This window comes from Simochromis diagramma, unplaced genomic scaffold, assembly GCF_900408965.1.
Source record: "Simochromis diagramma unplaced genomic scaffold, fSimDia1.1 OVJJ01000682.1, whole genome shotgun sequence".
NCBI classification, from domain to species: domain Eukaryota; kingdom Metazoa; phylum Chordata; class Actinopteri; order Cichliformes; family Cichlidae; genus Simochromis; species Simochromis diagramma.
The window spans coordinates 2,546,515-2,650,073 of record NW_024387359.1 but is presented as its reverse complement, the minus strand read 5'-3'; the positions used below and the strand labels follow the sequence as shown (position 1 = coordinate 2,650,073).

Here is a 103,559-nt window from a genome sequence, read left to right as displayed (position 1 = left end):
AGAGTACTGCATGATTCACTCCCAGATTTGAGCTGCTTGCATACTACAGAGTGTCAAGAGATGTTTTGCCTAAGGTCTTAGGTAGGCCAGCGTAGTATCTCCAGTACATTCATCATAAGTGACATGAGGTCCAATTGATAGTCATTGAGCTCTTATGGTGCTAACTTTTTCTTGTACAAAAGTCGATACATCAGACATTTCTTTATGTATTTTGCATATACTTGTATACTTTTTGACTGATGTTGAATATAGATATTTCGTTTTTAACTGATACCACTTGTATATAACTTGACCTCTGGTATCTATTTTATTACTATTACTATTATTCAACATTATTTAGTTAGGCTATATATTTTAGTTATATTTTACTTAAACTTTACACATACTTTTGACTGGTTTGATAAAAATGTCAGCTCAATTCAATTTTATTTACATAGCATTTAAAAAGTAATAAAAAGAAAACCCAGACAGTCAAATTAATCCCTAAGAACAAACACTTGGAAACAGTGGAAAGGAAAAACTCCTTTTTAACAGGAAGAACGTGCCAGAGGGTACGGGGCAGCCATCCACTACAACTGGTTTGGAGTGTGTTGAAAGAGAAGAGAGCAGAGAGAGAGACAAGGCAAAAGGCATGCTGTGGAAGTCCACCAGAGATTAGCTGTAACTAATGATTATATGTAAAGTGGTGTATACAGGGAGTGCAGAATTATTAGGCAAATGAGTATTTTGTCCACATCATCCTCTTCATGCATGTTGTCTTACTCCAAGCTGTATAGGCTCGAAAGCCTACTACCAATTAAGCATATTAGGTGATGTGCATCTCTGTAATGAGAAGGGGTGTGGTCTAATGACATCAACACCCTATATCAGGTGTGCATAATTATTAGGCAACGTCCTTTCCTTTGGCAAAATGGGTCAAAAGAAGGACTTGACAGGCTCAGAAAAGTCAAAAATAGTGAGATATCTTGCAGAGGGATGCAGCAGTCTCAAAATTGCAAAGCTTCTGAAGCGGGATCATCGAACAATCAAGCGTTTCATTCAAAATAGTCAACAGGGTCGCAAGAAGCGTGTGGAAAAACCAAGGCGCAAAATAACTGCCCATGAACTGAGAAAAGTCAAGCGTGCAGCTGCCAAGATGCCACTTGCCACCAGTTTGGCCATATTTCAGAGCTGCAACATCACTGGAGTGCCCAAAAGCACAAGGTGTGCAATACTCAGAGACATGGCCAAGGTAAGAAAGGCTGAAAGACGACCACCACTGAACAAGACACACAAGCTGAAACTGTCAAGACTAGGCCAAGAAATATCTCAAGACTGGTTTTTCTAAGGTTTTATGGACTGATGAAATGAGAGTGAGTCTTGATGGGCCAGATGGATGGGCCCGTGGCTGGATTGGTAAAGGGCAGAGAGCTCCAGTCCGACTCAGACGCCAGCAAGGTGGAGGTGGAGTACTGGTTTGGGCTGGTATCATCAAAGATGAGCTTGTGGGGCCTTTTCGGGTTGAGGATGGAGTCAAGCTCAACTCCCAGTCCTACTGCCAGTTTCTGGAAGACACCTTCTTCAAGCAGTGGTACAGGAAGAAGTCTGCATCCTTCAAGAAAAACATGATTTTCATGCAGGACAATGCTCCATCACACACGTCCAAGTACTCCACAGCGTGGCTGGCAAGAAAGGGTATAAAAGAAGAAAAACTAATGACATGGCCTCCTTGTTCACCTGATCTGAACCCCAGGCTGTGGTTGCTACTGCACGCAATGTTGATGGTGAACAGATCAAAACACTGACAGAATCCATGGATGGCAAGCTTTTGAGTGTCCTTGCAAAGAAAGGTGGCTATATTGGTCGCTGATTTGTTTTTGTTTTGTTTTTGAATGTCAGAAATGTATATTTGTGAATGTGGAGATGTTATATTGGTTTCACTGGTAAAAATAAATAATTGAAATGGGTATATATTTGTTTTTTGTTAAGTTGCCTAATAATTATGCACAGTAATAGTCACCTGCACACACAGATATCCCCCTAAAATAGCTCAAACTAAAAACTGCTTCCAAAAACATTCAGCTTTGATATTAATGTGTTTTTTGGGTTCATTGAGAACATGGTTGTTGTTCAATAATAAAATTATTCCTCAAAAATACAACTTGCCTAATAATTCTGCACTCCCTGTAAATACACAGAAAGTAAGAAGAAGTAAGTGATGAAGAAATGCTATTCATAAAAGTAGAGAGGGTGTCTGTCTCCTGAATGCAATCTGGTAGCTGGTTTCTCAGAAGAGGGGCCTGAAAGCTGAAGGCTCTGCTTTCCATTTTACTTATAAATGCTCTAGGAAACACAAGTAAGACAGCAACTCCTGCACGAAATTCTTTGTTAGGGTGACATGGTATTATGAGGTCTTTAAGATAAGATAGGGCCTGATTATTCAAGACCTTGTATGTGAGGTGTAGAATTTAAATGGGATTCTGGATTTAACAGGGAGCCAGTGAAGGAGAAAAAGCCTTTCTAGTCCCCGTCACTACTGTTACTGTAGCATTCTGGATCAACTGAAGGCTTTTCAGGGAGCTTTTAGAACAACCTGATAATAATGCTTAACAACAGCCCAGCCTAGATGCATTAAATACAGAATCTAGTTGTTCAGCATGTCTGTGAGACAGGATATTTTATTGCACAAAAACAAGAAAGCCCTTCATATTTCAGATGACACTAGTGTTAACAATAGATTGACCCTTTTTTAGGTTAATTACAAAATTAGCAGAAAAAATGCAACCAAATATAGCTATGATACGTCTGGTGTCCTGGTGCAGCCACAACAACCTGGTGCTGAATGCCCAGAAGACAGTGGAGATTATTGTGGACTTCAGGAAGCACACAGCTCCACTCCCCCCCATCATCCTGACTGACACCCCCATCACCTCTGTGGACTCGTTCCGCTTCCTGGGTACCACCATCACCCAGGACCTGAAGTGGGAGCCCACCATCACTTCCGTCATTAAAAAAGCCCAGCAGAGGATGTACTTCCTGAGGCAGCTGAAGAAATTCAACCTGCCAACACGGACGATGATGCAGTTCTACACCGCAATCATCGAGTCCATCCTCACCTCCTCCATCACTGTGTGGTACGCTGGAGCCACTATCAGGGACAAACAGAGACTGCAGCGTGTTGTGCGCTCTGCTGAGAAGGTGATTGGCTGCAGACTCCCATCTCTGCAGGACCTGTACACCTCCAGGACACTGCGGCGTGCAGCTCGGATCTCAGCTGACCCTTCTCACCCTGGACACAGTCTGTTTGACCTGCTCCCCTCAGGCAGGAGGCTCCGGTCCATTCGCACCAGAACCTCTCGCCATAAGAACAGTTTCTTCCCCTCTGCTGTCGGACACATGAACAATAACCATATGACTGTTCCCACCACTAACACATGACCCCACGCTGTGTTCACTGCATCATTCCATGTTTGGCACTGATCACCACCTGCACTCATGTATATATCATGTATATATCTATCCACTTAGCACTTTTAATTCTTATTCTTATTTTTATATTTTTATGACAGTATGTTGCACTGAAGCACCGCAGCAATTTCCTAATGTTGTAAACCTCCTCAACATCTGGCAATAAACCCTTTCTGATTCTGATTCTGATTCTGATTCTGATTGTTTTCAGGAAAGGGATGGATAGTTTATAATACTCACCAAGTTTTGTTTAAAAACATATATTAATACATAAAATTAAAACAATAAACAAGCAATACAATAGTTCAACATTTAAGCCTGGCCTAAAATAATTATAATCATTCTTTTCCCTCTTCCGCTCCCATCGCTGGCTGCGTCACTTCCTGGCCGAGCTCTGCGCTCTGACTGCAGACGGAAGGCTCTCCCCTGTCTCGGCAGAGGAAACCGGTGTTGACACTTCGACGCAGGCTACAATGGCGACCGAAGTGAGGCAGGAGCTTACACAACTGATGAACTCAAGTGGATCTCATAAAGATCTTGCTGCCAAGTATGTAACATTAGTTACGGAGAACATCACTCGTTAAAAACTGCAACAGAAACTGCTAGCTAGCAGCTGGTCTGCACAAAGCTAAGCTAATGTTAGCTGCATTAGCCATACATTCAGATAGAAATGCAATCAGTCTGTCAATGTTTGCTTTTAGGTTTTATCCAAAGTGCAAGGAACATAAAAGGAGTGACTACCCACATTAATTGTTGGTAAAATTATTATGAGAACTGTATATTTTATCACCAAAGCTAACTAGCTAACTTGCTGCTCTTTAGCTACATATTTGGTGCAGAGCACAACATAGCATTAATACAGTTTGAACAAAGTGATACTTGACTAGAAAACTGCCAGGACACCCTTTGCGTACGTTCTTACCATCCTATAAACAACCATTTTATTAGGAACACCTGTGCATTTTATTAAGTACAACTGTACTGTAAAGTCTACTTTTGCAATTTCCATTTTTCGTCAGCATTGTCCAAAAGGTGATAAATCTATTTAAAAATCTTTTAGGTCCTGTTATATACGTGTTTGTATAAGAAGAAATTGTTTACTGTATCCACAGTATATGCTGATGGTTAATTAAAGTGAAAATATTTAAATAGCTGTTTAATAAAGGGAGGTTTAATTCACTCAAGCTTAAATACACTTGTTTTTCACAGAAGTCACAATCAAATGCATCAACTTCTCTTAAGTAAGGGACCACAGACTGATTGCTGTAATTATATGTGAACTGGTGTGTGCATAGTTCTGTTATGTTCACAGCACTTTAGTGACATGTTGATTACAGATTTATTTATGAAATGATATTTACTGAATGGATTGGGTACTTTTCCCTCAATTTTGGTACTTTTTTTGGTACTCATTTCAAAATAATAAATTCAAAATTTCCTCTCACAGAATAAGTCCATACTTCTCAGCTTGTACATTTTGTTATTTATTTACACTTTAGTTGTGTCACAGTGTCATCATAGTGTCTGTGATGTTCTGTCATAATGTTCTACAATATTAAATATTAATTGTAGACTATTATAGGCTGTGACACAACATCCGTTAGATGGTGCAGTTGACAAATGACTGTTCAGTCTTTTACAACCAAGCATTCAGGGTTTTTTTTTATTATTATTTTTTAAATTCATAATTATATATGATGTTTGTTATATCATAAGGGAATACAGTATACATGGGATTATGCAATTTCTCCCACAGATTTACAATCTGTTTCTGGTGAGGGAGGGTTTTAGATGTGCTTTAACAATAAATAATTGATGAATATAAATATTATTGGCTGCTTCATCAGTGAGTCTCTTATACTGCAAATGACATTTAGTTACGTCATCCTGGAGATTATTTGGGTGTCAGCAGGCCTTGTTCTGATCTGTAGCCTTAGTGAGCTCATTGTAGCATCATATGGGCAGCCATTAATATACCTTGCCCAAGTAAAGTTAATCTGTGGGAAAACACTGGGTTTCATCCAATAAGCTAAAATGTATTTGTGTTTCATATTTAAGTTTTAATCCTTCGGTTTTCTATGTAAACATTTTAAACTTACCAGCAAAGTTGGAAGGTTTCTGACCGGTGAAATCTTTTGCAGATATCGACAAATTCTGGAAAAGGCCATTCAGTTTACAGATGCTGATCAACTGGAATCCTTGAAGGCCTTTGTAGAAGCAAGTATGGTGTGCCTGTATTCTTCTGTAATATCTGCTTATTCTACGTCCTTGGTTCATTTTTCAGGAGCATGTCTTACTATTATATTTTACATTCTTGCAGTGGTCAATGAAAATGTCAGTCTCGTCATTTCAAGACAGCTGCTCACTGATTTCTGCACACATCTGCCCAACCTGCCTGACGCCACAGCAAAAGCAGTGTATCACTTCACCTTGGAAAAGATCCAGCCGAGGGTCATTTCCTTCGAGGAACAGGTAAATTTGCTCCAGCTCTCTGACGCAGTGCAAATGGAGGTAACCATTCAGGCAGTTAAGCTTGAGTATTGTCACTGCAGTGCTTAACTGAGTAATGTTCCTCCATCGCCTTAGGTAGCCTCAATCAGACAGCACTTAGCGACCATTTATGAAAAGGAGGGAGACTGGAGAAATGCTGCCCAAGTTTTAGTTGGCATTCCCCTCGAAACAGGACAGAAGTAAGTAAACCATTGTCACACGCAAGTCTTGATGGTAATTGTGTCTTTAAATCCCTGTTTCTTTTGTTTGTTTTTTAAAATATCCCCTTCAGGCAATATAATGTTGACTATAAGTTGGATACATATCTGAAAATTGCCCGACTTTACTTAGAAGATGATGATCCAGTTCAGGCAGAGGCCTACATCAACAGAGCCTCATTGCTTCAGAATGAGTCCTCTAATGAACAGCTACAGATACACTATAAGGTACATGATCTCTTAGTGATTTCATAGTTACATAGTCTTATCTGTTGTTTCAGTGAAGCTGTGTGGATAAGTGCTTCTGCTGCTCTCATTAGGTGTGCTATGCCAGAGTACTAGACTTCAGAAGGAAGTTTATTGAAGCTGCACAAAGATACAACGAGCTGTCTTATAAGTCAATTGTTCATGAAAGTGAACGCCTGGAGGCACTGAAGCATGCTCTGAACTGCACCATATTGGCCTCTGCAGGTATAAGCAGGTGTTACATTTTCAGAAATAATGTAATGAGAACTAATGGAAAACATATAAAGGCATACTACTGATTTGCGGTTTTCACACTCTTAACCAAAAATGGTGCAATTTTTTTTTAGGACAGCAACGTTCCCGTATGTTGGCTACTCTCTTTAAGGATGAGCGCTGTCAGCAGCTGGCTGCTTATGGTATCCTGGAGAAGATGTACCTGGACCGCATCATTAGAGGTAACCAACTGCAGGAGTTTGCTGCCATGCTGATGCCTCACCAGAAAGCCACTACAGCAGATGGTAAGCTGAGATACTGGGTTTTACACAGTGAGAGAAATCCTTATTTTCTCCACCCTCATTGAATCAGCTGGTGAACCAGCTGATATTCTTTCTGGTTTTGTGCTCCCTTCGTACTGTGAAACATATTTCTAGACACACTCTTAACTGCAGCTATAATGTCAATGCTACAGTTGACTTGGTCATTGCTCATGATAACTGAGGTCAGCACAGGGCTGTAACCATTTATGCTGGTGCTTGAGGGGCACTCTACACTTAGGTGTTGCAACACAACACCTATCCTTTCTTAACTTTGATCTGTTTCAGGCTCCAGCATCCTTGACAGAGCTGTGATTGAACACAACCTCCTATCTGCCAGTAAACTCTACAACAACATCACTTTTGAAGAGCTAGGAGCATTGCTGGAAATCCCCCCTGCAAAGGTTAGATATGAATTGGATTAATGCTAAACTTGTATAAGAGCCACAGTTTTAGTTTTATGCTTCATTGGGAAGTTATAGAACTACTGTTGATAATAAGTTCCTGTTTTCCATAGTGGTACACAAACTCTAGTTTCTGCTTTGTATCTGTAGGCTGAAAAGATTGCTTCTCAGATGATCACTGAGGGACGTATGAATGGTTTCATTGACCAGATTGATGGCATTGTACATTTTGAAAGTAAGTGATGAAATTGTTTATTTGTATGTTTTACAAATCTTATATAGGTTTATATAGGTATAAGGATTTGACCATGAGATTTTTAGGAACCAAAACACTTGATAAAAGTAATTTAAAGTTGAAATGTATAATTATTTATATATTAACTCATTGTTTATTCATTGTAAATAAAAAATTACAGATTAGCAGATTTTATAAACAGAAGATATGGATAAAATTGCTGTAAAATTATTCCAGAACAATTTGTGTCAGTCTGTGTGTTTTTTTACAATTGAAAGCTAATCCTTAGCCACAGTAGAGCAGGCTTTCATGTAATACCAATATCTACCTCAGGATGGTATGGTGAGTCAATGTACTGCCCAACATCAGAGGAAGAAGTGGAAGCAATCAGTTTGTTGTTTTTTGTTTTGTTTTTTTTGCTATGTGCCAACTGTCTAACATTGCTTATTGTGGAGAGCTGTGGCCGGAAAAGGTGTTGCTGTGGCAGGAGGATGGTGCACTTAATTAATGTAGCACTAGCTACATTAATCCCTGTGACATTATTTTGCAGCATTTACAGAATAAGGACACTGGTTTAGGTCGCTACCTCACAGCTCTGTGCAGACACAATGGGTTAGAGAGAAAGAGATTCTAACTCTAGCCAAAATGAACTGAATCACTGTTATCTGTATTCACAAACAATAAATGACTTGGATATAATAAATTGCGTACATAAGTGGACAGAAATTAGTGTACGTTTTAAGTAAAGGTAAGTAAAACACTTTTAAGTATGTTTCTGGTGAATTAATTACTACTTATTTAAACAGGAGGAAAAAAACACAGACTAGTTGGCTAGTCTAAATCTAAGGGCACACAGTGGGAGTGGTTAAAATTGAGCTCACTAACATTAAATACACAGACACATTTTAAGAACAAGGATAATGTGCAGAGGTGTAGCAACCATAGAGACATAAAGTTAAAGAGCCATATCATGAAGCTATGGGAAAGAGTTTTTGAAGCAAGGGGAAGGAGTGGGGTGACGATCAGTGAGCAGCAGTATTGCTTCATGTTCAGAAATGGCATTATAGAAGCTTTGACAGTGTTGATTGAGAAGTATAGAGAACGAGTTGCACTGTATTTGTGTGGTTCTAGAAAAGTCTGTGAGGGGATTCAAGGGAGGAACAGTGGTATAAGGAACACAGGAGTGGCAGAGCAGTACATGAGGGTGATGCTAGACATGTGTGGGGACAGCGAGACAGTGGTGAGGTAGTAGGAGTGGGAGTTACAGATGGGTTCAGATAGTGAAGATGGATGAGTTTAAATACCTTGGGTCAATTATTCAGAGCAATGGACAGTGCCGAAGAGAGTGTAGGCTGATGGTTGTGAGGAATGAATCTTTACAAGATTGTAGTGAGACACTGCCATGATATGTTGTATGTTGGAATAGCAATTTAACGGCAGCTGAGAGGATGAGGTTGGTGGGAGACAGAAGGACTCTGGTCAAAATAACATCTCTGATGGAGTCTCCCACCCCATGCATGTAAGTGTTGCTGAACTGCAGAGCTCCTTCAGTGGCAGACTGCTGGATCCTAGATGGATGAAGGAGCGTTTCCGCAGGTCCTTCCTCCCTGCAGCTGTCAGACTGTACAATCAAAACTGCTCCCAACAAACATAGAGGTTTACATCAGCGCTGTTATTTGCACTAATCGACCAAACAACTGTTATAACTTGCACATTGCTTTTCTCAGTTTATATATAAAAAACCTATACTTTAATCTTAATAACTGTACAGTACTCTGTTTTTGTAACTATTGTCCATGATGTAAATATTTTTTTCTGTAAAAATTGTGTGTGTTTCTGTTCTGCGTCCTGTTCGGTTTGAATATGTGCTTTTATTCTGCTGCTTTTACAACCAAATTTCCCCTTTTTGGACAATTAAAGGATTATTCTATTCTATGCTATTCTATTCTATTCTCTGTAGGGGTTTGTGACAGTGGCACTAACAAAAAGATAGTTGGCCTGTGGCCAAAGGGGAACACGTATTGTGGTTTTCACCATGGTTCACATGCAAATAGTCTTTGTTTTGAAAGGAAAATGCACCTTCTAATTTTTTTCTTCTGTCTCTGGCAGCCCGTGAACCCCTTCCTACCTGGGATAAACAGATCCAGTCTTTATGTTTCCAAGTCAACAACCTGCTAGAGAAGATCCGTCAGGCTGCTCCAGAGTGGGCCGCTCAGGCTATGGAAACCCAGATGACCCAGTAGTATTCCTAATAGGATCCGTCAGCCCACCCTGAAAGTTTTGTCTTGCTTCTCCCCAAAAAGACATTAAAAAACACCTGCAGTTTAAGTAGTAAAAGCACTGTGGAGATCCTTCTGGTACCAGCATGACTTGTTTGAGATGTGGCATCCATGTATTTATAGGGCTGTACTGTACATTCAGGTGTAATTTCATGTTGTTTACATGTTAAAAATTTGGATATTATATTCAGATTGTTGACATGTTATAGGGTCAAAAATAAGATGCGCACAACAAACGCATTCTGTTTTTATCTTGATAATACAGCTATATCTGTCAAGTACTTCTTGATTTATCACTTGGCCCACACTGAATGAATTTCAGCAGAGTATTAAACTTGGAGCTGAAAGAAACTGCTCAGGATCATCGTTTGATTCAAGGTCGCTGTCTGCCTCAGTGGATTTTCCTTTTTGTCATTGACAGTTTAAATATGAAGACCAAATTGATGAAATGCTATTTGAGTTCACTTTTCAGCATCTGTACCAATTTTCTACTCAGGATACATGTTCTGGAAGCATTTTAACAAAAGTTTAGGAGTAGATATCACTGTACTGAATGATACAGACAGTTTTTGAGACAAAAATGTTTTATGGTGATTCAGTGGTATAGTGGTTACCACATTTGAAAGATCGCTGGTTCAACAGGAGGAGATATAAATCCAGCTTGTGGGAGAAATGCGCTAGTGTACTCATGCTGGCCCCAAGCAGCATGGGGCCACCGCCTCTGTTCAAAGATGGTCGTTCACAGTGGACATAGATGGCTTCTTTCACTCCTCTTTGACGCCATCTGTCCTCTCTTTCTAAAATGTGAACATTCACATTCTGGAAAGAATGACAAAGGTGGTGAACAGAGGCGGTGGCTTACGACACCGACTGTCTGCCATCTATAATCCAGTTTTGAGATCCATTAACGCCCACTTGCATCTTGGGCCATTTGACCTCAGTAAATTACACGATAGGGTGGGGCTAGATTTCACAATAGGTTAACCCGAAACCCTGGGTGATCGTGACCTACACCCGTTTTCAAACCTTGGCTCGTGTGATTAGGTAGGGATCAATAGGGGGTCCCTGACCCTCTTAGGGTTTAAAATCTGGGACTCCTAACCTATTGCTCTTAGAACCGAAGAAGCTTCTCAGATGAGAAGTGAAACATCTTCAAGAAACCTAAAGAAGTCCAGACACTTTTCTTTCCAAGCTCCTTAGACTACGTTGACCTGGACGACTGAGAACCTTCAGACATATTTTCAAGATGCTACTGACGATAAATCGACTTTGGGAAGTCGTGTTTTTAAAGCACAAGTCTTGGTTTTTAAATCTAGCCATTACAAAGAGTCAGATGATACTGTACACCCACATGGTAGGCCTGTCCTAAAGCTTACTCTGCTTTATTGTTTTTTTTCCCCCCGACACAGTGCTGTTAAAAAAATATCACCTTGCAGATTACTGACATCATAGACAAAATAAGTCATTTTCTATAGGGATTTTACCCCCTAGAAAATTGCTAGTTTCACCTTTTATAAACTTCATAAAGCAGATCACATATAGTAGACATTGTTGTGTTAGTATAATATTTAAATTTTTTGTGGAAACTGTCCTATGTCTGAGCCACATGAAACAAAATTTACAACAGGTTTGAAAATACTGTAAAGAAAGGTCTTATTTCATTATTCATTATGATTGGGGATATTAATTATGATTTCCTTTGGTATGGGATGACGTCAAAGAGTCTGATCTCAAACAGTCCTGATAAAACAGAATCCATCGAGTTATTTTCTTCTGGTTATCCGTGGCTGGGCCACAGGCCCAGCAGCCTAAGCAGAAAAGCTCAGACCACCCTCTCTCTAGCCATCTCCTCTAGCTTATCTGGGGGAGCACCAAGTCGTTCCCAGGCCAGCCAAGATATAATCTTTCCAGCGTGTCCTGGTGTGGCCTCAGATGAACTACAAAATGGCTTATTATACCGTGTCATTGTTAATTTAACAAAAATTAAGCTAAAATGCAGAAGCAGTGTGTGGTGAAAGCCTTAGTGCACTCTCACTGTTTACATAGGGTAAGTAGCAGCCAGGTTCTGCTTAACAAATGTATCTGATAAACTGATCATCACTCAGTTTGACCACCTGTATAAAAGCAGAAGCTTGCTGGTTTGGTACATTAAGGTGTGTATTCTTTATGTGTATTCTATATCTCGGTCTCCATAGGCACATTGAATGCTAAAGTTCATGACAGTACTATTAAACAAAAAGACTGAATACATATGACATGTTTGGGAGTGTTGTCAGGAGAAAGACTCTTCCATCTAAAAAGAACATGACTGCAAAATTACTTGCTGACTTCTTGAACAATGTTTTTTGGACAGAGGAGAAAAAAGTAGAAATGTTTGACCATAACGCATAGCACCATGTTTGGTAAAAACCAAACACAGCATAACAGCACAAACACTTCAAACCAACTGTCAAGCACAGTGGTGGAGAGATGATGATGATGATTTGGGCTTGTTTTACAGCCAAAGGACCCGGGAACCTTGCAATCAGTAATCTGATCATGAACTCTTAAATGCAAACATATTCTAGAATCAAATGTGAGGCCATCTGTCCAACAGCTAAAGCTTGGATGAAGTTAGGTCATGTAACACGTAACACTACAATGATTCCAAGCACAGCAGTGAATCTACAACACAGTGCCTAAAACAAAAAATGCAATGTGTTGCAATGTGCCAATGAAAGTTCACATCTCAACCTAATTAAAATAGCAGCTGTGGTAGAACCTTAAGAGAGCAACGCTCAATGAAGTGAAGCAACACTGAACACACTGAACACAGAATTCAAGTTACTGCTGTTAAAAGTGTTTCTATTAGCTACTGAATTATGGGGTGTACTTGAATACATGTACTTCTGCTTTACTATGAATGTATGTGAATATTTGAGTGAATATATGACTGAAATTACTTGAAACAGCAACATTTTGTTTGACATCTTTCTAAATGATCAAGATCTGCTTAACCAGATACAGCTAGTATAACAAGTCTTAACTGTTTGATTCGTGATTCATTGTCTTTCTGCTTTGTTGAACTTGTTGTCTGGAACAGGCTCCACTAACAGCAGACTTAATCGAATAGAAATGAAACTGGATATGAAGTGTACAAATACATTCATAAAAATAGATGGAAAAAAGAAAACAAAACAGCACCGTTCAAAATGTAAACAATTTTATTAAAACAGTACAAATTCTGAAGGAACAGTAGTGATAAAAGAAATGCTGTGCTGCAGCTGACTAATGATTAACTGACTAGAAGAGGTTCATGTGATTTTCCCTGTGACTAGGGCAGCTGATACACAGGAGGGTAATCATTTTACAACAAACAGCACTGAGGTGTGCACCATACTTTTCAAAGTATTTAACATTTTTATTGGAAAGGGATGGGTTAATGCTTCACCAGCACTTTATCTGGAGTATATAGAGATAACAGTAGCTTTTCCATCAGAACATCAATGCCATTAATATTTTGTAAAATACATTTTAGAGAGTTTACAAGACTGTTACTCTTTCAGAAAATGCCCTGCTCCTTGCGCCGGTTGATATCTCTCTTCAGCTGGCAGGTGGTGCAGACGGGGCAGCACATGGCCATCATAAAATCGTTACACATGGAGCCCTGGAAACACACGCAGTAACTCTTAGAAGGTGCAGCCTCAACATCAGTGAAGGGAAGGGAGTTAGGCTAATGACACGACCAGAATTTATTTATATGAAAAACCAGGGTTGGATTACAGACTTGATCAAAATGTAAGTGTACACATGCTATCATGCTGTGTTTGCATCAAGCAGAAAGTTGAATAAGTATACAAGCAATGGAAAATTGATCAATGCACTAAATTATATGACATTCCTGCTTCAGAGCCTATATCAGAAGCATCAAACTCAAGACTCAGGGGCCAAAATTGAAACAGCAAGACTCCAATCTGGCAAAATTTTTGGACTTTTAACTGTGTTTTCATAACTTTTCCTGCTAATAAAGATCTCCCACATGGCAATTTATACAACACCAAAGGGTTAGAGTTAACCCTAAACATCCTATTTTCACTGCTATGCACTACTAGAAATTTCTGTGCTTATTCCAGTGTTTTTTTTTTAATTAGGACATTTTCTATTACAGTCTTAAGATAAATGTGAGCTGTCTGTGGCCCACAATGTACAGTGAGTTTGACATCCATGACCTAAATGAATCTACGTTGCAATACTATGGCTTAAACAGGGAAGGAAAAAAAACATAATTGGACAGAACCACATTATTGTTTTTAACCTTTGTTTCTCTTAATCTTCGAATATATTTTGATTAATCTTGGGTAACATGTTAAAAGTACTTGTACTTTTTACATGATCATTTTCAGACATTTAGTAATTTGACTCTGACAGCATTTTCAGTTTTTCTCTTTTTATAATATAGGAGGAACATATTTGACTTACAACATGATGGTAACAACTTAATTATTAGTTACATACAGCAGGAAATAGGCTGTTTTCACTCACAGTGAAACAGGTAACTAAAAGACCACTTCTTTGGTTCTAAAAAGGCCTCAAATAGACTTAAATTGGCGAATCCTGCAGAAAGCTTGGCTACTGTTCCTGTTGTCCACTGAAAACTTACCTTGATGTTGTATTTGGTCCTGTAGACGCTACGGATGGGCATGCCCAGACCACACAGGCAACACTCGCCCATGTCACTGGCAATGGTACAGCCGAGGCAGCAGTAGCACCAATAGCCAAAGCAGCCTAAGGCAGGGAGAAAGTGTGTTAAAGGAAGCACTTACAACTTAAATCCATTATTATTGTTATTGTTATTGTTATTATTATAAGTATAGCCGCTCTTCATACATTCCATTAAAATATCCATTCCCAGTTAATTTTTAATATAACTGATAAGGGAAAAAGATCCACAGTCCTTATTTTACATGAGAAAATGCATTCAAGTTTCACCAAGTTTCAGTGGTTTGGTATCCATTTCTTGTCAGTTCCTTAACAGCCCCGAAACCTACATTCATACATTCAGATAGACATTTGAACATAATATATTTACTTAAAATAAGGACTGAGGGTTTGTTTCCACCACACGAACATGTAGATGGAGCATTACAAAGGCCAGTATGAACAGAAAGAAAACCTGCTTTAACTGTTCTTTTCTTAGGTTTGAAAAAAAGTGTATCCAATTATATCTTGCTGCAAATGCTGTCTCAACTTTGTGCATATTTTGAGCTACAGAACCAGTAAAGAAGGTTACTCACAAATTCCAATGTCATCACAGCAATCTAACACGCCTGTCTGGAATTCAGAAGTTTCATATTTGCCTGGTTGGTTGACCACAGCCATGATCACGTTAAAATCTTCTTTCTGTGGGATGAAAAGGGGTTATAGTTATTGTTTGAATATTGTATGTGAGGAAGAAATATGCACCTACTGGTTCATATTTCTCTTTATTATTCTCGGTGCTTCCATATATGTTTTGGCTTTACTACTTCCACATATTCACATACACATACTTCAAACAACATTCAAACTATAAAATGCTCTCAAATTATTGGGATATTACTATAATTTAGCTTTTTCATCTTGACCATTTTGATAAAATCCCTGTTTAACTTTTATCGCATTATGATGATTCTTTTAGAAAATACATGTGCTGCTATGCAATTAAGCTACAGTGTACCACTCTAGCCTTTTGAATCTGTTCCTCATGCAAATGGCCTGTATCTGTATAGCGCTTTACTTAGTCCCTAAGGACCCCAAAGCGCTACATTCAGTCATCCACCCATTCACACACTGGTGATGGCAAGCTACATTGTAGCTACATTGTAAATGGTAAATGGCCTGTAGTTGTACAGCGCTTTTACTAGTCCCTCCTAGGGACCCCAAAGTGCTTTACACACCCAGTCATCCACCCATTCATTCACACACTGGTGGAGCGAAGATACAGTTGTAGCCACAGCTGCCCAATGTAGCTACTACAATTGTAGCTACATTGTAGCTACAAGACACTGGCGCCACTGGGCCCTCTGACCACCACGGGTGAAGTGTCTTGCCCAAGGACACAACGACCGAGACTGTCCAAGCCGGGGCTCGAACTAGCAGCCTTCCGATTACAAGACGAACTGCCAACTCTTGAGCCACGATTGCCCACCTGGTCTGAACAGATTCTTCTTACTGGCTCGATTTTCAGTCTTCCCACACATATTATATATCAAAACAATGGATTTTGTATTTGGATTCAGAAAATGTGACAGAAGCCTACAGACAGAAGCATGTAATCGATAGCCTACATGGCTTCTGAGTTACAAAATGTTTGAGAGCAAGTCAAGGCAGTTTTCCTTTCTCAGCTATTTAGTTGCCGTACTTCACAGGTCATATATCTTTAATAATTCATTTTTTAATTATACACTGTCAACACTCAGAGTCCCTTCTCTGTTCTGATCAAAATTAAATAGCCTGAGAAAGCATACACAGGCTGCCTCTGATGGTAGATTAAAACTGAACAGATTTAGCTCAATGACTGTACAGAAGGCACAGACTATGACTGCTGCAGAAACACAGAGGCTGTTCACTCCATGCTGTGTGAGTGTGTGTCCAAATTTGTAAAAATTGTTAGGTATGCACTTTTTACCTTAGTTTTGTGCTGCTTTAGTTTGTCTACAGGCTGTTCTTTCTTGCTTTTCTAAATTTTCTGCCAATTTTTCACACTTGGACAACAAGTAGTTTTGAGATAACTTCAGCTTGTTCAGCTGTTTTCAGCTGACAGTTTTGCTTTTCCAATATTTTTGCTAAATTAGTTTCTGCTAAATTATTACAATTCAGCAAATTTTCTAATATTGACTTTAGCTTCTCCAGCTGAATATTTTAGCTACACAGCATTCACGCTGGATTTTTGCAGGAAATGCAAATTTTTCTAGTTACTTTTTTCATTCCTCATGGATTTGTTTTAAGGAGATTAATCTTACCAGCTGGTTGGACAGTTGAAGGATTCTGACCAAGAAGGATTGTCCAGACCATGAAGCAGCCTGAGCCTTTATAACATATAAGAGCAGGTGACTCAATCACCTTTGCTGCTGTGACGAGATAACAACAGCCACAAATCAGCCCTATATCTTTATGTCCGGTTATGGTAATAAAACTTAACTGCACTGCGTGGTTAAGTCAAAGTCATAGACAAGTGGGATGTCCCAGACTTATCTCACCTGACCTTGTTTCTGTGTTAACAATACATCATATCAGTGTTGTTAAGCTCAATTATATCGTTACCACCAATTAAAGAGTAAACAACATATAGTAGTGCCTATTTCCTGTACTTTGCTTTGGTACAATTCTGTAGAATTATATTTGTACTCTTCCAGAGTATTAAAACCATATGCTACTTTATACTTTCATTTTTCTTTTGTTTAGCAGCCGTATTTTTTACTTTTCAGATTTCAAAAGCCAATAATGAAAACATCTGTAATTTTCTTGCATGTACAAAATATGTTGGCTCCCACCAAAGAGGTTTTCGGCTTTCAGTCAAGAGACTGTGATATATATATATATATTTAAAGGGAGGTTTGTTGTATTCATAACTTACACTTTTGTTTCTCAAATAGACAGAAGGAAAAAGGAAAATCTCCAGAGCTACTCTTAAATTAGGCTACACAGTTGCCACATATTTGTTTTCAATTTAGAAAGTATAAGTCTGTGTAAAGGATTTAAAGGAATATTGTTGTATTTTCTTTTACAGTACTTATATTGTATATGCAGTCAGTAATATTACTGTTTAGTCTGTTTATTATCATTGTTACGGCTGTTAATGGTGGAAAAAATCTAATGAAACAAAACAGAACTCTTCTATGCATTATTTTTAATACTCGTACTAGCTGAACAAATAGGGAGATCTATGCAATGTATGCTGCCATCTCCCAACCTCACAAAGCACTGCATACATATAAGCAAAGAAAACCCTGTGTGTGCTTCCAACACACATCATTGCAGATACATGCATGTCAGTGTCAGAAAAGTTCACCAAGAATTAAGTAGATTCATAAGCGTCTATGAGCCTAAATGTTTTCAGTTGTCTTTTAAAATCATGTTATTATATTTACTAGGCAAATTTTATGCCCACTGCAAAACAGAAATGGTGTCAGCAGAAACCTCTAAGAAGTTCACTTCTCCCTAGTGAGTAATTTTTTAGGAGGCAGAGGAATATCTTATACTTGTCCATTTAACTGTTTAATTTGGCTAACTTGGTTGAGGTTAACTTACTGTTTGACCAACTCAAAAAAGGAGCCAAACTCACACCAAAAGTTTAAAACTTAAAAGAGAGACAGATTTTTATTTTATTTTATTTATTTATTTTTAAAAAAGCTTTTTAAAAATAAAAGTAATTAAATACTAGTAAAGAAGACCTTTTACACCCCCCGCCCATGCAAATGCTAATTTCCTCTTTAAATTCGCCAAGATCTCTTGGGGTACTTATAAATTTTTCGTTGTTTCATATAACGCTACAATTATATTTTATTGATATTTAACAAAAATTTGTTATACACAAACAATATTAAGGAAATCATATTGCTAAGTGTTCGAGTATTAGCTAACCATTACTAGCTAACCACTGTTAGCTAACAGCCTACTAGCACCGATAGCTAATACTGTAACTAATGTATAACAAAATACAACGTTTTTACAAGCAAATCAACTTATATAGAAGTAAAAATGATTTATACAGGCCTTTTGTTGAGCTAAAGTAAGATCTTTTCTGGAAAAATGATCTTCTGCCCCTTGCTGCTTCCAGCAAATGTTTGAAAAAAAAAAAAAAAACAAACAGTAAAAAGTTCAAAGAAGCTCTTTTCCTATTTGTCAGTTTTTTTGTGGTTGGGATCAGAGGCCTGCATGTAATGGTTTCCTCAAGGTCTCTGGTTGGGATGAATGCTCTAAATGACCATAAAGTCCCTTGCTTTTTACTTTAACCTAATGCAAACAGATCTTTCGATAAAATGCTGTACAGACTTAAATCAGTCAAACACTACCATATCATTTTTGCTCCCTCCTTCTTTCCCCATATTCTTGTTATTATTATTATTTAAGTTTTGCTGATTGTAGCTGTTTTTATTAGCTGATTTTTCTATCTTTATGGAAGTTGCTTTTCTGTCTCTTGGTGAACAAACCTTAGTAATGGTGTACTCACATTTGGACTGTGTCAACAGGCTTTGGATACAACTTGTTTGTGGATACAGTTTAAATTTTGTCCAAGAAATAAATGTTTAAAATGTTCTTGTTCAATGATACTACATTCAAAAATAAGTGATTATTTGGAAAAAACATATAGGGTGGAGAAAATTATTTTAGATGTGGTCTCTCAGGTGTTTAGCCATATTTTAATTTCCATCCATTTCCGGTAATGCTTTTCAAGTTCGAGGTAATGAGGGATTGGTGGTGTGACTAAAGCCTATCTCATTTGTCATGGGGGGGGGGAAAGGTAGGGTGCAACCTGGGCAGGGTAGTAGTTTATGGTGGGCAGGAACTGATTATTAATGCAGAAAAAGAATGTTTTTCATTACTTAACAACACTGAGCAAAGGTCAGTAGTGGTCATGACATTTTTATTGGACAGTAGGTAACATTCATGAAACACCCAAATAACTAGAAAAAGGGCTGAAATCAATTAACATTTGAAGCTTATTAATCTCCTAGGACAAGAACAGCTGTAAGTAAAGATACACAATACATTTTCTTTTTTATTACTATGAAGATAAAAATGTTTTGCCAGACTCCAAGTGAACAAAAAGCCAGCACTTGAGCATGTCTGATAAGATCCAGAGACATGAAGACATGTACATGGGTTAAAAAGTCGCCTTTTAAAATAAAATAAAAATAAAAATAAAAATAGAAAGTGTTTACCTCACCTTTCAGAAAGAAAGAGCTGCCTAACCTTAACAGACTGCTGGAAATGATGAGGTTTATAATAAGTGTAATAAATCTTTGGACAGAGTGACAAATAGTATTCAGTAGCTTGAGTGCCACAGCCAGTGTATGTATATACAAAACAAAGTAGATCTTGAACTATTGGACTATCAAGCTGGTGGCAAGGGTTTTTGTTTTTGTTTTTTTCTATAATGCATTATATATATTAAAAATTAACTCACTTGATTTAGTTGTATGAGCTTTAGTGTGCCACAAAAACACTGGTCTCAAATAAGAGTAGAGGCCTTGCAACAGATTTAGCTACTAGCTCATTTTCACTTGCAGTCCCTGGGCAGGTATGCACACAATATTAAATAAACTGGAAACTGGAAATAAACTACAAGATACAGATGAAGTAGCAGAATCAAATATATATGCAAAGCCAAAGAAAAGCCCTTCAGCCCTACCCACAAAAGACATTGCAAACCCTTTCTGAGTATATGCTTTTGCCATTCAATAACCAGTCATTTCAAATGTGTAACCATACAAATATGACTAATAAAGCATAAAAAAATATGCTGGATTAGGTCAAGTTGATGTTATTGTTCCCTGTTTTTTCCTCCCAATGATGAGAAAAGAAATTCAAAGCAAGTGTCAGAATCAGACAGAAAAGTGATTTAAAGGTGACTTTGTATGTGGCATGTAATTCGAGACAGACTGGCTGGTCTAGCTCAGAAACTGCTGATCTAGTAAGGTTTTCTTCATAGCCATAGCTAGGGTTTACGGAGCATGTTACGGAAATGTGCAAATATCCAGTGAGCTGCAGTTCTGTGAGTGAAAATGTCGTTCTGATGTCAGCAATCAGAGGAGTGGCCAGACTGCTTCAAGCTGATAGGAAGGCAACAGTAATTCAAATAAACATTTGTTACAACCAAGGTATGCAGAAGGGCATCTCTGAACACACAACATGTTGAACATGTTGGGCTACTGCAGCAGATGACCACACCAGGTCCTGTCAGCTAAGATTAAGGCTGAGGCTGCAATTTGCATGGTCTGAGACAAGATTAGAAAAAGGTTACCTGGTATGATAAGTCTTTATTTGTACATTAGGACGGTTGGGCCAGAATTTGGTGTAAACAATGTAAAAACATGGATCCATCCAAGCTTTTACTAGATCATACTTGTGGTGAAGTGAAGTTGTGAGGGAAATTTTCTTAGTAGACTTGTTGATACCAAGGATGGTTTTAACCCCACAGCCACCTGAGTAGTGTTGCTGACCATGCCCATCCTTTTATGACCACAGTGTACCCATCTTTCAACAGCTGCTTCCAACACTGTAATATGCCATGTCACAAAGCTCAGATCATCTCAAAATGGTTTCTTGACCGTGACAATGACTGTGGTTGAATGTCCTCCACAGTCATCAGACCTCAGTCCAATGAAGCACCTTTTGGATGTGGTGAAACCAAAGATTTGAATCATGGATGGACAAATCTACAGCAACTGTGTGATGATATTATGTCAGTGTGGAGCAACATGTCTGAGGAATGTTTCCATTGCTCACAAGCTTGTTGAATCTGTGCCTTGAAGAATTAAGGCAATTCTGAATATTAAAAAAAGAGTTCAATTGAAGTGTACCTAACTGAGTATCCAGTGCATCTAAGTGGCAGCTGGCAATACAATAAAGTGTAGTAGAAAAGGGAAACTTACTGTCAAGGTGAACTGATTTTATAATTTCCATCTTTTCTCTTGAAAAATATAGGCGCAAGCTTTAAAACTTCAGGGAGAAAAATCCCTGTGAAGACTGCCAAGTCAAAGAAAATTATAACATTTTAAGTGGACTCATATAGTTTTTAACCAGATTCCTAAAATAAAAAGAAAAACATAAAAACAGCCAACTCTATAACAAGTGTAGTGTAAGTGTGGAAATAAAACAACAATGGCTGGGCCATGTCTCACTGCATTCTCTGCAAATGTGTAATACTTTAATAAATACATATATTTAAAACGGTGATGGTACACTCCACAAATAATTTTGGTCAACTGGCAACAAATCTGTAGCATAATCAGGGGGTTCAGACTGTCAAACAGTGTGTGCATAAATAGTTAAATAGTTTAACAAAAAATAAATTATTTGCAATTAAATTCCACGAAGTAATCTACCTGACAGGTCCACGCCGGCATGAATGCCTTTCAATTTACACTTTCCAACCTGCCTTGGTATTTTCAACACACGATGGCGCTACTCCCCAAAAAACAGAATAACACCGACTCCATCTGCGAATGACGGCATGTAATGACGACCTGACTGTAATGATACATGCTCGTACATAATGAGCAGCTGTAACTGAAACTCTGGAAGAGGCATGATTTCCAATTTCCGACAGGCTAAAGATAGACGCGGTCGTAATTACAACAAAGCTCACAGGATACTATTAACCTGCACAGAAGACCCTAAAAAAATACCAAACAGACCACATCCTCTGATTCAGACATTAAATTCTATGATGTCTTACAAACTGCTGAGTGTAATCTGAGGAGCAATACACAGCAAACTGCAGGGTTAACACAGGCAAAGCCAGAGAATCGTGTTTATTTGATTAATTCTTTGTTCAAAGTTAATGCGAAATGTGAAAGTGTGCATATTCATTGTTTTTGAATTATGGGCTATCAATGAATCGACTTTTAATAGTTTCCTTGTTTTTTACGTAAAGAAAGTAATTGAATACTTTGGCTTCTTGCCCCAAAGAGCCCCACTGGTCCTCTAAAAATATGCTGTCTGTAATGTATCATATTATCTTGAGTGTTTGATGTAATATCATAATCTGACAGGGGTGTCAAACTAAATCTACTGGAGTAAAAAGTATTTCAAAGAGGTTTTGGTGTACAATAACATGGAAATATATATGCATGTGCTTGGTTTTTCTACAATTGCAGGGACGACATTTCCTGTTTGAAAGTTTGATTCATAATTCTGTATCCTCTTACCTGAAGTTCATAATGAAAACATTAAGTATTCAGTTAATAATGAACAGAATACTTTAAAATGGGTTGTCCTCCACACGTTTGATCTTTAATGATAATTTTGAGTGCTTTGTGTGACAGCTAGTTATAGCTGTGAAGTAATGCAGTGGAACAGAGTTGGTTAATAAAACAGGTGACTTTAACGTGTGGAAATTGAAGACGGCTCTGTAAATTCGCTGTTTCAGTGATGGACATGCGCACACTGATGGGATGGAAGAGAGGCACCTCTGCACTGACGTCACACCCCCCCCCCCCCCCTTTCAAAAAAAAAAAAAAAAAAAAAAAAAAAAAAAAAGCTAATTTCAAGCTGTCCGGAGCTGGGACATACCCGGTTTCTCTGCAGTGTAGTAGTGAGGAGGAGCAGCTCCAGAATTGTAAGCCAACTTTTTCTGGTGTTTGCATGGATGCACAGCTTCTCTAAACTTTTTTTAAAAACATATTTAAGGTTTTAAGAGCGACCACAATGAACACAAACTTTATTTTATAAAGATAGACTGAACATATAAAACCTTCTGCGGAAGGAAATCCAAAACTTGGAAAAGCTGCTTTTTTGTGTGTGTGAGACAGAGTCTTGGGCTGGGATAGCACCGCTGCTGCTCGGGTGTCTGGGCTGAAGGGGAGAATCTCAGTGAGGCTTCACAGGATGGCAGAGTTCAAAAGGAGATGAAAAGAGGAGAGCAAAGAAGGTCTGTGTGCGGAACTTGAGAGCTGCAGAAGTGATTTGGTCCTGGGCTCTGTCTGCACACTCGGACTGGAGCTGACAATGAAGATGAACATGGTAAATGGGCTCAAATCTACTCTGTCAAGAGAATAAGACTATATGTTTTTTCTACTTTTTCTCTTTAAAATAATCGGAGATGATTCGTGTGAACATTTCAAATGTTAAAATAGCTATTTTACCACTAAGAGCTGAGAGAGAGTTTAAGGGGGGGGGGGGGGGTCGTTGCGTGGAAAAGGCGTACTTTAGGCAGCATTTACGCACGGTAAGTTCGCAGCGTTACAGGTCCACATCTGCAAAAGTTTGCCTATCCGGCTGCTGAAAACAAACAAACCAAACTTCCCCTGAGCAACAAAAGCTGCGGTCTATTTTGACTTGCAGACGCTCCTTGAGGGTTGCGTTTGCGGTACCGGTGTAATGCATGCGGGCTGGCTGCCAACTGTCTGGGTCAGAGTGGCCAAGTAGGTAGCGTTGTCTGTCTGTCTGGACCGCAGGAGCGCTACAGCTAAAGAAACATTTGCGAAAAGCCCTCCTTTCCAAAAAGGCTACCACCCGTGTTTGGAGTCCGGTCTCTTCCTCGGATCGTCACCGCTGTGTCACCTGGATCCGCTTGTGTGCTGCAGTTTGTAGTTTGCACATGCTGCTTTCAAGCGCGTCAGTGAGTAAAACTAATCTGCAGAAATATCAGCTTGCACAGCTGACATGTATGCGTCCGTTCCAGCGCGGGTTTTACACGTCATTTGTATTGTATTGCCACGTTTTTGTCACGGCGTATCAGCCATTAAACGGCCATCCGTGTATTTAAAGAGGTACTGGCACAAATGGAACCGACACCAGTGCTCCTCGTGGAAATCTGTAATATGGGGTGTTCAGCGTTGCCTTACGTTTTCATTCATTGATTATAAACCACAGATGGAGTCAAAGCTTGCCATCAAGCCTGCTATAGTTAGTTGCTCAGTATAAGCATATAAATGCAGATATTAAATAAGTACAAAGTTTTAGAATAGTCAGTAGCCAATTGATCTAGCACTTGACGACCAATAAATCAGCTAACAGAGTGGGCTATCGTTGGGTAATCGCTGCTTAATTTTCTCCACAGCAGTGCAGATGGATTGGTCAAGACAAAGATACAGAGCTTCCTGTTTGCGTCTGATGGATTACAGTGTTTTGTATGAGCTGCTGACATGAATTCAGAGGCTGGTGAGATGTGGGAGTGCTCATCTTCAGGAGAAATCTGAGACCTGAATGAGCCTTCAAGCACGGTGAGAGCATTTTAATTGAAGGAGGCGCACCATGGACTTGTTGTGGTCTGCCATCAGACCCATTATGTCCTTTTAACCCATTTGTAGCACCCTCTACCCCTACCCCATGTCACATCTTTCCCTGAATTATGGAAATTTTGTGGAAGACGCTGACTTGGACACTGAGCCTGGTGGTGATGACTGCTTCTGAATTTCAAAGTATCAGCAAACTCTCACACAACTCCCAAGGTATGGTGGTGACACATGGACAAAAAAAATTCTGCTGTACTCAACAGCTTATTTTCATAACATCTTCTCATTTCTGTTCCATTCTCTTCTTTTCCTGGTAAAAGAGGAGTTCCTGTCCTACCTGCAGCACTACCAGTTGACTGTCCCGGTGCGGGTGGATGAGAATGGAGAATTCCTGAGCTACACTGTGAAGCACCACCGGCCAGGCCGACGGAGACGGGGGGCGGTGGATCCGATGATGGGAGCCCAGCCCGCGTTAGACCCACTGGAGCCCCGACTGTTCTACAGACTGTCAGCCTATGGAAAGCACTTTCACTTAAACCTGACTCTCAACCCCCACTTGGTGTCAAAACATTTTACAGTGGAGTACTGGGGTAAAGAAGGGCTGGAGTGGCGGCATAATATGGTAGATAACTGTCACTATATTGGATTCTTGCAAAATCAGCACAGTACAACTAGAGTGGCACTCAGCAACTGCAAAGGCCTGGTGAGTACAAAGTGCTACAAGGTTCACAGCTCTTACGAACAACCCCCCCCCCCCCCCATGTTCTGTCGCTGCAGCCAGTCTTTTGGTAGATTCGACAGAATATTATCACAAGATTATTGCAGTTTGCTTAAGAGAATCTTGGCTTTTTTTCCGCATGGCGCACTGAGCCTGCAGGCAGCTTGGAGTGACTTGATGTTTATGTAGAAAAAAATCACATCATCTCAGTGATCTGATTGTGATAACCATCAGTGCTTTTCTTCTCACTTGTGCGCTGGATGTCACACTTGAGTAGTTGAGATCACATTTCTTAAGCAGATCCTTGTGTGATCTTTAAATGATATGCCTATAAATGTGCAGGTTTCAGTTCAAAAACAAAACTGAGCAGCTCTAATAAGGCATCTAATTATCCTGTCTAAGCACAGACTGTGTGACTGTTCAGTACCTCTTAACTAATCACGGAATTGTGCCAAATTTTAAAAGCTGTTATCCCTCCATGCTCGAGAGTAACTCTAAAGAAGTTAAAAAAAAAGAAAAAGGCCCTGCTTCTTATTGGCAAATGTAATCATGTGGGGGAAACGCTTAGCCAAATGTGTTGGCAAGACATAGCGCTGAGTATCATAAATTGAATTAGTGTTTGCCCTTTTTTTCTTACATCACCAAAAATGGACAAAACTGTGTCTGTACTTTAATGTAATCAGCTGTCTGGACATTTTGAGATCTTGACATCACACACTATTAAAACCCTACATCAAAAATGTTTCTGTAGGCTAGTGTGATATGTGGTTAATTGCTTTTATTGTGGGTTTTACAGAGCCAAGCCAGTGTTTCCTATAAACCCACTCTGAAGGACTTCTGCTAGTTTATGCTCCAGAGGGGGCATTGACAGGGGGAGAAGAATGTTTTAATGCTGGTCTGGATGTAACTGATTGTTTGGGGTTCTTAAATTTTACTGCAGATTAGTGACTAATGCATTGTATATGTGAAAACATGTCCCTAATGAGAAGCAAGAGGTCACATAAGGGGATGTATTAGTTGTTTAAAGGGACACTCCAAAATGGCTATCTTGTTTTGTTTTTGTTTTTTTTAATTAGCTGCCCAAATTCTGGATTGTACTTTTTTGCAACTTGCTACAAAGCAAAAATATTTTTTCACATGTTCCCCACCTGACATGTGCCCAGTATTTTCAGACTTTAAAAATTAGGGTTTGGAACACCTGCTATCCAGATTCAAACTAACGTGACTTTGTTATGATGTCAGCATGACAATCCGTCAGTCAGAAGTGGAAAACAATAGGGCTGTTGGAGGTGTGTAGGCTTTAGTTGTGATATGGCTTCCAATAATCATTGTGTTCAAACTGTCCACTGTAAATAAAAGATGGAATCAGGCACTATGACATCAGTGTCAAGCTTGAGTGTTGGCGTTTTAGCTGCTGTGTTCGTTCTTTGTAGTCAGAAACGACCAAATTTGGATGACTGGGTCTCCACCCAGTCCAAGTTATGAGCTAATGCTAGCTAGCTTGATTATCTATCTCCATTCATAACTGAAGCCCAAACATCTTGGACAGTGTGCACCTCACAGCAAGCTTTATTGTTGATCAGATAATTACAATATAATTTCATCATTAAAATTTCCCAAAAGCCACCAACACAGAACCTCCAAAGGTCCAATTCAGTGACTTCTCTTAAAAGAAGTAAGGCCTACAAAAGAGTGACGGGATATAGCAAAGTAGACACTTGTCAAATAAGGTGGCCATGGCCATAATTCCATTACCAAGAGTGATTAATTTATATTACAAAATGTCCCACCATAGACTTGTTATGGTGGGAAACTATTCACAAAACCAAACCATTTTATGCATGTCACTTTTTGAGCCAGCCTCAAGTGGTCATTAGATGAAAAGCAGTTTTTGGCATTTAGTTGAGTTTTCCCTTGAGACATGGCTGCTTGGTTCAAACTATCTCCCTTGGATTTCAGAACTCACCAATAACTCTAATATAGCTTGAATGTTTGTTCTTTTTTTTCATATATATTCATAAAAGCAGATTTTGAAAATGTTCACCTGTTGAAACAAAGGATGCCTGAGTTTCCTTCATGTCCGCCTGTCTGAGCACAGACAAGAGTAACAAGTGTCTAAACTAGGATTGCTCCTTTAATAAAATGATTATGAAATACAGTGCTTTTTCTTAAGACTGTACTTTTAGTACCAATGTTTCCTGTTTTTAACCTGCTTTTTTTCATTGATTTTCTTCCCCAACAAGCACGGTGTTATTACAACAGAGGAAGAACAGTATTTAATAGAGCCTTTAAAGAACATATCCTCAACCACCTCTGGTGAATGGAACCTGGAAGAAGCACAGCAGCATGTTATTTATAAAATGTCTGCCATTCCCTCACCACAAGAGCATAGCCAGGAGTTCAGCTGTGGCATTTCAGGTTGGTGAACCTCCATCTGGGTTGGACTCTGTGTGGGTGGAACTGACGTAAAGGAATAACTATACATAGCAAGTTAGAGGAAGTGCTGGTTTGGTTCTAGGCCCAGGTTCTGTTAGACATGACCGGGCCTCTTGTGTGCTATAGTTGCTCCTGGCCTGGACACCTTTCAACCTGTGACAGAAAGTCTTGCTCCAGCTTTCATATAACGCCCTTCAGTGCATAAAGAAGACTTTACAGAAGAACAAATTCTATTTATAGGACCAATAATCATCTTGAGAATTAAAAATTCTCAGTTTCACCAATGCTCTGTTTGCTGAGATACGTTGAGTTAGAACCAAAAATAACCAGGTGGATATTTAGGTATTCGGCCAGGGTCTTATGAGAAAGAGCAAAGACTGTCATCACCAGGAAGCCAGCATGCCCTAACATGCAGCATCTTATAGCTTTTTCCCAGAGCATCTGCTGGGCCATAAAACAAAGACTTTAGCTGCTAGGTTCAAAGTGGCAGATTCCATATCTGCACCTATCACACACAAACCAGCTCTCTCTCAAACAGATAATGTGTCACGCTTCTGATTGTTACCTCACTCTTACCTGTCTTTGTCTCCCTGTCATTCACAGACCTCATTAAAACCAGTGCACCTTGCCAGCTTAGCACGCCTTCGCCCCAAAACTACAGCAAGCTGTCAAACAGCACCCACAGACAGAAGCGATCCATCAGCACTGAGCGCTTTGTGGAGACGCTTGTGGTCGCTGATAAAATGATGGTCGGTTACCACGGACGCAAAGACATTGAGCACTACATCCTGTCCGTAATGAATATTGTAAGTTTGAGCCTACTTTTTCGGTCAAGTCTACACTCATGATTTCGCCATTGTTGCTCATGTTATTCGTGGACAGGCAGAGTAGTGTGGCACAGTTGTCTGACTTTGTGTCTTTTCTTCTTTTCTGGAGGTCAGGTTGCCAAACTTTACCGTGATGCCAGCCTAGGAAATGTTGTGAACATTATTGTGACCCGGCTGATTGTTCTGACTGAAGATCAGGTAAGAGAAAGTCTCTTTTTTTCTGTTTTAAGCCACTTCTTCTAGTATCTATATCCTCACCTGTATTGAGTGTATAACTGTATAACGCAACTTCTGTGTAGAAAGGGTAGAGAGTAGAAAGACTCTTCACCATATGGACACCACTTCACATGAAAGCTGTGCTCAGGTATCTTCCCTCAGGGAGCTTCTATTGAGCATTTGTACATGTACTATACATGTGCATGTATGTGTGATGAGAGAAACAGAGGGTCTTCCTACCATCTGTTTTTCTGAAAGGGTCTAGCAACTCTTTTTGTAGCATCAGTTCCAAAAATGATGTCAAGTGGAATCAAACTTTAAATTATATGAAGCAGCACTAGTATATCAGTCATTATGAAAATTCACATTGCATGCAGAATGTTTTCTAATTATTTGGTGGGTAAGCTGACATCAGCACAGTTTAATTACCCTTTGCATGGAAGTGGAAGCATTTACCAAACTCCACTATAACGTCCCCAGCTGTCCTTCTACATTAGCTACTTTTCCTCCCTGTTTTCCAATAGTGCAAGTCCTCTGCTCCTCCTATGACTCATCTTTTTCTTCCTGCTGTAAATGGTTTTACCTTTACTACAACTGCATCGTCTCCTAAATCAAAGACAAAACCCATGTCTTCTGCAAAATCTGGTCCTCTAACATCCCTCTGATCCCCTAACAGTACTCCTCCAATAATTCATTCAGATAATCGTTCTACTTTGGCTCAGTGTTTAGAGCTGTCAATGCATGACAATAAATTCAGTGCCCTTTTTTTTGTTTTGAGCTTTTTTTTTTTTTTTTACATTTTTGTTTTGCGTGAATGCTATTTTTTGGACAGCAGGCAATAGGCCTCCAGGTTTCTGGGTATAAAGTCATGTGAAAAGAAAGTTTTTCACTGTCAAATCTCTATTGTGTTTGACACCCAGTGATGGATTGTGCATTATGGTCAAATGTCTCAGATTTGGGCTCATCTGTCCAAAGGACTGAGACCTGTAGAGTCTGAAATGTAGCTCTTGGGTTTTTTACAATTTCTCTGAGGATTGCACAATCTGATCTTAGGGTGAATTAGCTGGGATATCCACTGGGCTGATTGTGGTGTAATGTTAACATACAACAAAATACTCCAGGCCAGCAAACTGCCAATTGCCGCTATAGAGGTGCTCACACTTGCCAATGATCAATCAACCTGCATTTAAACAGCAGGACGTAGGTGCTAATCAATCGTAAATCAAATGGAGAAGTGCCTTAAACCTCCGTTCTTTTAAGCAAATAAAGGGGGCAATAACTGTGGTTTAAAAAAAACTTGCATTCCTATAAAATTCTAAGTTAAACCTGCTCTTGGACCTGACCTTGTTAAAAACCTTGTTGATGTATATATGGGCTCAGTCACTCATTTTGAGTCATGCTGAGTAAAACATTGAGTTGTAAATGTAGCTTATTCTGTGTTTCACAAAGGAGGATTACCCAAAGTACAGGGAGTGCAGAATTATTAGGCAAGTTGTATTTTTGAGGAATAATTTTATTATTGAACAACAACCATGTTCTCAATGAACCCAAAAAACTCATTAATATCAAAGCTGAATGTTTGTGGAAGTAGTTTTTAGTTTGTTTTTAGTTTTAGCTATTTTAGGGGGATATCTGTGTGTGCAGGTGACTATTACTGTGCATAATTATTAGGCAACTTAACAAAAAACAAATATATACCCATTTCAATTATTTATTTTTACCAGTGACACCAATATAACATCTCCACATTCACAAATATACATTTCTGACATTCAGAAACAAAACAAAAACAAATCAGCGACCAATATAGCCACCTTTCTTTGCAAGGACACTCAAAAGCCTGCCATCCATGGATTCTGTCAGGGTTTTGATCTGTTCACCATCAACATTGCGTGCAGCAGCAACCACAGCCTCCCAGACACTGTTCAGAGAGGTGTACTGTTTTCCCTCCTTGTAAATCTCACATTTGATGATGGACCACAGGTTCTCAATGGGGATCAGATCAGGTGAACAAGGAGGCCATGTCATTAGTTTTTCTTCTTTTATACCCTTTCTTGCCAGCCACGCTGTGGAGTACTTGGACGCGTGTGATGGAGCATTGTCCTGCATGAAAATCATGTTTTTCTTGAAGGATGCAGACTTCTTCCTGTACCACTGCTTGAAGAAGGTGTCTTCCAGAAACTGGCAGTAGGACTGGGAGTTGAGCTTGACTCCATCCTCAACCCAAAAAGGCCCCACAAGCTCATCTTTGATGATACCAGCCCAAACCAGTACTCCACCTCCACCTTGCTGGCGTCTGAGTCGGACTGGAGCTCTCTGCCCTTTACCAATCCAGCCACGGGCCCATCCATCTGGCCCATCAAGACTCACTCTCATTTCATCAGTCCATAAAACCTTAGAAAACCAGTCTTGAGATATTTCTTGGCCCAGTCTTGACGTTGCAGCTTGTGTGTCTTGTTCAGTGGTGGTCGTCTTTCAGCCTTTCTTACCTTGGCCGTGTCTCTGAGTATTGCACACCTTGTGCTTTTGGGCACTCCAGTGATGTTGCAGCTCTGAAATATGGCCAAACTGGTGGCAAGTGGCATCTTGGCAGCTGCACGCTTGACTTTTCTCAGTTCATGGGCAGTTATTTTGCGCCTTGGTTTTTCCACACGCTTCTTGCGACCCTGTTGACTATTTTGAATGAAACGCTTGATTGTTCGATGATCACGCTTCAGAAGCTTTGCAATTTTGAGACTGCTGCATCCCTCTGCAAGATATCTCACTATTTTTGACTTTTCTGAGCCTGTCAAGTCCTTCTTTTGACCCATTTTGCCAAAGGAAAGGACGTTGCCTAATAATTATGCACACCTGATATAGGGTGTTGATGTCATTAGACCACACCCCTTCTCATTACAGAGATGCACATCACCTAATATGCTTAATTGGTAGTAGGCTTTCGAGCCTATACAGCTTGGAGTAAGACAACATGCATGAAGAGGATGATGTGGACAAAATACTCATTTGCCTAATAATTCTGCACTCCCTGTATGCTCGACTTGTGATTAAAAAGTCATTGGCCAACGAGGATGCAATTTTACTGCTGATCACGTTACTCATTTTAAAACAGGAAGTCGATGAAGGCAAAATTGCTCATCTTGACATAATAAACCAATGGATGAGTTCATGGTAGCTGCATCCATCCTTTATAATGTCTATGGCCACAACATAACATGGGAAAAACATCATGATACATTAAAGGTATCTCTTGTAAAGTCCTTTATTTAAAAGTAGTATAAAACCTTCCAAAGTGGAATATGAAGAAAGATGGTAAGACTTGACATCTGTGTTTGTGATGAAGAGATGTCAACTTAAGTTAAAAGTAGGAGCTGGCTGTACTTTTGTAAGGTTACCAGTTTGTACCATGAGATGGTGAAGTGAGTGAACCTCAGCTTTAAGTCGTTAATAACACATTCTTACCTGCAAAAAAAGCAAAGCCTGTTGAGAAAATGAATGTAGGGCTTAAATGAAATATCAAAATTTGAAAGAACCTTTTGAACATGCCTGCTGGTAAAATACTGCCAACTATGGTAAATATTTTAGTTCAAATTTGCAGAGGATAATTACGAACTGCACGTATCTAGCATCACCCAATATTTTTTCGTGCTGATGGAAATTGCGTTTTCTTCTATCACTTTGTTTTTCATGTCTGTTTTTTGCAGCCAAATCTGGAAATTAATCATCATGCTGACAAGTCTCTGGACAGTTTCTGTAAGTGGCAGAAGTCCATCCTGTCTCATCACAGCGATGGAAACAGTATTCCAGAGAATGGGATGGCTCATCATGACAATGCTGTCCTAATCACCCGGTAAGAGTTGGCTAACAGCTACAGAACAGGACAACATGTTGCTCACACACCATTATAATAGTCCAGTGTTGAAATACAATTTTTCAGTTCTTACTTTATTTGTAATTTTCTCATCTTGAGCAAATACAGGTTATTTTCTGTGGTGTGCCTTCAGCAAATGCCGACAGCTACAGCACTGGAAAATCCAAAAGTCCAGGTCTTGTGTGCACACTTTACCTGTAATAGCTCACGGGAATAAATGCCATCGTTTTGAAAGTAAAATGTGCTGTTACGGACGTAATGTACCTGTCATCCCGCAATTTATGTCATAAAATAATAAAACTCTGTCATTACCTGGAATAGACTTTATTGTTGCCAGAACTGTTTTGGCTACTTAACCTGGCAACTGATGTGTATACTCCTCCAGCTGCTTCTATCTAGAAGCAGGATGGGGTTCTGTGATTGACATTGCCAAAGGCAAAGTTTTTGATTCTCTAGTTTGCATAAAACAGCCTTTTTATCATTAGTGCTACCGTGTTGTCTGCCAGTTGATATCCTCCAGCTTCTTTGGCTGTTGGCTTTATTATTAGTTTTAGCGTCACTTTGTACAAACAGCAAAGGCTGCTTAATAGAGCCTGCCTGCAGTGGTCATGGAGTTTGCCTTTTTGGCCTTCCCTTTTTAGCAGGAAGCTGAGAAATGTTATTGTTTTCATAAACCAAAAAAATCATGGAAAGGGCTTTTAACTCACAAACTATTTTTTTAAAAAACATTTCAGTTTGAGGGCATGAATTAACTTAGATACTTGGTTACAGATGAGCTCTAAGGAAGCTGACAGACCCAATGCTCTGACATATAAAAGGCCCATTAGGTTGTTATACCTGATGGTCATTGCAAACAAACATTGGTCTACAAATCTATCATCTGTCACAGTTTGTTCACAGCAAAATCCAAGTAATAAATACGATATTCACATTGTTTTTCTTGGGGATTAGAATATTATATCCATCCATCCATCGATTCATCCATTCTCTATATTATAATATAGAGAATGGATGAATCGATGGATGGATGGGCTTGTTTAAATGAATTTGGTTTATAAAAATACACCACTTCAATAGCTGTGATGAAATTAGCCACAAACACTTTTCCTGCAGATCTTTGGTAACATGGATCAGTGTGAATGAATGATTGAAAGTTCTTGTTAGCATAAAACAAGGATGTCATTGTCCAGCCTTTGTTTTGAAATGGGTGGTGTCAAAACCTTTGAAAAATTGGGGGAATAAATCAAAAATGGATTAGAAAAGTCACAAGTAGGGTCACTTAAAAGAGAACAGAGAGAGAGAGAGAGAGAGAGAGGAGTGATTCAAAGACAAAGGAGTGAGGGTGGTAGGTGATGGTGGAGGTGGTGGTGGGAGGGTAAAATTTAAGTTGCTGTGCTCTTGGTTTTAATAGATTAAAAGCTTTTGGTATGATTGTCTCATTAATTTGAATGCAATCCTGTAAAAATTTCCTTGGGCACTGTGGGTCTGAGTGTTCTGACCTCCTTTTTTTTTTTTTTGCTCTATTGTATTAACTGTGAAAGAGCCCACGGCATGTAACTAAAATATAACCTTTACCAATAGACTGTCAGGAACGAGTGGCGTTCATCAGGACAGATTGACCCAAATTTCTTGAAACATATTAGCAATATGTCTGCGCCTAAATATTAGACAACAGTTATTTGCAAACATTTAGCAATCTGTCTGCGAGTGATTGCAATCAGTCTGAGTCAGGCCACTGTTGTTTAGATACAGGTTACCTCCTACCAGGTAACCTGTCCTATAGTTTTTACAATTAAAAGTGGTCAGCCAGAGGTTAATAATAATGGATTGCATTTATATATATTTATTTATATTTATTTACAATTCCACTATTCATTCACTCTCACATTCACACACTGGTGAAGGCAAGCTACAGTTGTAGCCACAGCTGCCCTGGGGCAGACTGACAGAGGCGAGGCTGCCATATCGCGCCATCGGCCCCTCTGGCCATCATCAGTAGGCGGTAGGTGAAGTGTCTTGCCCAAGGACACAACGACCGAGACTCTCCGAGCCGGGGCTTGAACCGGCAACCTTACAATTACAAGACGAACACCCAACTTTTGAGCCACGATCGCCCATTGAGCGTGTTGCGCGCTTAACCTATTGACGACCAGGTTCTCGTGACCACTTGAAATCACTTGCTGAATGGGAAAAAAATTAAGTGCAATCAGTGGATATCCATTGACTTGACAACCCAAGCTAGTATATGATATTGTTAGGAGTAACACTTGAAGCTCTTTTCTGGACTGAGCAGTTTCAGTCATATTTAGGGCTGCTTATAAAACAAAATCACTGGGTGTATAACAGAAGTTAGTGAGGGTCTCTGCTTATGCAGCTATGTTTGGAAAAACCCAGAAGCTATTCTAATAGTCAACAAACATATACTGAGGGTCAAAACTAGCCATTAGGGTACAGGGGAGGTTGTCTTTACAAGGGAAAGATTTAAAGGTGACATTATACCTGACCAGACTGTGATTAAACATAAACAGTTTGAGTATTCTGACCTTCTTCTTCTTCTTTTTGCCTGTTCTTAGGTATGACATCTGCACCTACAAGAACAAACCTTGTGGTACCTTAGGTGAGTGAAAAAGGCTGATATAAATTTCATATATGTTAAATTAGGTTTCCTTTGTAATCTTATGTGATGCTGACTACATTAAATGTCTAGTTTTGGAGTTTATCCTTTCCTGCTCTTTGGAGAGGTTTTTATTTTCCATTCAACGTGTCCTCAAGAAAACCTTATTTAGCAGCCTTCGCAATCTTGTGTAGAAGAACACAAATTTGACAAATCTGGTGAGACGTAATAAGAAGGATATTTTCCATTGTGTTATTATAGCTCCTCAGTGGCTTCTCCTCTGTTTGTTGAGGCCAGGAGCCCTGAACCTGGACAGCTGTGGTCACCTCTAGTTTATAAATCTCCTCTGTCTCTGTCCTCTGCCTCCAACCTCAGTTTGTCTAAAGTGTTTACACTTCCACTGGGGGTTGAAAGGGAGAAAGGAAGTGCAGGAAAGTTAAGGAGGGCAAAGACTTAAAAGGGGGGAGGAGAAATGTGGGATGAAGAAGAGACGAGATTAGTGGCAGATGGGGGAGATGGAGAAGAAGAAGAGGAGGGGTTGAAAGGAAAATGAAAAAGGACAATTATAGGGGGTGTTAGAGTATGCAGGAGGGAGATGGAGTGGGTGATATGCACGCTCTGGTGTTACTGGGGGTGGAAAAAGGACAGCAAGTGGTGGCAGATCACTCCCCCCCCCCCCCCCCCAAAAAAAAAAAAAAAATTCTGTCTCAAGTTGTTCAGTTCCACCTCAAACCTTCCTACCCACCCAGCTCTTTCTTTCCCCATCTTATCTTTTTTGGAGCCTGCAGGCACCACAGTATATCTTGGAGGTAATATCGTGACTTCAGGGGTGGTTTGACAGATTGACCGCATTCGTCACATTCCCTGGTCTTTTTAATTGCCCTGGCATCTGCTTGGCTTCCTCGTTGTCTCACCCCCACCTCCCTCTCTGCTCCTCCTCCTTTTCCTCCCAGGGATCATGCTCTCGGGTCAGACTGCTGGCATTTAGGGTCGCAGAGTAATCATGGGCGTGGAGATAATGCACAGTCCACCCTGGAGTTAAGAAAACAGCTTACACTCCATGTTTGCCCCCCACCCGAACGAACACACACACACACACACACACACACACACACACACACACACACACACACACACACACACACACACACACACACACCCTTCTTCTTTTCCCTCCCTCTCCTCCTTTTCTCTTCACCTTCAGGCTCCCTCTTTTCCTGCAGTAATGGTTTCAGTGGCCTCCTGATTTGCGAGTCTATTCTTGTTTAGCCTCTTAGTAAAGAGGACACAAAGGCCATGCCACTTTTAGCAGGCAAGCGAGGAGTCCATGCATGCGCTACAGGAAGATGTGAAGCTGCATTGGTTGCCAAATGACATGTTATGTAGCTAATGAACAGTGTAAAAAGAGGTGTGCAAAGTTTATCATTAGAACATTTTGCAAAAGTTTCTACTGCAAGTTGGAAAACCGCTCTGGTGCATGCGAGCTGAATAAAAATAAACATATTTTCTTGCTCACGTTCGTTGCATGAAGCCATTCAGACATTTAGTTTTGGTTTGATTTGTCTAAATTCAGAGGTAACTGCTTATTCGCAAGAGAAAGAAAATTGAAAGCTGTTGACAGTAACTGCTCCTATCTACATGATTTATGCACATGTTAAGCACTTGAAAAATTCTTGAATGAAAGTCCAAACAAATCCCCACAACTGTATTGCAAGATGTTTTTGTATCAACTGCTAAAAAAATATACAGGGAATGTACAGTACAGTAAACAGTAATGTACCGTCTTTTGTAAATACAGTTTGGTACTTTAAATGCTAATACCTTTCAGGAAAAAATATTCATTCATATCAATATATAAATATTAATACCCTATTTTCTAATTTTTAGTTAAGTCAGACTTGAGTCTCACTGTGATGCTTTAGTACAGCGGTCCCCAACCCCCGGGCCTCGGACCGGTACCGGTCCGTGAGTGTTGGGGCTCAGGTGTGAAATGTATAGTTTTCAGGGTTTTTATCGGTTTTCAGCGTTATTTTGTTATCGTTTTTATCGTTTACTCGGCTTTCCTTGGTCTTTTCACGTGTTTTATGAATAAATCTTCTTTTTTTCGGTACCGGTACTAGTTTTATTTTGTTGTATTTATCCGCGGCCGGTCCGTGAAAATATTGTCGGGCATAAACCGGTCTGTGGCGCAAAAAAGGTTGGGGACCGCTGCTTTAGTACGTCCACAACTTAACTCTTAAATGCACATAGTCAAAATAAAGAAATTAAAAAGAAAGAGTAGCAACGTGAGTTGAAATTGTAGCAACCCAAGGTGGTGGTAGCTTGGGTTATTTACACAGTGGCAAGTTCAAAGACTCATGGGAATGTACATGCTTAGGCTCAAATCATTAATTATGTAGTGCTGTGATGTTTATTTTAGCTATTTTGCATTTAGACTTTAATTATTGTGGGTGTGTGATGTGGTTTCCAGCTTGTGTGTGGCTAAGTGTAATGTTAAGGTTTAACTAGCAGTGGACCACCATGATGACCAAGATTGCTGACTAAATCAAAGATGGACTTAGCCACCGTGATGTCACCCATTGATTTGGGGTTTTTTGAAGCCTCACTGTGAGTGTTTTGGCCATCACATTGTTATTGAGAGGAAAGGGTGGCCTGCTAAATTATCAGCTAATGCTTACAAGCTACATTTATAAACTGTAAGGCACAGACAAACACAGTATCGGTTAATTAGTGTTGCATAACAGACTAATAAAGTAGAATGTCACTCCTCAAAGCTAAGGCACAACTTCCTTGGACATATAACTTGATCCAAAATGCACCAACAGCACGAACATGGCAGAAAGATCCAGTGAAGGGACAATATTTAGCAGAGGTAAGACTCAGAAGACACCAGTGGGTACAGCTCCACCTGCCATCTATGTGGATGACTGGATGGCACACCCCTTCACCACCCTTCATAGCAACCCCAAGTTGCTATTAAGATATGAACTATCAATAAGGCCAAAACTGCTATGTATTCCGCTATAAAAAAATGTGCTTTGTGTTGTAAAGTTGGGTATTTTCATTTTTGGGACTCTGTGGAGCCTGACTTGCTTTTGGAGCCAGGCCCAAGTTGCCAATACACAACTGCAGTTTTTGGCACTAACACACCAGCCTCACTTTTCAGCCTTTGACGTTCTTCCTTGGTAGTGATGAGTCATGTCCATTCAGCGTGTATCTTCAGGGTGTTAAATACAGGAGCTTTTGGATAACCGTGTGGTGAATAAAGAGAATGGAAATTTAAAGAAACTGATTTCAGGGTACATTGGTGAGGGTACAGAGACATTTTCCATTTTTATGGTGATTACAGAAGGTACATTAAACATTATAATGGCAACCAAACAAGTGACTTTGTTTGTAAAATCTATATTATGCAGCACAGTAGTGTCATATCTTTTACTATATGAAAGTGTTGTTTTACATTTCAGTAGGTACGCTGTAAAATAATGTAAAATATCAACAACTTGCACACTGTGGAGCGTCAGTATAGTGTATTTATTACTCTATGCAAACTGTAATGCTGCTCTCCATCAGAATGGGGTGATGTGTATTTGCTTTTCTGTATTTTATTGTCATTTATCATCCTAAAGCGGAATCCAACTAGCTTTACTGTCATTTAAAAAGTGTCCTTTTTAAATGACAGTAATGATAAGTGGAAAAGATGTGATGGTAAAAAAAAAAAGTAATTTCTCTAAATTGCAATGGAAATACCTGAGCTGTTTCAAACTAATGAGGAAGCTTAAAGCATATCATATTTCTATAACTGGTGCACTTTTAATTTTTCATCTTGTTGCACCCTCTCCTGCCATTGTTGAACAGCATTTAATTGCATTTTTTTTTTTTACAAATTTACTTAAAATGTCAAGTAAAACTTAACAGAAATGACTGAGATTATCCAGAGTGACAGGATTCCCCTTAATTTATTCTCAAATATATGAAAACCTGGGAAAAACTCTTCAACCCAACATGAAATAAATAGAAAGTACTTCTCTCTCTCTCTCTCTCTCTCTCTCTCTCTCTCTCTCTCTCTCTCTCTCTCTCTCTCTCTCTCTCTCTCTCTCTCTCTCACGCACACAGGCGCGCACACACAGGCGCACACACACCTGCTTTGCAGTGTCATATGATCCACTCTCCAGTCACCTGTAGATGTAATCTGTGAAGGATCGCCAGCAGTCTCCCTATCTGACCTGTCAGGCTTTAGGGGAAAAAGAACCTGCGACACCTGGATTGTGGAGCGTTTTTAACTTGAAACGCCCTCTCCTCTCCCTTTTCCCTCTTTTCTCTCTGCCTCTTTCTCCAAGTCTTGCTTTTGGAATGAGAAAAAACAACTCTATTTTCTGTCAGTTTTTTGTCAGAATACTAGTTACATGAAATCCAGTGTATAAACCTTTTCCAGCAATATCCCCGTTTAAGTAAAAAACAAAAAACAACATACATTTAGGAGCAAATGCTAAGCTTGACTTGTCCTGGTGAATCTATAGCCATGACTAGCTGACTCTCAGCACTGCTGCAAACAGTAGCTTATGTATGGAATCCCAGTTTTATGACAGCGAGTCCTAAGAATGCTTTGCCTCAACCTTGTGTTTGTATGTTTGTCTGGCATGTGTGTTTATGTGTGTATGTCTAGGTCTGGCCTCAGTGGCTGGAATGTGTGAGCCAGAGAGGAGCTGCAGCATCAATGAAGACATCGGCCTCGGTTCTGCTTTCACCATTGCGCACGAGATTGGCCACAAGTGAGTTTTAAGAGTTTTTAGGATCCTAATATAAAATATAAAACTTGACATTACTCCCTGATGCGTATTGCAGAGGTGGTGGGACCAAGTCAGAGGGCCTTAAATGGCTTGGTTTTGAAGGCACACATTTAAATTACTTAACAGAACTTGTCTGATTAATTTAAAGTGGTGCAGCTCTGTCTACTTTGACTTGAGAATTATTATCCCTTAGTTAATCCTTATCATGGCTTGTAAAAGTTTTCCTTTTTTGTCTTTATACTTTTTCATGATTATAGCATAATTTGCCGTGGCACCTTACGCACATCCACAATGAACTTACACCCCGACAATATTTATTCATGGATCCTTTTGATGACGTCATGACTGAAAAGACCTTTTTTAATTCAGAACTTAAACTTCTCTGGTGGCATAAAATCCCTCAATATGAGTATTGGCACTGCTGATATCAGCAGATTTCTAAGCAGGACTTGAAGTTCTTCCTTTTACATTTTTGGGAATGAAACTTTCCACAAATGTAGCACCTTTTATAGCAGTTTTAGGTGTTGGCAAATGCCCTCTTTTTACTTAAGGTCGTCTTCAAACCTTTTATCACTTTCACGACCTGTTCTTAAACAAACATTACTTACTGCCTGGTTTTGCCGGACTTGCATATAGTCTTTTTTCCCCCCCCCTTGCAGACTGTAACTGCACATATTTCCTCATGCAAATGTCAGTGTCCGCATACCTCGGCCTCTTTCTTCCTGAATATAAAGCAAAATAATGATGATGTATTAGTCTGTGTATTCCTCTCTCGAGAGTTAGGCAAGATGGCGATTTCCTTTATTATGTCTCATGTCTGCTTCTGTTGTGGGGCAGTTGTAAAAATAGTCTCTGCTTCTAGAGGATGTATAAAAAAAACACACTACAGCGGGGTTTCGACTGGCCTGATTTATTTCCCGAGTAGGGTAAAATGTCATAAACGCCAGCCTTAGAAAAACAGGTTCAGTCTGTGCAATGTGGTTGGATTTGTTATATACATTAGACCTGATTCGCGCCACTAGACTGTGAGGGAAAGTTAAGCTTTGATATCCTGCTGTAATGAGAAACTTTTCTCTCAAATGACAGATGAAGTTTTTCTGAAAATGAATTGTTGCAACCATTGATAACCAACATGAATTCAGTGTGAAAGAAACTATTTCGTAGCTTTCAGAACAGTGTTCAAAGTTTGGAGCTGCTCATTGTAATGATCTAAAGGGTCTTGACTCCTCGCTCCAGTCTGTGCTGACTTTCCTTCCCTGGCTTGCTCAGACCTGCAGGCAGTGATTGACAGACAGGCATCCGAGTGGTGATTAGAACTTCTTCTTTCCTGCAGAGCCCCAGACAGGGTTTGACCCTTGACCCCTCCACACAGCTGTTTTAGAGCCAATGAGCTCAATCTTTACAGCCACAGAGGTTGACATCCACAATCCAGCAACCTTAACTGTCCAGCGAGATCCCATCTAAACTGTGCAATTAACTACCACTTTCAGACCAGATGGTCATTTCTCCCAGCTGCATTAATTCCTCTTCTTATTTATTTTTTTCTGTTTTAGTTTTGGGATGAACCATGATGGGATTGGGAATTCTTGCGGTACCAAAGGTCACGAGACAGCCAAACTGATGGCTGCTCATATAACAGCCAACACCAACCCTTTCTCCTGGTCTGCCTGCAGCAAAGACTACATCACCAGCTTTCTCGAGTAAGTGGGTGATATGGGTGGTGGTTGTTCCCTGTGGGCGTGTGTGTGTGTGTGTGTGTGTGTGTGTGTGTGTGTGTGTGTGTGTGTGTGTGTGTGTGTGTGTGTGTGTGTGTGTGTGTGTGCAATAGAGAAAAAGGTGCATTCCTGTTTTCCTTTTTTACTCACAGCTGTCTCTCTTTACAACCCGCTGCCACTGGCTGGTCCATGTGGCTGGACCCGCTAGGCTGCTTTGTACACGAGGCCTTCCCCTACTTATTCACATCCACTTCATCACTGAGACTTTTGCCAGACCTCCTTGTGGCTGCGTATGATAACTGAGTGCTTTCCACCCCTGCATCCTTGCACCACAAGGCGGGTGATGTTAGAGCTCATGTGGGTTCTCGGTGGTGATGTGTAGGCCAGCTGCCTTAAACCACTGCTCTGCTGTTTTATATATTGGCCAAAGGAGGCAAAAAAAGGAGAAAGAATTGGAGCACATAAATAAACGAGGCAGTGATATTTGAGTCTTGCCAGCCTGGCATAGTAGAGGACACACCAATGTTTCTTTTCCAGAGGCTAGACAAAACATCTGGAGTAACAGAACAAACAGATAATCGTTACAATGACAGACTTCTACACCTATTTCTGCACAGCATGATTTAGAGGAGGCGTGTCAATTTGAAGCCTTCCTTGAAATTTTACTGCTCTTCACGCTTGCGAATCCCTGATTTTTTTTTTTTTTTTTCTGGCACTTTTGTCTTTTTATTAGATGGCAGAGACTCTGAATGTCTAACATCAGTGCAATATAACTACAGTCATGATCTTTTTTGCTCCACAAATTCTTTTTCCATATTTAAGCCTATAGCAGCACAGAGCAACTCAGCCGGCAGCAGACTTCTGTCAGAAATCCAGCTGTGTTATACTAGTAACGGCTATTGTAGCATGGAGCTGCTAATGCCTTTTTAATGATCATAGAATGAGGTCAAGGACCCCCTTAACTTTGTAGCATTTGTGGGATTGATAAGATTCTCATGTAGCTTTATTGCTGCACAAAAAAATTGCGAAACTCAAAGTGCTTGTTTGCAAAAATGGAATAGTGCTGACCGTGCAGAGCTAGTAGCACAAGACCACCACGGAAACAGGAAAGAAACTGACAACAATGGAGGAAAGTATAAAATGGGCCAAAGGTTATGAATGATTTCTAATCTAATCTGATGTGTTGCTTTGCTGTTTATGTTGTTTTATCTTATACTCCCATAAACAATTAGTCGACAGGGTTTATTCTGATGGATATTTAGATTCATACAGCAGCATTTTATTCATTTATAATCCTTCTCCTCAGGTACAAGATGTAGAAAATCAGGATCCATCATAAACACCTTATTGTATTGTGTTATCTCAATAGACCACTTTCCTCTCAGAGTGCTGGCTTAATTGTAGTTATAAGCATTTCCAAAAGTAGAATGGGTGGTGACTATCAGGCCACTGTCTTGTGGAACCAGCTACCAGTTTGCATTCAGCAGACGTACACCACCTCTACATTTAAGATTATTTATTTATTTTTTAAAAGCTACTACCTTTAGAACAGGTGACCCTAAATCATCCCTTAGTTATACCTCTGTTGGCTAAAACTGCAGTGGAACTCACAACACCCTGAGCATTTCTTCTTCAATGACTTCTTTTCACTTCCAATGCCACTAACCTTTGTTTGCTGTCCCCCGTAGTCTGTTTTGTCCTGTCTGTTTGTGGTGTCTCGTTTCTCCTCTTTCCTCTTTTGTCTTTTCCCCTCTGTGCCCCTCCCTGAACCTAAGTAAGTCTATACCTTATAAACTACCTTGTCCATAGCTGGTAACATTATCTCTGCAATGTCACCTGCCTTAGACAGCGAGCAAGAGGTCAGGGTATTTTTACCTTTTAGTTCTAACACTAAGAAACGTTGTATCTGGTGCTTCTGCTGTCTGGTTTATTGTTTGGTTTATGTGCAAATTCATTTTTATGCTGATTTTTTTTTTAAATGCTTCATCTGACTTGAGATAACAACACAGAAAAACATTAAAACATTAGTATGTTTGTTTGTTTTTAGTTTACCCTAGATAATAGAGATCATTTTTGAAAAATGGGCCTGTTATGCTAATTTTCAACTCCCTATTTTTATTCTTTAGATACTATTCAGGATTAAGTAATCCTTATTTATCTCATATTAGCCCGGGGTGTTGCCCTTTAGTTTATGTACTCTCTGAAAAAAGCTTTTGTAGTTACATTCCCTTTAAGCTATACTTCTTTTGATTGGTTGCCGTTTGTAAACAGGTTTGTATATTTCAACTCAATTCAATTCAGTTTTATTTACACAACACCAAATCACAACAACAGTCATCTCAAGGCGCTTTACATTGTAAGGTAGACCCTACAATAATACATACAGAGTAAAACCAACAATCATATGACCCCCTATGAGCAAGCACTTTGGCGACAGTGGGAAGGGAAAAACTCCCTTTTAACAGGAAGAAACCTCCGGCAGAACCAGGCTCAGGGAGGGGCGGCCATCTGCTGCGACCGGTTGTGGAGAGGGGAGGAAGACAGGATAAAAGACATGCTGTGGAAGAGAGACAGATAAGAGCCAGACAAGTATGATTCAATGCAGAGAGGTCTATTAACACATAGTGAGTGAGAAAGGTGACTGAAGAAGAAATTCTCAATGCATCATGGGAATCTCCCAGCAGCCTATGTCTATTGCAGCATAACTAAGGGAGGATTCAAGGTCACCTGATCCAGCCCTAACTGTATGCTTTAGCAAAAAGGAACGTTTTAAGCCTAATTCCACAGAAGAGGGGCCTGAAAACTGAAGGCTCTGATTCCCATTCTACTACTTAAATACTCTAGGAACAACAAGTAAGCCTGCAGTGTGAGAGCGAAGTGCTCTAATGGGGTGATATGGTACTACAAGATCATTAAGATAAGATGGGGCCTGATTATTCAAGGCCTTGTATGTGAGGAGCAGGATTTTGAATTCAATTCTGGATTTAATAGGGAGCCACTGAAGGGAAGCAAATATAGGAGAAATATAGCCTAGAAGAAGCCTAGAAGTAATAAATGCATGAATTAGTTTTTCAGCGTCACTCTGTGACAGGATATTTCTTATTTTGAGATATTGCACAAATGTAAGAAAGCAGTCCTACATATTTGTTTAATATGTACATTGAAGGACATGTCCTGATCAAAAATGACTCCAAGGTTCCTCACAGTGTTACTGGATGGCAAGGTATTGCCGTCCAAAGTAAGAATCTGGTTAGATACCATATTTCCAATATTTTCAAAGCAGAGTACAATAACCTCAGAGTTTAGAAACAGAAAATTATGTCTTTTATGTTTATGTCTTTATTGCTGTATGTTTGAGATAATCATATTGGATATATCCTGTCTTTATGATGCTGCTTAATTGCACAAACATGCTGACCTTGTTGATTGAAATTTCAGCAATGTTTCCGATGCAAATCTGTTATTGTTGCAGTATTCAGTACTGTGCAAGAGTCTTGAGTCACTTGTCATTTCTTTGTCTTTTGCTTCCATTTGTGAGTTGTCTTGAGCAATCATTCTCCAGCTGGCTGCTTTTTCACTTATTTTCAGTCTAGTCCATGTAACTGACTGACACGTAAAAGACTTGACACAGGACCTAAGAGATGCATCTGACCCCTCTAGTGTTTGCTGAAATGGTTTCAATGGAAGGGTGGCTGTCCAGAAGATGTTCATAAGAAAACACACTCTCTCAGGCAAACTCCTAAGAGAGACTTATAAACTTTTAGATTTTTCCTAAATACTATATTTAATTTTTGTTTGCAATTGTTTTCAATAAATTGCTTCACCTTTTCCCCATTTTACTAGCAAAATATGAAGAAAGGAGATGTGACTCAAGACTTTTGCATAGTACTGTACATTTGACAGAAAATAAGAAAAAGCCTCCAATTTAAGGTCCATGTGAAGATTAAAAGTCCATTTTAAGTCTGTTCCTGTAATGAAACCAAAAGGGCCGTAAATGTTTCAGTACTAACAGCTTTTCTTTGCAGTCATAGACACCACACTTTTTTTTTCTCTGCAGTTCAGCTTCATTTCTCAGTATTAAGACCATGAGAGCAAATTCATAACTGCAACCTTGTGGTGAAGTATTGGTTACAAGTCTGCGGTGTGTCTGTGTGTTCCTCTGTTTGTGTATTCATGTTTAGTTAGCGAGGCCCTCCAAGAAAGCGGATAATAGCTGCTGTGGTTGTCAGATGATGTTTCCGGCTGAAAGCTGTTAGAGGAGGGTAGTGAACAGCACTTGTGACAGAGATGACAGTATTAAATGCCAGCTTCCAAATGGGACACAAAGAGCTGCTTCTACTCTGCGCTGCCGGGTTCCTGACGATTTCTGGCTCGTGTATCTGAGAATCACTATTTAAAAAAAAAAAAAAAAAAAAGAAGTACCCCAAAGAGACAAAGCTTTTATTACTTCACCTTTGAGCAGAATAGACTATTGCCTAACTTATATTATATGCATATTTGTATCAATCTGCGTTTTAGGTTTTAGTTTTATTGCCTTTTGCTTTTACAAAAGTGTTTTGTCTGTAAACTCAAATTATCCTCCCTTTCTCCCCCTCAATCAGAATTTTGGATATTGCACATGCATCTCCCTGCCAAGTAAACAACTTTGGCTGTGGTATTGGCCTAGATTCACCATCTTGCTCGAGCAATATGTGGTGCTTTGTTTGGGTTTTTTACGAATGGTTTATGAATGCGCTCACAGTTCAGTCATAGTTTATTCTCCAGAGTTTGCGTGCCAGTTTGTTCTAAATGTTAAAAGGAAAGCAGTTTGGCTTCATTAAACTCTCCGAGACCACATACTGCAATGAATTTCATATTAAACTTGTACCTTTTGTTAATAATTGTTAGGTTATACTGATTTAAACATACTGCTGCCTCACAACTTATTGGATCCACTCAGCAGGCTTAATATCTTCGTGAATGACTAGTCCCAGAGTACAGGGATAGTTGAAGTTCCTGCTTGTTAGAAGACGTTTCCGCTCAGCATAATGAATTTGGCTAAATCCACTGGACAGGAAGCCTTTGCAACGATGTCAAATAATAGTCTCTATGTTTAAACTTTGACTATTTTGTCTCTCTCCAAACTAATAAATACTGAGGCTTGCCCTTAGTACACAGGGTGTCTGGGGGCCTCATAGTCTGGCTTTTCTGCCTCTGCCTGTGATGAGAGGGTCCTCCGAGGGACAAGAGTAAAGAAAAAACATTATTCTTTTCAGTAACAGAGAATAGAGCATTAAAAATGCAAGAAAGGGAAGAGAAAGATAGAAAATATTAGAAAAAAGAAAAGAAGGATGACTTGCTCTTCTTGGTCTTCAGCGCTGAAAAAGGTGAAAAGTTCTATTTGGTATGTAAACAAAGATTATATATATATATATAATATATTTTGTTTATGCATTCTTGTTCAAGCACCAGGAGTCTGTTTGTGAGCTTAGACAGGTAGTTACAATGTGAAAGTCAATTAAATGAGTTTTTATGATGATTTTTACATAAAGTCAAAATGCTGTCTACAAAAATAACTGGAGAAATTTATTCTTGAAAACCAAATTACCATCTGAAATGATAAATTTTGTGTTGTGCTAATCATATCCGGGTATTTAATTTATCTTAATATTATTGTTGACTCTTCCCCTCTTCCCCTCATTTTCATTCTGGGCCCAAGTTGTAGTTTGATCAGTCATAATGTGTAGCACTTACATCGTTGTTGTCACCAAGCCCACTTTGCCTTTAAAGGGATGAGAAGCATTCCATTGCATGCTACAGCTGCCACATCTGGAAGGAACACATAGTTCTTATAGTAAACAGTCATGGTAATACTTTGCCTCGAGATAATCCTCTGACTCAGGGAAGACCAGTGGATGTAGTCTCTTATAAAAAAAAAAACAGTTATAACCTCATGGCAGCAAGTGTCTGTGCTGGTAAAAGTATTTTCATTGTTTTAACTCCTAGAATACGAAATTGGTGTGTGTGTGTGTGTGTGTGTGTGTGTGTCTGGTTTTGGTGGTGTACATGTTGTACATATTTTTATTTGACAAAACAGACTAAACAATCCTAGGTCTGGACATAAGATCCAAATCTAACTCCAGATTTCTTTCTTTATTTTCCTCAACTGTCATTTAATTGGCAGTCGGTGGGCTCAGTCTAAGGAGTCATACACACAATAGTGGAGCACGTAGCCATATAATCAGGGAGGGCTGGCCATTCTAGGCTGACAGCCTGCACCCTATTGCCTTGGGTAAAATGTCTGCTTGTGCTTCAACACTTCATTTGATGAAGAGGCATTGATGTCTAATATCAGCATTAATTACATGACTTTTCAGATCTTTGTCAAAGCGTCCTATAACAGTAGTTTGGTACTAAAATTAAAGGAGTCACAGAAAACTAGCAAAGGTCTCAGAGGGGATTGACTCTAATTGTTCTGGTCTTGGCATCTCTAACTCTGCTATTATGCAAGTGTAGAAAGGTTTCTTTGTGTAAGAAACAATCCTATTGTAGGTTTGTTTTTTTGACAGCTCAGGTCGGGGGACGTGTCTGGACAATGAACCTCTGAAACGAGACTTCCTGTACCCAACAGTGGCCCCGGGGCAGGTGTATGATGCAGATGAGCAGTGTCGCTTCCAGTATGGAACCTCTTCACGCCAGTGCAAGTATGGGGTAAGAAACCAGCATCTTTCAGACTACTCTCCTCCTGATTCTTCCTCTTTACACTGAGAAAATGGGATCTCTCTCCTATATTATGTCTAGGGCAGTTAAAATAAAATTTTCTAGTTCCCAAGCGCAAGTTTTGGAACGCAGAGTTCACAGTGAAATATATATATATTACAGTAGGTACAATACCCAAACATTGCTAGACTTTACTTTCAAAGTGGAATAAGGATATAAACAACCCCTTGAATATTTGCAGTAATTAGAAACAGGCACAGTAATTTATTAAATGTGCAAACGTACATAGAAATGTAATATAAGGTAAAAAACACAGTTTGTAGAATTCTAATGAGCTAGAAAGTCGATATTTGCTCTAACCACCTTTTTCTGTATTTAGAATTCTAACAATGTTGACAAGAAATAAACATAATTCCCTGAAATGTACACCCAGACCATGACAGAGCCTCCATCGGGTTTTAACACAGCAGCAGACTGCTGTATCTCTCTCCTAAGTTTTCTGTTATGTGTAGACACAGCAACTGTTCATCCCTTGAATCAGGAGGCTGTTTATGCTTGAATGATTCAAAAATGAGTGAAAAAGCAACCAATGTCTAAATGAAGAAAAAAAGGACACTGGAAGACAACTGAAGAATTATTGCTCAAGACCTTTTTAAAAAATATTACAAGCCAGTCGGCTCCCTGGAAGGAAAATAGAAGAAATAAAGAAGGGAAACAAAGAAAGAGGAAAAAAGAAACAGAAGAAATAAAGATGGGTGACTCAAGACGTTTTGCTTAGTATTGTACATAGAAATATTATGCATATATTGGTGTGATCTTCAGTGTCCATTAAGAATGAATATAATCATTGGATTCACACTATGATGCAAAGCATATGGGGTCTTAAAGCTTGCAGTCTCATTGTTGTCTCGTCAGCTCTGATCCTCTGATTTGATCTGGAATTGTGTAGATTTATAGACACATTTTCATGTCATTTGCCTTCTTTTCTCTTGTTCTCACAGCTGTTAGACAACACCAAGAAAAACACTCAAAGAAAAACCAGCAAAGAGCAACTGATAAATCATTTTTGCCTCTATTTAACAAATCCACCCTCAGCCTGCTGAATTAATTTATTCTGACCAACTTGCTTTTGCCCTCTTTCCTAGGATGTGCCTTAGCAAAAGCAACTGTTGTGTAACTAACAGTACATGACTGCTCTGTCATAGTAAACCTGAGCATCTTCAGATTTTAGACTCTCAAGGGATCACTTAAAGTTAAAGATTTTGTAGAACAAGAAAGTTAAAAAATTTGTAGAACAAGTAATTAAAGATAACTAAGAAAAAAGTCCTTCAGAATTTAATGTTGTGTAATTATCATTGTTAAAACCTTTTATGTGGCTACAGTGCGAACAGGAAGTGCTAGTATCCTACTGTAACATGTCTTTCCATGTTGGCGATTTGTCAAAATGGACCTGTGATGTCAATAACTTTCCATCAGGTCTGTAGAATTGTACTGCACATTTGTTATCTGACCTTATAGCCCCCATATTATATCCCCATCTGGAAAGGGCTGAGCTGTCTGAAAAGTAAATGCAGAAATGCCAATCTCTTTAGCACTTATTGGTTTTCTTGACATCTTGATTTCTTTTAACTGCAATATAAAAAAACATGCAATATATCCCTACACACTCTTATTTTTAATAACTATCTAATTTATCTGGACACTGAAACTACTAAGTAACCAAATTACACTTTCACAAGGAAATAAAAAAGTTGTTTGAGATGGTTGGTCATTTTCATTGGACCAAATGAGTCCACTGACATACTCCGGACTCCAGTGCATTAGGTGGTTGTAATGCAGAAGATTTTGCAGCAAAGATTGCGCTATGTAAAGCAAATGACAGACAACTGCAACAACAGTTAGCACGGGTGGGTTTTCAGTCCTGCTGCCTCTGATTGTGGTTTACAGCTTTCCAACCTGGGCACTGAAACTGGAAAATAGATAAATAGAATGGAACACAGAACTTCATTTAAACCCTGCTCCCTGTGGTAAAAACAGACTGATTTAGTCTAAGGTCCTGAGGAAACTCCTGCAGAGGGTTAAATGAGTGTGTGAAAATGTACAAATGTACTTCATCATCCCAGTTTACTAACCATATTGTGTCTTACCATGCCTTTGAGTGTGGTTAACACTTAAGTGTTAAGTTAAAAAAAAAAAAAGTAAGAGAAAAACTCATTTTTTCATTATTTCCTCATTTAGATTAAAAGGGGGTGAAGAGGAAGACAATACTTTTATTAATATCAAGGCGACACAGGCAGTGAAAGACAAGAACCAACCACACATTTAAATAAGCAGCTGAAAGATTCCTCTGATATCTAATGGACAGTAATGTAATATTGCTCTGCATCACATAGAAAATTGGGCACATGATGGAAGAGAGGACAGAGATTAGTTGAGATCAGAGTTATTTCTTTTCATTGAAAGAAATATCTGACAGAAGATTACAACAAGGCCCAAATCAACGCTCAGTTATTTTGGCTCCTAAGCTCATAATTGTGGTTTTAGATTGCCAAGAAAGACACCCATTTATGAAAGCGTGGAATTCCGGCGCTGATTTATCAGAGCTCGATTGGAGTTTTTCGTCTGACGATCAGATTTATTTCATACTTTGAAATCGATGCCCTCAGTGAGAGGATGGATGTAACCACAAAAAAAAGATCAAAGCTTTAATAAATGGAAGAATCTGGTTTCTTAAGCCAATTCTTACCCAGAATGTACCAAACGTTTCCACGACATACTATTTGGGATTTTACCCAAGCGATATGTTTGGCTTCCTTCTTGTGACCTGGTGCCTGCTTCAACAAACTTGCTTAGGTTTAAAAGGCATAACATTTTCTATGACCAGCAATATCAAAAACCAACAGTCCCAAACTATTTTAAATCATTTTAGCTACATGGCTGTAAGGATGGCACTGATAGTTGTCTGGGGAAACCACTATGGTCCAGTTTGAAATATCTTAAAAAAAAACCTCAGATATTCATTGATATTTGTACCAAGAGACAAATTTCAAGGTCTTTTGTTATCTCAAGATTTTTTTGCTACGCAAAGCTAAGCTATTGTATGTACATTGTTGTTGTTGTTGTTAGCATGTGACCATGCTCAAAATGTTGCTGTCTCCAGGTAGTCTAGCATGCCTGTAAAATGCTAGCTTTTACTATTTTCCTCAAGTTTTTGGTTTGCTTCTTTTGTCCCATGTTTGGAAAAAGCTTTGAAAATGCTATTACTTCGTATCTATCCTCAGGCAATTCTTGTGTCATGATTCACAGAGGCTCAACAATATCAAAAGAAACTGATATTTCCATTTTCAGGAATTGCCTCAGTTTTGGGATCTTTCCACCTTTGCATGTGCATATATGAGTCAGAGCTGGGAAGAGCGGCAGCAAAACACAAGAACAGCACAGGGCAGCTATCACTGACAAAAGTTGTGACACTGACTTAGTAAGAAGCAGCCAGAAAAATGCACTGCTTCCATACACCACATGCGGATCATGTATACAGTATATATGAACAAACAGCTTATTAGGTATTCCTAATTTTAAGAAAATTCTTTATGATGCTTAAACTTGTCTGGTTTTGCTCACACAGTTTTGGAGAGGTAAGATTAAAACTTGTGATTATTTTGGAGGTTGATGTTTGTTTTGAATTGTTTGAATGGTATATCATTATATTACTGTATACAACCACTTTAATTCTATCCTATTTACAAATCTGGAAACATGGACAAGATGAAGTCACTTCAGACAATCTAAGAAGGGAGTTGTATATACAAAATCACTGTACTTCAACAGTTCACAATATATATATATATGTCTATATGCCTCCCAGGGTTAAGGACCACAATGCCTTCAGGGGGTTAGGCTTAATTTATAGATTATAAAAATCCTTGAACCAAGGGTTGTCATAAAATTTATGAAACATATGAAAAACAAACAATCTTTTGATATTAGTGGGGCTCTTACTGAGTGTCTCTGACCGCTTTTTATCACCAGCTTGTTCTCGTCTGACATAAATCTATCAGCCCCGCATCCATGTTTGTTGAGGCCCGGTCAGTGACCTTTTACCATGGCTGAGATAGTGACTGGAGCAGTAGGGGTGGCATATTAAAACCAGCTGGCATAGGGGAGTCGGTGCAACCAGAGACTGGCAGTTAGCTGCATTATTGAATCTGGATAGGCTCAAGGAGCTGAAGAGCTGTGGGATATTTACTGACCTTTGGGCTCAGAATCTACGTGTTGGCTCGTTATTCTTTTTCATGAGCTTGCTCTTCTGCTCTACTCAGTTGTGTTATAAAAACCTTTGAAGTTAAGACTTTAGGCAACCCAGTTTACTTAAACAGGAAATCCAGTCTTGGTTGTGCAGCACATCATGTGCTCACTTTATCCAGTTATTTATTTGGGGGCAACTTAACAGTGTATTTCTTCTCTTTCAATAATCTAAATGGTTTCTCCGTTCTGTACTGAAGAGTGATGATGTTTACGCAGACAAATCAGTAATACTAAGGATATTTGTTAGGCTACAAGCCATCTTTATCTAAGACTTGGGAGGCCTATTGCTCACTCTTTATTTCCCCTAAGAAGCCAAAGTTGGATTTCTTGAACTGATGTCACGGTCCCATGTGGTCCTGAGATGAACATGAGCAAACGTTAGTCATGGTGTTGATCTAGCTGACTCTTCATTTCTCATAAGAGAGCATTAAAAACACGCAGTGACCCTTAGCATGTTGCTCAAAATACACTATGATCCAAAGCATATGGGCTCTTGAAGATAGCAGTCTTGATGTGGTCTCATCATCTCTGATCCTCTGATTTGATCTGGAATTGTATGGATTTATAGACACATTTCCATGCCATTCTTTTTTTGTTGTTCTCACAGCTGTCAGACTGCACAAAAAATACTAAAAGGAAAACCAGTAAAAGGCCACTGATAAATCATTTTTAGCCTTATTTAACAAATCCACCCCCAGCTTGCTGAATTGATTTATTCTGACCAACTTGCTTTTGCCTTCTTTCCTAGGAAGTGTGTAGAGAGCTCTGGTGCCTTAGCAAAAGCAACCGTTGTGTAACTAACAGTATTCCTGCTGCAGAGGGGACCCTGTGCCAGACAGGCAACATTGAAAAAGGGGTAAGTCATCTAGTGTTTCTCAGACATTTAAAGGTTAAAGTTTTTTTCCAGATACACAATTTTTAATATTAGAAGAAGATGACTCAAATAAATACCAACATTCTATTTTTAAATGATGATCTCATTTATTAACAGGAAAGAAAAAGAGATTAAAAAAAAAAAACAACCTCCAACCCTGTGTGAAAAAGTAATTGCCCAAACTTGTTCAATCATTAATTAACTGCGATTCACCACATTTTGTGGAAATCTGAGCTCAATTTCACTAGACACACCTAGTTGTGATTACTGCCAGACCCAATGAATCAAGAAATCACCTAAATTGAACCTGTCTGAATAAAGAGAGAAAATCATTAACATCTATCACTCTGGGATGGATTGCAAAGCCATTTCTAAGGCTTTGGGAGTCCAGTGAACCATGATGAGAAGCATTATCCACAAATGGACAAAGCATAATACTCCAAAAATCCTCATCTAGTAGGTCAAAGATGAATCTAGAACAAGAGAACTACAGGTTTTACAATGGCCTAACCAATGTCTGGTCTCAAATTAAATTGAGATGCTTTGGTTTAACCTTTAGCAGGTCATTTATGCTTGAAAACCCTTCAGTGTAGCTGAATTAAAACAGTTCTGCAAAGAAGACTAGTCTAAAATTCCTCCATTTCAGAAAGAGTGAAGGAAGCCATAAATGTGTTACAGTCTCTTGCAAATCTTTTGCCATCTACATGCACAGAAATTTGAAACTAAAGAGAAATTCACATTAACTACTTGCATTTTCAGTATAGCCAGAAGCTCATCGATATGGAAGTTCAGAAATTCAGAAATCCCTCCTGATATAGTGATAGTTACTGTGGGATAGTTATTTAAATGCAAATGGCCTAGGCACTAGGCAACTTGACTCTTATCTTCTTTTGGTTTTCACATACTCCTTTTTTGGGATCACCACCATGGACAATCTGCTTCTATCTCTGGAATCCTCCTCTAGCACACTAAACTTCTGCATGTCCTCCTTCACTTCACTACATCCATGAGTCTCCTCTGAGGTCTTCCTCTTTTCCTCGTGCCTGGCAGCTCCATATTCCACATTTTTGTCCAGTATATCCACTATCCATCCTCTGCACATGTCCAAATGATCTCAACTTTGTCTCCATATTGCTCAATCTGAGCTGTCCCTTTTATATTGGAATATAACCAGAATACAACCAGCTGGTAACCAGTCAAGTCAAGGACTCTATTAGAAAGAGCCACATCGCAGATGAATTGCGCTCATCAGCACAGACTGATTCAGATTGGTTACAACATTGACTGCGTTTATAAAATAGATTGCAGTTACTTGCAAACCTTTGCCACTATGTCTGAGAGTGATTGTGGGAAATCCAATTTTGACTGTAATTCTTTGGAGACAAGTTGCCTGTCACCAGAGATTGACAGTTAAAATACTTATGAGTTGCTTGCCTGCTTAGTGAGTTGTGGCAACTGTTTGCTGTAGGTGGGTGAAATTGGTCACAATGAAGTACATGATGTCTGACTGAAAACCTGTTTGCGATTGCTTTGGTCGCCAGGAGGTTACTGTTGTCAGCCGTAGTTTGCATGGAATTTGCCAACTTGTCTGCACACACTCACCTAAGCCTCTAAGTGTTTGTGAAAATGTCAGGAGTGTGATACAAATTGGAAACTGACACTGTTTACCTTCACAGTTGTGCCTTTTGAAATGTGCTGGTTTCAGAGGTAACGCAACTTTTATTTTATGCACTTTGCATTGCACCTTTTCAAGTTTCACTAACGCTCTGCACTTAGCAGGTGTTTGTATATGAGTCAGTTAACGATGGGTGACCGCGGCAATCTGCTCGTGACCAAAGCAGTCACAAGGAGGTTTTTGGTTCAGTGGCCTGCAGTGAACGATTTCACCCAACGACAGCCAGCAACCGTCAGGGAATACACATTTCTTCCAAGTGAAAATAGGCTGCCAGATGGACCAAGCTACATCTAGAAGTTTATATGTTTTAAATTAGAATTTGGGTGAACCTGCCCTTTCAGCACTGCAGCTATACTGTATTTAATACCTGGTGACCTGTGATGTGAAACAAGCACTTTTATTCTCTTCTCTGTGTGTAGCTAGTGGTACCTCACTAGTGTGCACTCATGCATTTGGTGCAACCACACACCCACACACACATACACAAACTCACAGACGTAAGCAGGCCAGGCTTTAGGTCATCAGCCGAGTGCTGATGCCAGCCAGGTTAGGGGAGACTGTTTTAACACGGATTACGGCAACCATTGTCACCGGATGGTCCGAGGGGTAAAAGGGAAGAATAGGAGAGTGTCACGAGCTGTCACCCATAATTACCATTAGCTCAGTGGAGCCTTTGAGGACCAGGGCCCACGGACAGAGTCCTGTACAACACAGGGGGCCCCAGGTAGAGCCTGGGGGGCTTTAGAACAGCTTTTGGAGCAGCTTTAGGAGAGCCAGTGGCATACTCTGTCTGCCCCTGCTGGGGACGGCTTCAAAGGAATATGAATGTCAGCCATTTCTCACCCAGCGTGTAATGGAGAGAGGCCCTTCCAACAGGACCAGACAGAGATAGAGGTAGAGACTGGGGGAAGGGAAACGGGAGGGGAGACAGTCAGGAATTAACCAATAGAAGGGAGCTTTGCGTTTCTTCTGTGTGTTCAAATTGACCAATAAACTTACAGTTAACGCTGAGGTTCTGTGCCCGTATCAGTTGGTCCTCCACATTTCTCTTTCTCCACACTGCTAATCTTGTTTAGACAGCATCTCAGAAATTAAATGAGAGGTAGAGATAAAGAACGCAGCAGCTCAGCCTAGCCCTCACCTTGACTGTACCGTTCTCTAGAGGGTTATTAACCTACTGACACAGTTGGAGGGACAAAGGAAAGTCTCTGATCCCCTCTTCCCCCACAACTCTGAACAGATTAACATGATTACTCCTGAAACGTAGTTCAGCTCTTTCTCTGCCTCACCTGTCTTGGAAATAACTTCCCATAATGGAAACATTAAATAAATATAGAAGAGTCACGAGATACACGAGAATTAATTATTGGACGAAATCTTCAAAAGTTGGACACTGCACGGCCAGTATTTTCCTATATGCAGATATATGTTGAATTATGTGTCCTCATAAATTCATATAAATATTCTAATAAGCTGTATGTTATAGCGAGAATGGACCTCTTTAACTTGAAGCTGGTCAGTGTGTCTGAAGAAATTATTAAGATATGTAATAACAAAAGTTTTCCACTCTGTGCATACTTCTGCTTCTCCCCACCCAGTGGTGCTACCAGGGGGAATGTGTTGCGTTTGGTACCTGGCCTCAGAGTGTGGATGGAGGCTGGGGGCCATGGTCCATTTGGGGGGAGTGCAGCAGGACCTGTGGGGGCGGTGTATCCTCCTCCATGAGGCACTGTGACAGCCCAGCGTAAGTAGGCAAAGTAAGCCACAGCAAGCTGAACACACACATCCAGGTCCTTGCCTACAAGTGTGTGTTTGTGTGTAGATGTGCATGTGTATGCGTGGCTGTGCGGATGTGTGTCGTAGTGCGAGTCAAGCTACAGTAATTATACAGCAGTCATGTCGGAAATATTCACAAGGCTAAATGCTTCTTTAGTGGGAAAAGTAAACTGTTAGACCTAAAGTAAAAATACGTTGACTGCTACAGGTAATGACGCTTTTAATTTATGACAAGTGTAAATATTCTGACATGTGGTACAGTGATTTTAATGTTCATTTTAAAATCCTCCACCTGCTTAGAACAAATAATGATTTAGCAGCTCGACAGCCAAATGTAAGGGGTGAATATCTGAGTCACATTTGTCATTATTAAACATATTTAAGAAGATTGCTGCATATTTGCTGGACGTGTAAACATCTCTACTGCCCAGAAAACCATTAGTTGTTTTTTTTCTTGCCGTCGAGTCGAGGCTCTAAAATGAAAGTTGAACCGATGTCTCGGGCATTACTGTGACATTGGTTCAAGTAATGTGTTCAACATTGCCTGGATGCCTGGTTAGAATTTCTAGTAAGATAAATTTTACAGCAGGTATGGATAAACAAAGCAACCTTCTGCTTTGAAGTCCCCCAATTACCCTACTGAGCTAAGCAGCTTCAAACCTAATGTGGTAATTGTAATTTTATAATACATTAAATTCACCATTCCTATAAATAATAGAATTTATATGTACAAAACCATAAATAACTTCAAAGTATTGTTGACCGACACAGCCTTTGTTCTGTGTGGAAATAATATCCGTTCATCTATCCTACGTTATTTTCTTTATACATGCTGCCTTTGGGACTCATTTTCAAAAAGCATAATATCTCGTTTCACTGCTATGCTGACGACATCCAAATCTACTTCCCCCTGAATCAGGATGTCCAGTCCTCATTAGTGCCTTTGTTCAATTGTCTGCGGGAAGTAAAAGATTGGCTATTACAAAACTCTCTAACTCTAAATGAAATTAAAACAGAAATTATTGTTTTTGACAGTCCCATTCCCCTGGACCAGCTAACTAATACACTGGGGTCCTATGCCAGCCATCTCTCTTATACCATTAGAAATCTTGGAGTGGTCCTGGACAGCTCACTCAAGTTAGACCAACAAGTTGCCTCAGTTGTGAAAATGAGTTTTTACATCAAATCTCCAAGGCAAAGCCCTATATTCCACATAAAGACCTTGAAAAGCTTATCCATGCCTTCATTACTTCGAGACTAGACTATTGCAATTCTCTGTACATGGGCCTCCAATTCTCTCTCTCATTTTTAAAATCCTTTTGTGTACTTTTAAAATTTTAAATAACCTGGCGCCCAGTTTCCTAACAGACCTTCTCGACGCGTATAGCCCCAAGAGAGCGCTCAGATCCTCTAACCAACTGCTCTTAGTGCAACAAAGGCCGCGACGAAAGACCAGAGGGGACCGAGCTTTTGCAATGGCCGCACCCAAACTCTGGAATATCTTCCTATCGATGTCCGCATGTCAGATTCCATTCAATTGTTTAAATCCCGCTTAAAAACTCACCTGTTCCATCTAGCGTTTGAAGCAAATTAGTTCGGACTTCCACCTGGTCTGCAGTTGTGCTGTGTAACTGTAACTATAACTGGTTTTAATTGTTTTTAACTGTTTTTGTTGCTTTTGTTGTAATCTGCTTTGCTACCTTGTGTGAAGCACATTGATGGACACTGTCCTTTTTAAATGTGCTATATAAATAAAATATTGATTGATTGATCTACTGTTCCATTTTTGCTGTACTGTGATCAGTTTTGACCATGGAGATGACGTTGGGGTTTCAACCATGTTTTTGGCTTTGGAATTCCCATTTTTAGCCTCATTATGAATGTTTTTACTGTCACCATTTGGATGTGACCAATAACTTGTGTAACCCCACACCCATTTACTGGCAGTAAGTCGTTAGCTTGGATGATCTCGCTTTCTGATAACGACCAAAATTTTAAAAATGGTCTCAAACTCAGTAGGAGAGTTCTAAGTAGGTCAAGACTTCTATTGAATCAATGAATGAAGTACTTTTGAAGAAATAATTTTACTTAGTAAGGTATAAAAGGTAGGTATGAAAATACAGATTTGGCTTCTGGCTCTAAAAAGTGAAGCCATCACAAAAGTGCCATAAGCCTTCTTTTTTAAGGCCACCACAGGGCTTCCAAAAAGACTCCTGGGCCTGTGGAAGTTTATGGGAAAATGGCCCTCTGCCAGGACCTTTGTAAATATTTGGCTGCTGAGTTTATGAGTTTTAGTCACTTATTTCAGTTCATACTGTAAAAAACAAAACAAAAAAACCCCCAGAGTCCTTTTGGCATACTGTCCATGACTAGGGTGGACACCATTGGTTGAAAATTGTTTGGTGGTCCTTCCATTCTGCTGCATACTGAAGATGACGATCGTTGATGGCAGGACGTGAACATTGTTCCACACACTTCTTGATTGTTATGAGTTCACCATCTGGGTACTCGTAGTGCACTGTGCATAAGTGTATTTCACTGTCACTGTGAAACACACTTATGCACTCAAAACAGCGAGTCTAAGTAGAGAAGTGTGCAATATGAGCCATAGTAACTGGCTTTCCAAGGCTCAGCTGAAAGTCTGGATTTCTTCTTTACCATTTTCTAAATTTGAACAACAGGGACAAATGTTATTTGAAATGGGGAAAGAAAGGAATACACCAACGCAACTGTCAGTAACCTGAAATTACCACAAAGACCAATATTAGCTGTTTCAGATAATACTTTGCAGCCATTACAACTGACTGTAAAGGTTCTTAGTCCTTGTTCTTGTGCAGTTTCACGCAGTCTCGGTTAATGTGACATGTGCGTTAAGTTAAGACATAGCTTACTCTTCTTCAAAGATTATGGTGATGCGTAGGTTTACTTTAAAACCTCCCATGTGTCCTCACTAGACTAATCATTGACCAGTGCATCTTTGGCGGGCAAATAGACATCTGGGATCTTTATCCTTCTACCATTGTCGCATTCCTTTGTTTTGGAAACTAGGTATTACGTCAAACACGTCATGGGAAGGCAAGAAAAAGAGCCAGGGTGAACCAGAGGGAAGGAAGAAAAGGGGGAGGAGGTGAAGGCACAGGCATAATGTGGAACACCTGTGTAAGGTGATCACTGCTGCTCAGCCATCAGTGCAAAGAGGAGGGAGGCAGAAAAAACACAGCCTCTAACACATTCATTACATGGCCTGTCTCACAGTTTTTTTGCAATAAAGTGAAGGGAAGGGAGGCTTCTGAAGGTGAGAAAAAGCAGAGAGATGATAGGGAAAGGAAAAGAAAACCTTCAGAGATGTGGTAGATGTGTAGTGAAGAGTAGAAGAAGGAAAAGCGTGAGTTAAGAGTCATTAGACTTGAAATGTCATGTCACATTTAAGGGCTCTTAGAACAGCTTGGATTTCCTGAATGAATCATTGGCACAGATGCTCAACAAAGCAGCAAATGCTGACACACAAACACTCTTTGTTTTCTGGCAGAGACTTTTTTGCGCCTGTTTCATCAGAAAAAAAAAATCTCTTATGTACTGTTTGCCCTAAAGATAATCTCTGAGAGGAATTTGTGAATATAATTTACGGCGCTTTATAAGGTTTGATGTAAAAAGTCTCTTTTCCCCATCCCTCATTTATTTCTGTTGTGTCTCTCAGCCCATCTGGAGGAGGCAAGTACTGTCTTGGAGAGAGGAAACGATACAGATCCTGTAACACTAACGTGAGTTTCTTCATTTCTTTGCCTCCCTCTTTCATTTTCTGCCAAGTAGCATGCGAGCGACTTAAAAAAATGTTGGATCACCTCTTTGCTCTTCCACAGCTCTCCTCCAGAACATGTTATCTTAGAAAAGGGCTTTACAGGCTGCACACTAGCACACAGCATCACGTTGCCTTTAAGCTTTCTGACATATTTTCTCCTGGAACGTAGGACAGACAATGATAAAAATGAACAGACAGAGATTCAATATTCCCCTGGTGACTTTGGGTTTATTCGCGCCCTCTGTCATTTTATAGTTCATTTATTGTTTGTGACATTTCACTTGAGTCAAACGATGATGACAGTTCAGGGTATATTTTATAAGAAGCAAGCTTTTTTTTTTTTTTGAGGTCTGGAGCAATGTTTTATCCAAATATTTGACATGGCTGCAAGTTAAGATCTCTGTTCAACTATTTCTAGGTGGCCTTTTTCACTAGGTGAAAATTGAAATAGTTAGGGCCTTAGTAGACATTTAACCACAAGTCTTAAAAATAACAGTTCTGAGCAAGCACTGAGTGTTTTCTTTGGAAAACAAGCAATGTCCCTAACCACTATTTCATCACACTAACCACACCTTGTCCAAAGAAGCATGTGTGTGTGAGAGAGCGTGCCAAATGCAGATACAATGACAAATACTCACAAATTATCCTCAAAAGTATATAAATGGGTGGGCCAAGTTTCATGGCAGACAGCCTATTTATTCAAAACAGTTAAACTGGTAGTAGCAGTCCTTGGAAAAAGGTCTGATGATTGCCAGAGTCATTAGGATCTTTTCTCTTTAGCATAGTTAAAAAACATATGTCTTAATCATAATCTGTGCTTATGCCATACATGTTGAGATATTTCATTACCTAAATTAAAACTGGTGGTGCTGGTGATGTCAGATGGTCCCCCAAATCACTAGAATTCATCCTGTGATTACCATGCATACCTTCAGTATCAAGGTTTTATCACAGTAATTATTGCAATATTCCACCAAACTGGTGGACTACCAAGAGCATGCCAATCATAGAGCCATCCCACTAGCATCTAACTTAACGTGTTATCTCTAAGGACAGTTAAATGAGTATTTCCTTGACTGGTTGCTGCTGCTGTAAAATAGATTGCTAATCCCAATCATCCACGCCTAAAGACTTGTCAGTGACCCCGATGATAACCAGAAGTTACCAATTTACCGGTTGGCAAGTGATTGTAGGAGGTTGCTTAGCACTTGGCAACAGTGGGAAGAAAAAAGACTCTTTTAACAGGAAGAAACCTCTGAGATGAATAATAATAACTTTGTTTTAACATTCTATAGGAATCCATTTATTTTGCATAATATTTCACAATTTTATTTTTGTGCTAATTCTGTTACCTTTTATTATTTATATTTTGTCTTCTTATCTGACTTCTTTTGTTGTCTTTTTCACTTTAAGTTTTAATGTGCATTAGCCTCTGAATTCAATCTTTATTTCTCATTTTTGGTCAAGCACTGGTAGAGCACTGACATTTAATTTGATTTGTTTATAAAGCCCACTACAAATACCACATTTTGTTTTATATTAAGCTCCTCAAGAGGCACAGACGATACCTTTTCAAGAACTTTAATTTTTAAAGTCAAGCTAATGAAGGGAAAGTGTCAAGCATTTAAGCAACTGGACTCCAGTTGCTTAAATGATAGGACTTTTCTCCCTTTTTGTGCCTTCTGTTCTATTATTATTTTAATCAGTTGATAATCAACAAGTTAAACATTGATGAAAACCCAACATTATTAAAGTGAGCTTTTCTTTTGTTCCAACAGACGTTAGCACATGTAAATCTCATTTGGTACTGTGTTTTCATTTCAACACACACTTGCAATAATATTATTCTGTCTCCTCTGACTGGATCTGCATGTTTGATGTGCAAGTTTAAAGCGGCTAAATTGGCAAAACACTTGAATGGTAATGAAAGTGGCCTATCCTCCCTATGGCCCACTCCAGCATGGAACACTTTGAGCATGTGAAATACAGCTTTGACCCGAGAGCCTTTATTTGTACCGAGGGAGAGTGTTTTGCGGTTCCTAAGGACCTTTTCACACCAGCAAAGTGTTTCTTTCCACTTTTTACCTCCTCTTATTGGCGCATTATCCACACAGTGGAGTGCCATCCCAGAATCAGAGCCAGAACTCAGTCTGCCTCAGCTTGCATTCTATACTGGGCTGTTTCACCTCCTCTGGCTCGGTTTATGTTTCTAATTAGCTAGCCAAAGAAATGTTTCATTATTCATCATAAATCCACACATAAACAATTCATCTGAACACAGAACACAATGTTCTCAGACAGAAATGCCAAGAAACACATCTTCTTTAGTCTGTAAAAAAATAAAATGTGACATTGTTAATAAAGTAGGGATCTTAGAAAATAAAATGAGCAGATAATTAATTTACTCAAAAGGCAACAGCACGCAAACCTACACATAGACTCTGTAAAAGATGAATGTACCCCTCTTGATGTGATTGGTTTATCAAGTCCTGTTTTAAAGCTTGATTTTAGCAATTTGGCTTTTCAGAAGTCAAAGGAGGTTGGAGGGCTAAAGTGTTAGCTGTTATCAGAGGTTCAGTTTAGGAATTCGAATTTGTTGAGGTGGAGAGTACCAGACCTGTGGGCTTGTTGGTACTAACCTGTGTAGTCACTCCCAGACGAATTTCAATGCAGTGCAAATGGTGCTGGTTAAATGATAAAATGACATGAACCGATTACATGGCAGATCACACAGTTATTATATTGACAAACTGCTGGAGATCACTCTTACTGACCTTAATTCCAAAGGACATTGGCACCAGTCTAATGTGAACTGGGATAAGACATTCGATAATCTTGGTCCTTTGTATTCACATTCAGTTTCACTGTTGTTTGCAGGCCTGCCCTGCAGGATCTCGTGATTTCCGAGAGAAGCAGTGCGCTGATTTTGACAACTCCCCTTTCCGCGGGAAGTACTACAACTGGAAGCCTTACACTGGGGGTGAGTTCAGGACTAGTTGTGATCAGTTGTTTGTATAATACATCCATGGTTTCAAAGTATTACTGTATAACATGAACGATTAATTACTATATAGGCAATAGTGTCTGGATGAAGTTTGATCAGAGTTAAATTCACTCCCATTGAATTCTTATTAAATAATTAATAATTACTTACTCTCAGTTTGAACTTGCTAAGAGTTGAAGCTGTTGTTCTGTCAAAACTCTCTAAGAGCTGAGCTGTAAAGCCTCCCTATCATCCCTTTTGTGTCTCAAATGACAGTTTGCAGGCTAGTCTGTTTTCTGGACCCATCTCGGGCTTTTTTCCCCTCCCTGGATCAACAGTTTTTTATTGAGCCAATACCAGTGGAAGGACTGTTGTATTGTCATAGGTACTGGCAGGAGTGTCTCTCCTTGAAGTCTGCAGATCAAGGAAAATATTCACTTAACTAAGACCACAAATATCTCAGAGAAAAGTGATAAAGTTTGAAGCATGTAAACACAGCTTTTGTTTTCTCTCAGAGATGTGAGAGCTTAAGTCTGTTTTGTCAAATCCATCACCTCCTCTCTTATAGCGCTCCGTGGGCTGAGGCGTCATGTAAAAACAGGAGATAACCTACACGTGGATGTCAGTGTAATTGTTTTTGGCAAGCAGCGCTGTCTCTGTTGTTGTCAATGTTACAGTGACGTCAAGTTTTGGGTTTTTTTTTAGATCTGAGCACCGCTGAATTCCCCCCCCTCATGATTATTACTGTCAACAAGTTAAGAGAAGATCCCAGAGCTGGCTGCAAGTCCTGGAATAGCATCGGTATTTGCTGGTCTCTGTGTTGTTAGGGTTCTGTCAGGGGCCAGGTCACGCTGTCTGTTCCCTGTGTGAAACTGAACTTTAGGTAATGATGTAATGACGTGCTCGGTTTTCGTCCATGCTGTGTAACCCAGGTGGTGTGAAGCCCTGTGCGCTGAACTGCTTGGCAGAAGGCTATAACTTCTACACTGAGCGGTCTCCTGCTGTCATAGATGGCACCCAATGTCAGGCTGACTCGCTGGACATTTGCATCAATGGAGAGTGTAAGGTAAGGGAGCCAAAACCACATCTTCAAACACTTCTTGTGTTTTACAAATGTATTTTTGATTCTCATTATTGAAGGATATGCAGTTGTTACAACAAACTGTTGTTGCTCCTGGCACTGGATGTATTAAATATTAAATATCTTTATATTTACCTAACCGCATCAGTGAGGGTCATGCATGAAAAATCAACCAGTGCCTCCAACTTGACTGCCTTACAATCAGCTGTTTGTTTGTTTGTTTTTTCTTTGCACATGACAAAAACTAAGATTGTGGCTTTGGCTTATGAGTTTATTTAAACATAAAAAAATAGAGCTTAAAAGTTGTTTTCAGTCCAGGAAATTTCATGTGGCTAGTTTGAGGAAATATTGACGTAACTATGAGGAAGCTATGAGGAATCAACAATGCAGGGTAAAAAAGCCTTCTTGCTGTGAGGTGACAGCTCTAACCACCGCTCCAGCATGCCTTGTAATTATTGGACTTATTGTGTCTATTGTGTTTTTCAGTTAACTACATAATCAAACAACTGTTCTCTTAATAGTTTTTTGAGTAAGTAATTTTTGAGGAAAAACGTTAAGCACTAAGTTTATTATCTAGTTAATTAGAAGTTATTACTTTTTTTGTCTTATGTGATTATGAAAATATATATATTTTTTTATTTGTTGATATTCTGTAGACCACTGACTTAACGATTAATTAGTAAAACCAAGTTGTTAGCAGCAAGCATGCTGTAGTTGCACACCGTTTTGTAATTCAGTGACATTCTGAAGCCTCTGTTTTCTTAAAGTAGGAATTTTCTCGTAACAAATGGTTAACAGGTTTGCATTTACATGCAGTAAAGCCTTAGGCTAATCAGTTTCCCAGCTTGGTAAAAGTGATCAGCCTTACAGCATTCACTTTACTATTTCTTCTGTAATTAGCTAGCTTGTCAGCATGCAGTTACTGTAGAAGTCCGTGTCTGTTTAGTTTTGCATTTACTCAGAATGCATGTTTCTGTGCAGACCACAGTACAACTGGGCGGGCTGAAATTTATTGAGAACGTAAAGTGATACACAAGCCTGATTAAAATATGCAAAAGCCCATATTTGGCCGGCATTAAGTTTCAAATATGTGCCTTAAAGGGAGGGGAATAAAAAAAAGAATTATTTAGCCCTCTACTGCATGACTTTTTAATTTTTGGGGAAAAAAATATTTCTCCCTATTTTGGGGGAGCTTTGGGGTCCCTAATAATATATCAATCATAAAATTTGAAACCCTGCACCCCCCAAACAGATATTGGTTTGTTGCTTCAAGGCAACACTGTGCGACAAGGGTAGTCAAACACAAAGTTATTCTATAATAAGTTTTATTAGTACAACAAGGATGAAAAAATAAATAAACAACAAAATAAACAATGTAAACATTTCACAGAACAATAAAACACCAAAATACATCCAACAGTTGACCCTAACCCCGTACACACACACACACGCGCGCGCGTGTGCGTGCGTTGTGTTTCCATCACTGTTGGGGACATTACATTAACTAACATTCATTTCCTGGAGACTTATCCTGACCCTACCCATCACAAGTCCCTGCCTGAACCTAACCGTAACCCTGACCTTATCCTAAACCTAACCTTACCCTAACCCTGACTCAAGCCTTCACCCTAAAATTTAATGATTTAGCTTGCAATTTGTCCCCATAAAGTTGGCGAGACCTCTCAATGTGAGTGTGTAAACAAATTTGTGTCCCCACAACAATAAGTAATACACACACACACACACACACACACACAATTACTTTACCAACTGACCCCTGAGCTCCTAAGTGTCCCTCAAACCTTATTCAGCGATCCACTCCTCTACTTCACAGTCGCTCCATAATAGCTCACTGTCCTCACTTTCTGATTATTAACTCGAAATTTGGAGAAACATAACTTGAAATTTTGAGTTACTTGAAATTTCGAGTTAGCTCTGCCATAGGGATAGGGCTGTGCGATATGACCAAAATCTCATATCCCGATATAAGACATCTATCGTCCGATAACGATATAAATCACAAAAATTTTGCATTTTCTGTAAATTCTGTGAATCTCGGGCAGCTCGACTTGCGTGAAGTGTTTCCAGCTGAGCGTCGTGTACCTGGAGTCGAGTGTTTTAACCGATGCATGAAACTATACATTTTTAGACATGAGTTGTGAGTATTTATTACACGGCGTGCTGCGGGGAAAAGCCTGTTCTAACGTTTGAGTCTAAGGTTTATTTTTTAGCACCTGACGGCTCTTTTTTGCTTCTCATCTGTAAATACTCTGAATCATGTGAAAGAGTATGCAGAGTATTTTGTAAAGTCTCAACAGGATCTTGAGCTTTATTGTGAAAGGTTTATGTAGAAAATAAACAAGCGGACATGCGATGGTTTTACTGTCATTGTTGCTAACGACAACGCATAAAAACAGGCGCTTGTCCGTCTGTAGTGTGGTTATATAAAATATAAGAGAAAGAGAGAACTTTAAGAAATTAATATAGCCACTACAGTGACCATCAAAACGACGAAAAAATATTGCCGTAAACAGTTTATTTTGCGTCACCACGAAACAAACGATAGCGTAAAATGAAACGTTAGACGTTTTTATATCGTCATCCGATATATATCGTTATATCGAACAGCCCTACTCTGCCAATCAGTAATCTACGTGAATGAGGTCACTTTCTTGTTACCCGGAAGCATATGGCGCAGAGTAGTGCACACTCAAAACCGGATCGCATCAAATGGGCGCTTTCGCGAGTACGTTTGCTGATAGTAACGCCATGTGATTCGGCTAATAACACAAGGATTTCATCATTTTTGAAGCCACGCTGAAAATACTCAGCAATCTGTGCATTCATGACTGGATGTAATACCGGTAGCTTAGCTGTAGCATTTGTACCTGAGGGTACAACTCTGAGTAGCTCCTGATGCATTCATGTTAATGAGACATGTTATGTAAAGTGTGTGTTATGTAAAGTGAGTGCTCAAATAGAGTAGAAAAGTGCTATAGAAAACCAGTCCATTTGCCATTAAGGATGAAATGATGAGACTGCGCCTACGCCTATTAGATAAATAAGGATTATTATGTACTGTGAATCATGAGGAGTTACTCTAGTAGCATCAAAGAATCAAAATAAGGAGATGGAAATGTTTTTAATATATCCCCTTTAAAGGTTGCAGTTTGGCAAGCTTTGAGGTCCATGGTAAAGCAGCAGATATGAACTAATAAGTTGTCAGGGAGGATTTCAAGTGAGTGTAAATGTAGAAGGAGGACTTGAGGGGGGTTTTGGCTGCACAAGTAGTTGACCTCGAAGGGGGCACAAACTCAGAATGTTTTCACTGTGCCTCATAGCTAATCTGGCTAAACTGTACATTTCTTTAATTGTTGCGGAAAGCTTCTGGCTTGTGTTTCAAGACTTTTTGGATGTACGTTTAATGGAATTATGGCAAGAGCTATAAAAATAAAACTCAAGTTTTATTGAACTGTAGAAAGAGTTTGAGACCCAGTGATGTTTAAATCTAGAAAGACTGACTCTAAACATTACCATTACTTCATGTTCTAGTCAAGAATGAGCTTTTACCTTTCAATTTGATTTTACATTCAGAGCTTTTCATTGCAATTCTAATATTTGTAGTCATACATAAATATGAGACGACTTCTGCTCGATGAAGGCAAATCAGGTAAATTACCAGAAAAAGAAATGTTTGTTTCACGCTAATGCTGATGCTGATTTGCAATAATAACATAAAATAAAACACTGTGCTATAGCACCGTCCTTTGTGGGTGTTTAACCCTGACATTTTATCAAGTTCCTGTTAAAATGACATTTTATCTCTTAGCTTAGTAAGAGTTTGCTCAGCATGTGAGCCAGTTTTTATCTATAACAACTCCGCTAGTGAGATACTGACTGCGTAAACAAAAGAGCCGAAACCGCACCATTCTCCAGTGAAGAACAATCCGGTCTTTGACTGTGGCTGATTGTGATCGAATGACTGCTGAATAGCTCTTTTTGCTTCTTATCAGTACTCTGCAGCCTCCACCAGAATTGTTTTGTGGTAAATAAAACAAAAAAAATCATTGTTTTTTTGATTGAATAATGATTATATATATATATATATATATATATATATATATATATATATATATTTGAAAAGGCTGATTTAATAACAAGGAAAAATAACATTTTATCTTTCAATAAAATGTTGAAAGATAAAATAACATTTTATCTTTCAATAAAATGTTATTTGGGTTGGCAGTTGATGCTGTCTTTGTTTTCCTGACTGTAAATCATTTTGTGTAGTGAGTGTGTATTTTCTGAGATGCAGCTGAAATAACTTTTTGGTTGCTCACTTTAAAGTATTTGTTTTGACTTCCACCTGACCGATACAACTGGATCCCTGTTTGGCATAAAAGCGCAGCGTCTTTGCCCACAACATTACTGCGAGTCTAATATTAAAAACACAACATGATGTGTGCTTTAATAGCAAGAAAACTCAGAAGAGGTGGAATATTCCTCGCTGAAGGAGTATTGTGGGTTTTCTGAATCCGGCTTGTCGTTTTATTTCAGGGGCTGGCTCTCTGTGGGTTTACTGTCACACTGTGATAAATCTCTGGAACACTGTCTGCCTGGAAAGATCTCAGAAACACTCAAAACTGCTATGCTGTGCACATGTGGTGGGAGAGAGAGAGAAAGGGAGGAGGAACGATTACGAATAACACTGGAGATTGTGACAGAGTAAAAAAAGAACCTAGGAAACCCACAGGACAACTGTAAGGATCAATGACAACGAAATCCGTCTGTAGTCATCAGGTTTTGTGTCACTGCTGCTCTCAAACCCTGGTCAGCTGATATTTTACCCTCTTTTTAATCAACATAAATGTCCAATAACTCATCTGTGGATGTTATTTCAGTAATTGCAGTGAGTTTCTCATCTCAAGCTGGCAGATCAGGTGTTCCTCCACCCGCTTTCCTCTTTTCCTCCTTCCTTTTTTCCAAATCAACTTGAATGTCAAAAATTTTCCCTCTTTAGTTGTCTGTGTCTCATGGGACACAACATTGACTGTCTTAGTTATTGTAGCCTGAGCTCTTTTTTTTTTTTTTTTTTTTTTTTTTTTTTTTTTTTTGTAACTGTCGACTCTCCTGAGGAAACACTTTGGAAAGCTACGCCTTCTCTGGCTTCCTCCTCAGAAGCTTAATTATTTTAGTTTCTTTAGTTTCAGTCATAAACTCTCCTTTTTTTTTTTTTTTTTTTTTTTTTTTTTTGGAGTAGGATTCGCTCTTAGAACAGCTTATCTCAAGATCAATGTATTTTCATATATAGAGTAATCAAGGCGTGACATACTATACAGGGAGTGCAGAATTATTAGGCAAGTTGTATTTTTGAGGAATAATTTTATTATTGAACAACAACCATGTTCTCAATGAACCCAAAAAACTCATTAATATCAAAGCTGAATGTTTTTGGAAGTAGTTTTTAGTTTGTTTTTAGTTTTAGCTATTTTAGGGGGATATCTGTGTGTGCAGGTGACTATTACTGTGCATAATTATTAGGCAACTTAGCAAAAAACAAATATATACCCATTTCAATTATTTATTTTTACCAGTGACACCAATATAACATCTCCACATTCACAAATATACATTTCTGACATTCAGAAACAAAACAAAAACAAATCAGCGACCAATATAGCCACCTTTCTTTGCAAGGACACTCAAAAGCCTGCCATCTATGGATTCTGTCAGTGTTTTGATCTGTTCACCATCAACATTGCGTGCAGCAGCAACCACAGCCTCCCAGACACTGTTCAGAGAGGTGTACTGTTTTCCCTCCTTGTAAATCTCACATTTCATGATGGACCACAGGTTGTCAATGGGGTTCAGATCAGGTGAACAAGGAGGCCATGTCATTAGTTTTTCTTCTTTTATAGCCTTTCTTGCCAGCCACGCTGTGGAGTACTTGGACGCGTGTGATGGAGCATTGTCCTGCATGAAAATCATGTTTTTCTTGAAGGATGCAGACTTCTTCCTGTACCACTGCTTGAAGAAGGTGTCTTCCAGAAACTGGCAGTAGGACTGGGAGTTGAGCTTGACTCCATCCTCAACCCGAAAAGGCCCCACAAGCTCATCTTTGATGATACCAGCCCAAACCAGTACTCCACCTCCACCTTGCTGGCGTCTGAGTCGGACTGGAGCTCTCTGCCCTTTACCAATCCAGCCACGGGCCCATCCATCTGGCCCATCAAGACTCACTCTCATTTCATCAGTCCATAAAACCTTGGAAAAATCAGTCTTGAGATATTTCTTGGCCCAGTCTTGACGTTTCAGCTTGTGTGTCTTGTTCAGTGGTGGTCGTCTTTCAGCCTTTCTTACCTTGGCCATGTCTCTGAGTATTGCACACCTTGTGCTTTTGGGCACTCCAGTGATGTTGCAGCTCTGAAATATGGCCAAACTGGTGGCAAGTGGCATCTTGGCAGCTGCACGCTTGACTTTTCTCAGTTCATGGGCAGTTATTTTGCGCCTTGGTTTTTCCACACGCTTCTTGCGACCCTGTTGACTATTTTGAATGAAACGCTTGATTGTTCGATGATCACGCTTCAGAAGCTTTGCAATTTTGAGACTGCTGCATCCCTCTGCAAGATATCTCACTATTTTTGACTTTTCTGAGCCTGTCAAGTCCTTCTTTTGACCCATTTTGCCAAAGGAAAGGACGTTGCCTAATAATTATGCACACCTGATATAGGGTGTTGATGTCATTAGACCACACCCCTTCTCATTACAGAGATGCACATCACCTAATATGCTTAATTGGTAGTAGGCTTTCGAGCCTATACACCTTGGAGTAAGACAACATGCATGAAGAGGATGATGTGGACAAAATACTCATTTGCCTAATAATTCTGCACTCCCTGTAGATGGCAGATGATGGGCAGCTCTGCCTCAGGAATTGATAGGCATTGATTAAAGCTGTGTGTGAATAGATGAATGACGCGTGTTAGGAAAAGGTGATTTGAGAAAAAAAAAGTGCTTTGAGTGCTCAGAAAGTGCTATGTCTGCAAGCCTGCCGAATTTAGAGTGATTCTAATTCCCTAACATCACACAAACAAGTAGTAATCTTGCTTGTGCATGTGTGCAAGTTAAGAGCATTTCTACACATATACAATATTCACCACTGCATGATAGTTGCAGCGATTTACTGAAATGTGCAAATAAATGGAAATACAGTATGTAAGGCACAAACAGAGTTTGTACAGTTCAAGGAGTATTTGGGGAATACCACCTTTATTCTTCAACACAGCCTGAACTTTGCTGTAGACATTTATACGTCTCTCCTGGCTTCCTCTGTAAATATCGATTTGAATCGAAGAAATGTAAATTTGGATTCAATACTCCATAGGGCCCACTTTCACAGATTTTCAGACCAGTTCTTGTGTAATTTAGCATACCTTAGCATTTTCACAATGTTTCACTTCCTCAACAATAGCTTATTGAGAGCCACTATTTCCAGTGACGCTTTGACAAACAGTAGATGGATCAGCTGAACGGCCAGATGTATCTCTCAGGTGCTGTTGGAGGAAAAATAAACAAAGATGTGATGTCTTTGTTAGATTTTTTTTTCCCTGTTTCTTAAGGGCATGACTTTCAGATAATGCTCATCTACTGTAGACATTCTTTTTTTAATCCGCAATATGAGTGAACTGATGCACTGACACATAATTACAGTTACTAATGTAAACTTTAGGCTATCACACTAACACAAAATCACTAAGCTAACACCCTTCAGAGTTCTTCGCTAATAGCTTTGTCTTTTTGTCTTTGCAAATGTTCTGCCAGCACCAGTGGATTCTTTCTGATGTGGACAGTTTGCACTTTATGGCTTTATCCTTGTGTGTAAAAAAAATGAAAGTAATTTTCATAAAGCTGTCAGTGCTCTCAGTTCTCTAAGTTTAAGTGCTGCATTCACATTTTTATGGAAGTAAATGTAAGTGTAAAATGTAAAATTGATGTTCTCATGTAAAGTATTAGCAGTAAGCCTGCAGTTCTTTGCATAATACTGAAATGCTTTAGAACTAACCATCAACAGACAGTACTACTGGCACTGTAGCCCTTAAAGGCCTTTAAATAATAGTAAAAAAAAAAAGACATAATGAAAACCTTAAGTCAAAACCTACTGAACACCAGCAGTCCTTCTGTGAAGCTCCAAGGCATTTCCAATCAAGCAATGAAGCAATCACTGCAAATTGAGCACAGATAAAAAAAAAATTAATGGGGTCCATAAGGACTCCATATAAAAAGTTATTTGGAGCCAACACATTTTATATCTGTTAGACTGGCTAGTTTCAGACTCTGAATCTGGTAGCTTAATAAGCTTCTCTCTGATAGAAAAAAAGTTACAGCTATTAATGCTAACTTGACTAGGATTGGGACACTGAGTAAAATGAATATAAACAGTCCATTTTAAATTATCTTTGGCCCAGAGAAGACAATAGCCCTTCTGGCTCATGTTCACATATGGATGATAGAGCTTTAACCTGCGTTTGTAGACGGCAGTGCAAACTATGTTAACAGACATTGATTTCTGGATTTAAATTCCATATCAGAATCAGGTTTGTAATGTAGTGCTGCCTGAAGGCCAAAGATCGCAGCAGTCCAGTACTGACTTGTCCCTTGCACACAGAGATTTCTGCAGATTCTCTGCGACTTTTGATGATTTAGCTAGTCTTAGCAATTTTATGTTGAAGAGCATTATTCTTAAATTGTTCCACAATTTGTCAACATAACTTTTTGTAGATTGGGGAATCTCTGCCTATCTTTACTTTTGAGTAAGACTAAGATGCTCTTTTTATAAGTATTCATGTTACTGACCAGTTACCAATTAACCTCATTAGTCACAAAGTGCTTCTCCAGCTGTTTCCTTTTAGTTCCACTTTTTTCCCTTCCCTTCATTGCTCCCTTCCCAACTTTGAGATGTATTATTGCCATCAAATTTAAAATGAACTAATATTTTTTTATGAACTAGTAGAATGTCTCAGTTTAAATATTTGATGATTTTTTATGTTCTCATGTGAAAAAAAATATAGGTTTGTAAGATTTGTAAGTCATTGCATTAAATATCGATTTACATTTTTTAGAATTGGATTTGTCAAAAGTATTTTGACGAATTTTGACAGATTTTCAATGTAAAGAATGAAGATTTATACTCAGTATACAAGCACTGTGTGTCCACTGAAGCTCCCTAAAAATAAGGACTACTCTTTGCATGGGCCTATGTGAATACTGTATAAATAAAGTACAGCATTGTATTCTGAGGACTTCCTTCAGGAACAAATAAATTCTTTCCAAAAAACTCCCCCACAGTGAACATGTCAGTCATGTCTTACTATTTCTTTTAAAGGGAAGGTTTTATTGGCTTTTAAGCAATCATTTGACATTTGGGGACATTTCTTTGTTTGCCTTTTTTCTTAAGTGTTAAATGCTGACGTTTGATGCTACCCTTATGATGTTACTGTACAATGATACTGTACAGCTGGTGGCTAATTAGCTGAGCCAAGCATGAAGCCTGGAAACAAAAAGAAACAACGCTGGATGTGTAATAACTAATGAAAATATTCCTACTACAGTCACACAGTAGTGCTTTGTAGTTTGGTAAATAACGCATTAAATCTGGTTGGTTTAACCTTTACATAATGCTTGCGAAACAATATTTTTACACCACTTTTTGGGGCTTAAATAAACAGTATAGCTTTATCAAATTAACTTTAAGGACAGTGTTTAGTGTATTTTGTTACCTTTGAACAGAGCTGGATAAACAGACTCCGGACTAGTGTAGTGTAGATGCACCTAACTATGATTTAATTATTACCTGACACAATAAACTATTATTTCCCTTCATGATATAGTTTAGCACATAGTTCAACCTTTTGTGAAATATAGCTATTTTTTTAAAGACATAAAGCCTGTTTTCTGGAATGTAACCAGTTGATCTTTGAAAAAACTTTTTTAAATGTAAAATAGTACAAAATAAAGCAAACATTTAACCATTTTTCTAGTTTTCATTTAAAACGATGCTGATTCTCAATCTCTAACTTTGTTCAACTTCAAAAGCATGTTGGCTGTGACAACATACTGGGCTCAGATGCCAAAGAAGACAGATGCCGTGTGTGTGGAGGGGATGGCAGCACCTGCGAGGCCACAGAAGGACTCTTTAACAAGTCTCTACCCAGAGGAGGTAAAACATATCTGATTCCAGAAAGTGTTCTTTAGTCTGTTTAAGCTGTTAAAATTAATGACACTGAGAAAAGTAAAAAAATATAAAATAAAATAAATTAAAAAAAAATTGGTGGTTGATGTGACTGTTCAGCCAGATGTTACTGCATGCAAACACACAATATGGGAGTCACTGTATGTTTCTATACAGCAAAATGCAGTCGTATCTTGGTACGATTAAAGGACCATGCCAACTGTGCATTGTCTGCTAGACTCATTAGCCAGACGTTATCAACCCCCATTAAGTGTAATAGGTGTGATGAAAAAGTGGTATGCAAGATTAAGTTCAATCGAATATACACCCATAAAGTAAATGATTAATTTATAATTTAACTTTCATTATGGTTGCATATTTATATGCATTAATTATTTCAATAACATGTTCTTGACAAAAATGCATACAATGACTGAAAAGATGCGTTTGTAGGCTGGACTAAGTCACATGGCTTAAAATTAATTAGCCTCAGATACATTTACACAGTTATTTTTGTTGAACCTCTAGGTCTCTAAGAGCAATAAACTTCAAACCTTAATGAGTCAAATGGTGTGTTATAATATTGATACTGTAAACATCACAATTTGTTGATATCAAAAATGGGTAAGTGGTATTTTAGATGTTGTGAAATTAAAATGATAGCATTCTTTTACAAGGTGTTATACACAAGAAAAAACTGGGATCATTATGTCATCATAAATGTACGTGTGTGCCAGTTTTGGTGGCTCAATTACTATTTGTCAAGGAGCAATTTTGGACAAACAGCGAGGTTCCACAAAACTAGGTTCCACAGAATTCAGCTTTTACTCTTAAAGTTGTTTAATTTTTATTTATTTAATTAAATCTGGTCATATTTAATCAAAATTAGCTATTGTTAGCTATTGTTTCAACATATCAGCCAACAAAACAAGAATATGGAATATTCATTGGATGGTTGTGTAGCTACAAACTTTTACCTTAACCAGCAGATCACTTCTGGCTCTATTGATTTTACAGTAAGTTACTGAAAGGGGGCAAAATGCAGTTTATACATGTAGAATATGCAGAAATGTCTAACCACCTGTGACAAATTTAAAGTCAGTGGAGATTGTCCAAATGCCAAAACATCCTTCACGTAACAAAAATAATCTTTCATCAACATGTGATTTTTTTTAAAATTGTTTTTTAACATGGCAAATGTTTTGAGCCACTTAAAATTATGATGACACATCTAAATGCAATACTTTTCTCATTAATCAGTGAAGGAATGAGGGAATGGAGTGAAGGAGTCACTAGCAGAGAAAGGGACTTGGTGCTGGTTGTGGTCTGAAGTAGTCTATAGTGAGCAAAAGAGACAGAGAAAACATATTTCTCCTTCTATGGTATGGCTAGTAAACCATCTAAAAATACTGTGTGTGTGTGTGTGTGTGTCTGTGCATGCATGTGTGTGTAAGTGTTAAAAAAAGGAGAGTGTTTCATACTACTGGAAGATTGCTTTGTCCATTTTGGATGATTTGGAATTTATTCTATAGATGTACTCCTACGTTGTATGATATGTAACTCTGTGTGTTCTCTGTGTTGTAAAACATGTCAGATAGGAATGAGAACTTCGGTTGTTTCAGTGGGAGGAACACTATCTTAACGATATTAGTTCTTGTCTTCCAGGCTACATGGAGGTGGTTCAAATCCCAAAAGGTTCTGTTCACATAGAAATCAAAGAAGTGACTATGTCAAAGAACTACATCGGTAAGTAACACCCTTGAAATGATAAAGACACATGTATAGAATTATTTTATTAGATTTTTATTACCTGCAGTGATAGAAGTGTAAGGTGTTGAGACTTTGGTCCTAATAAATGCTGGATAGCCCACTGATTTCATGACCAATTGGCTTCTCTTGCAGGCACCATAAGCCTGACATTTCTGATTCTAAGTTAAGTATATTTAACTGAAACTATATTTTTAAATATATTTAAAAATCCTCATGCCTTCAAAAGATTGGCATTTGAGGAAAATGCATATAGAGTGATTAAATTGACTGCTGTGAAATTTCTTAAAATTGCCCATGCTGTCCACTTTAGTTTGTCCTTGTATCTGCAATGACAAGCAGCTGGATTTTGCCTTATGTACTAATTTCTCCATGATAGCTAGAACTGTGACTGTTCATCTGTTTTATCAACGAGATAAAAGGAAACACTATTACCTGCATTTGCAAAGGTATAATTTAAGTGTGGATCTGGATTGCTTTTGTTGAAATTAAGAGAAAGGTGGTTTACGGGATGTAGATTCCAACAATCTTCTGAAATAGTCTAGCTAATGATCATAAGTAGACTGGTAACCAGGGCTGGACTGGGACAAAAAAAATCGGCCCGGGCATTTTGACTAGAGACTGGCCCACCAGGTATTATAGGAAAAACCATAAAGCCTTTCAATGAAAACAAACGCTGTTGTGACAGTGATGTACACTGTCTTGTTGGTATACAGTGGCTTGCAAAAGTATTCGGCCCCCTTGAACTTTCCCACATTTTGTCACATTACAGCCACAAACATGAATCAATTCTATTGGAATTCCACGTGAAAGACCAACACAAAGTGGTGTACACGTGAGAAGTGGAACGAAAATCATACATGATTCCAAACATTTTTTTTTTTTTTACAAATAAATAACTGAAAAGTGGGGTGTGCGTAATTATTCAGCCCCCTGAGTCAATACTTTGTAGAACCACCTTTTGCTGCAATTACAGCTGCCAGTCTTTTAGGGTCTGTCTCTACCAGCTTTGCACATGTAGAGACTGAAATCTTTGCCCATTCTTCTTTGCAAAACAGCTCCAGCTCAGCCAGATTAGATGGACAGCGTTTGTGAACAGCAGTTTTCAGATCTTGCCACAGATTCTTGATTGGATTTAGATCTGGACTTTGACTGGGCCATTCTAACACATGGATACGTTTTGTTTTAAATCATTCCATTGTTGCCCTGGCTTTATGTTTAGGGTCGTTGTCCTGCTGGAAGGTGAACCTCTGCCCTAGTCTCAAGTCTTTTGCAGACTCCAAGAGGTTTTCTTCCAAGATTGCCCTGTATTTGGCTCCATCCATCTTCCCATCAACTCTGACCAGCTTCCCTGTCCCTGCTGGAGAGAAGCCCCCCCAGAGCACGATGCTGCCACCACCATATTTGACAGTGGGGATGGTGTGTTCAGAGTGATGTGCAGTGTTAGTTTTCCACCACACATAGCGTTTTGCATTTTGGACAAAAAGTTCCATTTTGGTCTCATCTGACCAGAGCACCTTCTTCCACATGTTTGCTGTGTCCCCCACATGGCTTGTGGCAAACTGTAAACAGGAACTTCTTGTGGTTTTCTGTTAACAATGGCTTTCTTCTTGCCACTCTTCCATAAAGGCCAACTTTGTGCAGTGCACGACTAATAGTTGTCCTATGGACAGATTCCCCCACCTGAGCTGTAGATCTCTGCAGCTCGTCCAGACTCACCATGGGCCTCTTGGCTGCATTTCTGATCAGCGCCCTCCTTGTTCGGCCTGTGAGTTTAGGTGGACGGCCTTGTCTTGGTAGGTTTACAGTTGTGCCATACTCCTTCCATTTCTGAATGATCGCTTGAACAGTGCTCCGTGGGATGTTCAAGGCTTGGGAAATCTTTTTGTAGCCTAAGCCTGCTTTAAATTTCTCAATAACTTTATCCCTGACCTGTCTGTTGTGTTCTTTGGACTTCATGGTGTTGTTGCTCCCAATATTCTCTTAGACAACCTCTGAGGCCGTCACAGAGCAGCTGTATTTGTACTGACATTAGATTACACACAGGTGCACTCTATTTAGTCATTAGCACTCATCAGGTAATGTCTATGGGCAACTGACTGCACTCAGACCAAAGGGGGCTGAATAATTACGCACACCCCACTTTGCAGTTATTTATTTGTAAAAAATGTTTGGAATCATGTCTGATTTTCGTTCCACTTCTCACGTGTACACCACTTTGTGTTGGTCTTTCACGTGGAATTCCAATAAAATTGATTCATGTTTGTGGCTGTAATGTGAGAAAATGTGGGAAAGTTCAAGGGGGCCGAATACTTTTGCAAGCCACTGTATATGTATTAATCTAATAAACTTAAACCTACACCATCCTCCCTATTCTGGTATTCTAATCAGTACTTAGCCGAAACCCAAAGACTGCTTTGTCGAGTTAACCTCCTAAACTATCTACAACGCATGGTGGAAACCTGAAATTAAGACAGAGAAGACTAGAGGTGAGACATGATCATTACTGAATATTAAAAAATAATAAATGACAGATTTAGTGATATTTTCATAAACTATTTATTTACCACATCAATGGCAGGGCAAATATTTTTTCTAACATGGCAACCTTTAAAAAGTGAAAGGAGACAGAAAGACAGGTGAGAAAGAATAAAACTTAATTGACTTTTTGATGTCATTTTACACACAGTACTGGTAAAGTATCTAGAAAATGTGGGAAAATACTGGCATCATATACAGTACTTAGCTACTTCTGAAGAAATTATGATGGGACCCTGAAAAAAAATTACTATGTACAATAATGGATTTCTATACAGTTTACATCAAATGAAAACTTTGGTTGTAAGATTCAGATAATTATTTATTAAAAGCGAGACATTTTAAATGAGAATAAGAAAGAAAAGTATTTTTTGTGCCCCCCTTTCCCTGTTAATGCCCTACCTGCCCCCCCTGGCAAGACTTTACTAGACCCGCCCCTGCACAGTTACCAGCTGTCAGCTACTTAGAAAAGGATCCTGGTGTTATTTGTCTCTCAGAAACAGTTCATAACTTCCCTTCAACTCATTCATGTCACCTAAAGGTAAAGCTGTTTCTCCATCACCTGTTCAGCTCTGATGATTCAGTAAGGACATCTCCTGGTTTCATCTTCATGTTTCCCTCTCACCACATATCCAAACCGATATCATGACCAGCAGCTTTTACAGCTGTGGCTCCAGCAAACATCAGCTGATACTTGAAAGTAATATTAAATAAATTCTGACAACAGCTGATCAAGCTTAAGTGCTGCTGTTGTTTAGCGCGACCTCCGCTAGTTTCCTCTTTCTGGCACAAAGTGGGCGACAAAAAAGCAAGAGAGACGGGACTTCCGTCAGAAAAGCCGATCAGCTGATCACTGATCAGTTTCATGATTGAAGAAGCAACAGGAGAGGGAGGTGGAGAGAATGAGAGAAGAAGAGGCAGCTGTGTAGCGTAAAGACCCAGAATAGCTCCAGCATTGTCTTTTTTTTATTCTAGCTGAAGTATCGGACAAATCGCGTTCCTTTTCACCTCAATACGAAACGCGTAATATTTTCTCTGAATACGAGACGATTCCGTTCTCTAATAACTAACTTTATGAATAAAATAAAACACCCGCCCAGCAACTCCGTCATTCTAGCTAGTACACAGTGCGAGTTATTGTAACTGACTGTAAAAAGTCAGCACAACAAAAATAAACTATATCTAAACTTGGTTTATATCTGATCCAGATAGACTGCAATTCATAACTTCTCACCTGGAGTTCAGCTCCCCTTATACTCGGCCGGTGGCCGCCTCGGGACTCTCCTCCTCCTGCCTCCCCTTTCCCTCATCCACCTGCTGGCCTCCACCACTTGCTCATGTTACTGAATCTGTGGAAGCTCTGCCATAGCCACCACCAAGCAATTGAGTTATTTTTACACATCTGCCAGCATCTGGCCAATCCACCACCTTCATTGTTTATACCGTTATGTAAACAAACCCAAAAAAACCATCGGCCCATAAAAACAAAAAATCACCATCGGCCCGGGCAAATGCCCAGTATGCACGATGGCCAGTCCAGCTATGCTGGTAACCTATAGTTACCTGCTAAATCACTAACTGCTAGCACTATCACAGCATGAATGTTAGCGTCAGCATTTTAATGTTAGCACTGATTCAAAATCACCACACTTACCGCTGGTATACAGCCATAATGTTTCTGAAATATATTCAGTGCAACAGTTCTAACTGTGGAGACTGAAATGATGTTAGCTCGTTGGTTGGCTCTTTTTTCCATAACATGCTACTAGGTTAGTGGTGGTATTGCGATGATCTGGGGTCACTTTGCTGCTTCAAAACCTGGAAAACTTTCTGATAGAACTGATGGAACAATGAATTCTACTCTCCACAGAAAATCCTGGAAGAGAATGTCGGCTATCAGTTTATGCCCTGAAGCTAAAACACACTTGGGTTATGCAACAGGACTATGATCTGAAACACACCAGCAAGTCTACCTCTGAAGGGCTAAAAACAGAAAGGCTATATCACAGCAATGTGAAAGACTCAGTGCTACTAATGGCAAATGGTTGATTTCATTTCTTGTGTGTGGCATACCAGTTATTCAGTTATTGAGTTTAGGGGGCAATTAGTCTTTCATACAGTGGGTTTGGGCAGCTTTTTCCCCTTTAATAAATAAAATCATAATTTGATAACTGCATTTTGTATGTGCTTGGGTTATCTTTGTGTTATATTAAAATTTGTTTGATGATCTGAATCATTCAACGGTGACAGATATGCAACAAACTAATAAATCAGGAAGGGGGCAAACATTTTTCTAGGTGTACCCTTTGCCATTCTTCTGTTGGTAGCCTACATTGTTAAATAATCAAAGATGTTTGGTTTTGGACACATCAATTGATATATACTCAAATGCTGAAACGAGAAAACCTATAAGTCATAATATTCTGGATAGCTGATGAAACTGACATCCCACCTTAACACATCTTGACTTGGCCTGGCAGGATATACTAAGAAATTGTAAGAAAAATTAGATTTTATCTCTCTAACAGACAACTTCTGAAAAGTTGCTGACCAGTGCAAACATTTGGGTCACAGTAAAAAACGCCTGGCTTCTCTAAAAGCTGATTAACGGGCATGTTTTAACAAGCCTATGAGGTAATTTAAAAATACCTAGCAGCTCTTCTAATGAGTCCTTAAAGACTCCTCTAGCCTGATAGAAGATTTTTAATCTGTTTCAAATCATTGTTCATTTTCATGGAGAAAATCACCTCTTCATGGAGCCAACATCATTTCATGGCATACCTTCAGAGCATCAGTAAGGTTTTTCAAATGATCTAATTTAATTTCTTCAAATTAATGCAAGATCATTAAATTTTAGAAAACCTGTGGGTAGCTCCGTGACCTGTCTGTATGTGTAAACAGACTACAGGTTTCTGGCACAGCTCCACCTGTTTCTAAGGTGTGTGCAGAAGTGCAGAAATCTGAAGAGGTTAAAGCTCTAAAGAAAACTTGTTGTATGTAGGAGAATTTTATTGACTCATGGCTTTCTTCAGAGTCATCTAATCTGACCATATAGAGTCACCAGTATAGTTTCACAGCCTCCCTAGTATGGGCGTAGAAACTTGATCTTGTTTTACTTTTAATCAATCACTTTAAGCCTTATAAATCACTGCAGTGTGATGACTTGGCATTTTGCAATGTCATCCTGTTTCCTATTATCTGTTCAGTTCTGTGTCAACCACATTTCTAGTAATTTCCTTGTGTCTTTGTCAAAAACAAAAGGAGGATCCCATCATTTAATGTCCCGTCGCCTAATGTTAAGACAAAAACAGTCTGAGACCACACACCCCTTACAGAACAATCAGAAAAAAACTGTTCAATTAAGCCACTTTTTGATTAAAGCGAGAAAGACATCTGACTGTGTGCTGAATTTATAGGGGATGCTGTTAATGGAGGGCTTAAGTTATACTTTGAACCAGAGACCAGATTTACAGGGCCATGGTGACAGCTGCCTGGTCCACTGGGGTTGTGGGGGATATGATGTCTATATATCAAAGTTTAAAGAGTGCAGTTTTGGCTGTTGTGTTAGACTTGATCTATTATTTACTTTGTTATGCAGTTGATCTGTGACCTCAATGATAATGATAATATTTTTCTTTTGTAGCATTGTCTGAGTCCTTGCTATTTAGGTCAGCAAAGTTAGCATTTAAAAAAAATCTTTATTAAGTTTTAGTCAAACAATATAAATATAAAGACTTGCGTAAACTGCACTGTTCAAATGTCACAATGCCCACAATCAGTGCCAGATGTGTTGAAAGCGCATTTCTGGAGCAGGAGATTGTGATATGATTAAGAGCAGTAAACTATTGTTCTTCGAATCTGCGTGAATGCTACAGAGGGGGAGATCTGCAGAGCGTGAGCCAAGGAGTCAGAAGAGTGAGCGGTTGGATTGTTTCTCCTCAATTTGGCCCCATTTCAATGCAGAGAAAGTGGATATTTTCAGATCTGTTGTGCTTGGAGACCAGCTTTTGTTTTGACAACCAGACAGAGTGGTATTCATGAGATCCGTCCAAGCTTTCACCTGAACTGTGCTTTTCTTCTCTTCCTAAATTAGATGCATATACGTGTCGGTGCACGTGAATGTCTTTCTTGGCAGCATGAGTCTGGTTCTGCTGAGTGTGTCCAAATAGCGAGTTGTCAGTGACTTTTTGGGGTGCGGTTGAGGATGATGAAGAAGACAAACAATGGCAGTGACATCAAAACAAATGATTGTCTCCAGCTACTGTTCCTGTCTGTTTTTGATTTCAGCATTCTGAAAACTTTTCTTGTCATCTGAATTCCTAGCTTTGAAATCTGAAGGGGATGATTATTACATCAATGGAGCGTGGACCATTGACTGGCCCAGGAAGTTTGAGATTGCAGGGACAGCCTTCCACTACAAGAGACCCTCTGATGAACCAGAGTCTTTAGAAGCGTTGGGTGCTACCACTGAAAATCTGGTTGTCATGGTAATATAACATTTCATTTGTTCCAAATCTAGTTCTTACATCATCTATATGACCATCATTTTATTTTGAAAGTCTGTTACAATACATGCTTTGACAAAAACACTTTTTGAACACCAAACATTACAATGACCTGTTTTTTCACCATGAGCCTCATAGAACATCAAAAAAATAAGAGTTCGTTCTCTCAAGTCCACTTTAAGGCTCTTTTCTGAGCTATACAGTAATCTCCTACACCCTTCCAGAGAATATCAGCAAGTCCACATAAAAACAGGGAAGTCATCAGTGATAATGGTCATGCGCCTGATTAAGGCAGAGATGACATAAATGACATGAAATGGAGGAACTGAGGTGGAGGTGTGGCTTGTAGAGGCAACAACAACAACTATATGTTTGCTGAACCAACTTAAATAGGACATTTCAGATCAGATTGGCCAGGAGGATGTGCAGAAGGTGGCGAGCTATTGTTCTGGGATTCCTGTCTGAGCTTCACCCTGTGGCTGACTTAGACTAATACGATGCCTGATCTGTTGATACTTGGTTATTTAAAAAAGAATATGCAGATGAATAGAAACGTGACTTGAGTTTAATGCTTACACTGCTCATCATCTGTTGTTGTCTATATGAATTGATGTTTGCTAGCACATGATACCAGTGAGTAACACTTATAGCTGGTTCCACAAATTATTTTATTTATTTTTTTGGCTGATGCCCCTTCAGGTCCTCCTTCAAGAGCAGAACCTTGGAATACACTACAAGTTCAACGTCCCCATCCAGCGCACAGGGAGTGGTGATAATGAGGTGGGCTTCTCCTGGCACCACCTGCCCTGGTCTGAATGCTCAGCTACCTGTGCTGGAGGCAAGTCCACCCTGTAATCTTTGATGACAGACTTTTTGTCTGTGCTGGTACCATTGCAACTACCCTGTGCTTTTTATGTTCTCTGCTTGGCCCCTGTCAAATGTAAAACTAGTGTCAAAGAGCTCCGGGGTGCTCCGTTTAACCTATTAAATGCTTATTTACTTGTGTTTTTCTTTAGCGTAAGTACATTTTATTATATTAAATTAGACCATAGCTCATCTCTTTTAATGCTCACAGCATGGTGGAAAATAGTTAAATTTTTGCATCTGTAATGGTTCCAAATGCATCTTTTAATTTATTATATTTTGTAAAATGCTATTAAGCATACATTGGCACAAAGCATGTGAAGTAATATAAGAGACTGTGTTATTAAATTCTGGAGAAAAGATTAATGTCTGACATTCTACTGAGCTATGATGGTCAGTTGCCTTTTTAGCACTCCAAGCATTTTTGGTGTTAAATACCATAACATGCTGTGGGTGTTTACATTCTCTTTAAATATTTCTAACCATTTTCAAATGTTTAAGACTTTATATCTTGTGTGTTATTCTGTAAATCTTCCCCAACCAATATTTCCACAAATGCTGAAGAACGCTGTGCAGAAACCCAGTATCATAATTTGAGAATGGTTTTCCAGAATCATTACCCTGGAGATTCAGCCCTCTAATAAATTCAGTATGTATATTTTAAATGATATAGCCAAAGTAATGAATATAGCGCAAATTATGTGAATGAGCTGCTCTGCATAGCTTCTGGTTTACCAGTGATGGGGTAGAGATGCAGCTGCTCTTCCCAGTCGCCTGCCCTACAAACATTCAGAATCAGAAACCACAGTGAAATGTTGACTATGGCCTTAAGAATGACTAAACCAAACCTTTTAGTCCAAAAGCCATGGGTTTCATATAACAATAAATAGTGTTTCTTCCCAGTTGTCAAGCGTGGCCTGGAAGGGTTTGTAATATTTTGTAAAAGCATGACTGAATAAGCATGTGGGTTCTTCTGAGGAAGGATTTCCAAGTCCAGACCAGAAAACTATTCCTTAGATGGGGAAGTACCCATGGCTTTCCAGCATCATAAACATGCCTTTGCATTGTTGATCCAAATGATCTAATTTGTGTCTACTGTGTGTGTCTGACCGTGCAGAGCTTTAAATCATTAAAATGTTATTTAATCATACACCTATTCAATAGTGCTAGCTCAGCTAATCATAAAGTATTGTTCAATATATCACCACAGTGAAAAAAAATCAGTGAAAACCACCTTTTGACAGCCTTTCAAGTGAAACTTTTCTACTATTCCTCTAAACTGTATTTTACTTCAAGCACAGATGTGTGGATTTTCTATACTACACACACACACACACACACACACACACACACACACACACACACACACACACACACACACACACACGCATCCATATCTCATTACATCTGCCAGACAAGTCTGCTGTGGGATATGTCCCAGGAGGGTCCAAACAGACCCCTTCCTGGTTGGTACGCATGCACGCGCACACACAAAACACATGCAGCATGCGCGCACACACAGTGGGAGGTGTGACACTGATACGGTAGCCCTCACTCTTTCTGGCAGAAGCCAAGGTAAAGAGCTCTCTGCTCTGTAAAAGTGATTTGCCAACATATCCTGCAAAGAATCACGAATTTACATGTCTGGATTTACTACAGAATGAAAATGATCCCATCTCCGCTCTTAACACGGTGCACGACACCACGGCTGGCAGGCTTCTGTGTCTGCGAAGGCATTTTAATGTGCCAGATCAGCTGAGCTCCATGCCGCACTATTGATCAGTGTTTTCTCCTGCAGGTTCTCAGAAGCAGGAGTTAGCCTGTAAAAGGCTGGACGACAACTCAGTGGTACAGAACAACTACTGTGACCCAGACAGCAAACCTCCAGAAAACCAGAGAGACTGCAATACTGAGCCGTGTCCTCCAGAGTACGTAATACTCACTCATGATTCTTCTCTTTATGAGATGATTACTTTTGTAAAAATCTGTCAAATGACTGAAATGAGAGAAAAATGATGAACAGAGTGAGTGTTACAAGGCCCAAGTAGAAGGTAACATCTCTAAATTGCTTATTTTGTCTCAGAATCACAGTACAGTGATAAAAAATTCAGAGAAAAGTTGTTACACTTAATAAAATTCCTTCTGTTTTTATCTGCTTATCAGGGTTTGGGTCATTAGGCCAGCAGCGGCGGCTCTAGCATTACTATAGAAACTTCCTTCTCTCCCGCTACCCCCTGCAGCATATTTAGGTTGTTAGTAGTCTGAAACAAGAGTTGTCTGACACAGATGCCCTTACTCCCTCACCTGGCTCCTTTAAATGCTTTTGAAGAATTCGGTTTCTCCTGCTTGTGTCTTATTCTGTCAGAAGGTAAATTGTAAATCTACAGCTTAGACCTTAGGCTTAGCTCCTATCATCATAACAGATAGTTGCACAGCTGCACTGATCCAGCCATCAGTCTTCCACTAAGTTGTTCCTCACAGAATTTCCTGAAAGAAACTTGAAACCAAAGGAAAAAAAATTGTAAATATTTTGATTTACAGTGTTGTTTCAGCATTAGGTGCTCTACTCCAACTAGGCTGCTTGGTATATTTGATGCAGTATGTTTTTTATATAGAGAAAGAAACCATTAAAACTAGTAATTGTAATATTTCACATATAAGGAAGTGAGAGTTTAGAAAAGTAATTATTGATCTTGAACTGGGTGGAACAGCTATGCAATGCAACTTGTAAACAAAGACATGTAAAGCAAGATGTGAATACCAGGCTAAAGTCCAAAGTGTGAATTTTTTACTCTTATATTTCCTAAACTACTAAATTGGCATGCAAAAACAATTTAATTAATCTATTTGCTTATTTTCTAAAAATCTTTAATGAAAGATGTCAAATTGCATATGTTCTTTGAATTGCTATGCTTTAATAACAATGCAGAGAGATAAATACTCATTCATAAAAATAACAATTGTAATTATAATGGTATAACTGAAATTAGTTGCATAATTTGTTAATTAAGAATGCAAGGGATGTTGACCATGGAGCTGAGGAAAACAGGAAGATGACAATGATGGTGTATGTATGTAGTGTGAGAGGATATGCAGTTTCCTGGTTGGACAGAAGATGATGTTGTGAGGATAGTGAGGACAGTGAAAAAGTGAGATGGAGGCAGATGATCAATGGTGGCCTGTAGCCAAAAGAAGATGAAATATTGGAAGACTGCAAACACTGTAAATATTGGGAATTTGAGTTCTTCATTATGTCATTGCTTGGCTATTTTTGTGCTCAGTTTGGTCTCTGTCCTTGGCTTTTCCCACGCTAGATCGCATATTAGCATTCAAGTTAACTCATCTCCGGTGCTTATTCTAATTCTTCATTCCGTGTTTAGTGCTGATTTGAAGGAAATTCTGCCCAGGATACAAATGTTATTGATTGTTAAGTTGCGTACTGCTAATTTATGTTGGACATGATGTGAAACAAATGCAAATGGAGTGCATAAAATGTGTATAGATGCTAATCGCTGTATTTGTGATGATGTTAATGCAACGTTAAGTATGTATTTGCTTACCTTTAGCTCTGTTTTCGGTCTCATCCCACTAAATGCTTCGTGTGATCAACTAGTTGGTAACTGGAGCACTACAGGGTATGAACCCAAAACATTTTGCTGAAACATGTAGGGGCATCGTGGTGGCACGGCGGTTGGCACTGTTGCCTCACAGAAGGAAGAATGAATGGGTCTCCGTGGGTTCTCTCTGGTACTCCAGCTTGTTCAGAGACATGCACTTAGCAGGGTTAGGTTAATTGGTGATATGAATGTGAGTTTGAATGGTTGTCAGTCTCTCTGTGTTAGGCTTCAACAGATTGGCCACCTGTCCAGGGCGTACCCCGGCTTTCGCCCTATGGCAGCTGCAATACGTTCCATCCTGGATGGATGGATGCTATAATGCTTTTTTGACAAGGTAGTTCTCTGTAGGTTCATCATTTTGGTATGATCAGGATCTTTTGCATTACGTACTAACATTTAATGCATTGGTAATATAAAAACAATAATGAAAACACAGAGTATAGCAACCTAAGTTAATGTTTTCAAAAGAAAAAGCCTCCATAAAAATGAGACTGACTCATGATATTAATTCGCCTTCAATGAGCCCTAGTTGTAAAATGTGTTTGGAAGAAAATAATAAAATAAAATGGCCGTGATTTATAACTTCATATGTTAACTATTTTCAATATCTGCTTCATGCCAGAAATAAGAGCTCTGAAAATGACCACCTGTGTTTGATTGTTTTGGCATCCTTACCAAACCTCGAGGGGTAACACACACGTATACAGGTGGAATATGAACTTGTGTTTGGTGGCCAAATGTCTGTAAATCCCTTCGCTGTAGCTGGAAGAATGGCCAGACTCACTTCAATAATGTCTGGAAAAAGAGGGATTAAATGCACCAGGTTAATTAGTTTCAGACTAGCTGACAATTATTTGTATATGAGAGGGAGCGCCAGTGTCTTTCAGCTGGGTGTCAGCCAAAAAAACTGATAGTATTGTAAATCTACTGTATCAGCGGTAATTTGTTTTCATATGTTCAGACTGCAGTCTTGGGTAATTTATTTTCACATCTGTATTCAGTGGTCGCAGACTTGTGGTATCGCATTTATTTTGATTAGTACTAGAAGGCCGTGGCAGTTCTTGTGTGTGTGTGTGTGTGTGTGTGTGTGTGGAGTTAGAGCGCTCATGCGGCATTTGTGTTTGTTAGGAAGGCAAACACTCCTTTTGCAGCGTCAGGAAAGGCCGACTAAAGGAGACCATGTAAACACAATTGTTTTAGAATAGCCCAGGGTTTTATGGGCGCCGGTAATGAAAGCTAACACAGATGTTTGAACATGTCGTTAATTCTGTATACATTCCTTTAGATGATGTAATATCTCACAGGCTGGATGTGTTTGGAGGACTGTTGTCTGTGCAGTTTTATGATATTAATTCTAAAGTCTGGAGGGGGCTGAATATGACTGGGTCTAATTTTCTCAGGTTCTAAAGCTAATCATCCTGACATGGCATAGCACTAAAATGCACTCCCCAGCATTAGTTACCTGTCAGCCAGGCAGCAAGTTTAAACTTCTTTAAAAAGTGTGTAATTTCTTGTGGTATATAATTTTCTTTTATGTTGATGAGAATGGATATTACAGCAAATATTACAAAAGACAGCTTTCAAAATATTAAAACGGTTATTTAATAGTCTTATAAAAAAAACCCTATAATACTTTATGCTCTTTCTTTTTGTCCAGTGATACCACTGTCTTGTCTGTACATTAATTTAAAAAAGCCAGGCTAGGCCACTCAGTTGCCATATTTACCTTTTTTTTACTATATATATATATTGATACTCTTGATATTGCAAAGTATTAATGTTTGATGCCTTGGAGTAGTTTGCTTCTTTCCCTCTTTGGCAATGTGACTATAGTAAAGTTATTTAATGTGTGTTTATAGTGAGTATAACCTCATGAAATCACTTTACAACAAAACTGTTAGCATTGGTTGCTCCATCCTCCAGATGGTTTATTGGAGACTGGTCAGAGTGTCCGAAGACGTGCGATGGAGGGATAAGGACGAGGACAGTCCTCTGTATCAGGAAGATTGGTCCCGCTGAGGAGGAGACACTGGAGGACACTCACTGTTTGACTCATCGGCCTATCGAGAGAGAGTCCTGCAACAACCAGTCCTGTCCTCCAAAGTGGGTCACTCTGGATTGGTCCGAGGTAAGGCCAGTAATAATAAGTGTTTTTCTGTAACTCATTGCACTGTCAAGATATGTGTTTAACACTTTCCCTTCCCTCTGTAGTGCACACCTAAATGTGGTCCTGGCTTTAAGCACCGCATTGCCTTGTGTAAGAGCAGCGACCTCACCAAGACCTTTCCGCCTGCCCGCTGCTCGATCCATAACAAACCTCAAGTCCGAATGCGCTGCACTTTAGGGCGCTGTCCTCCTCCCCGCTGGATCCCTGGTGAATGGGGACAGGTAGGACCTTGTCTCTCTCTAACTTCTTCCACAACAGTATGGCGGTTAATCCTACTGGCATGTTTAAAAGACAAAGTTTCCATAGATAAAACTCCATGTGTTTGTATCATTTACACCTGGATGAAATACTGGGGATTCCAATCAGGCCTGTGACGCATGTGAGTGCATAGAGGCTGTGTTTGTGTTTGTGATTCCAAGAGTTAAAACAGGCCTGGAGTATGTGATCGGCAGCAGTAATATCTTCTTGGCTGTTTGAAGTTTATCTGCACCCCAGACGAGGCCTCTCTGTCACTTCCAGGAACAGGGTTTTGAGGAAGACAGAGGAATAGAAGTTTTGGGCTCACCCTGATATGACTTAGTATGCTCTGAAAAAGCTGCTCAACACTTTACAACACAGCTGACTCATATTTCTGAGAGGACGCCAAAAAGTCGTGCGTCAGAGATAGTTGTATCTACAAAAAGTATGGCTTGTTATTTTGTAGGATATGTTAGTAACTCAGTGTAGAAGTGGAATTTTAAACAGTGTGCTCTGATGTTTAGAAGGCAATTGTGCAAGGATTGTGTGCTCTGATGAAGGTGATGTCATGGTTTCAGCTGTGCCGATCAGGTCAGAAGTCATAGGTTGAGAGTCTGGCAGTTTAAGTCATAGCTTTCTGGGTTCTTTTCATATCTGCCACATGCCCGTTAACACACACAAATATCGATAACACACCTTTACAATTTAGTCTGAGCCATAAACAAAGCAGACCAAAATGTTAACCTCAACATAGTTCATCAAAGGACAGGCTTCTTGCCATGCTGAGCCAAGGTTAATACCTCATAGACCAACAGCTGGAGTCTGCCCTTACACAGCGCTTTCTGACACACTGTAGAAGTGTGTGTGTGTGTGTGTGTGTGTACTCTCTCCCCCACCTATTCTGTTTTTCTGGCTGTAATTACAAGCTTAGCCTCCACTACTCTCGTCCCTCTCTGGCCAGCTGACCCTCAAAGTGCCAGAAAGGGGAGATTGTTGCCAGCTACCAAGATCCCAGTCTCCCAGGCCAAAAGGTCTCCAGTTCAAATCCCACTAAAGTTGCACCACTGACGTACGCCATCTGTCATAGCTTGCAGCGGGCCCTAATAAAGACTCTCTAATTGGGAAGGGATGACATGCAGGCTCACTGATCTAAGGCAGCCAGAGAGAATCTGTGAAGGTGACAGAAAGAGGTGGGGGGTGACTGGGTTTATTTCACACACTCGTATATGAGCACACACACATAGTTATGGCTCACAGGTGTGTTTTTTCTCAGCCTTTCCAGCATCAGCTCAGATGAACAATTCCATTATAGAGTCGAAAGTGTGCTGGCACCTACACCTTTTGTTTTTTATTAGTTTTACTAGTTTGTTTCTGTCTGTTTTTTTTCCTTCTACAAAGGAGATTAGCGGCTGCCCACAAGGCCAATCTCACTTTTTATAACAACTAGCATATAAAGAGGCAGGAGCGCATTTTGTGTTTACCAAAGCAAACGTTTTATGCACCAACAAAGCAAATTTACAGTTATATTATGAGTACAGCCTTAAAGTGCAGAATTTCTGCTGTAGTTTGAGCGGTGGGACATTAATATCACATTAATCTTTGTTGAATTGCAGCCATTTTTAATTTGGACAATTTACCGTATTCATAAATAAAAAACTCATACTTCTTGGAGAATCTTTCAGGCTTCCTGCCTGAACCTAATAGAAATCACTAAAAAATGGGATTCGTCCTTTGCGACTACTTTGCCAGTCCTTTACTGCAGTTTCTCTTTTTTCTTGGGTCATTTGATCTTAAGTTTGCCAAAAAAAAAAAAAAAAAAATCATTCAATGAGAACTAGTCTCCCAGCACCATTAGACAAGTCATGCATGTCAGTGTGTAACACTGATGCAATATGTTTTGGAACATCAGTTGTTCAATGGCTTTTATTTGCTCTCATTAAGTGTTTTCATCATGGATCATGGAGGACTTGGATAGTTATATGCTTGCCTCTTAAGAGCGTTCTTCACTTGGCTGGATTTTTTTTTTTTTTTTTTACTGGAAAGGATGCTGCAATCATCATCATCATCATACAGTGCTGTGAATAAGTATTTGCCCTCTTCCTGATTTCTTTGTTTATCGCATATTTGTCACACTTGAATGTTTTAAATCGTCAAACAAATTTTATATTAGTCAAAGATAACCCAAATAAACACAAAATAATTTCTAAATTGTGATTTTATTTATTAAGGGAAAAGCTATGCAAACCTACCTGGCTCTGCGTGAAAAAGTAATTGGATCCCCCCCTTTTTTCTTTTTTTTTTTGGAAAGTTGGGCTCAGTTTCACCAGCCGAACCCGTGCCTGATCACTGCCAGACCTGTTGAATGAAGAAATCACTTAAATCGAACCTAGGCTCAAAGGTCTTAGAAAACAACACATCATGCCACGATCTCAAGAAAGAGCTGAAAACAGAGATATTGAAATGCATTTGTTTGGAAAGGGTTCCAAAGCTGTTTGTTATGCTTTTAGGCTTTAGGACTCCAGTGAACCACAGTGAAAGGCATTATCCACAAATGGAGAAAACTTGGAACAGTGCGAAATCTTCCCAGCAGTGGTCAGCCTACAAAAATTAAAACATCAGTGACACAAAAGAACCCAAAATAAAACAAAAAAACTTCAAGATACCTCATGATTCATGTCTTCATGATTCAACAATAATAATAATAATAATTTTTAACAATAAAACTCCAAACAATTTCAGTATTGCAGCAGAAACAGATGTGTTCCTGTTAGTCAAATGTTTTTGATTGCCCTTTAGATACAAGGCAGATTTTAAGATTTATTTCAGTATAACAACAAGAAAAAATGAGGAAAAAAAGCAAATTGACCAACTGGCTGATATCCATTACAGCTGTCCTATTGCCCAAACCTATATCAAGCCACTCTAGGTGCCAGTATACCCTCTGCATTGATCGCTTTTTGCACCGCCTCATTCGCTCATTCGGAGGAAGCCGTTGCAGCATTCTCCTGAACAGTAGGTTTCCCCACTCAGATGATACTGCTAGGAAGAGAAGAAAAGACTGTTTAAATGTGTGTTTATTTCGGGGTTTTTTTTTTTTGCTAGCATATAATTCACGGGAATATAATAAAATGGGGTAAAAACTGACACAATCTTACACTGGTGTCTGCAACCTGTGCTAGGTTACAAAAATCGAGAGGTGCACAAGTGACTGAAGCGTTACAAATATGATGTGTCACAAAGGATGTGACATCAAGCTCAGCACATGTGGCAAGCATAAAAACAACAAACTTTGCTATCTTTCTCACATTTTTGTTTGGGAATGTCTTTGTCTTTATTTTGTTTTTTGCAAATAAGATTTTTGATACAAATTATTATAAGCAAATAAATAAATGTAATAATAGTTCAATGTGGGGAAAAAAGCTTGAAGAGAGCTTCACGTTTCTTTTTGTGATCATGAGCAGAATTACTAACCAGTCTAAACCCTTAATATACTTGTGCACAAAATATCCCTTGACAAGCAGTTTTCAAAACAGATGTTGCAAAAGCCTTCAGAGGGTGAAGAAGAAATGAGCAGAGGGAAAGAAAAGGAAAACAAGGCTCACAACAAGTATAAAGTTAAGAGAATGCCAAAAGGTAACCTTTTCAACCTCATTTGACCTGTTTGCTCAAATTTAGGAAAATGAATTCAGATTGAGGAAGGTGACTCTGGTTGGCTCTGTGTGCTCCCTCCCTTTGTGCCCCGGTGATTGTTTGATTGGATCAGGTCGTACAGTGTATGTGTGCATGTGCCGGGATTACTATGTGTGTGGAGGTCCATGAGGGAGCGCAGACTCCCTGCCTAGTATTCAGGGTCACAGAGAAAAGATGGTCCTCATTTAACTTGTTAAATTTACTGGCTAAATATGGTGTTGCGCTGACAGTGACTTTTGGTCTGGTGCTCTTTGTTTCAGTGTTCAGCACAGTGTGGTCTGGGCCAGCAGATGAGGACGGTACAGTGTCTGTCCTACACAGGACAGCCATCGAATGACTGCGTAGAGTCCCTCCGACCAGCCACCATGCAGCAGTGTGAGAGCAAGTGCGATGCCACCCCGATCTCCAGTGGTGATGGTGAGATGATGAAACATGCCATCGTGTCACAAGCAAGTTCAGTTAAGAACTTGCTTGTGCGAAAAGTTTACTTCTCGCAGTTTTCGTCACGGTCGAGAAGACAATTTCTGATCTGCAGTTTCTTTATAAGCAAAGGTTGATTGCTTTATGCTCATAGATATTGTGCTGTAGGTGCTCAGCTTTTACACAAAGCCCCACTTGAAAAGGTTATAAACTATCTCTATCTTCATCTTCACTGTTCTACTATGACCTAAACACAGTTGGATGACACGCTCTTCTACACTTTGCCAGCAACATTAATCTTTCCAGTGAGGTTGGCTCCTAGTCAAAGCGAAGCAGCTCAACCCTCCATATACACTTACACATGATGGATGGCTATTCAGATATGTAGAGAAGGGGCCTTCGATTAGCCTGAATGGAAAACGTGAGCAGCGTTTACAGGCTGGCTAATGGGATTAGCTGTAGGCTAATTGTTCCTTTACGGACAGCAGTGAGGCAATGTCTCGTTTCATTTGGCTCTGAGAAGGCAGGGGCCAAAGCCTAATAAGGGAAGACACTCTGATCATGATAAGGCATTTAGAGCACTGCCTGTCTGGCATCCAGCAAGCAGTCTGTGTGTGTATGTGTGTGTCTGTGAGTGTGCATAGTAGGGATGGCAGCCAGCCCAGTTAGTGAACGAGGCCAGGATCTGTCTTAGTCTCTGCATCCAAGTATAGTTGCAGTTTTATTCTATTCAGACCTGAGGGAGATCCACAAGCTCTCATGTAGCAGTTTAGTCCAGTTTGTATATCTCATATGTTATCATTACATCGCTGTTTAATGACTTGCCTTCATTCTGAAAGTATTTAATAAATACGCAACCTCTTCTGACCATCTATTTTAACCTATTTATCAAGTTTGCCTTTGCTGCAAAACAAAAGCTAGATGTATATGTGTTATTTCTATTAAATATAATGTTGCAAAGAAAAATGACTGTATATTATTAGTATTGATGAGATATCATTTGAATTTTGATGTAGCACACATTTGGAGTCAGCATGTCAGCTATCACTGGATTTTCAATTCGGAAATACTTCAAATGATTGATAATATTGTTCCATGAGAACAAGATGTATATAAAAGATGCACAGTGCTGTGAAAAAGTATTTGCTTCTTTCCTGATTCCTAGGGTTTTATTTTATGTTAATATTATATATATAAAATATATATACTATATAGATATATATATATAGATATATTAGATATAGGTAATTAGTATCGTATATATCTATAATATGTATATATGTATATATATATATATATATATATATATATATATATATATTTGTTACACTTAAATGTTTTAGATCAGCAAACACATTTTAATATTAGTCAAAGATTACTTGTGAAAATGCAGTTTTGAAATAATGGTTTCCTCTATTAGGAGAAAATAGCCTACCTGGCCCTATATGAAAAAGTAATGGCTCCCTCTTGTTAAGTCATGAATTAACTGTGATTAACCACATTTTTTGGAAAGCTGAGTTCAATTTCACTAGCCACAGCCAGGCCTGATTACTGCCAGTCCTGCTGAATCAAGAAATCACTTAAAGAGAACCTGTCTGACAAAGTGAAGCAGATCTCTAAAAAATCTCTAGAAATAACACATCATTTCATGATCTAAGGAAACAGCTGAGAAACTAACATGCCATTGACATTTATCAGTTTGGACAGGGTTACAAAGCCATTTCTTAAGCTTTGGGACTCCAGTGAACCATGTTGAGAGTCATTATCCACAAATAGAGAAAACTTGGAGGGCAGGCCAGCTTACCTAAATATACTCTAATAGTGCATCAGCAACTCCAAGAGGTCACAGAAGAATCCAGAACAACATCTAACTGCAGGCCTCATTTGTCTCAGTCTAGGTCAGTCTTCATGATTCAACAATAAGAAAGAGAAAAATGGCATCCATTGGAGAATTTCAAGCCAAAAACCACCGCTGATAAAAAAAAAAACCCCACAAAGGCTCGTTTCACATTTGCCAAAAATATCTTGATGATTCTAAAGACTTTTGGCAAAATATTCTGTGGACTGACAAGACAAAAGTTGAAGAAAGTTTGAGTCCTGTTATATTTGGCACAGTCAAACATGGTGGTAGTAGTGTACTGGTCTGGGGCTGCTTTGCTGCTTCAGGGCCTGGATGAATTGCCGTAATTGATGGAACCATGAATTCTGCCAGAAAATCCTGAAGGAGAATCCAACCATCAGTTGACGACCTGAAACTTAAGCGCAATCGGGTTATCAAGCAAGCTAGTAATCCAAAACACACCAGCTAAGCTAAGGGTGGCACAACCAGTTAATACGTTAATACAGTGCCATGTAGCTAGATATATGTAATAGATATATTTATATATAGTCTAGGGAAATAGGGGTGGTTTTACTTAAAAGGTGACAATATGTAGATGATTGTGTTATGTTAGGTATAAAAACTTTCTTGTGTGTGTGTCTTTTTTTAGCCAGCTCCTACGACGAGGAGTTTTCCTCTTAAACATAGCCAGACTAATAAAAGATATGTTTTCTTTTGCTGTCTTTATATCTGAGGTCTTTTCTGTCTCTCCACAGAATGCAAAGATGTAAACAAAGTGGCTTATTGCCCGCTGGTACTGAAGTTCAAGTTCTGCAGTCGAGCGTACTTCAGACAGATGTGCTGCAAGACTTGCCAGGGGCACTGACCCTTTGAATACAAGAGCGAGACAAGAAGATGGTCATAAAGGCAAGAAAGATGGAGGGATACAGTGCTTAAGAGGGTGAGAAGAAAACAGCAGACTGGAAAATGCATCCCGACTCTGAACCAGTGGAAGAATGAAAAAGTTGTCAATGTTGAAGACGGGAGAAAAGCGAGGATTTCCCTGTTTATCATACCCCATACTCCTGCCCTCTGTCGTGGTGGAATCTAAACCACTGCTCAGCCAATAATGCTGACACAAACATTATTTTTTTGTTTTTTTACATTTTCACTTCTGTGAAGTGGAACTTGGAAGATTAACTGTTGGTGATGTTATCTTTTATTATAATAATAATTATTAATATCATTGTTAGTCTTCCTCAGTGTTTGTTTCTTTTTACGAATCCAAAGTGCTGGACACATCGCTCGCAGAGGATGTACCCCGGAGATTAGAAGAGGGGGGATGGGAGACTCCTGTCTTTGGGATGACTGTGATGGTGCTATTGGCAGAGCAGACTTCTGGCTTCGGTGCACTTTTTTTCATGTAAATACCAATTTACTGCTCAAATGCAACAGAGAATCCCTGTTGGTGTACTGTATATTTATTGTACAATCCAAAACAGAGCTGATATATTGTCCTCTGATCATCTTTTCGCCAGATAGTAGCCTATTGTTATGGAAGGGAATGTAATGTGATTGAATTCATATTCAGTTTCTTTTTTGCTTGAGTGAAAATATTACATACTGTAACACATGTTAAACCCTTGTATACTGTAAGGATTTGTATATTATATACATATGTTAATCCAGGGCCAAAAAATACACCGTGGTTATTGGAGATTTTTAAATCTTTTTTTTCCCCCAGCTGGGTGCCTTAGTTCTTAACAGTCAGGTAAAAGTTCACCCAAAATCACCAAAGTCATCTTTTCAAATGGTGCCTACGCCACATGAAAAATTTGTGACCAGACCTTTACTAGCATCTTACTCAGTTTAGTATTAAAGGATTTATAGGTTTTGTTCATCTGAGTCAAAGTGCAGTCACCATTACATACTCTCTTTAAGGATCTTTTTGAGGTAAACTAATAGACCCGCAGTTTGCAAAATGGCCTTCTTACCAATGATTACATGAAAAGATTGATATATGAGGTCTGGGCAAGACGATCGTTAGCTCAGGCCTCAGTCACAGTTTAATACTGGCAACACAAATAGGGTGATCCTCAGCAAACGTCCCTGTGATTGCTTTAGTTATTAGCAGATTGCCACCTTGGTCACCTGTAGTTTGCATGAAAGATGCCAACTTATCTGCAGACATTTATTTCTTGAGCTTTAATGACATTTTAATTAGTTATTTGCTTTTAAAGAATAAGTTGTGTCTTACTGCTGCAACCTACATATTTTGGAATGTGTAACTTTTACTTTGAAAGCATATGTTTAGGTTACACTTACCATTTCACTACTGCTTGGTAAGTCTGCTTCTTCCATGCAAAAAACAGCTGAAAATGGAAATCTGCCAGTGTCCAAAGCAATTTCAGAGAATTTTTCTGTCCAGCACCCTTGCAGCGACCAATTTATGCTAGTGACTGCCAGCAACCTCCAGCAATCAGTTGCCAAACAGTTGTAAAATACACATGGGGGTTGGCAGGAGGTCATTAACTGGTCTGCACACTAGTGTGCACAGCTGTTTGACTAAGACCTTAGGAAAAGTGGAGGGAAAATGCTGACTAGCTAGGGTGACATGAATCAACCTATTAGCACATCTAAAGCTCACCAATTTACAATTAACATTTAATGTAAAAAAAAAAAAGGATGATTAAAAGTCACCATTTAAATGTAAATTAGGACATAAATCAGTAAGTGTTTATAATGTTGCTTTTGTCTTTAGTACAAAACCAGCTCCATATAAATGTCGTATGAAGACCAGTTCAGCAACAGTTTGCAACAGCTAATATGTCTGTTTAATTTAGCTCTGTGATCTTTAAATAAGCAGTACTGTATCTGCTTGAAGCCACCAATGCAAGCAAAGACTTAATTTGAAGATTTGGTTGTCAATATTGTTGAACACTTCTGGCTTTATGGGAGGTTAATCACAGGCTGCCTGACTTGTGAAGCTGATGCTTTAAGGGGGACTAATGAACTAAATGTAGCCTACCCATTCATTCTCATCAAAGATGCCCACTGGCACATAATAAAACCAACTAGGCATTTTGGAGCTGCTGATGTACATCAGAAACTGAAACTGAAAAACACACTTTTAAAAATTGTTCTAATGAACCCCCCCCCCCAAAAAAAAATAAAAAAATAAAAAATGGGGGAATGTGATATGGGACAAAATAAGAAGGCATCTCTCCAACCTTCCAGCCTTTTAGACTAAGCTAACGTGTGGGATTATTCACAAGGAAGTGAACAGGCCTGTTTCACAAATATTGAGATATTCCTGTTAAATATACATGCAAACACCACTTTTATTGCCAGGCTATGTCAGCTGGCTTCACTCTGCTACTCACAGACTCCACACTCTGCCTCCTACCCCCATCATGTTCATCATCATCATCATCATCACCTTTGTCCCATAAATGAATAAAAAAAACAAAACAAAAACGGCATACTCAGTGGTGCTTGCCCTGCTCTTGTACTTTTTTTTATTTTTTAATTTCCAAGAAATACTGTGTTTACCTCTCTTTCCTCCTGCTATGCTTCGAGGCTTGCGGCCTTCCCAGGCTTCTGGTGCTATCAAGTGGGTGCTTCCATTCAAACCCGTTCCAGTGTGCTAATAAGAAAAGAAAAGTGAGGCTGGATCCAAACAGTATGAAAAAAATATATATATACTTGTCAAAATTTCTGTTGATTTAATGCTGGTCATGTTATCGTTTAGTTTGTATCTGTCTATACCTCACACTGGGAATTTTCATTGTCAACTGTGTATTGTTGCTTGTGCAGCCAACAAAACGGTCACCCCCCCTGGACGAAAGCGATCACTTCACCCAGGTGACGTTTGGGTTGTGAAAGGGGAACAGCAATTAAAGTGAGTGTGTAAGGATCTTGTCAGAGCTGTTAAAACCGACGTTCTAATTTTGCTGCTGCTACGTTTTTTTGTTTTGTTTTGTTTTGTTTTGTTTTGTTTTGTAGCCACCTTCAGAATGACAGTGCTGAGCAGATTTTGTTGGAAAGGATGGTGGATGCTGCATTCAAAGACAGCAGAATTCAAACTGCTTGAACTGACTCATCTACTGGCTGTGGGATTAAGAAGCTCCATTTAGAAAAAGAAAAGACAACTTAATCAAACTGGTACTCGTTGCTGTGAACTTGGATGTTTGAATGTCATATTGCTTCAAAACGTATCTGAAGTGCAAGCGAAATGAAAAGCATCATGTGATTAGCTGCATATATTTTGTATTCAGTATTATTGTTGGTACACTGTTACTAATTTTTTTTTCAAATGTAAATTATATGCTAATTTATTGCATTGTCACTTGTACATTGATTTCACTGCATGCAAACTGAAATTTAGCATAGTGAAAAAAATGCCATGATACGGCCCTTCACCAACTTTTTTTTTTTAAGTAGATAAATGAATAAAAAGAGCAGCTTTTAAACAGAATCCTCTGTTAACACATTCATTTTTACTATGCTTGTCAAAACATATTAGAGCGTGCAACCTTAAACTTGCATGGCAAGGTTATTTCCATCATTAACTGGGTTTTGCTCAGGTTCAGTGGTTTGGAGACAAAGAGGTGGAGCTGAGATAGTTTAGATGTGCAGCGGCAGGATGGTGGCTATATTAGACAAAGGATGTTGAACATGGAGCTGCTAGGCAGGAGATAAAGTAATTCAGTTTTATTTATATAGCGCCAAATCACAACAGTCGCCTCAGAGAATTGGAATCAACATTATTTATTTGTATAAATGTTAATAGCCATCATCAAACTAAGCATTTAGTCTTTTTATTCATTATATTATTATTATTTGTATATTATATTTATTTTATTATGTTATATATTTTATCTTTATCGTTTCTTCTCTAACCCTGTGTTTTAGAGAAAAGTCAAAAAGGAACTTTTACTGGGGAAAAACAATTCATGTATTAATGTTCATCAGAATGTGTTTTTTTTCTGCCAGCTTATTATCAATACTTGTGAAGAGAATCCCACACTGGAACAGCATGGAGTTGGAGTTATATGTTAGGGTTAAGGATTGCAATACCTCAGCAGTGATTCCTGTGAGAAGGAAACACTCAGGATGAAATATGGTGCCAGGGTGGATGCCCCACTCACAGGGTTTAAGAGATGTATACTCTTTTTTTTAAATTCAACTCTTGGAACATCCTCAGAGTGAGAATAGCTGATGGTGTTACACCAGGATATTGGTTACCAGCTTTAAAGAAGTGCATTGATTTGCTGCCTCAGTTTAGGGTGACCATATCAAAGAAGGGACTTTTGTTCTGATCCACCTTACTCGAAATCCCCAGCCACATCATTATCTGAGATTCAAGGATAAGACTTTGTTTGAGCAGCATCAAACAACTTGCCAAACATTTTTGTTGATATGGTTTCATTATTGGACTTTACGTTCTCTTATCCCCATCAGAAAGTGTCTAGGTCCACTCGTAGGAAGCTCTGAGATTTCCATTCTCCCTGGTAATTAATTCCAAATAAACAGTAACTAGCCCACTTGGCTGGGAAACACAGCCATCTCTGTCTAATCCAGTGTCCAATTACTGGGGGAGACAGATGGCCTGTTTGGTTTAATGTAACCAGTTTAGAATACCTGTATGTCTGGCCCAGCTTCTGTCTCTTACACTGGCCCTTCTGCAGGGGTCTGTGATTACATTAGCCCCAACCTGTGGAGCTTAAGGTGACAAGGAGAGAGAGAAAAATAAGAAGCTGAGGGATCGTGTATCTGCAGATGACCTGACAGCCATGAGGTGACTGCCTTACATGAAACATTTACACCTGATTATGTGAGCACATACGTCCATGAGAGCTTGCTGTAGACTCAACACACAAACAGAAAGAAACAGAAGCCATCCACTGGATACTGTGAATGTACACATGGACAAGAAGCCTCCAGGCAATGAAAGCAAGATTTACTGGTATTTACCTTTCTTGGTTTCAGGGCTGCAGGTCTTAAGTCTCGTGAGTTCAGGCCTTAGAATCCCACCAATCCATTGAGCTGACTTATTTGTCTGGGATGGTGACATGAAAAAGTAGTTTCTTGGTTGACTGGGAGGACTAACAATAGGCCATTCAACAATAGCTACAACTGCACTTTTAACTAATCAAATTTAACTTAAAAAAATAAATTATGTGATTTTCTCTTAAATGGAAGTTTAAAAGAACAGGTTTTAGCTCTCCTGTGTTTGTGCAACATTTCAGGATACCAGTGTGCAACATCTCAACTGATTTTTTTGATTTCCAATTCAACTGTAATACAGCAGGAGAAGAACCAAGCAAGGGGCAGCTTCCAGGATTACAAAACGAAGCCAAAGCAGAAGTTCCACAAACTGCAGTTCAGTTGCTATAATGTCTCCAGAAACTGGCTTCAAAAGCAGCTTGGTTGGTTGGTTTTTGGGGTATGCAACCAATACAGACGTGTAGCATGACAGTGATGATGCTATGCATAGTTAGTGGAGGGGATAGAAACAGCAGAGTCCAGCATGAAGGTAAAAAATCTTTAATTTTA

At 39.2% G+C, this 103,559-nt stretch overlaps 3 protein-coding genes across 6 annotated transcripts; 2 read left to right on the top strand and 1 right to left on the bottom strand.

Annotated features, from left to right (window-relative positions):
- Positions 1-3,819: 3,819 nt before the first annotated feature.
- cops4 (COP9 constitutive photomorphogenic homolog subunit 4 (Arabidopsis)) lies at positions 3,820-10,203 on the top strand. The gene is made up of 10 exons (XM_040007392.1): positions 3,820-3,994; positions 5,589-5,668; positions 5,768-5,919; positions 6,034-6,137; positions 6,230-6,383; positions 6,476-6,626; positions 6,749-6,919; positions 7,223-7,338; positions 7,489-7,573; positions 9,683-10,203. The coding sequence occupies exons 1-10, from the start codon at positions 3,921-3,923 to the stop codon at positions 9,814-9,816; spliced, it is 1,221 nt and encodes a 406-aa protein (XP_039863326.1). The 5' UTR covers positions 3,820-3,920; the 3' UTR covers positions 9,817-10,203.
- A 2,965-nt stretch (positions 10,204-13,168) lies between these two features.
- Positions 13,169-18,860, bottom strand: LOC120718731 (placenta-specific gene 8 protein-like). 2 transcript variants are annotated; one of them, XM_040007393.1, is made up of 4 exons: positions 18,586-18,860; positions 15,126-15,231; positions 14,492-14,616; positions 13,169-13,498 (listed from the first exon to the last, which is right to left on the bottom strand). In XM_040007393.1, the coding sequence occupies exons 2-4, from the start codon at positions 15,208-15,210 to the stop codon at positions 13,394-13,396; spliced, it is 315 nt and encodes a 104-aa protein (XP_039863327.1). In that variant the 5' UTR covers positions 15,211-15,231; positions 18,586-18,860; the 3' UTR covers positions 13,169-13,393. The 2 variants fall into 2 exon arrangements, with proteins under 2 accessions (XP_039863327.1, XP_039863328.1); XM_040007394.1 differs by lacking the exon at positions 18,586-18,860 and adding an exon at positions 16,833-16,959.
- A 4,181-nt stretch (positions 18,861-23,041) lies between these two features.
- adamts6 (ADAM metallopeptidase with thrombospondin type 1 motif, 6) lies at positions 23,042-100,206 on the top strand. Of its 3 annotated transcripts, XM_040007316.1 has the most exons (27): positions 23,042-23,155; positions 23,349-23,559; positions 24,599-24,761; positions 24,849-24,989; positions 25,094-25,476; positions 27,735-27,909; positions 28,531-28,733; positions 28,869-28,952; positions 32,672-32,817; positions 35,412-35,455; positions 40,119-40,224; positions 41,796-41,942; positions 48,506-48,647; positions 53,710-53,817; positions 57,109-57,254; positions 60,984-61,047; positions 63,963-64,065; positions 65,001-65,134; positions 75,242-75,365; positions 77,043-77,123; positions 84,006-84,169; positions 84,887-85,025; positions 86,850-86,979; positions 90,592-90,796; positions 90,880-91,056; positions 95,023-95,179; positions 97,778-100,206. In XM_040007316.1, the coding sequence occupies exons 4-27, from the start codon at positions 24,890-24,892 to the stop codon at positions 97,885-97,887; spliced, it is 3,372 nt and encodes a 1,123-aa protein (XP_039863250.1). In that variant the 5' UTR covers positions 23,042-23,155; positions 23,349-23,559; positions 24,599-24,761; positions 24,849-24,889; the 3' UTR covers positions 97,888-100,206. The 3 variants fall into 3 exon arrangements, with proteins under 3 accessions (XP_039863250.1, XP_039863249.1, XP_039863251.1); XM_040007315.1 differs by having other exon boundaries at positions 23,103-23,559; XM_040007317.1 differs by lacking the exons at positions 23,042-23,155; positions 23,349-23,559 and adding an exon at positions 23,778-24,157.
- The last annotated feature ends 3,353 nt before the right edge of the window (positions 100,207-103,559 follow it).

Bases quoted from the DNA above. Each gene is read 5' to 3' on its own strand.
- LOC120718731 (XM_040007393.1), bottom strand. From the start codon at position 15,210: ATGGCTGTGGTCAACCAACCAGGCAAATATGAAACTTCTGAATTCCAG. The intron at 14,617-15,125 runs GTGAGTAACCTT...TCCCTGCCTTAG, and splicing joins CTGTGATGACATTGGAATTT to GCTGCTTTGGCTATTGGTGC. The intron at 13,499-14,491 runs GTAAGTTTTCAG...GTGTGTTTCCAG, and splicing joins GGACCAAATACAACATCAAG to GGCTCCATGTGTAACGATTT.
- cops4 (XM_040007392.1), top strand. From the start codon at position 3,921: ATGGCGACCGAAGTGAGGCAGGAGCTTACACAACTGATGAACTCAAGT. The intron at 5,920-6,033 runs GTAAATTTGCTC...CCATCGCCTTAG, and splicing joins TCATTTCCTTCGAGGAACAG to GTAGCCTCAATCAGACAGCA. The intron at 6,920-7,222 runs GTAAGCTGAGAT...GATCTGTTTCAG, and splicing joins GAAAGCCACTACAGCAGATG to GCTCCAGCATCCTTGACAGA.
- adamts6 (XM_040007316.1), top strand. From the start codon at position 24,890: ATGGAAATTTTGTGGAAGACGCTGACTTGGACACTGAGCCTGGTGGTG. The intron at 28,953-32,671 runs GTAAGAGAAAGT...TGTTTTTTGCAG, and splicing joins TTGTTCTGACTGAAGATCAG to CCAAATCTGGAAATTAATCA. The intron at 86,980-90,591 runs GTACGTAATACT...TCCATCCTCCAG, and splicing joins ACTGAGCCGTGTCCTCCAGA to ATGGTTTATTGGAGACTGGT.